Source organism: Beta vulgaris, chromosome 5 (assembly GCF_026745355.1).
Source record: "Beta vulgaris subsp. vulgaris cultivar EL10 chromosome 5, EL10.2, whole genome shotgun sequence".
Lineage (NCBI taxonomy): Eukaryota > Viridiplantae > Streptophyta > Magnoliopsida > Caryophyllales > Amaranthaceae > Beta > Beta vulgaris.
The window spans coordinates 18,534,268-18,678,446 of NC_079206.1; the positions used below are offsets into that span (position 1 = coordinate 18,534,268).

General features: G+C 35.7%; 5 protein-coding genes, 1 long non-coding RNA gene and 4 other non-coding genes across 14 annotated transcripts in view; 4 read left to right on the top strand and 6 right to left on the bottom strand.

Annotated features, from left to right (window-relative positions):
- Positions 1-26,285: 26,285 nt before the first annotated feature.
- Positions 26,286-27,995, bottom strand: LOC104893003 (hypothetical protein). The gene has a single exon (XR_007274490.1). It is a non-coding gene; the product is annotated as a hypothetical protein (transcript).
- A 10,526-nt stretch (positions 27,996-38,521) lies between these two features.
- On the top strand, positions 38,522-42,176 carry LOC104893004 (hypothetical protein). The gene is made up of 2 exons (XM_010679036.4): positions 38,522-38,866; positions 41,622-42,176. Exons 1-2 carry the CDS (start codon positions 38,611-38,613, stop codon positions 41,948-41,950), a joined length of 585 nt encoding a protein of 194 aa, XP_010677338.2. The 5' UTR covers positions 38,522-38,610; the 3' UTR covers positions 41,951-42,176.
- A 912-nt stretch (positions 42,177-43,088) lies between these two features.
- LOC104893005 (hypothetical protein) lies at positions 43,089-44,809 on the bottom strand. The gene has a single exon (XM_010679037.4). It carries the CDS (start codon positions 44,713-44,715, stop codon positions 43,357-43,359), a length of 1,359 nt encoding a protein of 452 aa, XP_010677339.2. The 5' UTR covers positions 44,716-44,809; the 3' UTR covers positions 43,089-43,356.
- Positions 44,810-50,506: 5,697 nt separating this feature from the next.
- TRNAW-CCA (transfer RNA tryptophan (anticodon CCA)) lies at positions 50,507-50,578 on the top strand. Its single transcript has one exon. It is a non-coding gene; the product is annotated as a tRNA-Trp (tRNA).
- A 17,038-nt stretch (positions 50,579-67,616) lies between these two features.
- Positions 67,617-67,677, bottom strand: LOC125498098 (U6atac minor spliceosomal RNA). The gene has a single exon (XR_007274864.1). It is a non-coding gene; the product is annotated as a U6atac minor spliceosomal RNA (small nuclear RNA).
- Positions 67,678-68,096: 419 nt separating this feature from the next.
- On the top strand, positions 68,097-68,168 carry TRNAW-CCA (transfer RNA tryptophan (anticodon CCA)). Its single transcript has one exon. It is a non-coding gene; the product is annotated as a tRNA-Trp (tRNA).
- Positions 68,169-81,654: 13,486 nt separating this feature from the next.
- On the bottom strand, positions 81,655-85,755 carry LOC104893006 (hypothetical protein). Its single transcript, XM_010679038.4, has 7 exons — positions 85,144-85,755; positions 84,960-85,049; positions 84,693-84,847; positions 83,855-83,975; positions 82,672-82,791; positions 82,290-82,360; positions 81,655-82,158 (listed from the first exon to the last, which is right to left on the bottom strand). Exons 1-7 carry the CDS (start codon positions 85,252-85,254, stop codon positions 81,930-81,932), a joined length of 897 nt encoding a protein of 298 aa, XP_010677340.2. The 5' UTR covers positions 85,255-85,755; the 3' UTR covers positions 81,655-81,929.
- Positions 85,756-102,056: 16,301 nt separating this feature from the next.
- LOC104893007 (hypothetical protein) lies at positions 102,057-104,133 on the bottom strand. Of its 2 annotated transcripts, none has more exons than XM_010679042.4 (2): positions 103,800-104,133; positions 102,057-102,592 (listed from the first exon to the last, which is right to left on the bottom strand). In XM_010679042.4, exon 2 carries the CDS (start codon positions 102,553-102,555, stop codon positions 102,265-102,267), a length of 291 nt encoding a protein of 96 aa, XP_010677344.1. In that variant the 5' UTR covers positions 102,556-102,592; positions 103,800-104,133; the 3' UTR covers positions 102,057-102,264. The 2 variants fall into 2 exon arrangements, with proteins under 2 accessions (XP_010677344.1, XP_010677343.1); XM_010679041.3 differs by having other exon boundaries at positions 102,057-102,589; positions 103,800-104,132.
- A 19,904-nt stretch (positions 104,134-124,037) lies between these two features.
- Positions 124,038-130,379, top strand: LOC104893008 (heat shock factor protein HSF8). Of its 4 annotated transcripts, none has more exons than XM_048644796.2 (3): positions 124,038-124,570; positions 128,050-129,345; positions 130,087-130,379. In XM_048644796.2, the coding sequence occupies exons 1-2, from the start codon at positions 124,295-124,297 to the stop codon at positions 129,304-129,306; spliced, it is 1,533 nt and encodes a 510-aa protein (XP_048500753.1). In that variant the 5' UTR covers positions 124,038-124,294; the 3' UTR covers positions 129,307-129,345; positions 130,087-130,379. The 4 variants fall into 4 exon arrangements, with proteins under 4 accessions (XP_048500753.1, XP_048500754.1, XP_057251015.1 ...); XM_048644797.2 differs by having other exon boundaries at positions 130,122-130,379; XM_057395032.1 differs by lacking the exon at positions 130,087-130,379 and adding an exon at positions 129,679-130,061.
- A 13,524-nt stretch (positions 130,380-143,903) lies between these two features.
- LOC130591686 (uncharacterized) overlaps positions 143,904-144,179 on the bottom strand; it is a 2,266-nt gene continuing 1,990 nt past the window's right edge. The window contains exon 3 of the long non-coding RNA XR_008969700.1: positions 143,904-144,114. This is a non-coding gene — a long non-coding RNA (uncharacterized LOC130591686). The remainder of the gene's footprint in view (positions 144,115-144,179) is intronic.

Genomic DNA, 144,179 nt, shown 5'->3' on the forward strand with positions numbered 1-144,179 from the left:
GGCCAGCTAATAATAAGCCCAAGTTAGGCCTTATAATGATGCTCGTGTCCCCTATAAAAAAGCCCAAGCGTGAATCCATTTTCGGATAACCCTATCTGAATGTACGTGTAACCCTTATTATTTGTAACCATATTTTATGATACGAGTAACCCATTACTTCATAATAAGTAACAATTATTATTTGTACCCTTATTTTATCATACGAGTAACCCATTTATTCTACAAGTAACCCTCATATATTTTTCAAATAACCCATTATATTATAAAGGTAACCTCATTAATTAATAAAAGTAAGGAAAATTTGTCGGAAACCACCTTTTATAATCACTTTTTTGTGAGAAACCACCTTTTATAAAAAAATTGGTTAATTAACCACCTTTTTGGTTCTTTTTTTGTTGGAAGCCACCACTTGCCGGAATCCGGCATTGACCTTAATTTTCCGGCGTTGACCATCTGATTTTCGCCATTTTTCCCCCTTTATCTTTCTCCCCCCCTCCCCCCTCGCATCCCCGGCAACCCACCCTCCCCACTCGCATCCCCGGCAACCCCCTTTCCCTCTCGCATCCCCCGCCAACCCCCTCCTCCCTCGCAACCCGCCGACAAATAAACACCCCCCCCCCACGACCATCCCCACCCTCCCAGCCCTAAGCCCATCACCTCTCTCGCATCCCCCGACATCTTAGGTGGAAGAAATGGCAAAAATCTGGAAAAAAAATGGCGAAAATCTGATGGTCAACGCCGGATTCCGGCAAGTGGTGGCTTCCAACAAAAAAAAGAACCAAAAAGGTGGCTAATTAACCAAATTTTTTTAGAAGGTGGTTTCTCACAAAAAAGTGATTATAAAAGGTGGTTTCTGACGAATTTTCTTAAAAGTAACCCTAGTTACATGTTTGAGTAACCTTCTTTATTTGTTCGAGTAACCTCATATGTTCACAAAAGTAACTCTAATTATTATATAATAGCTTGAAATGTTTATAGAAAGTAATCATAAGAAAGGTACAAATAATCCATTACTTAGTTCATAAAAAGTATCCCCATTATATATTTAAAGTAATCTCATTTATTCATAAAAATTAAAACGCGTTGATTTTCAATGCTAAGATGTTACTTTTAGTGAATTGGAGACTATTTTATCAAATGCTGAGTTATTATTGACACTAGGGATTACTTTTTATAATGATGAGGGGTTACTTTTACTGAAAGTATATGTTACTTTTTGTAACTGCATGTAAGGGAGTTATTTTTACTATAAATAGGGGTTACTTTTACGATAACTAGGGGTTACTTTTATTGAAAGTGTAAGTTACTTTTTGTAACTGTAAGGGGATTACTTTTACTATAACTAGGGGATACTTTTACTATAACTAGGGGTTACTTTTTGTAATGTTAAGGAGTTACTTCTACTAAAAGTAGGTGTTACTTTTGTAATTATAAGGGGTTACTATTATTGAAATTACGGGTTACTTTTTAATTATAAGGGGTTACTTCTACAGTAAATAGAGGTTACTTTTTGTAATTATAAGGGGTTACTTCTCAAATATCCTCTCTCTTCCTCCACCACAATCGCCACCTTTTCTCTTAGACACCACCACACCTCCTTCACAACCTCCACAAAATCGAACCCGTCTCCTACTCTCCCAAACCCCCCGAAACCTCAGCAAATGGTGCTTCTGCTGCTGCTAATGGTGGTGCTATTGCTCCCTCTCTCACCTACGTGACCCCCCACTCCTCTCTCTGTCCTCTTCGGACCTCCTTCCTCCTCACACCCCCTCAAATCCTAAATCCCCTCTTCGGATCTCCTCCCTCCCCACCCTCTTCGTTTTCTAATCTCTTTAACCACGCCAACGCGACCGCCAACCAGCATCGTCTTCAACCACCAATGAACCACCACGGGAACGCTAACCTTTAACCTTCAACCTTCTTCGTCTTATGAAATCGGGTTTGGTTTAATTTCATGTTTGAATCCCCGAATACACAATTTCATCGTCGAATTTCGCACCATTTCATCGTACTCCGCACCATCCACCATCTTCGTTGCTCGAGGGAGCAGGGTAGCGGGAGGAGGGAGCGGGGGGAGCAAGGAGGGGGAGGAGGGAGCATGGGGGAGAGGGGGAGGGAGAGAGAAGAGGGGAAGGAGCAGGGGAGTAGGGTATGGGGAGGAGGGAGTGGGGGGAGGGGGAGGGAGAGGGGAGGGACGGAGGGAGAGGAGAGGGGTGAGGGAGGAGGGTAGGGGACGGGAGAGCATAAAGGGAGGGTGCGGGGGAGGCAGAGGGGAGAGGGAGGGTGCGGAGGTGGAGAGGGGAGAGGGGGAGCGGGGGAGGGAGGCAGAGGATAGAGGGAGGGTGCGGGGAGGATAGGGAGAAGGAGGGTGCGGGAGAGGAAGCGGGGGAGAAGGGAGCGAGAAAGGGAAGGAGCGAGGGAGAGGGGATAGTGCGGGGGGAGGGAGCGGGGGGGAGCGGGCGCGGGGGAAAGGGAGCGGGCGTGGGGGGAGCGGGAGTGGGGGAGAGGGAGTGGGAAGTAAGGGAGAGGAGCGGGGGGAGAGAGAGGGGGAGGGGAGATGGAGAGGGAGAGGGAGCGGGGGCAGAGGGAGTTGGAGAGGAGGGAACGGGGGGAGCGGGAGCGCTGGGAAGAGGGATGGGAGAGGGGAGGGATGGGGAGTGAGGGAGAGGGAGCGGGGAGAATGAGGGGAGAGGAAGGGAGTGGGGGAGAGGGCGGGGAGCGGGAGGGTGCGGAGGGAGGGGGCGAGGGAGGGGCGGGGGAGCGGGAGCGAGGGGGGGGGGGGAGAGAGCGTCCTTAGTTTGATTTTAAGAAATGTCCGAAATAACACTCAAGCATGTACCGCGGTTCATTAACTCGAAGAATTTATAAAAATATGTTTAATTTATCAGAAAATGGCACCGTAAAGCACATTTGACCCAAAGGGCCCCAAATAAGGAAAGATAAAGTCTTCCAAAGGTTTCATGTTGCCTTTTTAGGATAGTTTTAAGTAATTACGAAAAATGCCTCACAAACGTGTATCGAGGGTGTAACACCTCCAAAATCCATGCAAGCTAGGGGAGGGAGAGGGAAAGGGAGAGAACGGTGGGAGGGAGAGAGCGTCCTTAGTTTGCTTTTAAGAATCTCTGAAATAATACTCAAGCGTGTACGACGGTTCATTAACTCAGAGAATTTTTAAATATATGTTTAATTTCTCATAAAATGCCACCGTAAAGCACATTTGACCCAAAGGGCCCCAAATAGGGAAAGCTAAAGTCTTCCAAAGGTTTCGTGTTGCCTTTTTAGGATGGTTTTAAGTAATCACGAAAAATGCCTCACAGACGTGTATCGAGGGTGTAACACCTCCAAAATCCATGCACGTTTATGATTACGTCGCCATCGAAATTGGGGGTGTTACCGCCGCTGTGAAACGTAAGGCTTATTGAAAAGAAATGTTTAACTTAAGTCATTATTACGAAAACTAAATTGCAGCAAAAATAAAGATGTAACTACAACTCGGGAATCATCAACGACCCCCTTTTTATTTAAACCACGATTAAATAAATCATAATAGTTCTATAATGTTTAATCAAAACGCTTTAAGGTTTAAGGACTAGAAAATATCCCCCGTATGCCCAATCTCATGCAGCAACACCAGCACACATACTCTGCTCCTTATTGTAGCATCAAAGATTCATCAGAGGTCAACAAACAACACAATAACAAACAATCAACTATGCTGAGTACATAGTAAAACATTGAGATAATATACTAAGCATAAACAAAACAATGAGAATCGTTCCTAGACATGATACTACCATAGTATTGCATTCATTACTTTTACAATTTAGTTGGCAGCTAACGGGCACCGTCATCTTACTATGGTAGACAACGTGGTCTATTAGATGAAATACAAATACAGTTTTTTTCCGTCCCATACCTATCACCTTAGTATGCATACCCCCAAGATCGTACAGAACCTTTCGCCTACTTGAGTTATCAAAAATTCATAAGGACACTACTATCGTCACAATAGACCTGCGTAGGAGTCTAGAACAAGTCACACACTCCCCCTATTGTTCATCACTTGTAGGGAATCCAACTACAAGTTTATTGCCAAAATTCTTTCTTAGTATTGTCCACTCACACCACATCAATTCTTTACTTCTTGTAACATCCTTGTTACACCTTAGATCAAAGGATACAAATCCAATACTTTCATGCTTATGATACGATAGAATTACGCATTTAAATAACAACGCTACATATCAATTTTCAATCACAATCATGCTACCAAACAATCTCAGCAATCACAATCATACAATCGTTCCCTATCATGATTCTAGGTTCCAATGGAAGAATTCATAACCTAACATATACTAGTATTCGCAACTGAACTGGTACGCGTACGTACTTTGTAACGAAGAATCTTTTTTGACTATTCAAATGCTCCGCTTATGAAATTGGGACCTAATCGAATAAGGAAATACTTCAGTGTTATGTCCTTGATATTATTGACATAGAACAACGTGACTAACTATATAAGACTTAGTATTTCAGAATATAAAAATAACTAATCTTGTTGTTTATTAATTTTCTTTTCTTTCTTAGCTCTATTGAAACTTGACGAATGCGCAAAGCTGATTTTTATTAGTTAGCTTAATAACATATTACTTTTACAAACTCTACTTAAATCATCATATGCAAGTACTACCAAAATTCAGATTTTTGAATAGCAAGGTTATTATAACATTACAACTATAACTACTAATCTAATTTCTTTTACTAACTTTATACCTTACTTATACTTAAAAAAACTTAATCAGATTTACAACTCAAATCAACTTACAAACTTAACAATTTATAACTAACTCGAATTACAACTTAGTTAAATTACAACTTAATATTAAGAAATTAGATTATGCATTATTAAATACTAAAAAGAAAACTATATTATATACATATTAATTTATATAAAAAGGAAAAGAAAAGAGAAGGTAACCACTAGAACCACCAGCGATCGACGATGAGACGACGCCGACCAGTCGCGACTCCTAGCCGCGCGACGCTCGCACAACACTCCGACTCCAGCCATGCCTCGCGCCTAACCCTACGTACATTTGAACAACCTTTCACTATCTCTCTGGCCTCCACGCGACTTCGCACTACCTCTCGCACAATTCGTCGCACCACCATAACGTCGCACCGTGCAACGCTCGCACAACCTCTCGCACACACAACACTTGAACCACAACACTCGCACTCGACGCTCACCCTCGCTTGCCTCAACCCGTCGACAGTTTGCACAACCCTCTCGCACGCCTCGCACAACCCGACCTCATCGAAGGCTACGAGGTTTAGAGGAGAACGACGAGGGAGAAGGAGAGAGAACGTAGGTAAAAGAAATGTGCGACCTCCGGCGAGTTCTCAGATGCAAATGAGAAGAAAGGAAGGTAGAGGAGAGAGAAAATCTCGGGGAGAGAAAAAATGGCTGAGGCTTAGGTTAGGGTTTACTGATTTTTTTTAAATTTTTTTTATTTCTCTTCTTTCTTATTTATAGGATGGCCATCCTAAGCCTAACAGGATTTGTTTTATTTTATTTATTTCGAAATTCAAATAAACCAAACCATAATATAATTAGGTATACTAAATAGGTTGCTTAATTACATTATAATTGTAAGCTTACCCAGACTGTATTATTTGTTTTTGTAAATAATATTAAAATAATTTTTCGATTCTATTCTTTATATTTTCTTCTTTATAAAGAATAACTCCGAAAATACGGAGTATTACAGGGGGTCACCTAACATAGAGATTTTAAAGAATTATTGAAAATCTTTAGAAAATTGGCGTCGGAATGAACTTCTACCGTCTAGAAATCAATGCATAGGAACTTCTCGGGGACCAGAAGATGCATCCTTAGTTTGATTTTATGAAATCTCTAAAATAACACTCAGGTGTTTATCCCAGTTAACTTACAAAGAGGATTTTCAAAAATGTGTTTGATTTCTCACAAAATAGCATAGTAAAACACATTTGACCGCAAGAGCCCTAATAGTGGAAGCGAAAGCCTTCCAAAAGTTATGTTTTTTCCTTTTTAGAATGGTTTTAAGTAATCACGGAAAATGCCTCACAGGCGTGTACCAGGGGTCATGGAACATATAGATTTTACAGAATTGTTGAAATCTTTAGAAAAATTGCGTAAGAATGAATTTCGATCGTCTAGAAATGAATGCACAGGAACCCTAAGTCTACTTGGGAACCAGAAGACGCGTCCTTAGTATGATTTTAAGAAATCACCGAAATAACACCCATGCGTGTACCCCGATTCACTAACCCGGAAGATTTTTAAAAATATGTTTGATTTGTTAGAAAATGGCACTGTAAAGTACATTTGACTCAAAGGGCCCCAAATAGTGAAAGTCAAAGTCTTCCAAAGGTTTTGTGTTGCCTTTTTAGGATGGTTTTAAATAATCACGAAAAACGCCTCACAGGCGTGTACCGGTCACCGAACATAGAGATTTTAATAAAGAATTTTCGAAAACTTTAGAAAATGAAGTCGCAATGAACTTCTTCGGTTTAAAAATCAATGCACATGAACCCTAAGCACTAGTGGAAAAAAGAAGAAGGGCTGCACTAACTCGGAGAATTTTGAAAAATATGTTCGTTTTCTTAGAAAATGGCACGTTAAAGCACATTTGACCCTAAGGGCCCCAAATAGTGAAAGCCAAAGTCTTTCAAATATCTCATGTTGCCTTTTTCAAATGGTTTTAAGTAATCACGAAAAATGCCTCACAGGGGTGTACTGGGGGCCACTGAACATAGAGATTTTAAAGAATTCTTGAAATCTTTAGAAAAATGGTGTGGGAATGAACTTCGATCATCTAGAAATAAATGCACAGGAACCCTAAATCTACTCAAGGACCAGAAGAGGCATCCTTAGTTTGATTTTATGAAATCTCCGAAATAACACTCAGGCGTGTACCCTGGTTCACTAACTCGGAGGATTTTTGAAAATGTGTTTGATTTCTCACAAAATAGCACTGTAGAACACATTTAACCACAAGGGCCCCCAATAGTGGAAACGAAAGCCTTCCAAAGGTTCTGTTTTTTCCTATTCAGAATGGTTTTAAATAATCACTAAAATTGCCTGATAGGCGTATACCGGGGGTCACTTAACGTATATATTTTAAAGAATTGTCGAAATCTTTATAAAAATGGCGTCGGAAGGAACTTCCACCATCTAGAAATCAATGCACAGGAACCCTAAGTCTAGTTGGGGACCTGAAAAGGCATCCTTAGTTTGATTTTAAGAAATCTTAGAAATAACATACAGGCGTGTACCCCTATTCACTAATTCAGAGTATTTCTGAAAATTTGTTTGATTTATAACAAAATAGAACTGTAAAGCACATTTGACCGCAAGGGACCCAAAACTGGAAGCAAAAGCCTTCCAAAGATTTCGTTTTTCCTTTTTATAATGGTTTTAAATAATCACTGAAATTGCATCATAGGTACCGAGGGTCACTCGGCATATAGATTTTGAATAATTGTTGAAATCTCTAGAAAGATGGCATCAGAATGAACTTCTACCGTCTAGAAATCAACGAATAGAAACCCTAAGTTTACTTGCGGACCAGAAGAGGCGTCCTTAGTTTGATTTTAAGAAATCCTCAAAATAACACATAGCGCGTACCATGGTTCACTAACTCGGAGGATTTTTAAAAATATGTTTTATTTCTCAGAAAATAACACTGTAAAGCACATTTGACCCAAACGGCCCCATATAGTGAAATCCAAAGTCTTCCAAAGGTTTCATGTTTCATTTTAATAACTAAAATTGCCTCACATGCGTTTACCGGGGGTCACCGAACATTGCGTTTTTAAAGAATTGTTGAAAGCTTTAGAAAAATGGCATCGGAATGAACTTTTACCGTCTAAAAATCAATGCACATGAACCCCAAGTTTACTTGGGGATAAGAAGAGGCATCCTTAGTTTGATTTTATGAAATGAACGAAATAACACTCAGGCGTGTACCCTGATTCACTAACTCGAAAGATTTTTTAAAATATGTTTGATTTCTCAGAAAATGGCACTGTAAAACACATTTGACCGAAAGAGCCCCAAATACTTCTTCCATAGGATTTGTGGTGCCTTCTTAGGATGGTTTTAAGTAATTAAGAGAAATGTCTCATAGGCGTGTACCGGGGGTCACCGAACATAGAGATTTTAGTGAATTGTTGAAATTTTTAGAAATATGGTGTCAGAATGAACTTCAACCGTCTAGAAATCAATGCAGAGGAACCCAAAGTCTACTCGATGACCAAAAGATGCATCCTTAGTTTGATTTTATGAAATCTCCGAAATAACACTCATGCGTGTACCCCGGTTCACTAACTTGGAGGATTTTTGAAAATATGTTTGATTTTCACAAAATAGCATTGTCATTTGACCGCAAGGGCCCCCAATAGTAGAAGCGAAAGTCTTGAAACGGTTACTTTTTTCTTTTCAGAATTGTTTTAAATAATCACTAAAAAAGAATGTCGACTTTACATCAAATTGATATACATGCAACTTCATTTGAGCTGCAAAGGCAAGAAAAACTCTTATTGTTTCGAATCGAGCAACAGGAGATAAAGTCTCCTCATAATCAATGCCTTGTTGTTGTGAGTATCCTTTAGCTACGAGCCGAGCCGAGCCTTATGCTTTTGAATACTTCCATCTGCATTGAAATTTGTTCTAAACACCCACTTTAGCCCAATAACATTCTTATCCTCTGGCATATCAACCAACTCCCAAGTTTCATTCTTGCGTATGGCTGACATTTCCTTACTCATTGCTTCTTGTCGGGCTTGATTTTCTACTGCATCCAAGTGGGATCTGCTACAAGTAAAGCAAAAGTACAGGACTCATATAGTTCTCTTACTGAGCGAAACTTCCTTGGTGTCGACTTTGGAGAGGAGCTTGAACGAGATGAATTGTCACTATCCAAGGAAGATGGGCTGCTTGGCATAGAATATGATGATGATGAGTGACTGCTTCCAGACTCAGAAGCTTCTCGTTGTGCTAAATCAGGTTACACAGAAGTTGGAATTGCTGCCACTGATGGCCCACATCTCCATCTTTCTTCCTCATCGAACCTAACATCTCTACTTACAACAACTTTTCTACTCACAGGGTTATATAACTTATATGCTTTAGACTCAGTACAATAACCAATAAAGATATATTTTTCTGACTTACTATCAAGTTTGTGACACAAATGAGAAGGAACTAAAGCATAAGTTATACACCCAGATATTCTCAAGTGTCTTACATGCGGTTTCTTACCACGACATGCTTCAAACGGTGTTCTATTCATCAAAGCTCTTGTTGGAGAGATGTTCAACAAGTATACAGCAGTAGCTACAGCTTGTCCCCAAAACTCATCAGGTAACTCCTTTGCTTTCAGCATGCTTCTAGCCATCTCCACCACAGTTCTATTTTTTTTGTTCTGCCACGCCATTTTGTTATGGCGTGTATGGTGTTGTAAGTTCCCTTCATATGCCACGTCCATCACAAAAAATAGTGAGCTTAAAACTTCAAAATTCACCTCCACAATCAGTACGCAATGTCTTTATGTGCCTGCCACTTTGATTCTCTACTAAAGCCTTGAATTTCTTGAAATTCTCAGAGGCTTCAGATTTCAACTTCAAGAAGTAAACCCAGCTCATGCGAGTATAATCATCTTTGAACAACAAAAAATAACGACTCCCTCCAATTGATCTCGTTCTCATTGGACCACACAAATAAGCATGAACTAGATCAAGGAAATTAGAAGCCCTCCATGACTTCCCAGTAGGAAAAAGTTGCCTACATTGCTTCCCATAGGCACACCCTTCACAAAATGCATGTTCACCCATTTTAGGCAACCCAACTACCATCTCATATCTTCTCAAGACTCCCAAGCTTTTCACATTCAAATGCCCATAACACAAGTGACATAATTTAGCTTCACTATCTCTTTAAACAACTAAGGCACTACTCATATCATTTGAAATGTCTAGCGGAAACATGTTGTTATGGGTCACTTTGATATTAGCAATTGTGTGGCCAGTTTTCTTGTCACAAATGACACAAGAATCATTTTCAAACACAACTAAATATCCACTTTTCATCAACTGTCCAACACTCAGCAAGTTATGAGCTAAATTAGGCACATATTGCACATTATGAAGAATTTTTACATCACCTTCAGTAGTTTTAATGGTAATCGTACTTTTTCCTGTCACTTGTACCTTCTTGTCATCACCAAGTCGAACTTCACCTTTTTGCGATTCATCAAGATCTCTAAACAAAGACTTTGAACTGAACATATGGTTCGAACATCCACTATCAATGAACCATATACTGTTCGCAATATCAGCGGTATTAGTACGTGCAATGAACAACTTGCTTTCTTCCTCCACTTTCTATGTGAAATTTGCAACTCTCTATTCCCCACCTTGCTTGATCCAACATTGAGCCTCCTCGTGTCCATATTTCTTACAGAAGTGACACTGAATTGCACTTCAATTCTAGCTTGACTCACCAGATCGACACACATTGCCAAAATGACCTCGCCCTCTACCAATTTCACCAAATCTACCTCTGCTTCTACCATTATCATGGCCTCGACCTCGATAACTAAATCTACAACCTCTGCCATGACCATTAAAAATTTCATTTCTTCCTCTAGTAAAAGACTCTTTCACTTGGAAGGCCTTCTCTTCAACTTTAACATCACCCTTTTTTACCCAACTTTCATGAGCCAACAGAGTGCCCATCAAATCTTCAAAGGTGTAATTAGAAAGGTCCTTTGAATCCATAACTGCAATACACCACATGATCCCAATCTGACTAACAATTTCAGTGACTCTTGATAGATAAGCTTACGCAGATTCTTTTTCTCCCATAGTTAATTCAGAAAAACTTCGACAAAGAGTTTGTAATCGTACCTTTATAACCCTCTGGTCATCCAAATACTCTTGCTTGAGTATCTCCCAAGCTTCATGTGCATTAGAAGCTGCTGAAATTATGGGGAAAATATCATCATCTAATGCCGACTGAATGAGAAATAACGCCTTTGCATCTTTCTTGCGATTCTCCCTTAACGATTGATCAGGTACTACGAGTGCCGGAGTCGGTTCTGTATAGCCGGTCTCCACCAAATCCCACAACTCTTGGGACTTGAATGTCTACATTTTAAGACTCCATAAGTGATACTTTTCCCCCTTAAAGATTGGAATTAAGGCTTGAGATGAAGAATTTGTGCCATTGCTTGCCATAATCTTCATTTTCCTTAAATTCTCACATTTAGCCACATGTTAAGACATATATAGTACTAATAGCTACATATATAATAATTAGAGTCAAGAAAAACCATTTCTCATGCTTTAAAACCCAATTTGGGTAAATGAAGGTCATTTCCGGCCGATTTTAGACTTTCATGTTCATTTTCCTTAAATTCTCACATTTAACCACATGTTAAGATATATATAGTACTAATAGCTACATATATAACCATTAGAGTCAAGAAAAATCATTTCTTATGCTTTGAAACCCTATTTGGATAAATGAAGGTCATTTCGGGTCAATTTTTGACTTCTTAGCTCAACTTTAATTTCTTTAACCTCCCGCACTCATTCTCATTATTGATTTCTTATGTGTGTTTTGTTATGAATGTTTCTATAAGGTGTTCATCAAGGGCAAGCGAAAGGAGGATTCTTTCACCACCTCCGAGATAAACGAGGTTTGGGATTTGCTAGCACGCTACCTGACCAACATTTGCATGTGAGGATGATGTCGCGACTTTGAGCTTTTTTGTTAGGATTATTTTACTAGCTACACTCACTTCATATGTTTATTATTGACTTCATATGCTTTTTTGTTAGGATTTTAGTACTTATTTATAACTTCATTTGTAGTACATTATGAATATTATATTATATATAATAATACCATTTTGAGTACTATATACGACGCGTGCGTGAGATGTTTTCTAATTAAGGCAGGTTTAGATACAAGCTTTATATAAATATAATATATATATATATATATATATATATATATATATATATATATATATAAATATAATAAATATATATATATATATATATATATATATATATAACATATATATATATATACATATATACACATATATATATATATACATATATATATATATACATATATATATATATTATTTATATATTGAAAACCTGATGCGAATCTGGAGAAAACTGCATCAGAATGTACACCTAGAGGTCCAAAACCTTGGCGCCAAGACCATAATCTGATGCGGTTTTTTTGGGAAAACCCCATCATATTTTAATCTAATCTGTGTGGTTTTCCCTTAAAACCGCATCAGATTATCCGTTTTTGATGCGTTTTTGGACCGCATCAGAATGATTTACAAACTTGCTTTGAGCCCACCTGTTGCGGACCAAAACCGCATCCGAAAGCCCACATTTGATCGCATCACTTTGGGTTTTTTCCACTAGTGTAATATTACTCTTAATAATGTCTTATATATTGATGATTTCATCCATACTTTGCTATTTGTTGCCAAGCTTTTAAAGCACAAGAATTTACAGCTCTTGTTTGATGAACATGATGTATGTTACAAGACATTTCCATTAAGAAGCATATTATTTTTGGAAGGAAGAATAATGATCTATATAAGCTGGTGAAGAGTTCTAGTGCTGATAGAAAAGATGTTGAAGTTTTGTTGAGAACAAGAAAAGATGAAACAATAGTGAACTGTAATGACATAGTGAATTTGAACCTTATTCATGCTAGACTAGGGCATGTTCCCATATCTAAGACGTAGCATTTAGCTATTTGCAAATGTAAGGACCTTAAGGAGTTTTTTGGTAACACTTATTTCTCTTGCAAAACATCATAATTCACCTTTCCATCATAGTAAATCTATTGCTGCTAGTATATTTGATCTTATACATGGTGGATTTATGGAGTCCTTGTAGGACTAAGTCTTTGATAGGAGCTCAATACTTTCTTACCATTATTGATGACCATAGTAGGGCCATCTAGACTTCAATGTTATCTAATAAAGAACATATGAGGAATTCTCTTGTCATGTTGAGAATCATTTTTACACTTAGATTAAAACTCTTAGAAGCGACAATGGAATTGATATATTTCAAGATGAATGCAAACACATGTTTGTAGAGAGAGGCATCATTCATCGAAGGAGTGTAGTTGGTATACCTTAGCAAAATGCTAGGGTTAAAGCATAAGTTCCTACTTGAGATATTAAGAGATTTAAGAATACATGCTTCTTTACCTAAATATTTATGGAGTGAACGTATTTTTGCAGCAACACAACCTCCTAGTAAGTGCAATGATACAGTAGGAAACACCCTTCCAAAGACTAACAAAAAGAGAACCACACTATGACCATTTAAGAATGATTTGATGTATGTGCTATGCAAGCCCTCATTAAAAACCAAAAGATAAATTTTAAGTCACAACAATCAGGTGTGTAATGTTGGGTTATCCTTAATGCCAAAAAGGTTACAAGGTAATGGATTTAGCTATAAAAAAATCTTTATTAGTAGAGATGTGGTTTTTAATGAATCTTATTTTCCTTTTGTATTGTCTAAAAGGAGAATCATTCAAGATGCCTATCAAACTAAACAATGTTATTATGTTTATGAAAATGATAATTTGGATTATGATGAACTTACTGACATTATCCTTAATGAAGAAAATAAAGAGGAAGCATATACTTTTAAACCTGCAGATGGGGGAAAACATGAACAAGACTTCCATGATGATGAATATGAGCATCAAGTGGACAAAATGCAAATCAAAACTTACCTAGAAGATCATCTAAAGCAAGTGAGATTTCTTCAAGATCAAAGGATTATATGTTTGACATTCCAGGTAAAAGAAGTACATAAGATAACAATGATACAAGTTGTGCAACTGTTGAAGCCATAAAGGAGGGAGGACACTTCAGTGGAGAATATGTGAGCTATATCAACAATGTATTAAGATTTAGAGAACCACTTCACTATAATGAAGAGCAAGAGATGAAGGCTTGGTATAAGCTATGCAAAAGGAGCTTAATGCATTGGAAGATAACGATACATGGGAACTAACTAACTACCCTGAAGGCAAGGCTACTATTGATAGCAAGTAGATTTAAAAGATAATATTCAAGCTTGATAGTGGATAAAAAGACTACGGTAAGGCTTGTATCTAGGAGAGACAATCAAATAGAAGGGAAAGACTACAATCACACATTCTCCCATATAGCTAAATTTACCTCTATCAGACACTCGTTGCTTTGGCAAGCATTAAGGGGAGGAAACACAACCATCTAGATATCGATAATGCTTTTCTGCAGGGATATTTAGATGAAGAGGTGTACATGAATCAACCAGAAGGATACTTTAAAGGTGCACCTAGGCAGGTATGCATGCTAAAGAGGAGTTTCTATGGATTGAATCAAACTTCAAGACAGTGGAATCTTGAGCTCACAAAATTTTTGGTCCTACATGGTTATATGCAATCTAAGATGGATTATTCTCTTTTCACCAAGCACACAGAAGACTATATGAATTTTGTGCTTGTTTATGTAGATGATTTAGTCATCACAAGGAACCATGAGACTCAAATTTAGCAAATGTATTCATGGTATTCATGTAAATGGCTCGGCTAGGAGGTAGTAGATAGAAATCATGGTGTTCATGTAAATGTGTAATGTCTCTTATTCTTAGGAAGATCCCGTCATGGATATTTATGACCGGTTGTATATGCTTGTGAATCCAAGCTAGATTTTCAATGAATAAAGAAAAAGTTATGAAAGTGTTGAACCCTAGTTTTGATGATGACAAAGCAGCAAAGAGGCAAACTAAGTATTGGACTAAAAAGTTTAAGTGAGTGAATTTCAAGGTATCAATGAAAGGAACAAAGAGAATACTAAGTGAAGGAAGAAATCAAGTTTGGATTTTGAAAACTAGGTGAAGATGTTTCTACATTTGGTAATGGAGCAGCATTGGAGCAAGAAGACTTAGCGAGGCTTTTTGTTTCTAGTTCCATTATGAAGGAACGAGTGAGAATGGTAAGGAACTATGGCAATTTAGAATGAGAATGATCGTTTGTTCCTTTGTAAGGAACAGACAAACTGGCGCTGAACTTATAAGTTAAAGGAACTAAAAATTTAAAGGAACTAGACTTATGATGAAGCATTACAACGGTACATTTATGTCAATTGAGTAAATTATGCCTAGAATCTAGGTAATAGTTTTATTTAAGGAAAAATCTGATCTTAAGGAAAATCTTTTTAAGGAAAAGATTTTATTTTTCCAAAGATAATAAAAATTCTTTTCGGTTTTTATGGAAATATTTTAAAGATCATATTTTTAATTAGCGGATTTTATTTCGGTTATATTAATTAAAATGTTTTTAATTAAATCAGATTTTCGAATCAATTAATGCTTAAAGGGCTTGCTAAAATTAAGGAGCAGTAACTTAATTCTCTCCCACATTTAACACTGATCATGTAGATCATGGGATGATTGAGGAACATGTTCCTCCAGGTAAGGAACATCATAGGATAATGGTTCAAACCACTAATACATGTTTTAATCCCACGTTCTAAGTTATTTCCACTATAAATACTAATGTCTAATGAAGTTCCATTAAGTGTGTCTGACAAAGTGATTTAGTGAGTTTAACTAAGTAAAGTGTCAATGCCTTCATTCTCTCAAAAAAGCAATTTGTTCTTTGTCTTCTTACTCTAATTCCACTAAGTTTATTTGACCAATTGTATTTTGGTTTTTGGGGTAAGGGGACTTTGAGTGAACTTCTATAAGAGAAAAGCTTTGAGTGAGGATGACGAGAAGTCGGATGCTGACATGGGGATTGACATTGAGAGTTGTGTCCAATCTGATTTCATGTCTTCAGGCCAGGGGATGGCTGAACGATTAGCATTGTTCTTGGGCCAGGCGTCCATGAAATGTCGTAGTGGGTATTAATCTTGAGTTTGTTGAGCATTGAACTCCAAGATAGAAGAATTGTAGCTTTTACAGCCCATATAGGCACTTTTCTGGGTAGGGTTGAGGAGAGAATCAGTAGAAACAAGACCGAACTCTGATTATTATGATTCATCCAACGGGATATGTTATTTTGCAATGGAAAACGGCGTGTCATTGGTTTTCAAATTGATGGTTGAAGGCATCATAGAGAGGTCTGGCTCATTATGGTAGATGTTCGTGCACAAATATAGTCAGTAAATATCAAATTCTCTGCTAAAAGTTATGCTAGAAAGCTCACAGATAATGAGCAGTAGCATTATATCCACTACAAGGCATTAAAGGAGGAAAAACTAAATCTATCTCAAAAATCGGTCTTAGAGTAGAATCTCTTAAGGGCTCTTTTACTAATACTGTAGTCGCTTTCCTAGAAAGTGAAAGTGAAAGGAAGCAAACTAAAGGTATGAGTATATGCACTATTGGATCCAGATCATCATAAACATGAAAGTTGAGATGACTTACCGATTAACAATTAATTCAGTACAAGCATTGGAGACACCAGTAGGCTGCAAGCCTTTGATTTGGTGCTGATGTGCAACAGTGACACTGTTGGAGGCACCGCCACTGGATGATACGAGCGATGACATGGAAGCAGACATCGCTGGAACAACCTTGGTGTTAGTGGGTCCAGAGGCAGCTTGGCCGATGTGGCCTTCCACAGGCTTTCTTGAACGATGGTGACCTCTGTTTATATGTCTTTCACAAAACTTCTGGTCGGGAACAGGATCCCTCGAGCACCGCCATTTCTTTCCATCAGTTTGGCGACACCTCCCGGGCTTAGGATCGGTGCTGCCAGAAAACCCTAGATGGAAAGCTCTCCATCTATGTACATTTCACATAATAAAAGGCAAAGCAACATAAAGGTTACAAAATCAGAATAACAACATCATTATTCTTCAAAGCTTACATTTCTGAGTCCTTATTCATTACATCAAACATGAAGCAAAATTAAACCTGAAGTAATGGAAAATCACATTACACCAATGAGAAGTGAGATTTTGTGTTGCACAAACATAGGAATCCATATCCGATTTTTAAGACAACCGGAGCACTTGTAAAGTTAAGTGCTCCGGTTTTCAACCAAAGCACTTGATAAATACTCAAGTGCTCGTATGACGTCTGCTACGGGTCAAATACGGAGCACTTGAACAGTTTTTAACCGTAGCACTTGATGTTTTTCCACTAGTTTATATCAAAGAAATCTTCCATTTCAAATGTTGTATGAGCAGGTAAGAAAAGGGGTGCAGAATTAGGTTTGGATGAAGGATCAAAAGCTTGATAAGAAGGTATAGAAGAAAAGTGATATGGAAGATGTTACTCATGAAATATGACATCCCTAGAAGTGAGAAATTTATGATTTTCTAAATCATATACCTTTTATGCTTTTCAACCTGAATGATAGCATGAAAAGATACAAGGTATGGCTCTAGGTTCAAATTGAATATGTGTGCTTTGAAGGTGGAAACATAACATAGACAACCAAAGACTTTTAAATGATTAAGAGAAGGTTTATGACCATGTAAAAGCTCATAAGGTGAGTGAAAATGAACATTGTTGAGAGGCATTCTGTATATGAGGTGTGTTGCACAAAGTAAACAGTCTCCCCAAAATCTTGTAGGAACTCTTGACTGAAAAAACAATGCCCTTGTTTTCTCTAAAAGGTGTCTGTGTTTTCTTTCCACAAGACCATTTTGTTGTGGGAGTCAGTACAACTCCTTTGATGTAGGATACCTTTAACTGTGTAAAGCTGCAAGATATTTCCTTCACATAGCTCTTTAACATTCAATCCTTATGCAAAGAACATGAGCATTAAACTATGTTTCAATGAGAGCGAGAAGCATGGAAAGAATATTAACATAATCACTCTTTTGTTCCATTAAGAACACCCAAGTATGTCTTGTAAAATCATCTACAACAGTAAAAAAAACATGTTATAACCATCACGAGTTTTGGCCTTATAAGGCCCCCATACATCAACATGTAACAATTAAAATGGTTTAACAGTTGTAGCTTGGATAGATTTGACAAATAGTGTCACAAATAACATTGTTTGTAATATAATCATTAACAAAATGAAGCTTATTGAAAGGCATATTCCCTAATCTCAAGTGCCATAACTTGGCATCTTCAAGAGTTGTTGTACATGCAGTACTATCTTGAATATTACTCAGCTTACAGTTATCCTCCACTACATACAAACCAGAGTGTAGTTCACCAAGAACTTGGAAAGGACTCATGTTGGGACCTTGAATTATCCATTTATTGTGAGAAAAGACAACTTCAAATGATAAATCTTTGCATAATTTGTGTGTGGATATAAGATTAAACTTAAATCTTGGGACATGGAGCACATTGTCAAGTTTAATGCCATTATCAAGAACAATTGTGCCAATATCATCTACTATTGTTGTCTTGCCATCAGCTACAGTAATGGTATTGGGTATGGCAATAAAGGGTGAATATGTTTCAAAGAGTTCTAAATCAGAACAAATGTGGTCACTAGCACCACTATCAACAATCCATTTTGAATGAGAATAAGAGAGTAAACAAGTACTTGGTACATGAGCACTTGCACCTTGTAACTCATGAGTAGTTGAGTATTGTCTCTGAAAATCAGATGTTTGTTTATTAATAAGCTGAATCAAATGATTGTATTGACTGATAGAGATAGGAGCATCTCCTTCATCATCAATGTTTTCAATTTCAGCATCACCATGAGCAACAAAGCTACTATTTTCCCTTTACCTTTTTCTTTATTGCCTTTTCTTGAACCATATCCTGGTGGAAATCCATGTAACCTATAGCACTTTTCTTAGTATGTCCTCCCATGTGACAAAATTCACAAGAAAAGCTTCATGTAGAAGAAAAACTCTTATTGTTTGATGAGGGTTTATGTGCTTTATGGGCTTGATTTCTTTCTTTTTGATCATATGCTGTGAAAGACATATGTCCTATGCTCTCAGAAGTTAATGCAGTAGCTTGTCTTTGCTTCTCTTCTTGACTGAGTAGCATGTAAGCCAGTTGAACATTTGGAAGTGGTTGCATCATTAAAAGGTTACTTCTAACATTGTTTTATTTGCCATCAATTTTCATCAGAAACAGCGATTTGCGTCGGATCTGAGGCGCCCATTTGCGTCGGACATGGGTGCGACGCCAAAGGCCTCGACGCAAATGACCAGACATGATTGCGTCGTATGATGAACGACACAAATATATTACCTATTTGCGTCGCACCTTGTATACGGTGCGACGCAAACTACAAATTACAGCCTCAATACAAGGGAAATTTGTGTCGCACATAGCACAAGGTACGACGCAAATTAGGCATCTGCGTCGCACATGGCACTAGGTGCGACGCAAATGACATTATAGGAAAAATAAAAAAAAAACCAGTACCAAAGCATGAATGCTTTAGTACTGCTTTGGAGGAAAAAAATTGCCAATAATTAAAAAAATGAACCTAAACAAAAAATCAGATCTAGCAGACAAAGAACTTGATAATACTAAAAAAAGAGATCTAACAAATATTAAGAAAAAGGTGATAATAATTAAACAAGTGAAATAATGAAATTAAGAAACGAAAAAATCTGAACAGATGAATATTTATCAAAATTATATATTCAGATACAAAAGACGAAATTAAAAAAAATGAACCTAAACAAAAAACCAGATCTAGCAGACAAAGAACTTGATAATAATTAAAAAACGATTCGTTCTAACTGCACCACCTCCGTCTCTTCCATTACTGTTATGCAATAATCATCCCAATATTCACCTTCCAAACAAAACCCAATTCCAAAAATTCAAGCTTTCGAAGAAATGGAGATGTTCTGCTTCTTCGAAGCAACCTCAACACCAGCAAAATCAACCCAGAAAAAAGGAAGAACCATCAACGAGTGAAAAACGAGTTTACCCAGTTGGATTTCTCACTCGACTGGGCATTACCCAAGTCTGAAAATGAAAAAAATTAAATAAAAAAAAAATCAGATCTAAAAAATGAAAACAAAAAAACTGAACATTTACCAGTAAAGAATATATATTTCAGCACGATTTTCGTTTGTTCGTTTGTTACCTGTATGAATCTTCGTTTGTTAGTTTCTTCGAAGGAATCACGATTTCAGCACATTGCGGTTCTTCGTTGTTCGCCGGAGAATCAAACACAAATCTGCAAATGGCGGTTAAGAGGGTGAGGGTGAGGGTGAGAGGGCGGCTCTTCGTTGTTTCGGCGACGAATTTCACAGAAAATTGTTGCTGCGAATAAGTTAGATATAGATTTTTTGAGGTTTTTCGCAGGTAGTTAGTTATAGATTTTTTGACGAATTTTGAGGTTTAGGCGGAAATGGAGAAAGATTGAGAGCATGTATGTGGTGAAACTGATATTTTTTTAGGGTTTGAGGGAGGCAAAAGGGAGAGAGAGAGACGCCAGAATGAGAGAGAGACGCCAGAATGAGAGAGAGAGTGAGTGTGAGGGAGAGAGAAATTTTAGGGTTTGAGGCTTTTTAATGTGCGTCGCGTGCGTGTAGGTGGTTATATGTTTGATGTGCGTCGCATGAGTCAGGGTATCCGACGCACATTTGGCTTTTGCAACGCATGTAAAGCAGGTGCGACGCAAATGGGTCATGTTGTGCGTCACACTCCTCCCACATGCGACGCAAATCCTAAATGTGCGTCGTTTCCGTGTCTGTGCGATGCTAATCAGGGGACGCAAATCGTCTATTCTGTACTAGTGTTAATCAGCCTCTCTTCTTGTTGTTGATTTAAATCTTCCTAGTGGTTCCACATGTGCAACCAACACATATAAAAATAGGAATAGGATTTGCAACACTTTACTCATCCCAAATATTCTTAATCTGAGCGAGGAAAGAATTTAGCAATTGAAGCAGATGGATCCTGAGTAAGATCATGAAGACTTTGTTGTAAAGAATGCAGTTGGGGGCCTGAACTCTGAGAAATTCTTTCTTCTAAATCTTGCCAAATTTATCTTGCAATAGTACAAGCAATATATGACACTTCTTGCTATACTAGTATCAAGGTGTAATCCCCCATAATTTTGAAGGATTTTATAAATATATTTTAGTACATATATATATTTATATTTAAACATAATCTAATTTTTTAAAATGATTTGACTATTTAAAAATGTTGACTATTTTAAAAGTCAAAAGAAATTATTTTATGGATTTAAGAAAGTTAAAAATATTTTAATTAAAGCATGTTTTGATAATAGTTTTAAATACGAACTTATATTGGCAAAGAAATCTAATGGATTTGAGGAACCCAATAAGGATAAGGAGTCATATTGATGATAAAAGTTCTAATTTGTGTATCCTATTCATCATCAATTATCATTAAACCCAATCTCCTTTTCCTAAGCCCAAAAGGGAAAGCTCCTTATAAATATCTTAACACTCGATTATTTTACCCCACACAAAGAATATTTTCTCTCTCCTCTCTCTCTCAAAGATTTCGGCCAATCCATTCTTCTCTCTCTCCTCACGGTTTTCTTTCCCTCTCTTCACTCGTTTTTTCTCTCACCCGAATCTGATTGGCCAGATTTCTCATAGTTTCGTTTGTTTTTAGCCAAAACTTCCTTCTAAGAAATTGTAGATCTCGAAAAGTTATTGAACTTAGGCTCAAAAACCACTCGATTACGATTATTATTCTATCAGTTATGGCCTCTGCAAGTTTCGCAATTCTGCTACCATATTTCACTCGCGATTTCGGTATTTCACTCTTTTTCTCCCTTTTTCTTTTCTTCTTCCTCAAGATTCCATTAAAGACTATGTTTTTATGTTTCCTTTTAATGTTAATCATGATTATTGGTTTTAATTTACTGTTTTAATAAGTAATCTTGATTCATATATATTTTATATTATAAGAATAAAAATTAAGATTTGTTTATTATGGTAAGTTTGAAGTTTTAATCATTAAAGCATGGATTTTTAGGGTTTTAAATACTAGAAAACCATAGTAGCATGTTAGATACTATGAGATTGATTTAGATTATGATTTCAAACATGTTTACATATGTTCAAAGAAGGTTTTATGATTTTTAAAGTTGCTGGAATTTCAGAAAGGATTTTATTAATAGAGTTTACTAGTATGGTAGTACTATGCTAGGAATTAAAGTAATTGAAGTTTTGATAATAAAATCAGCTTTTGAATATATTTAAAGGGATTTTGCTGTATTTTTATGTAAGGGTATTGATTTTAGTTTATATTGATTTCTAGACGGGAAATATTCTGCAGGAGACTTTTAAGGAATTAAAAGTGGCCTGCCGACTAGTTTACACAAGGTACGTACATACCTGTGTGCTATGTGATTAGTATCAAGGAGAAAGAAATTTTAGTATCATGTATAGGAACTTATTATGTTCATATATGATTTCTAGTATTTGATTGTTACATATTTTATGCCAGTGTGCAAGCATGTGATTTGAGATTTATTATGAGTATTGGATTGTATGTTTGTATGGAATATTTGATACAAGCATGGAAAGAGAGTTTTATTTATTAATTCGCATGAGGAATTAATATATGTTATAGAGATTGAATCATGTTATTCATGTATTCCCTGACAAGTATTATTTTCACTATCTTATGAAGACTGTGGGCCTTATTTGGTAAGTTTGATATGTTATGCCTTTTTAAAGGTAAGATCATTATTGTTGGCTAGGTTCAACAAATAAGAAAGTTGAGATTAAAAGAACGGTTATTTCACCAAATACCCCTGACAAAAAAATTTATTCGCCAAATACCCCAGCTTTTTTTAAAATTCACCAGATACCCCTAACTTTTAAAAATATTCACCAAATACCCTAAATTTGTAAAAAATGACAAATAATGCCCTTAATGACTAACGACGGTTAACTCCATTAGTCATTAGTGTTAATTAACCCTAATTAACACTAAAAAACTTTAATTAACCTAAAAACCCTAAAAACCTAACTAACCCTAACGCCTCTCTCTCTCCTAAACCACCACCCCCAACCCCAGCCCCACCAGCTACCAGCTCCCCCCTCCCCCTCCCTCGGTCGTAGTCGCCCCTCCCCTTCCCTCGCTCACAGTTGCGCCTCCCCATCCCCACCACCCCCAGCCAGAATCCCCCCTCCTCCCCAACCCCTTCGAATTTCGAGCCCCGCAACCCCTCTGTCGGTCGCCACCCCTTCGAAGCTGTGCACGAGGGACGGGGAGGTGGAGGGACGCGAAGAGGAGGAGAAGGCGCAGGGAGGAGGTGCGCGAGGGGAGGCTGGCGAGAGTGAGGGAGAGAGAGGGGAGGCGCGAGGGACGCGAAAGGCCGGCGAGAGTGAGGCGCGAGGGAAGGAGGGCTGGGGAGGCGCGAACGAGGCGAGGGAAGGAGGGGGGCTACCAGAAAGGGGCATGCGGGGGTTGCCGGGGAGGGGGCAGTCGGAAAGTGGCCTGCGGGGGTTGCCGGGGAGGGGGCTGCCGCCTGCGGGGGTTGCCGGGGAGGGGAAGGGGATGGGGTGGGGCTGGGGTTGGGTGATGGGTCTAGGGTTTGGGGGTAGAGTTGGGATTGGGTTAGAGAGAGTTTAGGGTTTAGTTAGGTTTAATTAGGTTAATTAGGTTGACTTAGGACTAATTAGATTGACTTAGGGCTAATTAGATTGACTTATGGCAAACTTGGAATTATAAGCTAACGAAGCACTAACGTCCGCTAATAGTAAAGGTATCTGGTGAATTTTGTTAAAAGTCAGGGGTGTATGGTGAATATTGAAAAAAGTTGGGGTATTTGGTGAATAAATTTTTTTGTCAGGGGCATTTGGTGAAAAACCCGTTAAAAGAAAGTAAGTCTTGGATTGTAAGTTGTGAGCACTTATGAAATCCTAAAATAAAAGAAGTTCGGTTGTGCTTGGTTGATTTGTATTTCTGTGATTGCTTGTATGTGTGTCATCACAAGTGATAACATGTAAATAACGTAAAGTGTAACGAGAATAGTTATAGACTTTAGACTGGTGCACGTCTAGAGTTGGACATTAGGAGTTGGAATACATGGTGAGCGAGCCATGGCTTTTTACAGGAGATGGATTGATCACCATTCTTTTTCAAGTTAGCAAAAGTTCCTCGATATCGCAGGTCATTTCTGGAATACGTGGTAACTCCCGTATTTTATAGATAAGACAACTCAAGTCCCACAACTATTCCATTAAAGTTATAAAAAAATGTTTAGAGTTTAGTACAGTAAAAGTTATCTGCAGAATGTTATATGATTATATTATTATGTATCCCTGCATATTATTTTATTGGTATCATATTAGGAATGCTTATGTTTTAGTATGTAGTACTCAACTTTGCTGATTATGTGCTTTTTTTGTGTTTGATCATGGTTTTTCCTTATTGATCCTGTGATGACCCATTTTGTTGAGCATATTCAGTATAGCATTGACATTACAGGTTCGCAGATGTGCATCATTGGGAATCTGGAATGGAGGGATTGTGTAACTAGTATAATTTATTTTCTGCATTTATAAGAACATAATTTTATTATGTTGTTAAGTAGACTCATTTAGATTGGTTGTTTTAAATACTTATTTATTTATTTATAATAAAGTTTAAAGTTTTGTATATGTTTTTTGCTGCAAAAATTCTGAATAAGCCGATACGTTATCTCACGGGCAATAAAGCTTTGGTAATTCTCTAAGTTTTATATTATAAAGGTATTTCTGAAAAAAAAAAAGAATTATCGGGGTGTTACACAAGAGACCTCAAAATGTATTAGATTATAACATTGTTACATCTCTCCCAAGCACTGTAACATTTGTCAATTTTATGTGGATTTTCTAATGATCCATCAACAAATGCCATTTTATTCTTAGTAGAGAGAGCAATGATCATGCTCCTCTTCCATTCTCCATATCCTACTCCATTAAAACGTTCAGATACAAGAGGAACAATAGGATTTTACGATGGATGAATGAAGTAAATGCAAGTTGAATCTTATGTAGGAGGTAAAGAAGAAGAGGTTGAATCGTTTGAATAATTGTTTTCAGAAATGTCAGTCATTTTCAATTGAAATGAAGAATTGACAGGAAAAAATTCAATTAAATGATCAATCAAGAAACGATTATCAAGTCAATACCACTTGATTTCATAATCAATTAACTATCAAGTCCTTGTCAAAAAAAAAAAAATAACTATCAAGTCAATACCACTTGATTTCCAGAATCAATAAAGTTTTCAAGTCAATACCACTTGAAATAAGATTTTAACAAATAATTTCAAGTCAATACCACTTGAAATTTCCAAGAACTGATCCAAGCTAACTAGAACTTGATCAAAGAAGAAAGAATTCGGCAGATAATGAAGAAAATTCGAAAGAAAACAGAGGTAAAAGAAAACAGAAAATTTCGTTAAGAACAAACCTAATATTGCGATCAGGAATGATCTAAGTTTGTTTGGTAACCTCAAGATGAAATTCAATCTTTCTACTGAAAATATGAAGAAAAATCAAAGACTTTGTGCGGATTATAGCTCTGATATCATATTGAAGTTTGCAAACTAATCATAGTTTGAACTTCACATTCAAAGAATAAACTGATTCATTTTCAGACATATTTGTATAAGATAGAAATATGAATGAAGGAAAATTGAATGTAGAGAGAGAGAATTGGATTTTGAGTAATATTTCTAAATGAATGAATTATTACGTCACAAGGAATTATTTATAATGAGTAAACATTTCCTTTTATTACAAGCTAGAGAAAGAGAGAGTTGTTATAACAACCTTAACAAACTTTCTAACTAACAAGGCTGAGTTGTAATATTGTTGTTGGGCTGATCTTTATGTAACTTGGGCCTGAAGCTGAAGGTGAGTGAACACCAACATTAACCTGAGTAGGTGTTCCTAGGTTCTTCTGTGATGCAGCAAGAGTGCCTTTAGGTTGTAATAGCTTTTGATTGTGTGAATACATATTGGTTACTTACCAATAAAAAAGAAAGAACATGAAGTTGATCTATTAAAGCTTTACACAAAATCCTTACAAGTTTCCCAAAACATGTGAAAACTTACCCCTTTCTCTGTTCTCGTTGAATCTATAGGCGGGTGCATTGGAAGACCGCCTCACTGAACTACTCAAGTACTTTTTACATAATTTCAGCAAGAATGATGGGATGTAGAAACAATAGTAGTATGCACAGTCTAATTTATTAATCCAATCATTTCTGATAATTTGTTCTGTATGATGATCAGATTGATCACATGACAATTGCAATACAACATAAAGCTCCTTATTCTTCCAAGATGTTAATACATCAGAATACAAGATGATCATCAGATCAGTCAAACATATGAAAAATATAATTAACATACGAAAGTTGGTTTTATTTAATCTCAGCAAGGATTTTGATGCTTCACCTTTCTCTTTTTTTCCTCTGAACAAGGCCTTCAGTTGTGCCTTAACCTATATTCTATAGTATTTGGTAACGAGACAGGCAAACAGCATTCATAAATTCCTCATCTGTTTCAAGAGCTTTCATCGAGTCAGGAGGTAAACATATCTCCAAATCCACACTTCCTCCACCCTCGTAGCCTTCATAAGAAGTCACCTTTCCTACAAATTTATTCGCGTACCCACTACGAAGAGCAACTGCTTTTCCGAGCCCAAATTCATTCCCGTACATGTCAAATCTTGGCGAACTTCCCATCATCACACTGTAACAATCAAACACCTTATCAAGCTGGAAAACAACGGGTGATTTGAGCCATCCACTAATGAATTTTCGTAGTATTTTATCATTGTGATTTATCACTGTCTGGTGTAACAATGACGCAGCCCACCCTAAGTTATGATCAAGTAGCTCACCAACCGTGGTAGTTGTTTCCAGTGCGCTTATACAATTACCAAAATACTCATGAGGCAAAGGTGGATTTAATCTATGCCTGTTATTAGCTGCTAATCTGCAATTTGTGAATTGTTCAAAAGATAGACGGTTTGCTCGAGCTATTGCACGCCAGCATAGTGCTGATAAGGCTTGAAACGATGAGATTTCGTTTGTTGTGTTGAATTCCTCATTTGCTTTTGCTTTAAGTCTTGCAATAGACTCAGATGAGAAATGGAAGATCCTCTCTCTGAGTTGGGGTGCTGTAAATCTGCTAATAAATTCATCTGGTTCGGTAAAGGGGAGTAGGAAAGGCGGACCATACCCTTCAGGAAACCAACGTTTATGAAATGGAATACGCGATGAAGGAACTCCTTCATCACATAATCCTAGATGGATTTTAGACCATGTGTTCCAAAAATTCCAGTAGGAGGTTCCATCACCGAGGGAGTGATTCATAGAACAAGCAATGAAAATACCATCTAAAAGTTCAGTGACTTGAATGGTTAACAAAGACTTAAAATGACCATCATGGTTAACATTTTTTTCATGATCAAAAAATGATTGAACCACTAGAGGAACATCGGTTGGTGAAAGTATGTTTGATATGGTCATATCTAACGTAGCATGGATGAATCTCGCACCAGGGCCTTTGTTGCAGTCGACGAAGATGAGACATTTGTGCTGATCTTTGTCTACTTCGCTCGCAAGTTGACCAGCTAATGGGTAGAAATGGATGAGGGTGAGTGAAAGAGAGTCCTTGAGATTTTGAAGGAATTTGTGAATGGAGAATTGTTGGTTATCTTAGTTTGAAGGTTTGGTGAAGAGTAGACCCTTTTGGATGTAATGAGCAGAGAGCATAGCTAAATCCATTGGAGATAAGTAGTATGGTTGTTTGGCTTCTTTCACTTCATACTTTGGCTTGATGAAGCATTCTGAGATATGTGTAACAGTGGTTGATGCTGAACTCATTTTTGTGATTTTTAGATTGCTGAGTTTGTGATTTCTGGGAGCTGGTGAATAAAGGAAGACTCATCCTATCTGGTCTATAAGTAATGGTCTCTTTGGATGCATTTTGCTACATTGGAATAATTCAATGACTTCAGACTGCCCAATTGCCTCTTTTTTTATTAGATTATTAAACTACCTAGGAAAGTTCAATCAAGTTTCCATTTGTCTACCTAATACTCCAGCCAAATCCCTAGGTCCAAATATTTAATTGAGGTTAAGTCTTTTTTAAAAGGGTTATGCTGAGGGTTGCATACAAGATATAAATACATTGCTTAAAATGGAATTTAGTTGTAAATTTATGACAAAAGTTTGCATTAATCTATGTAATAAATGATCAGTTAATGCTTGTTTTTTTTTTCCATTTTTAGCTTTTTATATGCAGCCCTTAGGGGTGCATTTAGCTTTTGCCTAAAAAGTAATAAGGGTGGGGAAATTTTTTTACGTCTTGTGATCTGTTTACTTGCTATAGCAGGTGAGTAACCTGCTGGACTCTATAAACAACTATTCTCCCATGTTAAAACTTTTATAGGCTAATTGATAGTTGAGACCTATGTAAAATATTCGACAATAACTGAAATCCATATATCAACTTTTCCTTTTAAAATATACATGTCTTACCGAGATTGTTTACAATTGTTTAGCAATATTACCTTACATTTCGTACTTCCTCCTTAGTATCGTATAGTTGGTAGCTATTAGTGCTGTCAGTTTGGTTGAAAACCGATGGTTAAACTGCAAACTGTTGATCAACTGAACTGAATAAACTGAACTGAATTGACCTATAACTGAAAAGTTAAAAACCGATAAGTCAATCAGATTAAAGCAAACTGCAATTAACTGAACTGAAACTGAACTGAAACTCAACCGAAAACATACCAAACTGAAATTAACTGCACGAAAAACCGATTTAAACTGAACTGAACTGAACTGAAAATGAACTGAATTTAACTGAAAACTGTTTCAAACTGTTTTTAACTGAACTGAATCAAACTGTTTTTAACTGAACTGAATCAAACTGTTTTTGTTTGAACTGAATCAAACTGAATAAAACTATTTTAATTGAACTGAATCAAACTGTTTTTAACTGAACTGCATAAAACTGAATAAAACTGATTTATAATAAACCGAATCAAACTGAATAAAATAGTTTTAAACTATATAGAATACAATTGTCTCAAAGACTCAAACTGAACTGTTTCAAAAATGTAACACCTAGTTTCGTAATTTTTAATTTACCTAAATTATTGGCGCACAATGACATGACACCTTAAATACTAGACAACGATAAAAAAAAGTGATTTCAATTTTCTATTACTATTTCCATTAAAAAGTAGAATTCTTCAATATACAAGCTTCCAAGTGAATCATTTGTGTACATTACTCTCTTGTTTTGATTTGACATCTATTAGAGTATATATCATAGAGGCTATAACTCACAAGTCACAACATGTATGTATATACGTAAAACTTTAACAATTTTCTAAAGTATCTTGCGTTGGAAAGAATCTATCCAGGCTTGAACGGTCAATTAACATTGGAATTTTTTATCTGTTTCACCACGTTATTTTTTTATGTGTTTCTTACAAATTTCAAGTTTAAAAAGTCCAAATACTAGAAATTACAAACAAGTGAATAACCGAATAGGATGAACTAAATGAAGGAGATGTTCCTGAATAGTATTAGGCCCGAGACAAAATTTAAAAAATGGGCCCTTGACGTGGGAGAGATTAACGAAAATAAACAATATAATAATTTATAATGGATAGTTTTCATTAAATTATACAAAATAAATCACTACATTCAAATAACAATCTTAACAATATCTTTAAACATACAATTTCACACTTTTTTTTTTGGCCCAACAAACTTTTACTTTATGTTGTGTTGGTTCAGTGGTTTGTTTTTTTTTTGTAAACGATCGAAAAAATCCACCTACCGAAAAAATTCAACAGAAGCCATGACCCCTTTGTAGTTTTGTTTCTCACTTCTATGGCTCTTATCTATTGAGTTATGGAGATGATTAATGAAATCAACTAATGTCCCAAACTTTGAACTAAACAAGTCCCTGCAAATTACTCTATCACTAATACTACTCAAAATCAAGATGAAATAACTAAAACAAAACCAAATATGTTCAGCAATTGCTCTAATTTTTTATTTTTTTTCCTTTATTAGCTATACAAGTTGTACACATTAACTCATTTGTCAACAACATTACAACAATTTAACAACCTAGTAAGAAATTCGAAAATTATAATCAAATTGAGAGCTTATAATTTTTTTTTTGTCACCCAACACCTAAAATCTAATTTCTCAAATCTCACATTATTAGAAATAAAAATTCAGAATTACAAATTGAAGAAAGATTGAGGCTGGAAACTTCACAAACAAACGAAATCAAAGAAAAAGATGAAGGAATATTTTGTAACTTCCACCATATGGTCTCTAGATGTATTACAACGATGAACAAATACACGATAACAATAAATTACAGAAGATGTAAAATTAATAATAGAAATTCAGGGTTCTCCAAAAAACAAGATCTAAAACATAAAAGATAAAAAACTATTAGCAAAAAACCTTATAAATTCTAAATCTACATAAACCTGATGAGACCAGGTGAATGCAGAGAGAAGGAGATAGAAAGTAGGTGCGGGGAGATGAGAAAAAAAATGAAGGTTAGAAAATTGGGGCAGGCCAAATCCTAAATCTACAACATACACCTATTATTCTCACCTACCATAAAAGATCACACAGAACACAACAAATACTAACAAATTACAATACACAATAGTAGTATCGCACAATCATCAAAATTCATAACAATGTATTATTACTGATTTTTTTTTAAAATCAAAAAATTCATAACTGATTTTTTTAAAATCAAAAAATTCATGACTAATTTTAAGACTGATTTTTTTTGCTTCTTTTTTCTTCTTTTTTGCTTCTTTTTTCCCGAAGATCAACGCTTCTTTTTTTCCTCAGAACAACGTCTTCTTCCTCAGATCTTCCGTTCTTCACTTCGTCACTTCTTCACCAAAAGTCCAAAACCCAGAAAAGAAACCAAGAAAATACAAGCTCGTAAACTGTAATTGAGAAATCTGAAAGATAAATGAAAACTCTGAAAGAGGCAAAGAAAATACGATATAGAGAGAGAAAATGAGAGAGTTAGAGAATCAGAGAGATTAATCGAAAAAAAAAAACTAGAGAAAATTTAGGGTTTTTTGAGGGTTTCAGAGAATGACTTAACGAGAGATTGAGAGGGAATGAGAGAGAATAGGAGGTGAAGAAATGAGGGGTGAGGTTAAAAAAAAGGTTTATATAGTAGGGATTAGGGAGAGGGTTTAGGGTTACATTTAAATTTAATATCAACCGTTGGATTTTGAGATTTATCATTGAATGGTTAAGATTTTAGTGAGTTCATTTTAGATTTCTGATTTTAGAGACTAAAGAAAAGAAGGGCTCAGATTTAATATTAGCTAATCAATGGTCTCAAACCATGATCCTTGACATATATTTTCTACCAATGAACATCAAGAGTGACCAAATACATGGATTTCAAAATCTCATTGGTTGGATCATTTAGGCTCCGTTTGGTAGGGCGTAAAACGTTTTCCCGGAAAACCGTTTTCCTCTATTTTCAGTTTTACATTGTTTGGTTGGCAAAGGAGTGTAAAACCATTTTCCCTTGGAGTAAAATTACACTCCTAATGATGGAAAACCATTTTCCCTTCAAAATGAAGGGAAAACTAATTTCCTTATCTCTCTTACACAATCCTCTCACTACCTCCTTACTTCCCCTTTCATATTTGTTTCATTTCATTATTTTTCTTACATGGAACCAAACAAGGAAAAACTAATTTTGGAATTGTGTTTTCCATTGTAAATTATTTTCCATGAAAATCATTTTACACTGAAAATGTTTTACACCCTACCAAACGGAGCCTTACTCTTTCTCAAATCAAATGGTTAAGATTAAAAGTTAAGAAAAGTAATTCTTTTTTCTAATTTTTAAATTTATAATTCTACATTTTTTAATACCGATTTCTAATTCTAGTATTAATTTGTAAATTAGTTTAGTAATTAGTATTAGTATAAATTAATAAAAATTATAAAGTTTAGAAGTTTAATTAGTATTTTTAATTATAAACAAGATGTGATTGATGATTCACGTAAAAATGATTATGGATGAATAATGATGTGAAACATTGAAAGTAGAAATTGTTAAGTAATGAATGTATGATTATTTAAGTAATGAAATAGACGGATTCCTAGTATGACTTTTGATTAAGATCCACAACTGAAACATCAACGATGAAAGTCGATCAATCTATTCTAAATTTCTAACGATGCTTTGATTATTGTTAAAACTGTGTATTAAGATCGATGATCAATCTTATGATGATTTGATGGTTTTGACTTTTAATTAATGTCGAAGACAATCAATATGATCATTTGATTTATTTATGTCAAGATTGTGAACCTTAACTTAACGAAATTCGATCAATGTTTCATCCTCTACTAGTCTAGTGATACATTTGACATGATTATTTTGTATTAATTAACTATGATAATTTACTTTTATAGAATGTTTCATGTTCATCCTCTACTAATATAGTATATGATTATATATCATCTTCATATGACATATCCGATTAAGTGATTAACGTTGATCATTGTTACTTGTTGAGTTGGTCCATGAACGATGAAAGTCGAACAATTTTATAATTACGAATTACGATGCTTTCATTGATGATTTAATGTCAACCTAATTATTTAATTATAACTCTTTTTGTTGCTTTATAGTGACTCATTTAGCTATTGTTACTAAAACAGTTCTTTTGTATTATTGATACATCGTCCATCTAACCCAATAACTACATATTAGCTTAATCATATGTTTTATGTTTCAAAATGCATTTCACATAAAGACGATTAACTCAAATATCATATTATTATCTTGATCAATTAGCTTAGCGGCTACCATTGGCACATTTATTATGTACAATAATAAATACTTGGATAATTTAAGTAGATGTTTTTTGTTTCAAATTCCATTATACCTTGAAAGACAATTAGCATAATAATTAACCACTTACATTAACTGATTTATAAACTAATTCATCATTATCAATCATCATCTTAATCTTTGACCACAACCAATTACCAATTAATCATTGATAGTTACACATTGAAAAACTATAGATTATATCGATTTAAGTGAACCTTAAATGAATTTCATTGAGTTGATAGTAACTTCTTATAATTTATGTTCATCATTGTTATTGTTTTCATTGTCATCATAGCTATTTATCGCACACACGAGTTGACTAAGAGTAATTGACTAAGTGTCATCGTAGTTATTGTTACTATTATTTGCATTATTACTATTTTCATCACCGCTTTATGTTACTTATTAATGATACATTCATTATTCATATGTCTGACAACAACTTATTCTACTTCAATTGGATATTTTAAGTTTCAAAATTAGTTGAAATTAAATATGACTTGGTTAAATAGAATATAGCTATGTTGAATCAACTTAATGACTTATATTGATATACATCGTCCATCTAACCCAATAACAACTTATTAGTTCAATCATATGTTTTATGTTTCAAAATGCATTTCACATAAAGACGATTAACTCAAATATCGCATTGTTATCTTAAATTAACTTAGAGGCTACCATTGACACATTCATTATGTACACTAATAAATACTTGGATTATTATTTAAGTAGATGTTTTTTGTTTCAAATTCCATTATACATTGGAACTTTGGAAGACATAATGCTTAACCACTTACATTAACTGATTTATAAAGTAATTCATCATTATCAATCATCACCTTAATCCTTGACCACAACCAATCACAAATTCATCATTGATAGTTACACATCGGAAACCTATAGAATAATGAAGAATTTGAAATTGAATTTTTCAATATCAGCCAAATGTTGAACCTTTAATAAAATAATTTTATAGAAAATATGGCAACTTCAAAATGCCCTTTTGTAGACAAATATATATACGTCTCTTGGTGCCATTGTTGTGTTCGACAAGTTTAACGACACTTTAACCCATGTGATAAAAGTCCAACTAAATTGGAATTTCTTGCAATGAATAACGGATTGACCCGAAGTGAGATCCGAAACACACGGCATAACCGATATCAACTTTCACCCGAGTCAATGCGGGTTTCCTTAAGAAACTGAAAATAACTGAATCCGAACCGAAAATAATTGTTTAACTGATAGTAATCCGTAAAAAGCCAATTGTTTAAACCAAAACTGTACTGGTCAAACCAAAAGATAACTGTAAACTGAACTGAACTTAACTGAACATTGAATTAACTGTATGGATTGAAACTGAAACCGAAAAAGTTTAAACTGAATCAATTAAGTTTGGAAAAATAAACTGAATTAACTGAACTGAAGTCAACTGAACTGTTTGGTTTAAACCAGAACTGAACTGGTTAACTGAATTGACACCACTAGTAGCTATACCTTCTTTTTACTTTTCTCAGACCTTAATTCGATGCGTCGTGTGTCTCACAATATGCACATGTTATTCTATCAGAGGGCATAAGTTATTATACATATCCTCACCAAAAATTTTAAAAAAATGTAAAATTAGATATGGCCTTGTGAGTTGTGACCTACACATATAGAGGCTCAATATGCATAAAGATACGCTTTCTACACATGCCAATGCACAATTTTAAACCTTTATATACATTTCTAATTATCAATACGCAAAAATTACAAAAGTTGATATTATGAAAATATACATTAAGACGAATCTAACAAGATCCCACATGACTATATTTTTTCCTTAAGTATAAATCACAAAAGATAGTCAAAGTTACACATGTGCATAGTGTCAAAAATCAAAACGGGAATAAAAAAAAACCGGAGGAATTATATCTTGTTATATAACACGTATACACGTCTTTGTTTTTTCCAACTTGCTTATGCTAATAGCAATATTTACTATTTAGTTTTAATTAATAAATTTTGTTAACCTCGAACATCGACGATAGCGCGCTGTCCAACAACTAGTTTTTATAAAGAGTAAAAATGTTGGATAACAATATTTAACATTACCATACCAGTATTATTATTGTTTACAATGAGTATAATTTTGCATGTAAACTTTTAGGTGTCCCCAAGAAAAGATAAAATTATGTGTTTCTAAACATATTTATTTGTGTGTTTGTTACATATTTTACTTAAATGATCAACATGATGTAATATGAGTAAAAATTGCTAGAGGGAGGTCGTCGTTCTAAAATTCTACTCTGTTTTCTTTAATTGCTACATTATTTGGCACGTTTTTCAAAATATTTTCAAACCCTTGTTAAAGGAGCTAAGTACACAACAACGTTCTAAACTTTGGCTTTTATTTCAACTAGGGTGCTCAACTTTAAAAAGTTTCAATTTGGATACTCCTTTCTAACATCTGTTAGTTTAGTACTGAACTTTGCTTAACTAATCGTTATCTACACACAAAAAAGGAAAAATGTGACGTGGCAATAATTATGTCTATTTTTAAGTCTTATTTTCTCTCTCCTCAAAACTCTGCCTCAGTCATCTTCTTGTGGTGCTTCGTGAGACTTCTTCAATCACCTTCCTCAAACTTCCCCTTCCTATAAATACAAAACAAATTTAAAGTTTCCTTGATTTATATATATATATATTTTATATATTTGAAAATTTGACTTTTCTTTCTCTTTTGGGGTTTAATTTGTTCCTCTTTTTTCTCATCACTTTGGATAATAATTTGACAATTAAGCTAGTGCCCAGATTCAAATTCGTTTAAAATTCCCTCTTTTGCATCAAACGCATATCCAAAAATTCATTTTTTTGACTGACCCACTTGAGAAAATTGATTGAAAATTGTGGAGAAACTTTGTTGGGTTGATGATTTTTTGTCGGTTTCTATTGTTATGTTTTGTGGGGTTAAGTTTATTGGATTGATGAATTTTTGTGAATTCTCCTCAAACCTCTGCCTCAGTCGCGCGTCCTCAGTCATTTCCTTCATAGGTGATTCACACCGTTTCTCGGCATCGTGGCTGGTTGCGTTGTTTGAGCGCCGTCATGGTTTAATTTGAGCATCGTGGGTAGTTTGTTCGTGGCTCGTGGTTGATCGTGTTGCCGGCGCTATAGTGTTTTGGTTCAATATCCCGAGAATTTAAACTTGCCTTAATTAAATAATAATAATTAGTGGTTAATATTATCCTTTAATCATAAGTATGATTGAAATTTTGTTACTCTATATCCACGTAATGATAAATTCTTTAAATAAATATATGATGCAAATAATAACAAGTTATGTTAGATTAAACTAGAATTATTTGCACGCGATGCGTGCTTGAATTTTTTTCAAAACAGAAACTCGATTTTCTTTGGCATAAGAGTCACAATTTGAACATATTAGACATACGAAGTATAATTGTTTTTAGTTGTAAAATTTGATTGGTTTAGTTTATGTCTCTCACCATTCTTTTTGTTTTGTTTTTTTTTTTACTTTTCAAAGTTAAATTCTATGAACAAAATAGAAATTTTATTGAATTTATTTATGATTTTTAATATTATAATTTTTTAGTTGATTTTTAAATTAAGTACAGTACTTCATAAATTGTAAAGAAAGTAGACACTTTCAGGGGCGGATCCAGGATTTCGAATTTGGTGGGGCACCAAATTACAAAAGAAAAACCATAATATCATATTTTGAAACATTGCAACACTTTAATTTTCACAACCTTAATAAATAATATTAAGTATTCAATACTATCTCCATTTTTAGTATATTTAACATATTGACTTTCACATTCATCAATAAATACAACTTTTATTTCAATTTGTTACTAAAGTTTATAAGAAGTTGATATAAATTTATTTAATGTAAATAGAAATCAAAACAAAATTTTAAATAGTAAAAGTTATTTTTAAGTATTTGCAAATAAAAGAAAAAAAAAGATGCTATAATAGAGAAGAGAAAGAGTAAGAAGTAAAAAAGAAAAAAAAAACAAAACAAAAGCAAATAAGAAAGAAAAGAAAAAAAGGGAAGGTAGGGGGAGTCGAACCGGGGGGCGGCAACAACAATTACAATATCACATGTTACTTAGAGAACCACTGGACCAAGTTGCATCATATGTTTTTTGTTGCACGCGTTTTAACTTTAACCTATTGTAAAAATCTGCTTGACCGTTAAAAGTAAAAAGAATCCGATTTTTTTTTGGTGGGGCACGTGCCACCCAGGACCCTTAGTAGGTCCGCCCCTGGACACTTTGATTTCAAGTCAATTTTTTCATAAGTTGTAGTTTGTAAGTGAATTTTTAAGTTTTTGTAAAGTTTCCTCATTTTAGTGATTTGCATAACGTAAATTATGCAATTTTATAATTTTAGTTGACTTGTGAGTGATTGTTATAATTATATTTTTGATATTTTTGTTTGAAGCCCCCTTTGATTTGTAAGTGAATTTGTAATTTAGAATGGGAAGGGGGTAACATAGGAGCAATGATATTCCCATACCGGGTATGTGCCAATACCATGGCATTTATGTAATTTTTATGGCAAAAGTAGTATTAAAAAATAAAAAAAATAAAAAATTTCATTTTTTTTGGGGGGGGAGTTTGTTAGTTGAAATCTTAAATCATATATGGGCTACATCAAATCATATCAGTTCGCTATTAAATCATATCTGAGTTACATCTAATCATATCAAGTAACTGATATGGGAAAAGTTGTCCCATACCGAGTATGGGAGTATACTTTCTCGGTAACATAGTCTCTTTATTCGGGGACATCATAGCTTCCCCCTTTGATTTTGAGGTTGATGTATTCAAAGATTTGAATATGAAACTTATGCGTGAAGATATTCTTATTGTTCTTGTCATTTACTTCTCAATCTTTTTTTAGTTTTTATATTTTTTTTTATTTGGTTAGAATTTTGGTTGTTCAATGATTAAAGTGTGGGTAAAGTGTGCTTGATAATGCAACATAATGTCATTGTTTTGGTCATCGGAGAGGAGAGGAAGGCGGAGGAGAGGTGGAAGCGGAAGCAGAAGCAGAGGAGAGAGAAAGACTTAGGGGGATACGAAGGGACAGAGGGGTAGATGAGGGTGTGCAAGGAGCCTAACAGCACAGGGCCCCAAAATTATAAAGGCCCAAAATATATTATTTTGAAAATTTTACTTCATATTTGAAGAAATCACCCTTGTTTTCCTCCCTTAATAAATTTGTCAATGATTTATCTTTATATTTTCAACTTTCTATCTTTAGAAATCTAACCTTCCATCTTTATTTTTTATAAATTTAGGGGCCTAATTTTCATGTTAGAATCGGGGCCCCGAAAACTTCAAGATGGCCTTGCGAAGGGAGGAAGGGTGAGAGGAGGTGCAGTGGTGGTTAGTAGGGGTGGATTTGGTGTGTATGGGGGAGTAGAGAGAAAGAGAGATTAAATTTGTGAAAAAGTATTTTTTTTTGTTATTATTTAATTGGAATTAACGGTTAAAGTAACATAAGTTTGATTTAAGTACCCAAATCGGAATATTTTAAAGTTAAGTACCCAAATGAAACTTTTATCAAAAGTTTATTACCCAAATGTGTAGTTACCAGCCTTGTTATAAACGATCACTCTTCGTTCAAAATTCAGAAAAGTAAACTCTTGAGTTGACTGAGAGCAGAAAACGATGGGAGTATGGGAATGGATATACTCAGCTACTGACGCCGTTAAACAGAAAACTCCCGACTTAACGCCGGCGACAGAATTTGGCCGTAAAACCTACGATTATTGTCGTCACACCACTTCTTACGCCGCCGGCGGCGCCGTTGCGAAAGCACGTGATCTTCATCAATATTTGTCTGACGATCAAGTTCGGGACAACCTCGGACGTTTCGCCAAAAGTGCCTCCAAAAACGGCGCTCTTTATCTAGCCCGATCTTATGGTATAATCATTTTCTTCATTTTTTCGCCTTTTTTTTTTTTGCAATTTATCGCCATTAATCAAATATCTTCATCTTATATTATGGTATAGAAGAAATGCTGTTTGTGTATGTCGATGAAGATTGCTGAATGTTATTGCCTATTGTTGTTGGTAAAGCAAGTGGTTTAATTAGTTTTTTGGGTAATATTATAAGTAAATTATCAATAATTTAGAGTTTTATAATACTCCAGTTGCTTAATTGTGGTTAACTTTTTCTGCATGTCAATTCTAAGAGCTAATGTATACAGTTAAACTGTGGATTATGCACTAGGGTGCAGAGTGCTCAGTGTGCACCCTAAGGCCTAAAGAACATATCATTCTTACAAAAGAACACATAATTTAAAACTAAAGAACATGTGAATCTCTAATTACAAAAGAACATAGGTCATATGACATGTTTGGGTCAACTCATGAAATATATACAGAGATTGGATTCGCTAAAAGAAGGTAAAAGCAAAGTAGGAAATGATCAAACTCCGCAAAGATAAAGGATTCGTTTATGATGCCAAAGAATTTTGGGGTATTATAACTTACAAGAAATTTGGAGCTTTACATGGTTTGTTTAGACGGTGTGGAATTATTTAAGAATTTGTTTGGTTATATAAGATGTGTCTAACTTACTAAGTTTGAGAATTTGGTCGATTGATAGGATATCTCTCTAGGCTTCTGAAACCTTGGTTTCTCGATGTCATGGTGGCTTAAGTATCAAGGGGCTGGCAGGTTTTGCCTTTAGGAATAGGGTTATTGAGAGCGTTTTATTAAATTTGCCGGTTGTATTGACCCACGGTGTTGTTTCGATCAAAAATTTAGAGTCATTAGTGTTTGATGCAGGTTATGTTTGGGTGCTTATTCTCATTGCTTTTGGCATGTATGCGATGTTATAGTGAAGGACCCTATGTATCAGGAATATTGGTCAAGGATTAAATCTTGGTTTGTGCCAGAAAGTTCTTATGTCGAAATACATAATAGTCCAGTTGAAACTGTTGGGTTTTTGCCCTATGTTCTTTATACATAATAGAATTTTCTACTGTCTGGACAAGTTTCGCTCAAACGGTAACATGGAGGGCATTATTGCCTCTTTTTGGCTTAGGCCTTAGGGCATCTTGAGTGTTAGCTTTTTCCTGGTGCTTGAGATTTTCCAGTAGGATGGATGAACATGCTTAATCACTGGATAGTGTAGCTGTACTCAGCTTTCTAGCCAAAAACAAGCTACCTTGCATGCCTCCATTCAGGAAAGAAAGCTGATTATTGATTTACATGTGCCCATCCAAGCTACAATGTGCCCAATTCAAGCTGATTATTGAGAAGCTCATCGTTACAGAAGATTGTGGCTGGAAAATCATGTAGCTGGAAATGTTGATGTGGCGAATCAAGTTGCTAATTTCCTGCAATATGACCTATGTTGCACTAATCAGGTCGACCTACCATGAGGCAAATAATTTACTTCTACTACAGTTTACTGAATTGAGTAATTGAAGAATTTACTAATTCGCCAGCGTTGGTTGGCCTGGTGCAGTTAGTTTCCCTTACTGTTCTCAGTGTCCTAAATTGCTGGGAATCCATTATCCATAGTAACCCCATCACCACCATAATGCACTCATAGGCAATCATTTGTAAACACTATACTAGCAGCCTAAGTAATGAATTTTGCTATTGCTCATTTCTCAAGCAAATCGAGCTTACTATTTCACTTGTCTTGTTTGATTTCGGTGCCTTGCAATTGTTTTTTGCAACTTGATAAGTTTTGCCACCTTATCTAGCTGCAGTTTCATGTTTTTTTTATATGGAAAGAAGGAAAAGCTATTAATTGTATTGCTCCGGTGGTTGGTTATGTTGAATGTCACTAGTGAAAAAAAAATCATGTAACTATTAAGCCTTTGATTTCACTAACTTCATAACCATGACATTAGCTATCTTTCAATTTTCTTGGTTACAACTGCTAACCTTTTGGTCATTGCATTATCTTTAGTCCAGTACTCCAGTATCATGAGCCTTTCTATGTGGTGGACTGTGTCGGCTGTATATCGGCTAACTTTTAGGCGTGAGCAAACTTTTCACTAGGCCCATTTACCATACTTCATTCTTATATAGAGAACATATTCTCTACAAAACGAGAGAGAGAAGGATGTATCTCTCTTTGACCTTTTTTTATTTGATTATTCCTCTCACAGTTCATATATGGAGAACAGCAGTTTGGGAAATAGCCAAACTCCTAAGCCTCTTTTGTTCTCAGTACTTCTTTATAAGATGTATGGGAAAGGTGTACATCTAGGGGAGAGATTAGCTGACAGCCGACAGGGTTTTGACAGGAAGTTAAGAAATTTAAGATAATGCATTGTTTCGCTTCCCTTGATAGAAGTTCAACCTATGAAACTGGAAGTTGTGCAACACTCTCCAGTGTCCTCTGTCCCCTCACCCATATAAAAAGTAGCTTCTTTTGGAGAAGACTGACTCGTGCCTTAATTCTGGTTACTAGTTTGAGAACGTTGGAAATTAGCTGATGCAGATCAAAGAGGTGAAATGGCCCGACCAACTAAAGGGAGGCACCTCCAATCTAAGTATGACTATGCTGAACAGTACCATTAAAGAGTTATTTTATGCTTCTAGTATAGTCGCTCAAACCTCATATTTTTGGTTCTAGTTAATTCCTTGTTTTTTTTAATTCATTGCCCTATATATGCTGTAATTCACTGATCAGGACTCTGTTATATGTGCAGGGGGCGGTCCGATAATTGATATTGTTTCACGGTCAGTGCAAGAAAAAAAGACTGATTCAGAGAAGGACAGAATAAAGGAATTAGAGACTAAAGTAGCTAAACTTGAAAAGGAGTTAATCTGTAGGAAAATAGCTGAGCAATCAGAATTACCAAAGGTGGTCACAACATCTAAATCTCAAGATGAGGCCAATGTTGGTGCAATTATGAACCAAACGCCAGATGATGTGCTGAAGATCTTTATGATGAAGCCATTTGTTGGTACAAAACTTTTCAATAATCTGATGATTCCTGTTGGTGCTGAATCTAAGAGGAAGGAGAATCCAGTTTGAAGTATTGACGGACAATGTGAGTGATAAGATATTGATAAACGAAGTAATTGTTGTTTTATGTGCTATTTTAGTTTGGGCCTACGTTGTATACTTGTATGTGGTGTATGCAGAACATCTCTCTCCCTCACCCGCAATCCCTCTTTCTGCTTTTCACTAGGTCGACTCGTCTATGTAAATTTGCTATCATGAAAGAGAGCAAAGCAAGCTATCATGCTAAATTGTGTCATGGAGTCCCACTTGATTGACGATTAGTTTCAAACAACATGCCAAAAGTCGAAGCTATCAGACTTTGGTTTTAGTAGTGTAAGATGCTTCATTGATAAGATAGGAAGGGCATTTTAAGCTTTGATCAAAATGGACAATGAAGTTGCTTCCACATCACTTTCACACACACTCTGTCTCTTATGAGAGTCTGAGTATCCCCATCGGTTGATCCACATAATAATTCATCAGGAGAAATTCATATTATTGCAATGATCCACTTTTTGGTGGCCACGGAATAAAACCTGTAGCCAAAAAGTTAAAAGTGCATTTAGCTAGACAACGAGGCACATTGAAAGCAAAAGGAGTAAAGTAGGTCCCAAATGGTAGGGAGAGAGCGTAAAGATATAAAAAGTGTAGATCATCTATTGGAGTTATAGAAACCATAAAGAATAAATAGTAGATCATGAGTGAGATGAAAGAGAGAGGAAGTATCAAATTAGTTGATGATCCAATATTTTGGATCAACCAATGTGTAAGCTTTTAAGCTTATCCTTGATTACCTAGAAAATATCGTGTTGTTCAAGTGTTTCTTTGATGCGAATTTTTGTTAGAGACTTTGTTTATATTTTGAGTATCCTGCAATAAAATAAAAAGGTAAGATGAAGTTCCATGCAAGGAAGGGGGGAAATTGGGGATCCCTTCTTGCAAGGGGTGGGACTCGATTCCTTGACATCTGAAATCGGAGGTGATGCCAATACCACTAGGCTATTACCTGCTGCTCGGTTGAGTCTTGAATATAGTCTTGAAAACCTAAACTTTCTTATAGACTTTGTACTCTACATGGGAGGCATTATACCATCCATTTGAAGAGTCTTAAGGAGAAAGTGCAAAAATAGAATGAGTCTTATATGAGTCTAAACAATATAGTAAAAAGTTGGTTGAAATATAATATAGTAGATTCTTTAGACTAGAAGAGAGCTCATAAATGTGTTCTTAGACACAATAGAATCAAATTGGAAAGAGAAAAAAGGGAACCTTATTATGCTTCCGAGTAGAAAAATATTAGGATACAAAATGATAATCTGATAATTCAGACACATGAAAATTACAATTAACATAAAAAACTTGGCTTTTAATTAATGTGAACAAAGATTTTGATGCTTCATTTGTGCCTTATTAGTCTTTAATTAGTACTGTATAGTTTATAATGCGACAGCATTCATAAATTCCTCATCTGATTCAAGAGCTTTCATGAAATCAGGAGGTAAACATATTTCCAAATCCACACTTCCTCCACCCTCACAACCTTCATAAGAAGTCACCTTTCCAACAAATTTATTGGCGTACCCACTACGAAGAGCAACTGCTTTTCCAATCCCGAATTCATTCCCATACATGTCGAATCTAGGCGAGCTTCCCATCATCACACTGCAATCAAATAGCTTATCAAGATGGTAAATAAAGGGTGATTTCAGCCATTCATCAACAAAGCCGCGCACTATTTTGTCACTATGGTTTACCACTGTGTGGTGCAACAATGATGCAGCCCACCCTAAGTTATGATCAAGTAGTTCACCAACCGTGGTAGTTGTTTTCAACGCTGTTATACAGTTACCAAAATAGGCTTGAGGCAAAGGTGGATCTAATCTCTGCCTGTTATTAGCTGCTAGTCTGCAAGCAGTGGACTGATCATTAGATAGACGGTTTGTGCGAACTATTGCTCGCCAACAGAGTGCTGACAAGGCTTGAAACGATGAGATTTTATTGGTTGTATTGATTTCCTCATTTGCTCTCGCTTTAAGTCGTGCCATAGACTCAGATGAGAAATGGAAGATTCTTTCTCTGAGTTGAGGTGCTTCATATCGGCTAATAAATTCATTTGGTTCAGTAAAGGGGAGTAGGAAAACCGAGCCATGCCCTTCAGGAAACCATCGGTTATGAATTGGAATACGCGATGAAGGAACTACTTCATCGCGTATTCCTAAATGGATCATAGACCAAATGTTCCAAAAATGCCAGAATGAGGTTCCGTCTCCTAGGGCGTGATTCATAGAACAACCAATGAAAATTCCATCTAAAAGCTCAGTGACTTGAATGGTTAACAAAGACTTAAAATGACCATCATGGTTAACATTTTTGTCATGGTCAAAAAATGATTGAACCACTAGAGGAACATCGGTGGGTGAAAGTAGGTCGGATATAGTCATATCTAACGTAGCATGGATGAACCTTGCACCAGGGCCTTTGTTGCAGTCGACGAAGACCAGACATTTGTGTTGGTCTTCGTCTATTTGGGTCGCGAGTTGGCCAGCTAATGGGTAGAAATGGACGAGGGTGAGTGAAAGCGAATCCTTGAGATTTTGAAGGAATGTGTGAATAGAGAATGGTTGATCATTTAAGTTTGAAGGTTTGGTGAAGAGTAGACCCTTTTGGATGTAATGAACAGAGAGCATAGCTAAATCTAGAGGAGGTAAGTAAAAAGGTTGATTGGCTTCCTTAACTTCATACTTTGGTTTGATGAAGGATTCTGAGATGTGTTTAACAGTTTGTGATGAAATCATATTTTGTGACTTTGAGATTGTTGAGTTTGAGATTGGTGGGAACTTGGGAGGCGAAGGAAGGAACTTTGCTCATTCAAGTTAATAAGCAATGGTCTCTTTAGTTGCATTTTATAAGATTGGTATATTAATAATTAATAATTTACTAATTGACTAAAGAGACGAAAGTAATCTTTTCTTCAATATTTTATCTCCCTAAGCAACTTCGACCAAGTTTCCATTTGTGTACCATATACCTTTGACCGCTTGCCATTTATAGATTTTTTTACGATATTTTCTTTACTTTTAAATTGAGTAAAAGACAAGATTAGACAATCCACTTATTTGAAAAGGTCTTTTTTAGAGGACATTAATTAAGAGGAGTTGAGACAAATTAGACTATTATTTTATCACTTATTTTGAGGTTGGTAAGAAGAGTCTTGATGCATGAAAATCTCGTATAAATCAACTTGGTTTTTTTTTTTTTTTACTCCTTCGGAAATTTTGTAGTAAGAAGAATTTTCTTTGAATTGTCCTTGCACAGAGTCATCCACCCAGAAATCACCTGATCTACTTATATAAGAGGATCCTTGAAAGTAAAGAAAAAGGTTAACAAGAATACCTCCTTCCTCTTTTAGGATTTGATCTTAAAATCTCACAGTAATTTTTCTTGTATGAGTACTTATTAAATAAATAATTGTAATTCATTTCTCCCTCGAAAAACATATAAGAGATGGTATTGTGTCAGACTCGTCGGACAAACCATTCTCATCGGACGTCACACACACAAGACCAAATGAAAGAAAAACAACACAAGCTGAAAGAATAATAAGACTAACTGAAACAAAGTAAAATAAAACCTGAATGAAAAAAGAAGCAACAAAGTGAAACATAAACAAACCAAACACCCAAATAAACACACCAACTGAAAACAAATACACCATTACCAAAAGAAATAGGTAATATATAAATACCAAAGAAGCTAGAAGCTAATACTAAACAACTGAAACACATCACATAAATCATTAAACAAACCAAATAAACAAATTAAGCAACTCAATAACAATCTGAAAGAATTTACACACCAACTGAAAGAATACAATAATCAAATGAAAACATCAAAAATCAAAGAAAAACAAAATCAAAAATACCAATGAAAGTAGAAATGTCTAAATGAAAGAAAAACAACATCAAATGAAAGGAAAACATATGTGAATGATACAAAATAACAATTTAAAACACACCAAAAAACAAAATATGAAATGAAACAAAGACAGCATCAACTGAAACAAAAACATAATAAAATGAAAGAAACATATCTAAATGAAACACAAACAAATAAAATGAAAACAACATAAACACTACGAAATGATAAACAACAATACTAACTGAAAAAAACACTTAACTAAATGAATCAATACACTACTAAATGACAACAACATCCATCACAATCAAAGCAAAAAATCAACAGAGTAAACAGACAAAAAAACAAATGAAACAAAAACAACAATAAAAGAAAGAAATAAAAAAATTAACTGAACAAAATAACTACGAGATATCGAAAAAAGGCCGCGCGTGTTAAGTTGGGCTCAGCCCATCCGACGGAACTTATTGGGTCAGATGGTCTGACCCAATAGTTTCACAACATATAATTGTAATTTTTTAAAGTCGTTCGTGATCTAATGTTCAATTTTTATTTTCTACATACCTAAATATTTGCTCAATTTGTTTCTTTGGGGGTCATACTTTTTTATTTTTAACAAAACAAGCTTCTAGTGATGCAATCTCCATATAAAATAAGGAACCACTCTTTAAAATGGATTGATTACCCAGAGGGGGAAAATATAATCTTGTAAATACACCTCATATAAGATGGTGTTTTAGTTCTTAGTACTCCCTCTTTATCTTTTTAGTTTTTTTTATAAGTTCTTTAGAACTTTTTTAGTCCGCGAACTTATAATCTTGACATTATTAACAATTAAAGTCATATGAAATCTTATTTGATTCACAAATTATTAAAATAGACTGTCTAATTTTAATATAAAATTAGGCGAACCTGATACTGAATTTTTTCTAACAAGTCCATTTCATTTTACTCTAATCAAGCACTATTTTAGTAACCCCTTCTCTTTTTCTTCTTTTATTTTCTTCATTCTCGAACTACAACAGACAATTTCAAAAAATAATTCATTAGTCTTACCGAACGGATTAAACTAGTTACTAAATGGATTAAACTAGTCATTAAGTGGGTTAGAGAATGTCATAACTGAATAGATTAAATCGATCACGATATAGATTAAACTGGACTTGGGTCATGACTATATTTAAAAGTTGGCATGTGCTTTTCTTAATATTGGACTTGGGTCATGCCTAATTTTAAACTAAAATTAGACGGTCTCTTACAAGACCAACTATATTTGATTTGTATCAGTGGATACTTTTTATATTCAATCATTATAATTTTTTATAATATGTAATGAAAGATAATTAATGTCAAAATTATGCATTAGCAAATATACACAGTTTAAATAGACAAATTAAAAAAATGCAGAGAAAGTATTATATAAAAAATGCGACAATTGCACGACATTTTGTTAGATTTATTTTCATATGTGGTTTTAAAATTGTTAAATGTTTGATCATATAATGATAATAATAAGTTTGTTTTAGAGACACTAATAATAAAGGTGATGGGAGAAGACTTTTATACCAGAGGTCAGAGGACAGATGTACACCAAATTCAATCAGAAGGCTTCCAACAACCACTCTTAAAACTTCAAAGCTTTGAATTAGCCAAATCCTTGAAGTGGGCTGGATTCCAACCCCCCCCCCCCCCCCCCCCCCCCCCCCCCCCCCCCCCCCCCCCCCCCCCCCCCCCCCCCCCCCCCCCCCCCCCAATGGACTCAGATGCTGGATTCGCTGCATCACATGCATACTGAGACATCAATTGCTGCCTTGCTGGATAACCATCTCGCTGATACGTGATTACCAACTGAACTTTGACCAACGTTCCTTTTTTTTTCCCACTAAGAATCCTTTTGGTAAAAAAGACCTTATTAAAACAAGGCCTCGCGTATGTCAATGAGTCCAAATACACAAATCAATGTTTGAGAGTAAAGAATACAAGTAGGTATAGAAGGATTCAAACTTGTGAGCTCAACATCATAATATGAGTTTCCCACCACCTCCACCAAGTAAGATTGGTTACTTTGACCCATATTCTTGCCTTGCTCAAAGTATATAACATATATTTGGGTGTATATGCATTTGATGGTTTCTCTTGGTTTTATACAATGTGCATATGGGCCCCCACCTTTACATTCTTCATGACTCATTCTACCTAGATCATAGGAAGATCTAAATGGCATCTTGTTATGGAATGACCCAAATTAGATCCATCAAAAAATTATGAGTCGAATGCTGTGATTTTTTTCATTACACCTTGTGAACCATGACGCAATTTCATCATCTAAAAAGACATGAGTAGGAATACTCTTAGATTCTTCTCAACGTGTATATTTCTTTTAATATTAAATTTTTATAATTTTTACTTATTAATAACTAAATATATTAATGCTTGAAATCATGCATAGACAAACTTGAAAAATAAAATAATACAACTATTTCTACACAAAGAAGATACAAAACTCATCATCATTGAAAATACCGAAGGGCGTAGTTTTCTTCACATAGTACCAATGTCCCTATTGCATAATAGTTCTGCGCCTAGTGGGTTCGAATTGATTTTATGACCCCATAATGCGGTTCATAAGTTTGTAAGAAAATATATATATAGCATCGACTAGGCAGTTTTTATAGAGACAAAATAAAGATAAAACTAACATCCCCGTAATAAGCTGGGACAAAATTTACCAACCAAAAAGCCAAGGCGAACTTGGTCTCAACAAGACTTATCCATTGAATCAAGCTTTCCTTGCCAAACTAAGATGGTTATTGATTTCTCAACATAATCGATTACCCTAATAAAAGAAAAATACTTATACTCAAAATCATTTTTTGAAGTTACCCCAAAGGGAATGATTCCTTCATTTGGAAGAAAATCCTAGCGCACACTAGTGGAAAAATTATCAAGGGTTGCGATCAAAATAGGCTTAAGGGTTGTGTTTTTGACTTACGACCCTTGGCGTAGCAGCCTTGGGCAAAAAGGAAGGTCTACATTTTTGATGAAAACAGCCGCCCTTATGACCCATAGAAAAACATTTTTTTTTTACATTTCTAGTCCTAAAAGACCCCCCATATATATATATATATAGAAGTGGTTTCATATGAGAATGCATACTTAAATGAGAAATGAGAATGATATTTACGCGCTATAACTCTTATGAATAAGTGATGAAACTCTAATAAAAAAGTGATGTAACTTCAAAAAAAAATATTAGAAAAAAATTCAAAATTTGAATTTTTTTTGTTTGACTCTAAATTTTTTAGGTGAGTGTAACTCTAATGAATAAGTGTTATAACTCTAATCCAATAATATGATTGATATTCATTCACTTTCTCATGTAACATTAGTCATGTTACTTTATATATATATATATATATATATATATATATTAATATAATATTATATATATATATATATATATATAAAGTAACATGACTAATGTATAAATATTTTTATATCTCAACTTTGTTGATTTCTCCCTAGTTCCTCATTGTGTTCACTCATCAATTGTTTGGGCTGATTTTTTTTTTTTTTTTTTTTTTGAAAGAGAAATTTTATTAATTGAAGGCCAAACGACATCTACAATAGATATTAGAGGTGATCATGGGCCGGGCCGGGTTCGGGCCGGGCCGCGGCCAAAAAAATTTGCCCATTGGCCGGGCCGGGCCGGGCCTAAATTCGGGCCGAATTTTTGTGTCCAAAGCCCGCTATTTCGGGCCGGGCTTTTGCGGGCCAAAACGGGCCGGGCCAAAAAATAGACTAAAAAGTCGTTTTTAGCTTGCCCAAAGCCCGCCCAAAAAAAAAAAAAATGACCGGGCCGGGCCGAAAAATTCTGCACAAAACCCGGCCCAAAAACGGGCCGGGCCGGGCCAAAATGATCACCTCTAATAGATATTAAAGAAAAATAAGATATAATTAAACAAGGTTAAATCAAATTCGTCTTCGAAGAAACTATAATGAACCAGATCGAACAATACAGCGCAGCCCCTTGTATTTGCTGAATCAAACAGCTATTGATGAGGAAGTCTGTCATTCTGACATAATTTGGGAAGAATATTCTTGATCGAGCCATGTTAACCGCATCCGAGATTCCAATATCTTCATGTAAATTCTTGAACGTCAACCAATAAGAACAATTTCTCATACCTAAAAACAAAACAACCAAACTCACGACTCCCATAGGGGAGAAGGAGATCTCCACAACAGAGACTAAAAACCCCATAACAGGAAGAAATCTCATAAAGAGATACTAATTTATTCAACAAAACAAGAAAATAAATTAAAAACTGAAAATAAAAGGGAAAAGGAGGCTTACCATGGATAAAATCATCCATGGTAGCCCCTAACTGATGAAGAAGGAGTAGAGGAGGCTAGGGTTTTAGAGAGAAAAAGAGAGAAAGATTTTTTATTTTCTTTGTGATTGTTGTTTGGCGCTTATTAATTGCTGGTATAATTGTAGAAATGTAAAATGAAGTAATAAGTTAGATATTATACCACTTTAAGGATAGAAACAAAAACAAAACTATTCATAGCAATATAGCAGGGATCCACTGAAACTAAAGTTGATAAATTAGGATTAAAGAAAAATTATATTACTCAAGCAAGATAATAGTGTTTCTAGTACCAGAGGGATCCGTGGCGCAATGGTAGCGCGTCTGACTCCAGATCAGAAGGTTGCGTGTTCGATTCACGTCGGGTTCAAACCCCCGGTCCCCAAAACGGATCTTTTTCGCCTCGCTTTACTGGGTGTAGTGCAGCGGTAGAATGAAATAGTGCCTGCTATAATGCTAATTTGGATGATCATGAAGGATACTAAAGAGGAGATTTTGCTGGTAGTAGTATTTTTCATTTCACTTGGCTTTTTTTATTGTCTTCGAAAGAAAAATAGAAGATCTTCTTCATAAGTTCTGGAACCTTCCGGTGATTCATCAATCGTAATGGCTAACAATTTTGGTTGGGATGGAAAGAGAATGAGGGGGAAAGGCTTTTGGTCGAAAAAATCCCATTCGACTTTGGGAACAGAAAAATCCACCTATTAATCAGAGGAAGGTTAGAGTCGAATATTATTAAAATTTGATATACTTTCATATTATGGCCCTGTTTGGCACTAGCGTTTGAGTTAACGGTTAACGGTTAACGGTTAGCAGTTGGATAAGAATAAAACGCTACATAAGAAAATTATGAGTGCTTGGTAAGGTAGTGGTTGTAGTAGCGGGTAACAGTTGGAGTAAATTATGTGCAGCGGTTGTGGAACGTTATTACAAGTGATGTTTGGGATTTAGAGGTAGCGGTCTAGCAAATAAACACTATATAATAGCATAAAATAGAATTATTAACAAATGTTTTCTATTTCTTTTTCCTTTTACTGTTTGTTAATTGTTTTATTTTATGGCAATTCAATGTTTATTTTACAATAGTAGATATGTAATTCAAATATTTATTTTAAAGATAAGATATTTTACAAGTACTTATAAATTTTTCGAGGGTTGAATATTTTCTTAGATTTATACATTTCTTTGAGCAGCTAAAAAGTCGTATACTCCTTTTTGTGTATCTTCTTTGAAAAATTAAAAATTGAATTTAACTATTGTAGAACGAATATATGAAATTGTTTGAGTTCATTTCATATTAGAATAAATGTCATTTATTGTCTTTTACAACTTCAACAGCTACTTTTACCAAATACTTCTAATTAAACAACTAATTTAATCGTTGATCGCTAACAATTACCCCCAACCGTTACAGCTAATGCAACCGCTAACAGCCACTAGTAACCGCTAGTTTTGCCAAAAATGCCGTACAGATGTACAATGTAATTATATTATCTTAAATTATATTGTGTGTGATAATTAGGGATAGTGGTGGGTAATGGTCCCTATATATCCGGATCCGCGGATACGTCATTGGCGGATTTAGATCCTCAAATTTTGGATCTGATGGATCCGAATAGGATCAGGATCCTAGTTTTTTAAAAAAGATGAGGATCCTATTTTTTTAAAAAAAAAGATCAGGATCCTAGTTTTTTTTTTAAAAAAAGATCAGGATCCTAGTTTTTTAAAAAAGATCAAGATCAGTGATAAGAGGTTTCTAGTGTGTCATTAAGACACCAAAAATCGTTTTTCAAACCGTACTTGTAAAACCTAACCAGCAATTACTAAGAACGTAGTAAAGGCAAGTCCAGGGTCCATCCACATGGAAAATGAGATTAATTTTAGTCTATCAAGTCTAACACTAGTAGAAAAAGGTCGATTTGCGTCCCCTCAAGTGCGTCGCACAAAAGCGGAAACGACGCACAAGCACTATTTGCGTCACATGCACCTTTGCATACGACGCAAAAAACCTTAGCCCAGCCACAAGCTACTACCAATATGCATCGCACACACCTAAGGTGCGACGCATATGGCCATTTTGCGTCGTACACAATGAAGGTGTGACACATATTGCTGCATCTTGGTGGGTAAAAAGATAGAGCTATCTGCGTCGCACCAAGGGTTGGGTGCGTTGCAAAAGAGATTTGTGTGTCGCACCTTAGGGGTGTGCGACGCAAATTACCTGTACGGCCCAAAGTATTAGAATTACTAACTCCCTTTGCGCCTCTTCCTTTCAAACCCTACCTACCCTCTCAGCCTCAGCTGTTCCTTTCATTTCTCTTCGAACCCCACCCCACTATCCTCTCCAATTCTCTGGTTCTTCAATTCAAAGGCCTCTTCCTTTCATTTCATTCAAATCCCCCCAAAACACCACCAACTACATCAAAATTCGAACAAATCGTATCTTCTCAAGTTCAAGCTCTCAAGTTCGCATCCACTGAAATCTGTCGAGCGCCTTTTTCGTTTTCCGGCGAGCGAACGAAAGTAAGACCTTTAGCGAACGAACGAAAGACATTCATGAGTAAGACCTTTTCCGTTTTCCGGCGAGCAAAGTTCTGATTTTCCGTTTCCCGTTTTCAGCACTTTGACAGGTTTGAATTTTTTCGATTCTTAGATTTCGTTCATTAGCGTTTTCAGTTTTGTTTCTTAATTTTTAGATATGATTTTTATTTTAGTTTTCAAATCTGAAAATTCGTTTTTTCATTTCAGATCTGAAAAAAAAAATTAACATCTGATTTTAATTTTTTTTTTACTATTTTGGCATTTGAAAAATAAAAACGCACATAGTTCATGCAATTGAAAATAATAGCCTTTCGTTTTTATTTTTATTTTTTATATTTGATTTTTCTTGTTTACTTTTTTGGTATTTTTAAGGTTTATTTTCAGATCAATTTAGAATTTTCTTGACTTTTAGTTCTGAAATTCTTATGTTCATTTTCAGATCTAGAAATTGTTCTTCTCGAAGTCGTCTCCCTCGAGTCATTGGAAAACTCGGCCTTAATCTGTGGGAAAAAAATAGGTGATGGCTGTCACAAGGAGCAACATTTGCAAGAATGGGATACAGTCACTATCCAGAGGTTATGCTGCGATATACTATGCCTTTGTTTTCCTTTATTACTGGGTGTTCTCAACCCAAGTTGTGGCTTTCTCCTCCTTGTGCATTGCAAACTACAAGTCATTCACTCGCTTCCACATTTTGTAATCTTTATTTTTCTATAATTTTCTTTTTTGATTTTCTGTAATTTTATTTAATTGATTTTCTGTAATTTATGTATTCTTTTTTATGTAATTATCTCTTTTTCTTTATTTTTTGTAATTTATTATTACAAATCTACGATTTTTTTTATGAAGAAACCAAAATCTTTATTGCAAGTTTGCAACAACCTTATTCCTGGTTCATAAAATTAATTTTTTTTAAAAAAATTGCAATTTGCGTCGCACGTAGCCCTAGGTGCGACTTAAATCACTCATCTGCGTCGCACTAGAGGCGATGTGCGAAGCACATTAAGCTATGTGTTGGGCTGGGGAGACCAATTTGCGTCGCACGTAGCCCTAGGTGCGACGCAAATCACTCAGTCGCACAACTGGGGACACCAATTTGCGTCGCACCGTATACAACGTGCGACGCAAATAGCTAAAAGATCTGCGTCGTTTCAGCATACGACGCAGATCGATCCCGGGACATCTGCATCGAGACTTGTGCCGTCGGACCCAAGTTCGACGCAAATAGGGGTCCCAGGTCCAACGCAAATCGACCTTTTTCTACTAGTGCAAATTACCTAATTGAGGAATTTTTGGGAGGTTATAAATGATTTGGTAACAACTACGACAATCTAATATCAAAGAACTAAGAAATAACATGAGATAAAATTACAATACGCAATACACTAGAGTTAAGATTTTTTTTTTATATCCATATGAGTCACGAAGGCAGTACAAAGAAGGGCAAATGGATTCGAAACTGTGGCTATCGTTCAAAGCACCTCAATCTTAACCACTAGGCCAAGACATCCTTGGTACACTAGAGTTAACGTTACTAGTATGAATCATAATGGACAATGATCTTTAATGCAAATGTGATTCAAAGGCGATGATAATATAAGGTTTAGTTTTCCTCTATATACTCGAGTCCTCTCTCGAATGGTCCTCAAGAATAATCGCTTAATAAATCAACTAAATTCTGTCTCGAATGGTCTTTAGTCTCTTGATTAAGAGATTTAATTAATTCGAAAAACCCCTAATAAGGATCCCGTGAATTTCTACCCAATATCTTGGGCTAGAAATTAAGTTGATTCATGGGGATGATATCAGAGTTCAAAATTCGATTAAAACATTTGAAATCAAAATAAATGTGATGAATATCTATCCTTAGACCTCAAATAAACACCAAGATCAATTGATAATCATCTTTAGATCATTACAATCACACTCACGATACATGTAAATCCTAATCCATACTTTCATCCTAAACCTTGATAGAAGACTACTCACTAATCATGGATTCTAAGCATAAAATCATGAAATTTATAACTAAACTAGGGCTAAACAATGATTATAGGTTAATTAATCTAATTAAATAAAGAAATATGAAACTATAATAGAAGAGAACTAGTACTAAAGAAAAGGAGAGATTGATAATCTAAAAGATGAATAAAACTAAAAACATTGAAATTAAATTGTTGAATCTCATTGATGCCCACATGTGAGTGTTCCCACATCGGAGAAATAGGAGAGACTAAACTACTTCATAAGCTTTGGAGAACTCCTCCTATCACCAATTGGTTTAGGATGAAACCTCCTTGGATGATTATAGGTTAATTAATCTAAAATAAATGTGATGAATATCTATCCTATGACTAGTCGTTGGAAAGCTATCGAAACAAGCTTTCACTTCCAACTAGATTATCATCATCAGATTTGTGGTTCAAAAGTTATGTCAATTTGAAATTCCCTGAACAAGATTCTATTGTGTAATTTTCTCCTTTGTGTGAGCGGACATGGGAAATGGTGCAAGCACACCATTTCTCAACATTTGCTCTATTTTCATTGCTTCCATTTCCAACTCTACAACTCGTTGTGATCTTAGTTAGTTCCACCTATATTAAGAACATGACAAGACAGGGTGAAAGCATATATACTAGAAATTCAGTCAAAAATAACTAAAAAAATAGCAAAAATATCACTATGATCAAGAATGATCAAGTGAATGAATTATAAGGGGAAATGGAGAAGAAAGGGGAGAAATAGTATCAAAATGAGCTAAAAGGAGTCCATAAAATGCGTTAGAAATGCACTTATTAAACTCCCCCAAGCTTAGCATTTTACTTGTACTCAAGTAAAACAAGAATAAGAAAGAAGAAAGAAAAGAGGAGAAAAAGATGAAAAAGAAAACTATACAGCACGCTAGCCTAAATGCTCTATATGCAAAGCTACAAACATGGCATGCAAGCTAAATGAGTTCATACCAACATTTAGTAGACAAATCAAACAAAAGAGGAACGATAATTAGAAAGCACAAGAGTGACTTAAGAGATCCAATTCACCAATCAACCGAGTCTTCATAAAAACAAGGCTTTCTAGAAGTGATTTCTCACCCCTCTCCACTTCAGAGTCCCGAGTTTGAATCCCCCTTAAGGATGCTCAACCATAATAGCTCGCCTCAACTACATTTTGATGTCCCTCATCATGACTTGCAAAAAATCTCACCCGCCACTACTGAATTGACCAAGACTAATCTAGATTTCAAAAGGGACTTTATCAAGGTTGTAAAGAGGCTATGTTAGGGGTGAGGATATCAATTTGTGAATGTGGTGCAAAAAGGGTAAAGCGAAGTATAAACTAGGGGGAAAAGACTGCCCCAAGCTAGTCCTAACAACAATTCAGTTTGAAATCTCAAACATAACCACTTTTTTTCTTTTTCACTTTATTTTTTAAGTTTGAACATATTTTTTTCATTTTTCTCATCAATTTTCTCTTCACTTTCTTTTCTTTCAACAATAATCCAAATGAATCAATAAAAGCTTGTTTTCTTTTCTTCTCTTTTGCAGTTTTCTTCATCTTTTGCAATTATACAAACACATTAACTCACTTTCACCCAAAGGCTTAGCATCAAAATAACTCAACTCAACACAACCTAGACATGTACTCCACCTTGAGGAAAGTTTGGCCATGACTTATTATGAGGGTTAAGAAAAAATAGGATAAACAAAGGCTCAAATGGGTCGAAAAGCGGATAATTATGCCGGTATAAAATGCTTTTGGCTTTTGCGCTCCTAATTATAGGAAAGTGAAATGCCCTTAATGATTCTTCTATTTAGCTCGATCATATGCAATCTTGGGGAGCTAAAATGCAAGTCACAAGTTAGACGATCAACGGCGAGGGTTGTAAATGAGTCTTACGAGGTTTGTGGCCTGCTTCGGGGTTAATCGCACAAGTGATAAGGCAATCCAAGCAACCAACTCGACTAATTTTCAAAAAGACTATACCAAAAGTTATTGATATCAAAGATCACCTAAAGTCACATGCAGTAAGGCTTCCAAAACCATCAAGTCAAATGCAAGAAGGCCTTCCAATCAAGTTATAAACACTTTTGGCAACATATCATGCATAAAAACTTCATCCTCTCATCTCTCACCTCACTACCACCTACAAACTACCTTTCAAACACCACAAAGTTCAGTCATAAATCGCCGAAAAACGTGACCCAAAGGAACCCAAAAAGAAAACACATCTTTCTCTCTCTCTCCTTTATTTTGGGCCTCCCACAACACCACCACCGCCTGCCACCTTGCACGACGCCAGCCTCACTCCGTGTCTTAGTCGTCCTTTCCCCTGCTTCACCTGTCGCTCGCCGGCCACCCACCGTGCCAACACCATTCGCGTCTTCTCTCTTTCTGTCGTCGCACTCTTCTCTCTCGCTCCTCTTCTTCACGCCGATTGTACCGCGCACACCACCGAGACCTCCGCCACCATCTTGTCACGCTGCCGTCGCTGCTGGCCACCGTCGTCGACCTCCTAGCCAGAGCCGAAGCCTGTCCTCCTGCCTCACTTCACTGTCGTCCCTGCTATAAGAAGCAGAGCTAATGACATTATTTTGCTTTTTATTAAAAGAAATTCTGATTTTCCTAGTTTCCTATTTCAAGCCCAATTATCCTTGCTAGTTAGTATTTGTGTTGGGCCTAGGATAAATATATTGTGAGCTAAATTTAAGTGTTATGAATCTGTTAGGAAATGTGTTAGGCTAAAAGATGAAATGAGTTTTGTTATGAGTTTATTAAAGGACTGATTTAGTTAGTTTAATTAGATCATGTAACTTGATTCCTAAAAACTATGACTGGGCTATATTTTATGATTACTAAAGTAGTTGTGTCGTTTGAAACTAATCCAATAAGCTTGTAATTTGTAATTTGAGTATAAGTTATTATTACCTTCACTAATACTTAAGTTCGCTTGTAATAACTAGTTAACTTGATTTATTAGTTATTGTGACTAAATAATATTAATGGTTCTATCATAGCAATAAACTTAGTTAGTTAATAATAGACGATTAATTGATGATTAAGTATGAACTCTTTTAATATAGTGTACTTTCGAATGGTTATATATTATGTATTAATATAACTTTAAATATAATGTTTTCGATAATTCTAAAAAGTATAACTAAAGGAAATATTTCGCTTATTTAGTTGATTAAAGAGTAACCTTAAGAAGTTATTAACGACTAAGGTAATAATGACCTTTATAGAGACCTTTACGACAAAATAACGCACGCTATGACTATAATAGACTCTAACTAATATTAGGCTTAAAAGCTAAATAACGAAACATTCATTTATATTCTTGAATAGATGAAAGAAGATAAAGGATATTACAAGCCTCCCCCGGCTATAAAGGTTGCTAAAGCAGGAGTTCATGTAACGTTTATTGTTAAACCCCGCACTCCCCTTCCAACTATGTTTCATATGATGCTTTTATGAAATGTTTATGTGATGTTTTTATGGTGTGCGGGATACGAAATATTTGTCTGTGGAAACGAGGCTTATCAAATGATTTGATGTTTTATGAAGTATGATGGCTTTGATGTTACGAAAATATGATGATGATGATTACGTTATGATTATGAAATGTTAAAAGAAAAGAAACATGATAAAGTTCAGGTTCTTGGCAGTATCCCGTGGGCACCGCAAGTGTCACCTTTGTCCTGACCTCCCTTCTGGTTAACGATTGGGTACCGAAAGTGTCACCTTTGTTGTGACCGCCTTTCTGTGGCCACCGCAAGTATCGCCTATTTTGTGACCGCCCTTCTGTCAATAATGTGGGCACCGAAAGTGTCACATATGTTGTGGCCGTCTTTCTGTAGGTTATGAGGAGACGTCCCTTCTATTTTACTAGTCAAGTGACCAAAGTAAAAGGTATATAATGATGAATATGATAAAGAATGATGATAGTGTTTTATGATTATGATTTAATGGTTATGTTTACGAAATGGTTTTATTGTTTCTCTTCTCCCTGTTTACTAACAAAATGAATTGAAATGCTTTTACAATGTTAGGGTAGTATGTTACTGAGCCTCGACTCATGACGTTTTGTTTTATATTTTAGGTGTGGAAGAACAATTGTGGATCACTATTATACTGCGTTATGGAGATTATGTATGATTCTACGAGGTTTTAGGATATTTTGTATGATGGATGAATAAGTATTATTATATGATGAGTAATTGTATAGTTGATTTTTCAATTTTAGGCTATTCTTTTATTTGCGAGCCATAACCCACAAGCTTAAGTTATGTTTTCGCTGCCAAATAAGGTTATGTATTTGTCGGGGCATTACAGATAAGGAGAATGCAACGTGTACGTAACAAAACTGGAGGTATTTCTTTGATTGAATTTAAGTATGAAAGATTGCCTACTTTCTGTTATGCATGTGGCATGATTGGCCATATTGAAAGAGATTGTGTTATGGTTCCCGAGGAAGATCGTGGATCAGACAAATAGTGGGGCTCATGGCTTCGGGCCTCCCCACGTAGAGGTAGAATTAAAATACAAGAGGAGGCTAGAACATTCATTAAACGGTTATTTCACCAAATACCCCCGACAAATCAAGAAATTCACCATATACCCTCAATGTTTCAGAAATGCACCGTATACCCTTGAGTTTTCGAAAACGCACACCAGATACCCTTTTGCCTAACTGCCGTTAACCCACAGTTAGCTTTATTTATAATTTTGCCATCATTAACCCTAATCCTAATTAAACCTAACCTAATCTAACCCTAATCCTACCCCTAAACCCTCCCCCTTACCCTAACCCTACCCCTTGGCAGCCCCCACCCCCACCCCTCGCCTCCACCACCCCAGCCTCTACCCTCCCTCCCCCCACCGTCGATGTTTGGCCGGCCTCCCCCACCGTCGATGTTTGGCCGGCCTCCCCCACCCCGACCGCACCATCGCTGCGCGTGCCGGCCACCCCCTCCTCTCCCTGCGCGTCTGTTCGCCACCCCTCACCCTCCCTCTTCAATCTGCGCCGGAGTCCTCCCACCCCCTCTTCGTTCTTCGTCGGAGTCCCCCACCCCATCTTCGTTCTGCGTCGGAGTCCCCCCACCCCTCTTCGTTCTTCGCCGGAGTCCCCCACCCCCTCTTCGTTCTGCACCGGAGTCCCCCACCCCTCTTCGTTCTGCACCGGAGTCCCTCACCCCTCTTCGTTCACCGTCGACTCCCCCGCCCCTATGCGAAAATCTGACTACCATGTGGTGAAATCTAACCCAGCCCCCGCGAAAATCCCCCACCTTGCGCTAAAAACCGATAACCCTCGCGAACCGACCACCCTGCGCGAACCAACTGCCCTGCGCGAACTGACTACCCTACGCGAACCGACTACCCTGCGCGAACAATTGATGTGATGGTCAACGAAGAGGGGGAGGGGCAGAGGGAAGGATGCTGTCGGGGAGGAAGGGAGGTCGGCGGTGGAAGGGAGGGGGATGCGGCGGTGGAGGGTGAGGGGTGGGGCTGGGGTGGGGGCTGGGCCTGGGGTTGAGGGGTGTTGGGCTGGGTTAGGGTTAGGGTTTGGGTAAGGATCGATATTTGGCCGGCCTCCCCCACCCCGACCGCACCGTCGCTGCGCGTGCCGGCCACCCCTCCTCTCCCTGCGCGTCTGTTCGCCACCCCTCACCCTCCCTCTTCAATCTGCGCCGGAGTCCTCCCACCCCCTCTTCGTTCTTCGTCGGAGTCCCCCACCCCCTCTTCGTTCTGCGTCGGAGTCCCCCCACCCCTCTTCGTTCTTCGCCGGAGTCCCCCACCCCCTCTTCGTTCTGCACCGGAGTCCCCCACCCCTCTTCGTTCACCGTCGACTCCCCCGCCCCTATGCGAAAATCTGACTACCATGTGGTGAAATCTAACCCAGCCCCCGCGAAAATCCCCCACCTTGCGCTAAAAACCGATAACCCTCGCGAACCGACCACCCTGCGCGAACCAACTGCCTGCGCGAACTGACTACCCTACGCGAACAGACTACCCTGCGCGAACAATTGATGTGATGGTCAACGAAGAGGGGGAGGGGGAGAGGGAAGGATGTTGTCGGGGAGGAAGGGAGGTCGGCGGTGGAAGGGAGGGGGATGCGACGGTGGAGGGTGAGGGGTGGGGCTGGGGTGGGGGCTGGGCCTGGGATTGAGGGGTGTTGGGCTGGGTTAGGGTTAGGGTTTGGATAAGGGTTAGATTAGGGTTAGGATTAAGGTTAGATTAGAATTAGGGTTTAGGGTTAATAATGGAAAAATCATAAACAAAACTAACGGCGACTTAACGTCCGTTAGAAAATGGGTATATGGTGCACAGTTTTGAAAAGTCAGGGGTATATGGTGAATATATGAAACATTGAGGGTATATGGTGAATTTCTTAATTTGTCGGGGGTATTTGGTGAAAAAACGTTCATTAAATGTTGTAAAGCTATTAATTTTGACTCCCCACTCCTTTGATAAAAACATTGAATGATGGGAATGTTGAATTAAATGTTGAAAATGTTGTTGGGGTTGCTGCTACTACAAAGTTACTTGCACAACCTATAGTTTCATCTGAGAAGGTGATCAATAAGACCACTTTGGTCCTAAATTTTTCTGAAAACGAGGAAGGTGGACAAAAGTGTGTGAGGGAGGAGGAAGGTTTGAACATAAAGTGCGTGAGGGAGGACGAGAGGACGAGAGAGAATGTAATGATGTTTGAGACTATAGTTCCTAACTCTTGTAGTGGGGTGTCTGAGGTATATGGAGTAACACAAACAAGGGACTCTAAAGGTGCACGACATTTTCCAATAGTTTTTAATGCTGGGGTTTGCTCACCGAAGCAAAGAAAACTAAAGAAAATGGCTCGTCACCAGGGGCGTGTGCACCAAAAATAATGCTGGAAAAGAGAGGTGTTGATGGTCCAGATGGTTCTGTAGCCCATAATTGAAAACGAAAAGGCAGCTTAGATGATGTTGATGATTTTGACGTGGTTATGATTGATTCTGATAATACACATAAGCTTTTGAAGTAGAGTGATGGTGTTGATGAGAGTTCTGACTCTTTGACAGTAGCGGGCGTTGGCATGACTCAACCTCGCGAAGAATAATGAATATATCTAGCTGGAATTGTCGGGGAATTGGCAACCCCCGTACAGTTAATTCTCTCTGTCATTGGTCCTGGAGAGAGGGGCAAAATATTGTCTTCCTAATGGAGACAATTATTGATATGTGAGATTTGGAGTGAGTTCGTAATAAATGTGGTTTTGATGAAGGTGTGTGTCTTAATAGCGTAGGTTTGTTTGGTGGCATAGGTTTTTGGTGGAAAGATCTTAATATCCGGGTATGTTCTTATTCTGCTCATCACTTTAAAGTGGACTTTCATGATAATAACGATGTTCCGTTGTGGAGAGCCATAGGTGTTTATGGTTGGCCGGAAGCTACCAATAAACATCTTATGTGGCAACTAATGTGAACTTTGTGTGCAAGATCCCCCGTTTCGATTGTGATGTTTGGAAATTTTAATGAGATTGTAAGTGTGAATGAAAAGGAGGGTGGATCTGTTAGGGGAGAGAGGCAAAATGGATGGTTTTAGGATGGTTATTGATGATGGTGAGTTCCATGATTTGTGGTATAAGGGTAGTAAGTTTACATGGCAAAGAGGAAATTTTGTTGATACGTGGGTTCGAGAACAACTTGACATATTTCTTGCTCAACAAGGATGGTACTCGATGTTTCCTTAGAATGAAGTCATCCACTACTCGATATATAAATCGGATCATGCTCCGATATTGCTAAAGTTTGATGCCCAACACTTAGTAAAGATGGCAGTAAGAATCTTTCGTTTTGAGGCAATGTGGTTGTCAAATGACAATTGTGAACGTGTGGTGTCTGAGGCTTGGCATGATAGTGGGGGTCAATTTGTCACCCTACTCGAATAGCTGAAGTGACGAGTAAGCTACAAGTGTGGGCGACCAATACTTTTGGCAATGTGAAAAAGAATATTAAAGAGGCTTAACGTCGGCTGAAGCACATCCAAGAAAAGCCACCTGATGGGTATTTTTTGGAGCAAGGGCGGTTAATTTGTGAGGAGCTTGATGCCTTGCGTAGGCTAGAAAAATCATATTGGTACAATAAAGCACGTTCATGTGAGCTTCGGGATGGTGATCGTAATACTCAATACTTTCACCACAAGGCTACTCAAATAAAGAAAAGGAACACTATCACAAGGATTTTTTATGGTAATGGGCAGTGGAGAACGTCGAAGGAAGAGATGAATGAAGTAATTGAACACTATTTTGCAGCATTTCTCGAGTCTAGTAACCCACCTGATTTTGATGAAGCCCTTGCGAGCATTGAATCATTGGTCAATCAGGAGATGAGTTCGGCATTACTAACAGAACCAATGGGAGAAGAAATTTGAACTGCTTTATTTCGGATGCATCTAAATAAGACTCCTGGGCCCGGTGGTATGCATGCTCTTTTCCTCCAAAAATTTTGGCATATACTTAGACTGAATATTGTTGACTTTGTTACTCAATGGTAGCGTGGTAATGTGGATTTGAATTCTGTTAATCAAACGTGCATTGTCCTTATCCCCAAGTGCAATGATTAGAAAAAAAGACTGAGTTTTGTCCAATTAGTTTGTGCAATGTTGTCTATAATATCATCTCGAAGACGTTAGCAAATAAACTAAAACCTCTGTTGTGTTCTATAATTTCTGGCAATCATAGTGCTTTTGTACCTAGAAGACTTATAACTCATAATGCTCTTATTGCTGTTGAGATTTTCCACTTTTTGAAGCAGAGGGGGGAAGGAAAGGATGGTTTAGTTGCCTTAAAGCTTGATATGAGTAAAGCTTATGATCGAGTTGAATAGGGCTTCCTGGAGCGGGTTATGCTCAAAATGGGGTTTAATAATGTTTGGGTTCAGAAGATTTTGAATTATTTGAATTGTTTCAAATATAATGGTGGTATTCATGTCTCTCTGATTTCGGGTCGTGGTCTACGTCAAGGTGACCCTATTTCCCCCATTTGTTTATTCTCTGTGCGGATGCTTTGTCTACTTTATTATCAAAAGCTGTGTGGGAAAATTTAATTCATGGTGCTAAATATGCAAGGGGGTCCCGAGAATTTCTCATTTATTTTTCGCAGATGACAATATTCTATTTGTTAAAGCTAACTTGGATTGCTGATATAATCAGTAAATATGAAAGAGCATCTGGTCAGAAGGTTAATCTCAACAAAACAGAAGTAGCTTTTAGTAATGGATTGGATATTATGAGGTGATGGGAGATTATTGAAACTCTTGGGGACCGTGAAGTAGAGAAGCATGAGAAATATTTAGGGTTGTCGACCATCATTGGTCATTCGAAGAAAGCTATGTTCGCATGTCTCAAAGAGAGAATTTGGAAGAAATTACAAGGGTGGAAAGAAAAACTCTTATCTCGCATAGGAAAGGAGATTCTAATAAAAGTTGTTGCACAAGCTATCCCCACATATATGATAAGTATATTCCGGATTTTAGAAGGACTCATATATGAAATTCACTCAATATTAGCTCAATTTCCAGTGGGGTGCGGTTGGTTCGGAGCGCAAATTACATGGCACTCTTGGGAGTCATTGTGTTTCCAGAAATCTACGGGTGGAATGAGGTTTCGTGATCTTAGTTGTTTTGATCAGGCACTTCTAGAAAAGCAAGGTTGGAGGTTGTGTGAAGATAAGGGTTCGATGGTACAAGCTATTCTAAAAGCTCGATATTTTAAAATTTTAGGTTTTCTTCAAGCTTTTAGAGGGTATGATTCTAGTTACTCATGGCAAAGTATATGGGAATTGAAGGCTCTTTTACTCAAAGTATTGAAGTGGAGGGGTGGGAATGGTCTGAACATAAGTGTATGGGACTATGCTTGGTGGCCGGGAGAGGGAGCTTCATTAGTCCCACCAGTAGCAGAGAATAAAAGAAATATGCGAGTTGTTGAACTTATTGACTTTGAGAATGGGTGCTGGAATAAGGAGGTGGCTCGTGAGGTGTTAAATGATGATGACAGTAATAGAGTGATGGATATACCGCTAATCTCTTCGTTCCCAAGTGACAAGCAGTACTGGTGGCCAAATAATGAGGGCGAGTACTCTGTATGTTCGGTTTATTGGCTGGGCAGACTTGGCCATGAGAGAACACGGACATTGATGTTTGGTGCTAGTGCGAGGGAGCTGTGGAAACAAGTATGGAGGATTGATGGTCCACTGAAGCTAATACATTTCATAAGGCGTGCCTGTAAAGGTAGGTTGGCTGTTCATGAGCGTCTTCATCGTCGTCATATCTCCTCTTCTCGAACCTATCAGGTATGTGGTGCAACGGATGAAACAATCATTCACTCTCTCTTTCAATGCTCCTATATATGCGTGTGCTATATGGTAGCCTAGTGAGTTTGTTGAACTAATTTTGGAAGCACCAAGCTCGTCTTTTTCGGATCGATTCATGTGGGTAGCTGGTAAAGTGGATATTAATATGGCTTACGTTGCTTTGCTACGTTGGCTTGGGCTGTGTGGATGTGAAGGAATAAAGCTCTATGTGATACGGAGGTTGCTTCTCCTGTGCATTTAGCTATTGGGTTCACCAAACTTGTTCTGATTTTAGAGACCACGAAGCTCAGGTAACGAAGCATCCTCATATTTCAACTTTCGTGGCTGTCACGCAACAGGAAAAACCCACCTGCTGGTTGGCTCAAAATTAATGTGGATGTCCACATTAATGAGAGTGGCTTTGTGAGTTTAGGGGCTATAGTAAGAGACGAGTCAAGTTACTTAGTGGCAGCTACAACACGGCGTCTGTAGTCTCGGTGGTCTATTGGTATGGCGGAGCCTGCTGCAGATATGTTTGGCGTGAAGCTGGCGCAAAGGATGGGGGGATGACGTGTGTGGCTGGAATGTGATGTTGTGACTGTTGTGAATGCGATATCAAGAAAGGCCACGGGTGGATCTCCTATTTTCTTATTCTATCAAGAGATTATTAATACTAGTTTATCTGTTAATGCTTTTTGTTGTTCTCATATTAGGAGGGTTGGGAATACGAATGCCCATCTTGTGGCGCAATGGGAAGTTAACATTGATGGTGAAATCATTTGTAGTGAACATTTTCCCCAAAGTTTGATAACGTTGGAGGAACTTGATATTACTTAATAATATGCTTCCCATGCTTCCTTTCAAAAAAAAAATAGCTGTGCCATTGTCACGTCACTATAATGTTTGACATTGAAAAACAAAAACTACAATCATTAATGTCTTTGATTTTGTATTTTATAAAAAACTTATAAAGTTGATATTATCAATATACATATAAAAGATGTCAGTAACATATTATATTATAACTTTTGTTGTTGTATGGTGGACAAAAAATACAATCACATAAGATATGTGAATATTTCAAAACTCTACATCTTTTTTACGAATAGTCCGAGAGTTTGCGGGAGTGACCGAGTGTGCCGATTTATAATAGAGGTATGCTATATACAGCAGCAAAAAAAAAAAAAAAAAAAAAAAACAAAGTATAGCAAAACATCTTAAAAGACTAACCTACCCTTTGGGGGGTCATCTATGACAAATGACCTCCTTTTGGGGGGATCATCTATGACAAATGACCCCGCTTTGGAGGGCTCATCTATGACAAATGACCCCCTTATACGGGGTCATCTATGACAAATGACCCCCTTATAGGGGGGTCATCTATGATTAACGACCCCATTGCCGCCATACCACTACCGCATCAAACATATAATACTAGCCTTCATATGCACGCGATGCGTGCGTTAATTTCAAAATTTGTTATTCTATTAGATACTCCATTCGTACTTTATTTATGATTAAACTTAAATGTGAAAAATTTAATAGTTAGATTAATTTAGATATATTAATTCGCTGATGTAAAAAAATAAAAAGGTTGTGAGTGATTGTTAGCATTAATTTTTTGTGAATGAATATTGAACAGAAAGAACAAAAATAATGAGTTGGTTTAACTGAATTAAAGAGTATCAAAGGTAGTGAATGTTCAGACTTTTCATGTGCACGTTATATATGTATGCCATCTTTTTTTATAAGGTATAAACATTTTGTCCATTTAATTTTTGATTGAAGTATTTGATGCATATACCATTTTAAACTTGTTTTAAATGGCAAGTTGGAATGAGAATTTTTAAATGATTTGCTTTTGTAATTTTTTTATTCCATTAATTAAATCATTAAGGGTATTTTAGTCACTTCAAAAGAGGACACCACACCTCCTCCCTTGGCTTATATAATAGAGATAACCTAACACGAAAACTTTATGCGCCGGCAATTATGTTAGGGGGATGCGATAGGCCCATTTCAGAATTTTTTCCAACCCTAACACATCCAACTTTATAAATAAATGTGACACGTTGGCTTGTGTGCACAAGTACTTATGGTAACGTATTTTACTGCATTGCTGCATCCCTGTGTACGAGATTTTTTTTTTAATTAAAAAAATTTAAATTAACCATGGTTAAGTTAAACATAATTTTAGATGCTGTATTTATCCTTTTTTTTTTATTGTATAGGAAAAATTGACAAAAATAAGCCAACCTTTACCCGATCTTCCACATTTAAGCCAACCATTTGATAATCCAGAGTTAATACAACCTTTATATTATTTAAACCAATATTAGGACAGGGGACTTTTGTTGCAGCCGATTTATTGTAATTAATTTTTTTTTCCTTTTTTTTCCTATGATTAATTAACACCACTAACCCAACCTCACCACTTACCACCATTAACCCAACCCCACCACCAAGCACCACTAATCATATAACCCAGCCCCACCACCACTAACCTAGCCCAACCACCATTGAACCTAACCCCACTAAAGCTATTCCATCCCTGTCAAGGGAGATGCCAACCATCTATCTCTCCTTTGTATCAACACAACACGTAAGCCTTAAACTTTTATCTCAAAACAAGGAATATTACTCTCTTCGTTGTGACGATGTGAGACGAAGAACACCTCTTGTGTCATTTGTAACTCACTACAAGAAAGGATCAGGTCTGTGCTAAACTCATTATTATAGCCTATAAAGCAGGATCTTTGAGAAATCCAGGTGATACTAGAGTTAGAATTTAGAAGGCAACCTTATTCCTCTAGGCTCTAAGTTTGATCCAGAATATTTTCTTCTTGTTCTTTTCTCGTCTTTTTTGTAACTCTAAGCTCGCTTATCTAAATGTTCCCTTCCAACATTTCATCGCTATAAACCGTTCGCATGTCTATTTGTTTTGTGATATAAAGTTGATAGCCATATACTGTTCGCTGTTGTAATCATAGTTTTAATTGATTAAGTATCAACAAGAGGATCCGTGGCGCAATGGTAGCGCGTCTGACTCCAGATCAGAAGGTTGCGTGTTCGATTCACGTCGGGTTCAAAACCCCGATCCGAATTAGCGGATATTTTTATTTTTCCACTTTCATTTAACAACTCATAATTAAGCAAATCCATCGGCTTTTGCTGCAGAGTTGAGACGACACATGTGCCCTCTATCGCGGTTAATTTGAAACCCTAACTAGTATTTGGGTCCGGCCTTTGTCTCGAGTTGGTATTGTCTTTCCAAACTTGATATTTTTTTGGGAAATTCTATATGGTGACCCTCAACTTTTTTAAATTCTATTTGGTAGACAATTTTTATCTTTCCTCTATTTGGTAACCCTCTACTATATTTTTTTAATTTTATTTAACCTTATTGTATTTTAAAATTATTTTTTAATTTAAAAACTGATTTTTGAATTACAAAAAACTGATTTTGAAATTTAAAAAAAAAAAACCCAAATCCTCCCCCACCATTACCACCCATCCCACCCTCCTTTCCCCTCCCTTAGCCTGTGACCACAACAAATTCCGGCGACCCCTCCCCTTCCCTTCTCCATTTCCGGCCCTCCTCCATGTTTCCGACAAACCCTCCCCTTCCCTTCTCCATTTCCGGCACCCCTCCCCTTCCCTTCTCCATTTCCGACGCCTCCTCCCTTTCCCTTCTCCATTTCCGGCGACCCCTCCTCTTCCCTTCTCCATTTCCAGTGCCCCAGCCCTGTTTCCGTCGTCCCCTCCCCTTCCCTTCTCCATTTCCGGTTCCCCTTCCCTGTTTTCGGCGCCCCCTCCTCTTCCCTTCTCCATTTTCGACCTCGGCCACCCCAACTCCCTACCCCGTCCCCAATTTCGACCCCCTCCCCAACTCCCTACTCCATTTTCGCTTTTCCTGTAGGTTAAGGTTCTAGGGAAATCGGTTTTGTCGAGGTGGTTTTGCAGGAGTAGGGAAAGAGATCGAATGGATTCTGGGAGGGGATTGTTTTCGATAAGGGAGGAGCGGAAATGGAGAAGGGAAGGGAGAGGGTGCGGAAACAGGGAGGGAGGGGCGCCGAAAATGGAGGAAGGGAAGGGACGCCGGAAACATGGAGGGGTGCCGGAAATGGAGAAGGGAAAGGGAGGGTCACCGGAACATGGAGCGGGCGCCGAAAATGGAGAAGGGAAGGGGAGGGTGGCCTCTTTTGCGGTGGTCGCGGGGTAAGGGAGGGGAAAAGAGGGTGGGATGGGTGGTAATGGTGGGGGAGGATTTGGGTATTTTTAAAAAATTTCAAAATCAGTTTTTTGTTATTGAAAAATCAGTTTTTAAATTAAAAAATGATTTTAAAATACAATAAGGTTAAATAAAATTAAAAAAATAGAGTAGAGGGTTACCAAATAGAGGAATACCAAATAGAATTTAAAAAAGTTGAGGGTCACCATATAGAATTTCCCTATTTTTTTCCATTCCCACTAAAATATATATTAAGGAACACAAACTTTTATATGAAGCGGGCCCAGGGCCGTCCCATACATTTTAGAGGCCCTGTACGATTAATCAAGCGAGCCCCTATAAAGTGATGGAAAAAAATTAGAAGTTTTTTAAAAGTTCTCGATTTTTTTTCGTTGTAACCATGAAAGCAATAGTGTCCTCACATCATGGCAGAATTATATGTTTACAATACCTAGAAACATTCTCAGCTCATTCAACACAATACGAAGTCCTTAAATTGATAATATAAAAACAAAAGCATTCATTAATAATAAGAATTCATTGAAAAACAGCATTTCAAAGGCTAAAGGTGAAGCAAAAAAATGAAATGAGCAAGTCAAATAATACTGAAAAAAAAAGTATATAGAAATAGAAATCAATATGGGTGAACAAGAGCACACTAACCAAGCATACATTGATACAACACATACGTTACTCAACCGACTGTTGTGGTGCTGAGAATTCCGTAATTGCAAGTAATTGGAGACTTATTTAGATTTGGGATGATAACAAAGAAAAGCACAATCATTTCTATGAATAAAACTATAAAAAAGGAACTAATCAAAGGATTTGGTGGCAGCAATTTACGAAAATCATATTTGGAAAGGGGAATGAAAGGTCAAAGATGAGTAAATATTTGTCATACGTAATTAACATAATTAAAGATTGCACCCTAATAAATTAACAAAATTAAAGTGACCCAATTACCAACATCGAGGCATTAATTGCTCAAGTGTTACAAGCTGTGAACGAGTAAATTATGCATTTACCGGGGACTAGACTCGCTAGAGAAACAATACAGAAAGATAAAGCAAAGCTGCGATGCAGTACAATCATTGTTCAAAAGGCTGGGCTTCAAATGTATGGGCCCTCAAAATTCTGAGGCCCTGTTCTATTGATCTGTTTGCACAGGTCAATGGTCGGCCCTGAGCGGGCCACACCTTCAAGTCTTCAACTAATGGTGTGGCCACCACCACCCTTTTCTCTCAACCCCCCCCCCCTTCTATCACGCCCGCCCCCCCCCTCCCCCTCTTTCTCTCAAATTTTTTTCTTTTTTTTTTCTCTTTGATGTCTCTCTCATTTTTCCTATTTTTTTGCCTCATTTTCTCTCTCCTCTTATTTCTTCTAGAATTTTACCATCAACATATTGATAAATAAGGACGTGACCAGCTAATAATAAATCCAAGCTAGGCCTTATAATGATGCTTGTGTCCCCTTTAAAAAAAGCCAAAGCCCTATCTGAATGTACGTGTAACCCTTATTATTTGTAACCTTATTTTATGATACGAGGAACCCATTACTTCATAATAAGTAACTATTATTATTTGTACCCTTATTTTATCATACGAGTAACCCATTTATTCTACAAGTAACCCTCATATATATTTTCAAATGACCCATTATATTATAAAAATAACCTCATTAGTTAATAAAAAGTAACCCTAATTACATATTTGAGTAACCTTATTTATTTGTTCGAGTAACCTCATATGTTCGCAAAAGTAACTCTAATTATTATATAATAGCTTGAAATGTTTATAGAAAGTAATCATAAGAAAGGTACAAGTAATCCATTAATAGTTCATAAAAAGTATCCTCATTATATATTAAAGTAATCTTATTTATTCATAAAAAGTAAAACGCGTTGCTTTTCAATGCTAAGGTGTTACTTTTAGTGAATTAGAGATTACTTTATCGAATGCTAAGGGGTTATTTTACTGACACTAGGGATTACTTTTATAATGCCAATGGGTTACTTTTACTGAAAGTATAGGTTACTTTTTGTAACTATAAGGGGGTTACTTTTTTAATAAGTAGGGGGTTACTTTTACTATAAATATGGGTTACTTTTACTGAAAGTATAAGTTACTTTTTGTAACTATAAGAGGATTACTTTTACTATAACTAGGGGTTACTTTTACTATAATTAGACCAAGGGTTACTTTTTGTAATGTTAAGGAGTAACTTCTACTAAAAGTAGGTGCTACTTTTGTAATTATAAGGGGTTACTTTTATTGAAATTAAGGGTTATTTTTTAATTATAAGGGGTTACTTCTACAGTAAATAGAGGTTACTTTTTGTAATTATAAGGGGTTACTTTTGTAATTATAAAGAGTTACTTCTACAGTGAATAGGGGTTACTTTTTGTAATTATAAGAGGTTACTTTTACTTGTGAGTGTCATTATAAGAGGTTACTTTTACTGAATTAGAGGTTACTTTTTCCCCTCTCTCTCCTCTTCCCCCCACCCCCTCTCTCTCTCCTTCTTCCTTCTCTGTAGTTTTTGAAGTCGAAGAGAGAGAAACCAACAAACAAACCTTCGAAACCCTAGCTATGGCTGAAACGGAGCGGAAATTTTCCAGGACTACAAATATAATTCCCAATCAAATTAACCCTAAAAATACCTAAATCTGCAATTTAGCGGTGGCACAAAACTCATATTCTTCCCTTTATCCACCCCTTAAAAAATGAGCTCCCATTTGTAAATTTCCATCTTTTCTTCTTCTTGTGAAGTTGTGTAGCAATGCTATCCCTGAAAGCTCCTTCTCCCACCTCCACTATCTCTCCTTCCATTTCCACATCCAACTCCTTTAACCCTACCTTGGCAAATCAATCCTCCACAGCCATAATTATAAACCCATCAAAATCAATCCTCCAATACAATCGAAAACCCCAACTCGCAGGCTCCACCTCACACGTCGTCATCATTACCTCTGGCCATAAAGGCGGCGTCGGCAAAACCACCACCATCGCTAACATCGACATCTCTCTCGCACGTCACGGCTTCTCCTTCGTCTCGCCATTGACGCTGATGTCGGGCTTCGCAACCTCGACCTCTTACTCGGCCTCGAAAATCGCGTCAATTACACCGCTCTCGAGGTCTAAAACGGCGATTGTCGTCTCCATTGTTGAGGAAGTTGAGTTTGTTGAAAAACTCAGAAAGATGTCGCTAATTTTATGTTCAATGGATTTCTGGATTTTATTGTTTTGTTTGATTGGGACGCGCCAGCCACAGTGTTTCCTTTCCGTGTGGCGTGTTGCACAAAAAACAGACTGATTAAGGAAAACTCAACATTAAAAAAGTACAAATATAATAATGTGGATACTTAAAGCATGATTAAAAGTTGGTTGAGATGGTAATTGTGTCATGTATAATAGCAAAAGGTTACAAGTTCAAATCTTATTGCAATGATTAACCAAATATAACAATCCCCCCAGAAAACATATTAAATATAACTATTTATAAGCAAAACCTATTTTATCCCGTCTTATTTGACCAAAATTTCTTCTATTTGATAGGAAATTTGTGTTATAATATCATTGTACCCTAAGACTTTTAAGATTGTTTTTGCAAACACATTTTTTACGTAAACTTTACTTTTTTTATTATGAAGCTAATGAATATGGATTTTTAGTTGTAGTTATGTGTTTAGTTTATGAAAAACTGGAAACAAAACACGCTAAAAACCCCTATTACTGTATATTGTTACAAAGCTTTGCTCTATAAATATTTGTTGAGCCATTTTGACTAGTATGTTTGCCAAGATAAAACTTTGATTATTAATATATATTATTATTATTATAAATTATAATTCATAAAAATTACAATTTTCAAAAGGTACATTGAGAGACCAAGAACATCTTGAATACGAGGAATGATAAACATCTAACAGGTAGATGTGTTAGATACAAATTTTCGTGTAACAAATGTTATTTTTGTAAATGATATACATTGTTTGTGTATGTAAATATATTGTTTGTGTGTTTTTTCCTCTTGTTTGTTATACGAAAAACAAACAATATTTTTACATACACAAACAATATTTGTTATATACACAAACAACATTTGTTGCACAAAAACTTGTATCTAACACTCTACCTGTTAAATATATATCAAACTTCTCTTGAATACTGCATCTTACACACATGACAATTGACACGCACATCTAAAAGTGATACAAATGATGGCACATTAGGATCACTCTCTTTTAGCACAAGATCAGATAATTCGATATTATTCTTAACCTATGAAGCATAGAAACCCATCCCATGCTTGATGCTAATTAAGCTCGAAAATAGCTAGAACCCGAGAAAGCCTAAAATTTCAATGATACATAATGCTTAACAAGCTAATGTAACAGGACTGCGGCAATAAGCTCCTAGTGTGATTTAAGAACACTCATCGAATCAAGTAGTAGACATATCTCCAGGTCCACGCTACCACCTCCGTATCCCGGATATATGTTCACTACTCCTACAGATTTCTTGGCTTTACCATTACAAACTGCTATTGGTTTCCCTAGTCCAAATTCATTCCCGTACATGTCAAATTTTGGAGAATTTTCAGATGTGATGTTGTTAAGATCATATATTGTAGCATGCTTATAAACAAATGGAGATTGCAACCATCTTTTAGTAAAGTCGCGCACAACTTTGTCAATGTACACTACAGGAAAAAACTTTATAACACCAAGGGCAACCTTTAATGTTAAGGGCTGCAGCAATCTTTACGTTAAAGGCTGCGGTTTTTGGGCTAACCGCAGTCCTTAACCTCCTCCCATCCCCATTTCCAGCATTTTGAGCAACACTAAATTGAACCCCATTTCTCTCTCCTCCCTCCCTTTAATTGCAAACCAGTCAAAGCATCATCTCTCTCCTCTCGTCCTTCTTCGCCAGCGAGGGTTCGCAACACTTCCAATACATCAGATAAAGAAGAGCACGTCGATGAGCTGATCAATGAAGAAGACGATAAGAACTCGAAGTTTTTTTCTAAGTTTCCTATTTTACAAGTTCATCAATGGATTCCTTCAAAAACATCGGCTCGTCTTTTTCCTCTTTCGCAAAATCGATAATCACTAGATTTAGAATTTTTTGGTAGCAACTCTTTCTCTCCTCACCCTCCGACACTATTGACAACTTGGCTTCACTTCCTCGGCACCAATAACGATATTGTATATGGTTGATGTCCGCTTACACTATTTCGAATTCCAAAGAATCAACTGACATGGTATTGTTTTCCTTCTCTCTCTTTCCAATATCATAAAGTTTTCAACTTTCTATTTTCTAAGTCTTAGTTATTTGGGCCATTTGATTTGGGATCGGATTTATTTCCCTTTTTTTATTATTTAAGCTTCTGGGTCTTTTGATGTTGATTATTGTTTTGATGCTATCCAGGTATGATTAAGAAACTGAAGAAAATAGGATGTTATGTTGCTAGAGGTGCACACACGTTCTATGACCATCACCTCATGTGATCTTTTGGCAATCATTGCCTTGATCACTCCTTATCATTAGGAGAAAATGTTCTAGTTTCTTCTAGAAATAAGCTGTTGTCATGAGACAGATTACAACTGTATTTTTGTTTTGTCATTTTATGATGTTGGTATATTTTAGCTCTTTCCTAGTATTTTCCTTTACTAGGTTTTAGTGTAGATCCCTAGGATGATCTAAGCTATAAATAGCTGCCCCCTTTTGTTTGTAAAGGAAGGAGAAAAACACTCACAAAAGGAAAAGAATACTAATACAAGAAATGAGAATCATGAGAAAAGTTCTCTAATTTATTTTGTCTCATTTCTCTTTATGATATCAGAGCAGGAGAGTATCCTCTATTACGAAAACTAAATTTTTTTTTCTCTTGTTAAGAGAAAATGTCATGAGCAGGAAAAGAAAAATCTGATGCTCACATTGGGTATGCAGATCCTTATTTCTTAGCTTTCTCTGATCTATCAACAAACCAGTTAGGTAGTATTGTTTTCTCAGGCAATAATTATCTAAACTAGACAAGAAGCGTGAGAATGGCCTTAGGAGCCAAGAACAAACTTGGTTTCATTAATGGAGACATTGTGAAACCAAAAGAAAATACAACTGATTACAACAAATGGGAAGGAAATGATGCAATGGTGAGATGTTCGATATTTGCTTCTATGAACACTGACATAGGAGCAAGTATGATGTATGTCAAAAGTGCTAAAGATCTATGGGATGAATTAAAAGAGAGATATGAGCAAACTAATGCTCCTCTTTTATTTCAGCTCAAGAAGGAACTGAGTGATCTAAGTCAGGAAAACAAGAGCATTGCTGAGTTTTACTAGTAAACTCAAGCAATTATGGGATGAAATATCATCCATTGAAGGCACACCTGAGTGTACTTGTGGAATCATGGCAACCTGCAAATGCGATATTTTAAAGAAGCTGGACAAGGCTGATGCTTTAAACAAACTGATACAATTTCTCATGCCTCTCAATGAAGGGTATGAGAACATGAAGACTAACATCTTGGCTGTGGACCCCTTGCCATCTGTAAGTAGGGTGTTCCATCTTGTTCAACAACAAGAAAAACATAAGCAGATTGCAGGGCAGATGCCAAATGTTGAAGAAGCAAGTGCTCTAACTGTAAGAGTGCAACCAGGAAATTGGCAACAAAGAAAGGATATGAAGGAAGCAAAGTTGAAGAAGAAATGTGAACAGTGTTTCATGAAGGGTCATGTTAAGGAGGAATGTTTCAAGATTGTAGGCTACCCGGAATGGTACAAAAAGCCTAGGAACAATCAGAAGACTGCTATGAATGTGAGCAAGGTGCAGCAAGAAGGAAGTTGTGACACACCACTTGAGAGGAACTATGAAGTAGGAGAGGCAAGTGGAAACAAGGTTGATGTTTATCTCATCAACAATCTTATCCAAGAAATGATGAAAGCTTTGAATGAGAAGCAGCATAGCAGTAACTTTGCAGGTAAAGAATATATACTCCTCTAAACTTGCATGTTATAGTGAAAAATTGGGGAATAGAAGATGGATTGTTGACACTGGGGCTTCTGATCACATGATAGGTGATAGAAGTTTGTTTTCCTCTTCATATATACTAAAAAAACTGTAAAAGTGGGACTTCCTGATGGTACAGTTAAAATTGTTAAGGAAGCTGGGTTTGTTAAAATAAGTGATAAAATTATGCTTGAAAAGGTGCTTGTTGTCCTTGGTTTTAGGCATAATCTTATGTCAATAAGTAAATTAACTGAAGGAACTAAAATCAGAGTAGTTTTTGATGAAAATGGTTGCCTTATAAAGGACCACTACTCTGAAGAAAAATTGGGAAAAGGCAAAAAAGATGAAGGAGTCTATATCTTTGTGATGGAACACAAAAGGAAGAATAAGGAAGAACTTTGTTCTGTTGTAGGAGAATCAAAGCATGTTTGTAATAGTGCTGAAAGCTTAAGTTTAATTCATGAAAGATTAGGTCATGTATCTCTTTCCAAAATGAGACATTTAAGCTTTTGTAGCTGCAAAGGAATCAAAGAGTATTTTTATGATACTTGTTGTGTGTCTAAGCATCATAGACTTCCTCTTAACCTTAGCAAATCCATTCCTGAATCCATCTTTGATATGATGCATGTTGACTTATGGAGACCTTACAAGGTTCAAACAATAACAGGAGCTTCTTATTTCCTCACAATTGTTGATGATTATAGTAAAACAACATGGACCTTTCTTCTTTCTAACAAGGAACAAGTTAAAGGAACTTTGGTCAAATTCCTTGCTTACATTGAAAACCAGTTTAATAAAAGAGTTAAAGTTTTGAGGAGTGATAACGGAACTGAAATTTTCCAAGAAGGGTGTGGGAAAATTTTGGGAGAAAGAGGAATAGTGCACCAAAGGAGTATTGCAGGGGTTCCTCAACAAAATGGTAGGGTAGAAAGGAAGCACAAGTTCCTTTTAGAAACTGTAAGAGCTCTAAAAATCCATGCTGGTCTTCCTAACTATCTATGGGGAGAATGCATCCTTGTTGCTACCCATATCATAAACTTACTCCATTCTTCTGTTTTAGGATGGCTAACTCCATATCAAAGGTTAATGAAAAAAAAACCTACCTATGATCATTTAAGGATTATTGGTTGTCTCTGTTATGGAAGTGCAACAGCAAAGAAAACAGATAAATTTGAAGAAAAAGGCTTGAGGTCTGTTTTGCTTGGATATCCTTGTAATCAAAAGGGTTATAAACTCTTTGATTTGAAAAACGGAAAAATATATCTCAATCGAGATGTAGTTTTTAAGGAAGGGATATTTCCTTTCCTTAAAGCTGAAAATGATATCACTTAACAAGTTCAGCACTAGATTTCATTTCATCCTTTCTCTGAAATGAATGATGATGATATGATGCAATCTGATATCATTAATCAGGAAGACAATGCAGGGTTGATTCAAACACCCACAACACAATCTCATCAACCTCAACTTGAAGAAGAAAGTTCTCCAGGAATTTCTGAACCTACTGGTGACTCTCGACAACATCTTGAAACAAATGTTCCTTCCACCAGCTTACCCATTCCAAAAAGAACAGCTAGAGCACGATCCATACCACGAAAATGTGATGATTACATTCATCAACTTCCAGTTATAACCCAGCAAAATGAAGATCATGATCTCTCTGGCTCTTTCAATGTGCATGGAGTAAAGGAAATGCAACATTATTCTCCTGACTACATTAGTGGCATGCATAATGTAATGAAACTTGTTGAGCCTGACACTTACAATCAAGCTGTTCAATATCAAGGGTGGCAGGATGCCATGCAGCTGGAACAAGGGGTGTTCAATGTCGGATATCGGGTCGAATCCGATCCGAAAATTTCGAATCATGGAAATTGCGATCCAAATCCAATCCAGAATTTTCGAATATCCGAACTTTTCGGATCGGATCACCGGGTTTTCGGATCGAATCACCAGATTTTCGGATCGGGTCCGTTGAAATTTTTGAAAAATCCCGATCCGTATCCGATTCGAAAACCTGAATTTTTTTCCGGATACCCGATCCGAAATATCCAAAATCTTAAAATCGGATCGGATATCCGAAATTTCGGATTGGATCGGTGGATTTTCCGATCGGATATTTCGGATCGGTTATTTTTGCACACCCCTAGCTGGAACTACAAGCTCTTGAACACAACAATACCTGGGAAGTCATTGATCTGCCTTCAGGCGATAAAGCTCTACATCTAAATGGGTTTATAAGGTAAAGCATAAACCTAATGGAAGTGTTGAGAGATTGAAGGCTAGATTAGTGGCCAGGGGGACAAGCAAATCAAAGGCAAAGACTATAAATATACATTCTCACCTGTTGCAAATTTACAACAGTGAGAGTATTAATAGCACTTGCCACTCTTCAAACCTGGAATTTGCATCTTGTTGATATTAACAACGCGTTTTTACATGGATACCTTGATGAAGAGGTGTATTTGAAACCTCCTCAAGGCTATTCAGTCTCAGAAGGCAAAGTTTGTAAGCTCAAAAGAAGCTTATATGGTTTAAAACAAGCTTCAAGGGCTTGGAATGTTGGACTAAAGGCTTTCTTGCTGCAACTCGGCTATGAACAGTCTAAAAGAGATTATTCTCTTTTCTCTAAGACTAACAATGGCAAGAAAGCTTTCATATTGGTCTATGTTGATGACCTACTGCTCACAGGGGATGATAATGAGGCTATTGACAATCTTAAGGAAGCTTTGCACAAAGCCTTCACCATCAAAGACTTAGGGGAGCTCATATACTTTCTAGGTACCGAAGTCTCCAAAAATGCTGTAGGAACTCTTTTAAATCAAATAAAATATGTCTTTGATATTCTCTCCAACACTGGGATGATGGACTGTAAAACAGCTCTTACACCTCTTCCTCATGGTTTGAAGCTTTCAACAGAAGAAGGAGAAGCCTTGGAAGATCCTGATGTCTATAGAAGGTTGATTGGTAAATTGCTCTACCTCAATCTTACAAGACCTGATATTTCATTCAGTGTTCAACAATTGAGCCAGTTCATGAATTGTCCAAGAAAGCCTCACCTGGATGCAGCTATACATATTGTTAGATACCTCAAAAGAACAATTGATTGGGGCCTCTTCTACCCGGCTACAGGCTCATTGACATTACAAACCTATTGTGATGCTGACTGGGGATCTTGCATCTTCTCTAGGAGATCTCTCACAGGATATTGTGTCTTCCTAGGAGGCTGTTTGGTCTCATGGAAAACCAAGAAGCAACAGACTGTTTCAAAATCATCAGCTGAATCAGAGTATAGAAGCATGTCCAAGACCACCAATGAAATTGTTTGGATTGAAGGTGTTCTGGAAGATTTAGGTTGTTCTATTCCTAAACCAATTACTCTATATATTGTGACAATAGAGCAGCACAACACATAGCTGCAAACCCAGTGTTCCATGAAAGAAAAAAAGCATTTAAGCATTGATTGTCACTATGTTAGGGAGAACATTGAAGCAGGGTTCCTATGCACTGCCCATGTTTAGGGATGGCAATGGGTCATGGACCCGACCCAGACCCGCTAGGACCCGACCCATTTATAAGGGTCTGGGTCTAGAAATTTTAGACCCAATGGGTCTGGGTCGGGTCTAGGTTCTGGAGAGCGTGGGTCGGGTTTGGGTCCGGGTCCACATATGCTAGACCCAGACCCGCCCCGCGGACCCATTTACATATTAGAAATTTTTTTTTTACCTAAACTCTAAAATTTTATGAGAGACATTAACTTTATAAGTTGTAACATTTTGATATTTTATCAGTTAATTCTTAAAATTTTATTTAGAGAATGCTTTAACCATGGATACAAGAACCTATATATATTAGGGGGAAAATTTTTAATTACATATATTTAAAAATGTGATGAAAACTTAAAACTAAGAAGGACCCATTTAGGACCCAGTAAGGACCCATGGACCCGCTAGACCCAGCGGGTCTGGGTCTGGGTCTGAAAAATCTAGACCCAACGGGTCTGGGTCTGTGAAAAATAAACGGGTCTGGGTCTGGGTCCAGGTGGACCCGACCCAGACCCGCCCCATTGCCATCCCTACCCATGTTCCTTCTCAATCTCAACTTGCAGACCCGATGACTAAAAGTCTCCCTAAATAGCAGCACCATCATCTATCATTCAAGCTGGGTCTTGTGACATATCCCAAGCTCCATCATGATGGGGTGTGAAGAAAATATGGTGCTATACTGCTAGAGGTGCACACACACGTTTTGTGACCATCACCTCAAGTGATCTTTTGGCAATCATTGTCTTGATCACTCCTTATCATTAGGAGAAAATGTTCTAGTTTCTTCTAGAAATAAGCTGTTGTCATGAGACAGATTACAGCTGTATTTTTGTTTTGTCCTTTTATGATGCTGGCATATTTCAGCTATTTCCTAGTATTTTCCTTTACTAGGTTTTACGGTAGATCCCTAGGATGATCTAAGCTATAAATAGCTGCCCCTTTTTGTTTGTAAAGGCAGGAGAAAAACACTCACAAAAGGAAAAGAATACTGATACAAGAAATGAGAATCATGAAAAAAGTTCTCTAATTTATTTTGTCTCATTTCTCTTTAGAAACTAGTGTTGAATTTCTTTTATCTTCTTGTGAATGATGCTATCTTAAATTTTATCAATTGGTTGATAAATTGTTGCTTTACGGAGTTATTTATTTTTCTAATTGTTATGGTATCGTAATTTTTTCATTTACATATATAGAGACTTGCTACTTAGGAGCTTCTTTGAGTTCGTTAAAGCAGCTACTTCTCATAAATTTTTAATTATTCAAATGTGTGTTTGAAGTTTGAACTGTATATATGTGTTCTATATTGGTGATTTTGTTTTTGTAGTGCGGGGATGCTTGCTGACCTGGAAGTTCTACGGGTCATTCTTGGTCACTCTGAAATGAGGGCTTTGCTGAATGAGTCCAGTGAGGTATGGGTTTAACAAGAAGTGCAGCAACGTAAACTATTGTATATGGGCCTGTATCTTCTTATATTGGGAGAAGCTGCAAATTTGAGATTTATGCCAGAATGTCTATGCTATATTTATCACCATGTATGCTTCTGAACCACCAAACTCTTGTGTGTTTCATTCTTAGATTTGGTCGTATGTGGAATATGATTAGAAGTGAATATTACACAGTCAAGCTTGTATAGAATCATAAAAAGGTGTCTGCTGTTTGTTCTCATATATGATCTCAAGCATCAAAATGACTTGCAAGATAATAGAGTCAGGTATGTGGAATCTAATGACTATAAGTTAATTCTTTCAAATTAGATTTTTAAAAGATAATTCAAAAAACTAATTGAATTAAAAATATAATAGACGGTTTACATTATGTAAGAAACATATGTATATTTCATACTACATATTGACAAGTTAATTGAAGTTAACTGTTTGAGTAACTATTTGACACAAATTTTAGAGAAATAAATTGGGTGAATAGGTAAAGGACACAATAGAGAGTAATAGTTAGCAAATAAAGTGTGGCAAATAACTAGAACGACCTTAAGAGAGTAATCTGGATACTTATGGTGAATGAAGGTGATCAACCCTTGAAAAGGCCTAAACAGAATTCAATCAGTCATCAACTTCTTCTGGCTTGACAAAGAACTCTATGTATGCTATCCGGCTAGGTTGTTGATAACCTGCAGAATCGATGTGTAAGTGCGCTGGTCTTGCAACGGAGACCAGATGCTGAACTTTTAATATTCCACCTCTCCCAACAGTAATCTTGCTTCCACGATTATCTTTGACAACACTGCTTGGTACATTTGACGTTGTTGCCCGCAGAAATTTATATTTGTACCTGTCTATCAATATTAAAATCAGCATTGATTCATTTCCAAAAAAAAAAACATCAGCATTGATTCATAGGGTGCAATGGCAACCAAAAAATTCAACAGACAGATTAAGATTTAAGAGGACATTAGCATGTACCTATGAGACACTTCCCGATCACAGGTGAAAGCAGCCAAAAGATCAGTGTTCACATAATACATGAAGTCTATCTGCAAACAGAAGGAAAGCCTCAAACCTATGAGCATGATAGATCACGATCATAAAATACTCACTTCAACACTACACAAAAGTCTGGTTAAGAGAAGAACATACTTTTAAATTAGGCTATTCACCTAAAATTATGTGGAGAACAAATGGTTTATTGACTTACTCCCCCTTAAAGGAAAAATGGAAGATAAACAAAAAAGGTAGTAATTTCAAATATACACTCTTTTCCTGCAGAACAGTAAGCCGTTTTAGTGTCTTCCTGCATGTTTAAACCCATGAGGATTATGGGTCATGATCAAAGCTCGGTACTAACCTGTAGATCACCATGGCCTTCGCCTCTGAAGGTAACAGAAGGAGGAGTTGGTTGTAAAGTTATTTTGATACTTGACCCAGGCCATTCAAGATCATCTATGGCTTCTTTCAGAGCTGCAGACTACATAAATGCACGGGGGTTAGAATATATGTGTGCCTCTGAAAGACTGAAACAACATTTTAGCACTTCAAGTTATAATATGCATTAACTTGGCACCTAGGCATCACCTCTTTTCAATATAATGACTCCATAACAATTGCACAGATCAGCTAGGATTTAGGAAGATTACGGAGTGGCTCAGACCTCAGTTGGCAAGCAACCCTTCTGCCAAGACAAATAAAAATTGGAATATCATGAACCCCATTCAGCATCCCCATTCTAAGTAACAGGCTTGCTATATCACAGCAGATTCTCCGCCCCTCGCCCTCCTCTCAGAACACCACGAAAAAGGGTAGAGGGAGAATACTTGCTCAAGCTAGGAAATCTGTAAAACATTATATTGATACCACCAAACACAAACTTCATCCACTAAGCCTTCTTCAAGTTCAACACATTCACTATTATTATGATCCATAAATCATTATACAATCAAAACAAAGGAACTCTGTTGGATGCTTCTTCTTCCTCAAGATTTAGGCACTTCAGATGGAGCTAGGACAGATAATAAGTAATTAAGTATGCTTCAAGAAAGCAAATAGGATGAGTTTATCATAATATCCAAAAAGGACTATGTGTCATACAGAAGTTATTAATACAAGTTGGCTGCAATCCAAGGATCAAAATCAGAGAAGAATACAAGATGGTCCCACTTATAGATTTATCTGAAATTACATTGAAAGAATACAACAAAGAAGCGTCTATATGTCTATCCACTATCACAAAATTTTGGAAGCAAACTAACATATGTCCACTTTTGGAGCTCAGATATTCTGTTAAGTTGTCAAGGATGCATACACAGTTTTTATACTATCATGTCTTTACTTTTCTAACAAACACCTCTTTTATCATTTACCAACACCATTCCATTTCAGAGGCATAGGTTAAATTTAATCTTGTAATATAAAGACTGAATTACATAGAAACAAGTACATTTTCACAAAGATAGTAAAGTATCAATATTCATCACATCTACACTGCATACAGACATGAGACAGCTAACATCATATCTTGACCATGAATTTACCTTCACTGTAAAGCTTAAAGGAGTGGTGCCCACAGGCTCAAAATTGTAGTCCCACGAAATAGTATCTGGTATTCTTGTTCTAATCTCCGCATATATGCAAGCATCCGGTGAATCAACAGACCTGGGTAAATAAGATACAACTGCATCAAAGAATGAGATAGTTCGAACAATCTAGATAGAAATGCTGGCACATCAGCAAACTTTGAGCTCTCTAGACTAATTGGTAAAATTCAACAATGAGAAGTCATTGTGGGTAAAATCTTAGTAACAACCGCTTTTTTGTCATAAGCAACCAGTCAATTCTTTCACATTGAGCTCCTTCATTTCCCCATTTCCATCTGCAAACTGTAGCTGGACTTCAAACTAAGGGCAAGATTATAACCAATATATGAACTTTTCTTGTGCCCAAATCCATGATGAACTCAAGAAGCACAATATCACACCATTCATATATATTTCACTTCCATATAAATGAACTTCTAGTAGTACCTTCTTTTAATTAACCTGACATGATGCTACTTAAATATCTTCAGCTTCATTCGCCTCATCCCAAACTACCCAAAGTCAAAAACTCTCTTCCAAAAGTTCATCACCACTTCAAACCATAACCTATGTCACTCGAAGTTGGGAGACTATCAAACAGATCATCACAATGACAATCCAACAGCCAAACTCAGTCTATGTTCAGTCTTATTTGAAACGCTTAAGTCTCATATTCAACGAGGCCTACAAGTCTACAACCATCCAATGAAATTGGACAAGCACAGTGCTACACATGGGATAAAAAATGTAGTCATAAGTGACAGAAAGCACCAAAGCAGTAAATTAGGACATTTACTTGAGGAGAAGCTGCATATCAGGGCCCGGATACTGGAGCTCGATCATGCTCGAGTGTCCAGGAACCGAGAAGGTATTAAGGGAGTCAATCAAAAGCCCCAAACTGACCCCAAATCGAGGACGTCCTTCAGCAGTATACTCATATTTCACAAACAACTGCAGAAATCCCAATTAAATTAGAATTCTATTAAATTAGGTCATACACAAGACACATAAAATTAATGATGTTAATGAGAGAGTAATGTAAAGTTGAGATTTAAAAAAAAACCTCTTTCTGAAGATAGACTTTGGCTTGAAGACAACCAGTCTCTTCTACAATCAAAACGACGCCGTGTTCAGACAATTCTACTACTGCATCCTGGAGTAACAAAGAAGGTGAAATATTATAAGATTATAAGAAACCCTAATTTAGCGCGGAAGAAAGAGAAAAATGAAGGAATTAAGAAGAAGACCTGATGACGTTTCCAGCGAACCGAAGTGAGAGCATCAACGAAGCCTTGAACGTTATCGAGTTGACACACTAAATCTGGCAACACACCACCATCCATTTGAGAAGAACTCATCTCTTTTTCTCTCTCTTTTTTTTCCCTGTTACTGTGAATTTCGAAAAACTAAAGATTCTTCAAGCTTGTCCTTCTTTCCCGCCAATATAACTGCGGTCGTTTTCAATTTTTCATCGGATTATTTTCTTCTTTCTTTTTAAGGGGGGAAATGAGAAAGTACAAAGCCACCTGCCAAAGGCCAAGCCAATGTGAATCTATGAGAACGGTCAAATGATTTTTGTTTTTTCTTTTTTTGGGGTTTAAGTGAGCTACATTAAGGATATGTTTTTTTTACCTTAATAAGTAAAATCATGAACTGAACTGAACTAATCTTAACGAAACTGAATTTATTGGACCTGATTTAATTTATTGGACTTGATTAAATCTGATTGGAACTTATTGAACCTGTTATTTCCCTAGGAACACTACAAGAGGGGGGGTGAATTGTAGGTGTAGAAATAAACGTAACTTTTTGCGGAAATTAAAACTTAAACGAATAAACAAGCTAAAGGAACACAAGGGATTTTTACGAGGAAAAACTTCTTGGGCCCAACAAGAAGAAACAACCTCGACCACTAGGGATTTTAAACTCAACACTTTCACTAATTAGGCCAAACAACTCTGTTACAACCTAATTCTAACTCGAGCCCTACCTTGAGTTCCTAAACTCAAGTTCCTGAACCACTGTTCCCTTAACAGCAGTTCCTCTCAACTTCACTCGAAGTTTCTCACACATACAAGCTTCACTCAAAGCCTTTCTCTTACAGAACTTCACTCAAAGTTCCCTTACCCCAAAAACCAAAATACAATTGATCGAAATAAGCTTAGTGGAATTAGAGTAAGAAGGCAAAGAACAAATGGCTATTATGAGAGAATGAAGGCACTGACACTTAATAAGTTAAACTCACTTAATTACTTAGTCAGACACATTTGGAACTTATCTAGACTTCTATATTTATAGTGTTAATCATGAAGAACGTGGGATTAATGTTAGAGTACACGTTTTAATCCATTTTCCCATGATGTTCCTTCCCCTAAGGAACACGTTTTACATCATGTCCCATGATCCCATGAACTATAAATGAACGTGGATAAAATGCAGCCATTACTCCTAAATAATAGGAGTTCCTTGAGCATTATCCGAAAATCAGTTTTTATAAACTCTTTTTATCTTTAAATCTGAATTTCTAATCTTTAAGAAAATAATATCTTTGAAATAAAATCTTTCTAACAACCGGATATTTATTTTCTTATTTTCCGAAAAATAAAATCTTTTCCAAAACAGATTTTCTTTTTAAAACTGATTTTATCATTTGAAATTAGAAATAACTAATTTCCTATAATCTAGGCATGACTTACTCATTATCTTTTAACGTTATATTAGTACACGCCTAAGTCTAGTTCCTTATATTAGTTCAGTTCCTTTAACATATTTGCTAAGTGCCACTTAGTTTGTTCCTTACAAAGGAACAAACGCTTCATTCTCAAATATTCTGCCACAGTTCCTTACCATTCTTTCTTTGTTCCTTTACATTGGAACTAGAAAATAAAACGCCTAGCTTCTATTATTCTTGATCCAATGCTTGCTCCAGTATCAACATAGAAACTTCTTTACTTAGCCTTTGAAATCCTCTCTTGACTTCTTCATTGACTTCGTATTCTCCCAGTTCCTTGCATTGATACCTTAGACACCATACACTTAAATAATTCATTAGTTCACTACTTAGTTTGTTCCTTTGTTTCTTTGTCATTATCAAAACTAGGGTTCAACAATTTCCCCCTTTTTGATGATGACAACAAAGGTACAAACTAAGGAAAATAACAAATAATATAAGTGAATGAAAAAAAAACATAAAGAAGAAAATGAAAAAGAAAACACTAACTGAAGTTTGATTTTTCATTTACCTTAACCTATTTTTGATTTTTCATTTACCTTATCCAATTTTTAATTTTTTTTCAATTTTCATTTTTTTATTATGTACTGTTTGTTCCTTAAATCCTTTTCCCCCTTTGTCATCCTCAAAAAGAATAGACTCTGCATGAATTGATGAATTGATTTAACACCTTAAGACCAATATGCAAGCACCATTAGTGGTTAAGTTAGAAAATCAAAGAGTAAACTTGCTCAAACATCAATCACTAATACTAGCCATTCCAAGGAAGAAATTATGCAAAGCATTTAGAAACATAGACAATATAGCAAAAGTCATTGATTATATAGCACTTGTTCCATAACAAAACAAAGAAAGAAAAGAAAAAGGAAGAAACAAAGTTGTGTTCCTTGAGGAAAGAAACAGGAACAACAAAACAACAATAAAGAAACTAAGAAAGGGAAGGGGAATGGTGTTCCTCACAACTTCTTCTTCAACCACATCCTCCAACTTTTTCATCACCACCCCATGATGTAGTACAACCTGTTCCTTCAGCTCCTCCAAGGTACGAGCCATAGTTTCCATCTTCTTTTGCTGCGCAACCACGGTATCACTCAATTTCTTCATAAGACTTATCATAGTATCAGTTTTGGCATCCAAAGTCCAATGAAGATGATTGTAAAATTTTATCATATGTTGTGCAGGAAGGCAGACTTCATTAACCCAGTTTGTATCATCCGGATTTTCCTGTTCCTTACCCTTGGAACTAGAGGCAGATGGGGGATGTTGTGAAGGAACTGGGGAGGTTTGAGTGGAAGGCTCATCTGTTCCAGGAATGGAAACAGAAGGTGAAGGGTGATAAATGGGAGGAAGAAATGGTGGTGTGGGTGGAAGAGTTGTGGAGGTGGAAGCAAAAGGATTTGGTCCTTTTATTTCATCCTTCAACTGCTCAAAACTTGAAGGAACAGAGAAGGACGAAGGTGAAATGGAGGGTATTTTTGTGAAAGGAACAGAGAGTTTGGGAGATGGTGGAGGTATGGTTCCTTGAGAGTAGAGGGTACCTGTTCCTCATTATCCGAAAGGACTAAAGGAGAGTCCTCGTTGGAAGGAACAGGAACAGGAGAATTTTTCGACGAGTGCTCTTTCTCACTCTCAAAGGAACAGAGGGTTTAGGCTTAGTGGCAATGTGTTTGCGCCTCTTAGGTTTCGTTCCTCCGGCTTAGGAACAGGTTATCCAAGATTACATCATATCTTCTTCTAAGTCATTTGGGCATTTTCTTTTTCCTGAGGAACTGGAAGCCATTCTTCCTTGAATGAGAACACCTTCTTGGACAGACAACCAAGTCCATTTAGGGTCTTCTCATTCAAGATGTTCCCTTGTTGACCCTATGGTGGTCCAACCATAAGTCTTACTTCAAATGATGAAGTAAGGAAGTTATCAAGGCACCGTACCAATAACACAATTATTTTCAAATGCATGGGTTAAGTGTTGAATGAAGAGGGAAGGGAAATTATTTGTATGTGTGGTCCAAGCAAAACATGTAACACATATCCAAGAGACCACTTCATTCCTCTTTTCAGTTCGAGGAATGAGTGCTCTCCAAACCAAGTTAAACAGTACTTTGTGAAGGGGAGAGAGTAGGTTATGGTTAAGTTTGTTTTGGCCAGCTGTTCCTCCAAAATATTCTAAGATTTTGTCTTGAGGAAAATTCGGAAAGGAAACAGTTCCTTTCCTTTTAAAATACAAATCAGTTCCTTTGCAAGGAACTTCCCATACTTTGCTTAAAGTTGCTTGATTAAACCTTATTTTCTTTCCTCTAACTTCAGTTGTGCAAGTTCCATTAGTATTAACAAATTTGCACAAAACTCATCCATAGCTAGAGGAACAAGAGCATTATTAAAGGCGAATTCAAACAAGAATTCCATGCCTTGTTCCTTTAGAATGGAGGTTAATTCTAGAAATTCAATTTTATTTGCCCATTCTAAATCGACGCAAAACCCAAGACATACCTAGATTCACTTCGTTCGACCCTTTTCTTGGAAGACGAAGAAACAGTTCCTTTGGAAGGAACAGGTGCAGTTTCTTCTTCTTCCCCCTGAGATTGTTCCGGGGTTTCTTCTTCATCGTCTTCCCCAATCAATTTTCTTCTTCATGCTCCTTCTAGGAGATTCTAATTGCTGTTCCTCTATGGGGTTTTCTTGAATTATGTCGGTTTCAAGGGTTTTAGTTGGAGATGAAGAAATTTCCATTTTTGAAGTGTCGGTTGTTTTTGGTGTTGGAAAAGGTGAGTTTCTTGAAGTTTTTGCCATGATTTTCGAAGGTTTGGAGGTTTTTATGGAGTATCAAAGGGTGTGATGAGGTTTCGGATTTGGTGAAGATGAAGCGTTTGAGAGGAACACGGTTTCTTTAGATGAATTGAAGAAGGAAGTTTTGCATGTAATAGTAATTATGACACGCGGGAAAGAAATAAAGCAAAAAAATAAAATAAAAATAAAAGAAAGAAAACGAAAAGATAAAAAAACCAAGATTTAATTAAACTGGTTCCCCTTTTTTTTGGATTTTATCGGATTTTTCGGATTTTTATGAATTTTAATTTTTGAAAGAAAATAAATGCTAAGGAACTTGTGCTATAGGAACAACTAATGCTACATATCAATATCCTTCATACTATGCATGTTTCTTGACCTTAGGAACAGTAAGGGGAGTATTATGTGACATTTGTGAGTTGTTTAGTTTCTTTGACTTCATGTTATGTTTTGCAACATTCCAATTTGCAATGGTCTTAGGCAATTAAACACAATTATTTTTAGCACACAAAGTCACTCAAATTGATTCAAACATGGGGGAATTGACATAGGAACAATCACTTAATTTTTATTAAGCCTAACTCAAGCCTTAATTTTTCATATCTATCTCTTTGCAAAGGCTTAGTTAGGATATCAGCAATCTGATAATCAGTTTGACAAAACTCAAGTTTAATCAAACCTTTTTCAACATTTTCTCTTAAAAAGTGATGTCTATATGTATATGCTTTACTCTAGAATGATGCACTGGATCTTTAGATATACTATAGCACTTGTATTGTCACAATAAATAGGAACACATTCAAAGTTTATTCCATAGTCACTAAGTTGTTGTTTTATCCAAAGCATTTGAGAGCAACATGCAGCAGCAGCTACATATTCTGCTTCAGCAGTGGATAAAGCAACTGTGTTTTGTTTTTTGGTACTCCAAGAAACTAAACTATGACCAAGGAATTGTGCCATACCTGAGGTGCTTTTCCTATTTACAAGATCTCCAGCATAATCTGCATCTGCATATCCTTTTAGTTCGAATGTATCACTTCTTGGATAGTAGAGTCCAAGATCATCTGTTCCTTTAAGTATCTAAGAATTCTCTTCACAGCAGTGAGGTGAGACTCCTTTGGATTTGCTTGAAATCTAGCACACAAACCAACACTGAAAGCTATGTCTGGACGACTAGCAGTTAGATACAAAAGTGAACCAATCATTCCTCTATATTTGTTTGATCAACACTTGTTCCTATGGAGTCTTCATCTAATCTAGTTGAAGTTCCCATAGGAGTGTGATTTATCTTTGAATTTTCGAGGCCATATTTCTTTAATAGTTCCTTTATGTATTTTTGTTGGTGAACAATTATCCTTTTTCAGTTTGTTTGATTTGTAGTCCAAGAAAGAAATTTAACTCACCCATCATACTCATTTCAAATTCATTGCTCATGAGACTTGAGAATTCTTTGCACAATGTTTCATTAGTAGCTCCGAATATGATGTCATCAACATATATTTGAACAAGCAAAATATCAGTTCCTTTAGATTTTAGGAACAAGGTTTTATCAACCTTTCCTCTTTTAAAGTTGTTTTCTAAAAGGAACTTTGATAATCTCTCATACCATGATCTAGGTGCTTGTTTTAACCCATAAAGAGCTTTATCAAGCTTGTAGACATGATTTGGGAGATTATTATTTTCAAAACCAGGGGGTTGTTCCAGTGGCGTATCCAGGATTCCGACCCTATGGGTTCGGAGCCGGTAAAAAAAAATACTTTCATTCAAAGTTCAATACATTAATTCAAATATCAAATTACAATAACTAAATAGAATGTTAATTCATTACATTACATCAATAAAAAAAATTACAAAAGCATCCTACAAGTTTTCATACTTTGGAAACATTTTAATACATCATCATCACTAACTTGAACAAAAAGATCTCTCTCAAGAAATGTGACTAAGCTATCTACACAATAACACAAGCAAGAAATTTCAACTCCATGAGTCTAAACACTACAAAGTTCAATCACATTAATCATTCATTCATCCACAATCCACAATCCACAATCATTCATTGAAAATTTATTCAACATTCACAAATCACAATCCAAACTCTAAAGTCCACAATCCACATTCATTCATTCAAGTATTCATTATTCAACAAGACAACAATCAATATTTAAATGATTAACAAAATTAAATAACTACATCTACATATTTTAATCATCTAATGTGTAAAAGACTAAAATCTGAAATAGTAAATTCATATTTAAATTTGAAGATATGGGTTTGGGCTTTACCTTTCAAACGGCCAGAAACTTGCTGCGGTGCTGCCGCAGTGCCGCCTGCCTGCTGGTTCGCACTTCGCCGTCGCGATGGGGAAAAACGGCCAGAAAGGTTACCGACTTACCGACGACGACTCGCTACCGGCTTTGGCTCGAGCCTCGTCTCAGTGGTTTCGTTACTTGTTAGGGTTTACTTTTGGTTTGGGAGAAAGTGGAAACACGAAAAGAAATGAGAAGCAGACAAGGTTTTTTTTAAAAAAATGAGACTTTGAGGTTTCGAACCTCAGACTTCTGAGTTCAAATCCCGCGGCCCGCGCACATGTGTAGGGATACAAAACCACTGAGACACTTGCTTCTTTCATGTTTTATTTTACACGCATACAGTATATATCTAATATTTAAAATATTTTTAATTTTAAAAAAAAACAAACTGGGCAATTTTTTTTCCAAAAATCACTGGGTTCACCTGAACCCAGTGAACCCATAGTAAATACGCCCCTGGGTTGTTCAACATATACATCTTAGTTTAGATAGCCATTTAAAAATGCACACTTAACATCCATTTGATATAATTTGAATCCCATGTAAGCACCAAATGCAATTAAGATTCTAATGGCTTCTAATCTAGCTACAGGAGCAAAGGTTTCTTCATAGTCAATTCCTTCTTGTTGTTTATAACCTTTTACTACAAGTCTAGCTTTGTAAGTTCATCTAGTTTGTTTCTAAACACCCATTTTAAGCCAATTACTTTTTGTTGTTTAGATGAAGGAACTAGATGCCATACCTTGTTTTTTTCAAACTCATTTAATTCAGCTTGCATTGCAATAATCCAATCAGAGTCAGTTAAGGCTTCTTCATGATTTCTTGGTTCCATCATTGATAGGAACGCATGAAATGCACAAAAGTTCCTTAACTGAGATCTAGTTTGCATACCTTTGGATATGTCGCTGATTATGAGTTCCACAGGATGTGACTTTTGTAATCTCCAAGGTTTTGGTTGAAACTCTCTTATAGGAACATGTTGTTCCTCATGAGTTCCTTGAGTGGATGAAGAACTCTGCTCAGTTGTTCCTCTGTTAGCCTCGGTGGACTCAGTTCCTTCATTTAGAGGAACAGGAGCATCTTCTCCTCCTTGAGGAACAGGAATATCATTGATCTCATTATTTTCGAATTCCTCGTTCCTTTCCTCTTTCACTTCTTCTTCTTCTTGTGAATCTGTGTTCCTTGGACTAGGTTGCGCTAACCCTATCTCATAGTCATCAACCTGTATGCTTGGATTATGTTTGTCAGATTCATCAAAGATTACATGAATGCTTTCTTCCACACACATAGTTCTCTTGTTATATACTCTATAAGCTTTACTATGTGAGGAGTATCCTAAAAATGTTGCTTCATCACTCCTTGCATCAAATTTTCCAAGATTATCTTTTCCATTATTATGCACATAACATTTGCATCCAAATGTTCTAAAATAGGTGATGTTTGGTTTCTTTCCAAAGTAAAGTTCATAAGGAGTTTTATTAATGATAGGTCTCATCATGGCACGATTAATTATGTGACAAGCAGTATTAACAGCTTCAGCCCAAAAGTTCCTTGGAAGTTCACTAGCAATTAACATGGTTCTAGACATTTCCTCCAAAGTTCTATTTTTCCTTTCTACAACACCATTTTGTTGTGGTGTTCTAGGGGCAGAAAAATTATGATCTAGGTCATTATCTCTGCTTAGGTCATCAAATTTATAATTTTCAAATTCCTTGCCATGATCTGATCTAATGTGCATTATTTTATGTCCACTTAGGTTTTGAACTCTTTTAGTAAAGACAAGGAACTCATCATAAGTTTCATCTTTACTAGAGAGAAAAATAACCCAAGTGTACCTAGAGTAGTCATCTACAATCACAAGTACATACCTCTTTCCACTTCTGCTATGAATTCTCATGGGTCCACATAAGTCCATATGAATTAACTCTAGTGGTTTAGTGGTACTTACAATCGTTTTAGATTTGAAAGAGGATCTTACTTGTTTACCTCGTGCACATGCATCACAAACTTGATCAATATGAAATTTTATAGATGATAATCCTAAAACAAGGTCTTTTGATCTATGTTTCTCAAGCAATGAAAAGCTAGCATGTCCTAGACGCTTGTGCCATAGAAGTGAATCATCTTCAATAACACTAAGACAAGTTAAATTGATTTGAGGAACAAGGTCTAGATCCACAATGTATGTGTTCCCTTTCCTTGTTCCTTCCAAAATAACCTTCTTAGTTTTAATGTTGATGATCAAGCATTTTTCTTTATCAAATTTTACAGTATTTCCTTTGTCACAGAATTGAGATATGCTTAATAGATTATGTTTTAGACCTTCAACTAAAAGTACATTTTCAATGGAGTGTAATGGTGACTTACCGACCTTACCCATAGCAACAATGTTACCTTTCTTATTATCACCAAATGTTACACTGCCACCTTCATAGGTTGTGAGTGAGAGAAACTTCGTTTTGTCTCCTGTCATATGCTTGGAACAACCACTATCGAAATACCAAGTGTTGCTCCCCCTCACTCCAACCTGCAAAAATCAACTAGTTGTTAGTTGAAGGAACCCCATCTTTCGTGGGTTCCTGTTCTTGACTAGGATTTGTTTTGACAACCCATTTTTTCTTACTTATTGTCACATTTTCCCCAATCATCTCAGATTTTAGTTGACATTGATTTATGTAATGACCTACCTTGCCACAATACATACAGAATTTATCACTAGGTAGATCAACATATTTCTTTGTCTTGTTCCTTTTCTTGTAGTTTTCAAAACCAAGACCTTCCTTTCTTTTGGTCTGTGGTTTCTCAATCCACTTAGGAACCTTCATGATTTTGCCTCTGTTCCTTGCGACAATCAGTTCCTTTTTAAGATTACAGATCTGTTCCATTAAAATATTTTTCTCTTTATTTATTTTTTCAATCTCAGATCTATATCTTTTCAAAGGGGTTGATCTTATATCAAAGGAACTCAGAACAGGGACAAATTCCTTCAAGTGTGAAATCTCTAAATTAATTAGATAATTTTCATTTTTCAAACTCTCATAACATTCTTTGATTTTTAAGTTTTTATCAAACAAATCAAAAAATCTAGTTTCGACATCAGTTCTCATTTTCTTAAGCCATTCTATGTGTTCTTTGCAAACTTTTAAGGCTTGTTCCGTTTGTTCGCGTTTTTCACGTTCATCTCTACATTCAAGAATTGCATCATAAAGAAGATCATATATTTCAGTCCTAGTTTTACCATCTAGTTCTGACTCAAGTCCATGTTGACTTACCTCAATTTTTTCTTCATCTTCTTTTTCGTCAGTGTTTGCCATGAGGCAAAGGTTTGCTGTTTCTTCAGTTGGTTGTTCCTCTTCTTCTTCCATCTCTGAATCTCCCCAAGCAGCTATCATAGCTTTGCGTACATTTGCCTTAGAGAAAGGTGCTTTTGATTCTTTGTTCCTTTCAGCAAAGCGTTCCTTGTTCCTTTCTTTGGTTTTGTCGTTTTCCCAAAGAGGACATTCTTTGATGAAGTGATCTGTACTTCCACATTTATGACAAGCAGCTTTGTTAGAAAATTTCTTAGTTTTACCTTTGAAGTTTCCATTCTTCATGTTCCTGTACATCTTTCGAAATTTTCGAACCATGAGGGCTGCTTCTTCTTCTTCAGAGTCCGAATCATCTTCATCATCTGCTTTGAGAGCAATTGATTTTGATTTGGAGCTTTCACCATATTCAGTATCAAGGTGAAGCTCATGAGTCATAAGTGACCCTGCCAGCTGTTCTAAGTTGAACTTAGTGAAGTCTTTTGTTTCTTGAAGAGCCGTGACTTTAGCCATCCATCTGTCCTTAGGAAGACTCCTAAGAACCTTTCGAACCTGTTCCTCAGATGAAATAAACTTTCCAAGAGAAGCCAACTCATTTATAATGTTAGTAAAACGAGTAAACATGTCTCGGATGCTTTCTTTGGATTTCATGCAGAACAGTTCATATTGATTCATAAGTAAATCAATTTTCGATCTTTTAACTTCATTAGTTCCTTCGTGGGTTACTTCTAGTAAATCCCATATTTGCTTTGCGGATTTGCATCCCATGATCCTATTATGTTCATGGGGTCCAAGTCCACAATGCAATAATTTAATAGCCATGGCATTTACTTCCATTTTTCAAAATCAGATTTGTCATAATCAGAGAGGGGTTTAAGAGTTACCTCATTTTTGTCATTTGTAGTTGTGACTTCGAAATCACCAACTTCAATGACTCTCCATACCTGATAGTTTTCAGCCTTGATGAATATCTCCATGCGGTTCTTCCAATAGTTGTAGTACTTCCCATTGAACATAGGAGGCCTTTGAGTGGAATAACCTTCTTCAAGTTTCTCTGGTATTCATTGTTCCTTGGATCTTTTCCTCAATAGGGTTTCCTATCTTACGTGAGTTCTGCTCTGATACCAATTGTTATTTCCCTAGGAACACTACAAGAGGGGGGTGAATTGTAGGTGTAGAAATAAACGTAACTTTTTGCGGAAATTAAAACTTAAACGAATAAACAAGCTAAAGGAACACAAGGGATTTTTACGAGGAAAAACTTCTTGGGCCCAACAAGAAGAAACAACCTCGACCACTAGGGATTTTAAACTCAACACTTTCACTAATTAGGCCAAACAACTCTGTTACAACCTAATTCTAACTCGAGCCCTACCTTGAGTTCCTAAACTCAAGTTCCTGAACCACTGTTCCCTTAACAGCAGTTCCTCTCAACTTCACTCGAAGTTTTCTCACACATACAAGCTTCACTCAAAGCCTTTCTCTTACAGAACTTCACTCAAAGTTCCCTTACCCCAAAAACCAAAATACAATTGATCGAAATAAGCTTAGTGGAATTAGAGTAAGAAGGCAAAGAACAAATGGCTATTATGAGAGAATGAAGGCACTGACACTTAATAAGTTAAACTCACTTAATTACTTAGTCAGACACACTTTGGAACTTATCTAGACTTCTATATTTATAGTGTTAATCATGAAGAACGTGGGATTAATGTTAGAGTACACGTTTTAATCCATTTACCCATGATGTTCCTTCCCCTAAGGAACACGTTTTACATCATGTCCCATGATCCCATGAACTATAAATGAACGTGGATAAAATGCAGCCATTACTCCTAAATAATAGGAGTTCCTTGAGCATTATCCGAAAATCAGTTTTTATAAACTCTTTTTATCTTTAAATCTGAATTTCTAATCTTTAAGAAAATAATATCTTTGAAATAAAATCTTTCTAACAACCGGATATTTATTTTCTTATTTTCCGAAAAATAAAATCTTTTCCAAAACAGATTTTCTTTTTAAAACTGATTTTATCATTTGAAATTAGAAATAACTAATTTCCTATAATCTAGGCATGACTTACTCCATTATCTTTTAATCGTTATTAAGTACACGCCTAAGTCTAGTTCCTTATATTAGTTCAGTTCCTTTAACATATTTCTAAGTGCCACTTAGTTTGTTCCTTACAAAGGAACAAACGCTTCATTCTCAAATATTCTGCCACAGTTCCTTACCATTCTTTCTTTGTTCCTTTACATTGGAACTAGAAAATAAAACGCCTAGCTTCTATTATTCTTGATCCAATGCTTGCTCCAGTATCAACATAGAAACTTCTTTACTTAGCCTTTGAAATCCTCTCTTGACTTCTTCATTGACTTCGTATTCTCCCAGTTCCTTGCATTGATACCTTAGACACCATACACTTAAATAATTCATTAGTTCACTACTTAGTTTGTTCCTTTGTTTCTTCGTCATTATCAAAACTAGGGTTCAACAGAACCTTATTTAACAAAAAAATTGATGAGTAATAACATAAAATATTACTTGACATAAATACTATTCCTCAAAATTTACAAAAATTATTAAAAAAAACGGTCTAATTTTTTAAAAAATAGAACTAGTCACTAAATGGATTAAACTAGTCAGCGAAAGAAATTAACTTAGTCACTGTTGGGCTAATTCTCTTTTAATGTTAGGCTGATCATTGCCTAATTTTAATTCAAAAGTAGGCGGTCTTTTACGAAAACAAACTCTAAAATTTATTATGACATAATAATTATTAAAATTTATCCTTCAAAAAATAGTAATTATTAATTATCTCTTATGATTAACATTTTAGCAAAAAAAAATACTTTTTATATGCTTGCATATACACAACTTTCACCACTAATATATCTAATAGTCTTGCTTTGATTTCATAAAGCACTAGTAGAAAATCAATTAATAACATTTATATCTTTCATTGTTATTAGTAACGAAAACTTGTATTTAGTTATTTAATGACTAATTGTAAAATATTATAATTATGATGATTATTATTGTTAACCTTATTTGACCACGATTCTAATAATATTTTTTTAATAATAACATAATCAGCTAATAGTAATATGAATAATAAAATAATAGATAATAATGCAAATATAATAACATAATCATAGTAATACTTTAATAAGAATAACATAATTATTTAATAGTAATATGAATAATATGTTTTGGGGTTTAGGGATTTAGGATTTAGGGTTTAGGGTTTGGGGTTTAAGGGTTTGGGGTTTAGGATTTTGGGGTTTTAGAATTTTGGGGTTTAGGGTTTTAGGGGTTTAGGGTTGTAGGATTTAGGGGTTTTAGGGTTTTGGAGTTTTGGGGTTTTGGGTTTTTTGGGTATTTTGGGATTTTAGGGGTTTTAGGGTTTTAGGGATTTAGGGATTTAGGGATTTAATATTACAAATATAATACTATACAATAATCATAGTGGTACTTTAATTAACATCTAAATTTTAATTTATTGATCATTGAATATTTGGATCTATAGGAACTTATTGGATCTGAGTAAAACTGATTGAAACTTATTGCACTTTATGCCTTGATTGGACTTGATTGAAATTTATCTTAACTAAATTGAACTGATTGGACCTGAAACTTAATTTATTAAGGTGAATAGAACGCACCCTAAGCGCAATGATATGGACGGAATTCGATCCCATATGTCGGGTACCATCCTCATAAGACTTTACCAACTAAGTTAGATCAAATAAGTTAGAAGACTATGATATGTAAAAGTATTGAAAATTCTGGTTTCCATTATTTTTCTAGTTTGGTAAATAACGCCCTATAAATTCTTATTAATGCCTTAAATACGTATAAAATATTGTATATGTATACTTTTCATTTATTTTACACTTACTCCCTTCCCTCTTCCTCATCCCCTTTTCTTCCGCACCAACCACCTTCACGCACCATCACCACCCCCCCACCACCATCTTCTTCCCACCACCACCATCAAATCGAATGCAACAAAGCATGATCAGATGCATGGAGTTACTTTAAATCGAATTAATATCTTAATGATTCCTTTACAGTCCCATCACCACTCCCGCCACCATCTTCACGTCATCACCGCCATCTTCACCCCCATCGCCACTCCCACCATCATCTCACGCCCCATCACCCCCACCTTCCACATGTAATATGATATTTTTTTTAAAAGACACACATAGGCGCCTACCGTGGACGGCCCACCACTGGTGTAGGCGTCCATGGCAGACGCCTCTTCGTGTGGTGGAGCGTCTGCCATGCACACCTACTCCGATGGTGGGGCGTCCATGGCATATGTCTATCTATGTTTAGGATTAGAAGATGGTCATATTCTTTGAGCATGAGACTTTAATTGGTGAGTCTTCATCTCCCCTGCTCTATTTTTGTTTCTCTTGAATTTGAAGCCACTCTTAGTAAACTTGTGAGTTCTCTCTCCTAATTTTAATTTACTCTCTATGTAATATCATACTAATTGATTTTGCCTTCATTTTTGAGTTTAAAAATCTGGAAATGGCTAGTTGATTGCAGGAACCTTTTTTGGTATTTTTTAGGAATTGAGGAGAGGGTGAAAAAGAGAGAGAAACGGAGGGTGAAAATGGAAATATGAGGCGCTGGTGATGGTGGCAGCGGTGGCGACGACGTTCTTGTGATGGTGATGGTGGCGTCGGTGGCTCCAATGGTAAAAAAGGAAAGGCGAAAGAGAAGAAATAGAAGTATGCAAATACAGTATAAAAGTAATGAATTTAGGCGTTATTAGAAAACTATAGGGCGTCATTTAGCATAGCCTTTATTTTTTTTTAAAGGGATTTCCGTATATGATTGTGATATGTGAGTTATGACCTTGTTAATCCGGAATTATTAAAAAATATTCGTAGGCACGTTGCTTACAAAATCTGGCATGGTTAGTTAGGTCGTAAGAATTTACTTAGGTCTTGTTGTGTCCAACTTATTTTCAATCTTTATACGAAAACATTAAATTCTGATAAATTAAGGTAAGCTTAATTAAGGTCTAATAAGCTTAGATAAGTTCAATTCAGCAAATACACTGTTTGACACATTCACAAAATAATTACTGATAAGGTTTAATAAGGACTAATAAAGCCCAATAAGTTCAATTAAGTTTAGATAGATTCTGATAAACAAAAATAAGTTGAAAAAGGACATAGCCTTATAATTTTTTTACTTTATTATTATTTTTTGTTGTTGATGTGTATTTATCTTCTAATAGGCACATTTTGAAAGGAGTAATAAAATGTCACAATCAATTTATACCACATAATATCAACGTGGAAACCTAAGAGGATGGAGATCAGCATCTCTAACTCTATTGTGTGAGGGAAGAGGAGGAAAAGGCCAAATCCGCATAAAAAACAATAGCTCAACTTTATAATAATTTTTTTAATTTCTTATAATAAGATATGAGCAGCAGTTGATAGCCCAGCTAGTTGTGTTGGCATCATCCTGATCCAAAGGTTATAGGATTAAGTTTCACCCTTTGCAAGAGAAATCTATATATTGCCCCCTACTTGGAAGGGAGTTCAACTTATCGTGTTAAAAAAAAGAATTCTACTATGATTTTTATTTTTTTAAAATAATACAAAACACCCCAAACAAGAACTTTATTGCTTTCGCACTTACGTGTGCATATAAGGTTGATCTCTATTATATAAGGGAAGAGAGGAACTATGGTGTCCCCCAATAAATTTACTTAATTACCGCTTAGTAAATCAACTATGCTACCACAAAAATGAAAGAAAATCAAATTCAAATATAGCATAAAAAAATTATATCAATTAAATATTTGATCAATCGATACTCAAACAAGTAGTAAATCGAAAGGAGAAATACAATCAATTAATAAAGTGAAATGATCTAATTAAAACAAAATACTTTATTGATAAAAATATAAGAAATACTTAATAAATTTGCGTAACATTCTTTTATCGTTCATCAGTTTTAATTTTAAAAATCTTAAAGAAAGTAAAATAAAATAAATAATAAAAGACGAATTTGGTTAAGTGATATAAGCTTAATTAACAATATTAGCTAACCCAAAAAACATATCTAATATTCAAATTTGACCTTTGTTTATGTTCAAAAAAGTACTAAATTATGTTCTAAAAAAGCGAAGCACACATCGCGTGCATAAATTGCTAGTATTAATTATGCAAACTGAGATGTCCCAACTAAGAAAACTTAACAGAGAAGTTATATGCAAACCACCAAAGAAATATTCCCAGAAAGAAAGAGAAATGATTCTGTAACATTATATAATGTCGTGGGTCATAGAAAGGAAGATAAACTATTATTTTATATTAAAATTGAATGTATTTGTAATAAAAGTTTGTGGTCCCATTCCAAAAAGGATAATGTTATATGTAGCTCTTAGGATTACATATAAGCATTAAATACATGTCTTAAAATGGAAACAATTTATGAATTCATGACAAAATTTCACATCATTTGAGATAATAAATGCTTGATTCAAATTTTTATTTCTATTTTAAGCTTCTTATACATAGCCCTAAGAGCTATGTATATCATTTTCCTTCCAAAAATAGCAAAAAAAAGGTAACTAATAAAAAACACCCTTAAAAGAAATACGGGTAAATTAATAGAAGATAGAGGGAGTAAATTTTTAAATTGATATATGAAGTATCAAATATCCAAATCTAGTTCTAGAATAATTAAATAGAGAATCAAATTTGGAGAATAAACTCAAGATCTGAGCAGCCACAATCCTCGAAACAAAGGATTGCGGAGCAAAGTGGGAAGGAAAGGAACGGACTCTTCTAAAGTGGTGTGACTTGAGAGTGAGACCAAAAAGAGTGGAAAATGAGGGGAAAGTTTTTCCTTCGCGTGGAAATAGAGCCTTTTTTCCTCTCATTCAACAGAGCCTTTTTCCTCTCATTCAACAGAGCCTTTTTCCTCTCATTCAACTGAGCCTAGATCAAGCAAGGAAGAACGCCAATTGCCATTTTCTTAGATACTATCAGTACATATAAAACGAAACCTATAATTAATTACCCAATTTCTTGAGGTCGGAGTCATTACAATTACAATTTTCTCAAAGAATTTCATCAGCAGTTCATGTATACAATGTAGATAAATAGTGCAAACCAAAGACTCGCTAGTCACTAATGTATACTTCTAAAGAGAAATCACAATCAACCGAAACACACACTAACAATTCACTGCCACATATCAGAATAACTTTAATTTTCCTTTGGTGAAAGTATCCTTGTCATGCTTCACAAGACACAACTCTCTCTCTATTCCAAGTAAACCAGAACATGATTCTGACCCCATCGTGACTGCAAAATAAAGGTATATAGTGCACAACAAAACCAGAAGAACGAGAGCTGTTAGAAGGAAGCGGTGCCGTTGGATGAGTGCAGAGCAGCTTATGTCATTCTGTGCAAACCTTTTACGAGGCGAACCAAAAGCACCCTGAGATCGTCTATGGGGAGAAGATAAGACATTATCAACGCCCATGTTTGATGCACGCACGCCACACCTTTTTTTTCTTCTGCTGATTCATAAGAGTGTCCATATGTTCAGTCAGATGTTAGAAGATATTGTCTAAAAACATAATATGCAATAGAGATCTAGAAACAGACATGGCAATTTTTGCAATATCATGATGCATAGTCTGCTAATTCACCTGAGAACACAAAGGATTTAACTATCCATAATCACCCAGAATTTACGTCACTTCGACTTTTCATTTGATCTCAAATCCTCAACTCAAGTACCTGGGTCGAATACTCGACACAACATGATTACAGATTTTTGACAATTCATTTTGGACCAAAACGATGTAATTTCTCTCATCAGTTTGCCGAGTCTAACACTTGGACATGTACTAGTGTCTAACACCAATAAACAAGCCTGAATAACATAGTCAAGGATAATGCAAATAAGGAAATTACACATTACTCCAGTATTGGCACTATTATGTATCACATAACCATGGCAAGACAATAAGCAGCAAAATGTTAAATTACTTGGTACTAATATAATGGTGAAGACTGATGATGATGCTCATAGGAAATCGAAATCATAGTCCGGTGGGAAACGAACACAACCTTAACTGGGATTGGTGACAAGACAAGATACCCTCATCACAAGCTACATAATAAACCTCGAAAACCAAGATCTCTCAACCTACTCAATTTGGTATTTTCATTTCGATAAAAACTTATAGGCACTGAAGCAGAAAGGCAGGGAAATTCTTTACAACCTAAGATAATTTCCATAGATTGGTTGTCTCTGTTAGATCTAATAACTCGAACTTCGAATAATCTAGCACGGTGTCGCTTGCTTAAAATGCAATACAGTGAATAGCTATATACAGTGGAAAATGATAATTCAGGTCGTGGAAACAAACTTTAGCAGTTCTTACCGTCAACAACATCCAGATATTTAAGAAATAAAGAAGATTAACCAACAAAACTTTCCCCAATTAAGCTCAAATTAACCCTAACAATTCTTCTGATCCATAAATTTTATCGGAATACCACCAAAAACATCTGAAATTGATAATTCTCCAGCAATTCAAATCATACAAAGTAGACTAATTAAATCACAGTAATTGACATCCGCTACAATCAACAACACTTAACAAAAATCCAACGATTAAACTAAGCAACAGATTACCACATTCCACATCCATGAATAAATTTAAAAAAAAAAAAAAGAAAAAAAAAGTTAGGATTTCCGACAATTCGAAGTGGTACCTTTTTGGTTATGGATAATAGAGAGGAGAATGAACATATAAAGCAACGCCGATCAGCTCGACGATGGAGAGAGAGAGAGAGAGAGAGACGGAGTTAGTATATTGAAAGTGGTAGTGTCAGAATTTGGAAAGGAGGAGAGAGATTGTGAGGTTTGTTTGAGTGAGGAGGAAGAAAAATTTCCCAGGTATCACCACCGATATACTCAGATCCAGTCAAATAAGTATACTATATTGTATATATGGATGGATTTTTATGGGAGAATTTGAAGTAAGGTGTCCCATGATCTACCTAATTAAAATGGACTCAAAACTTCAAGAGGTTCAATTCAGAATTATGGTGAAATACAAACTTTTTATGCTGGTCCCTAATTAAAGGGTAATTGACCAATTAATATAAGTTTATAACAACTAATTAAAACTATGATTTTTGTAGTGACTCAACTTCACAAATTTACTCAGTAAAAAGAATTTAAAAACTTCACGAAAGTTAAATGATTTCTAACTTTTGAGAAGTAGTATGCTTTAAAAAATTTCAATTTTTCGATCTTGAGTTCATCGTCACTCTTTTTCTAGTACATTGCTTCATTTTCTCTATCTATTTATCTGATATTGTGGTTTTGATTCTTTAAACTCCAAAATAGATTCGGAAATCAAGTGTCACCACAACTTATATTCAATAATCAGAACAATAACAAGTTAAGATAACCATGGGGAAGAGGTGCTATATTGGTGCTAATAGTGGACATCTTACGTGTGAATTTGCTCAAACATCCCTTTTACATTATTGAATTGGAATAATTTGGATAAAAGTCAATTAGGTATTATGGTTGCTTGGGGGAAAACGTGGCATTTTAAATAGAATTGAATTGAGGATTAGGTTTATACTTGCTAACAATTTAATTGGCTAGAAATTTAAAATATATAATGCAGTTTTTTAGACGGAGATGATTGGCCAATGTGGAATAATGGCGTGTTGTTGAGGAGTGATAAAACGCTAATAGTTAGTGGGCAGCTTTCCCATTAAGAAGGCCAACATTGTCATTTCAACATTTTTACATACACAAATAGGGGTTCGTTTAACAAAAACATGGGTTTGAAACACACAAACATGGGTTGATTTAACAATAAACGGGATTTAAACACACAAGTAGGGGTTTTTATCAAAACCAATTGTACTTTTTTTGGGGAAAAGCTAAACTGTACACGCAAATCAATGTAACTTTTTGCTTTATGACAGAGATTACATGTTTACTTTTTCACAAAATTAATAAAGTACAAAATAAACTAGAAGTATTAAAATATATAACTAATAAATAATATATACATATAATTTTCGAAATAAAGAACCGAAAAAATAAAATAAAGAGAATTTCGAACCCTGGAGAACTCGAACCACATAAAATAATAAAAAAATTTAGACCTTTTACAAAAGAAATTATTTCGAACCCAATTAAAATATTTTGAACCTATTTGTAAAATTTTGAAATCCTGAAACCTTGCAACATATTTCGAAAAGTGATTTAAACACAATGAATAAGTAAGAGCTTGTTTTCTATGAAATGCATTTTAAGTAACTAGGCGCCTAAAAATTTAAAGCTGGCACGAAAGACCAATAAAACCTAAAGCTCCAAGATACCACTTTATAACACGCCGACAATTCTCTATTTCCTAAAATACCTTTTCAATATAAAACTTAGAGAATCATCAAAATATTGTCGTCCGTGTAATAACGTATAGGTTTATTCAGAATTTTGTAGCAGAAAAAATAATAATAAATGACTTTGAAAATAAAACTTAGTCAACCAAAAGTCAACTCCCAAAAGTCAACTCCCAAAAGTCAAACCAAAGTCAAAGTCAAAAGTCAACTATAAAAGTAAAAGTCAACTATAATATAATAAAGTCAACACAAGCTATCCGTGAATTCCCGAACCCATGATGCATCATCTTTAAACCTGAAATGGACGATGCTCTATTGATCCTGAGAGACTGCTCACCAAATGGGTCATCACAAGATTAATAAGACATATCCATGATCAACGCATACACACAAAGCACGTAATCAGCAAAGCTTAGTACTACATAATAAATAAATATAAAACCTAACATGATACTAATAAACATTAAGCAGGGATAAATAAAAATATAATAATAGTAGACTACGTTTACTGAACTTGACTCCACAACTAGTAAGTTAATTAATTTAGATGGAATAGACAATGGAAAGAGATGTCCTAGCCAAACCACGTCTTCAGTTTAAAAGACGGAAGTACGGGCGTGAGTCCGTACTCCCCTGACCTACGATATCGAGGAACTTTTTAAATAAAAATAGGACACAATGATCCATCCGATCCCAAGAAAAGCCATGGGATACCACCATGTACCCCAACTCATACTAGTTCAACACTTCAGATGTGCACAAGTCTAAACCTATTACTATTCACTTTCCATTTTAAGTGATTGATAAATTATTTACTTGTTGTGATTCACAAAGTAAGGCAAATAATATAATCATCAAAGATATATAAACTTCTATTTTTATTATCTTAATATTAGATAAGGTAGTTATCAACTTAACAATCCAGGAATAATTCCAATATTAAATTCTTATACCATTATTTATTTGTTGATCCAAGTCAACAACCAACCAACATTTCATAGGTGAATAACCTACTTTTCAAATGAGGCATTTGGTTCTCATAAAGTAATTAAATAATCCAAAGGCTACAACATGATCCAATTCATGATCCAATTATTAATCTCTCATGTGAATTAATAAAACAAAATTTTCAATCTTATATGCTTGCATCAATCATCCATACAAACATAATATAATCACCATGCTTCACACAACGACATAAAATATATAAATTCACTTGGATCTGAATCACATATGAACTATAATAGTTACCTATACATAATACTACATAAATCCCATCCTTAGGTTGTGATATTAATCCAACCCACACATAGGTATGTACGTACCTTGTGTAGTCAAAATGCGAGACCACCTCAACAAGCTTAAAAGTCGCCTAACGAGAATTCTCCGCCTACCAATAATCAACATAACCACAAGCTATAAGTCAATACTCTAAGAAATTTCCATCAACTTTAAAATATTTTAAAACCCTCTTTAAAAGTGTTTGAAAACCTTTATTGTCATTAAAATTTCGATTATTAATACTTTCGAGTATAGTACTACTATACTAGTCCTTAAAACCCTCAAAAACTCATACTTTCATAATTAAAACTCCATTATAAGCATACTAATAAAAATTCCAACAACTTATAATATTTTTAAAACCCTTTAAAATATACTTAAACATAATCACAATCATAAGAATACTCAATTTCATAAACTATACATACTGCTGTGATTTTCCAACTCATAAAACCCTAAAAATCCATGATTTGATACTTAAAACCTTAATTTAAACACACATAAATAAATATGAAATTTAATTACTTCACCATATAAATTACATGATATGAAATTTCATATTTAAACCATCAAACTATAAACTTTAATCATGAAAACATTAAATCAATCCTTAAAATATAAACTTTAACATTAAATAAAAATAGAAGAAGAAGAAATAACAAAAAGAAGAGAGGGGAGGAAATTAGTCGCTGCAAGGAGGAAGGGCGGTGTTGCTGCCGCCAGCTGCTGTTGCCGGTGCTAGTGGTGGTCGGTCGATGGTGGCGGTTGCCGGTGCTGCTGGCCGAAGAAGACCAAAGGATGAGGGAGAGAAAAACCGGGAGAGAGAGAGAGAGAGAGAAAAGAAAAGAAGAGGGGGCCGAAAATAGAGGGAGAAGGAAGAGATAGAAAATAATTAGGGGAAATTTGGGGTTTTGGATTTATATTGTTAACCCTTTTTTGGATTAGAAATTTGTGTTTGTGCTTTAATAATATTTAATGATTGGGTGTTTGACATAGTTGGGTTACTTTAATCCAATTTAAAATCTTTTTTACTAAAATCAAAGATGTTTAAGCTATTTAAATAATTTTCAAAGTATGACTAAATAAAATATTTGATTATTAAAAATCATTAAATGATTCTTTTTTCAAATAGTTAACCTTTTTAAGAAATAAATCATTTAAACATTAATAATATATATATATATATAATATACATTAAAATGCATTTATAAAAGGAAAAAGTATTTTTAATAAGTCAACCTTTGGTTGATATTCTCAAAATAAGTCAATCTTTTGATTATCTTAGAATAAGTTAACCTTGTACCTACTTCTGCTGTAAACGAGTTAATGACGTTGAAATTATGATACATGTCACATTTTAGAAACAAGCTAATATGAACCCGGTGCACACTAATTAGTGTGCACCCGATCCATATCACGTGAGTTATGATAGTGTATATTAATATGATATAGTTTATGTTAAAATGATATAGTGTATGTTAAAATGATATAGTGTATATTAAAATGATATAGTGTATGTTACAGTGATATAGTGTATGTTAAAGTGATATAGTGTATGTTAAAGTGATATAGTGTATGTTATAATGATATAGTGTATGTTAAAATGATATAGTGTATGTTAAAGTGATATAGTGTATGTTAAAGTGATATAATATGTGTTAAAATGATATAGTGTATGTTACAATGATATAGTGTATGTTAAAGTGATAGTGTATGTTAAAGTGATTTAGTGTGTGTTAAAATGATATAGTGTATGTTACAATGATATAGTGTATGTTGAAGTGATATAGTGTATGTTAAAGTGATATAGGGTATGTTAAAATGATTTTACAACAATCAGTACAACTGACGAAACCTCCTTTTCCGCCATTTTTGTTGTCATATATCAGTTGAAGAACTTCGCTCGCATCTTTCAAACTTGACGCTCGACTAATCAACTCATCGTCCAACACTAACTTCTCTCCTTCTTCATCATCTGCGACGTCGTTTCGAGTTTCGCTAGCAGAAGCTCGGACAGAAACGGAAATGGCGGAAGAATTCCAGAAAGCGAGAGAAGAAGAAGAAGGTTCGATATTGTTCCGAAGAAGCAGAAGAAACATGCTTTTATGGTGAGAATTGCATGGAGGAGAGAGAAAAGGACAGTAAGAATGATAGAGAAGAAATGGAGTTCGCAAGTTTATTGCCATGGTTAATGGAAGCGAAGAATCTTCACTTCTCTCTCCTCTGTATGTCAGTTTTGAGTATGAGGGATGAAGAAAGAAAGGATGAGGATTGAGCGCGGGTCACGTGCCTGGGCCTGGTCCACACTATTTTTAGTGTGAACCGGGTCCACGCAAGTCGGATTGCACATTTTAATAGGATGACATTGTGATTTAACTCATTTATAGCAAAAGTAGGTACAAGGTTAACTTATTCATAGTTAATCGAAGGGTTGACTTATTTTAAGAAAAACGCGCAAAGGTTAACTTATTAAAAATAATTTTTCCTTTATAAAATTCATAAAATTACGAGGGACTACATTATTTTTATTCTTGTATATAGTTAATGTTTATAATTTAAATAAAATTAAAATTGATAATCTAAACCAATAAAAATAAGACACGTGGACAGTTGACCTATAATAACAAGTTGTTTACCTGTTTAACCCATCAAAAGATAATACCCTGTTAAGCTTTGCTTATTAAGAGTCAATCCAAAATTTGACTTATTTTGAGAAGACTGCGTAAAGCTTGGCTTATTCTCGACAATTTAACACCAAATGGAGTATATAATTATGTGGGATCTTGTTAGACTCGTCTTGGCATAAATTTTCCAAATAACAATGTTTCATAAATTTTACTTGTACATAGAAAAAGTGAAATCAAACTATGTAGATTAGAAAAATTGAGATAGTAATATAATAAGGGTTATTAATAATAGTGTAACGATTACTTACATCATTTTTTGAGTTAGTCTTCAGTGTTACTTATTAATATACTAGAAGTTACTTATTGTTGTGATTTAGAGATATTTTAAGCAAGATTGAGAGAGAATGGTATTGTAGTTGTGTATCTTATTTTCTCCCGCAAATTGCGGTATATATAGTGCCGGGTGAATAATTCACCCGATGATACAACATATCACTATAGTGTGCAGTGAAACGTCTAATCTTGGATGGCAAAGATACAACGCCGTATTTATCCGTTCACTGTTAGCATAGAATATTACAACACTCTCCCTTGAATAGATCCTAAAATGTAATTACAGAGTGACAACTGCCTCATTAAAAACTTTACATTTGAAGAACCCTAATGGGATAAAAACAAACATAAAGGAAAAAGAGTACAGTTAGGCTTGATATCCATATATGCTTTTCTGCCTCGTTAAAACCTTGCCAAGAAAAACCCTATAAGATAAAAACTTGTACGAAGGAAAAAGAGTACAATACATATAGAGCTCCCCCTCAATTTAACGTATATCTCGAAGGCGACGCAAACCAGTTAGGTGTACAAGCTCTTGGAATTGCTTTGCTGGTAATGCCTTTGTGAGTAGGTCGGCTAAATTATCACATGATCGAACTTGTGTGACATTGATTGTTCCTTCCTTCTCCAAGTCGTGAGTGGAAAAGAATTTAGGATCCATATGCTTATAATCTTCTTTAATTTGTGCAATGCAAGCAGTATTATCTTCATGGATTATGTTAAGCCTTCTTGTGTCTCTTTTATACCACTTTCCCTTAGTATGTGATGGGTCAAAGATCTCAACCATACACAATCTCTATCAGCTTTCATAAAGAGCGATTAATTCAGCTTGGTTTGATGAAGTAGTTGTTAGAGTCTGTTTTTTCGACTTATTCCAAGAGATTGTTGTATTCCCGTAGCTAAAAAGATAATCGGTTTGCGATTTTGCCTTGACTGGATCTGATAGGTAGCCTGCATCAACATATCCTACAAGGGTAGGATTTCCGTCTCATGGATAGAATAATCCCATATTTGTTGTCTCGCGTATATAGCGGAGTAAGTGCTTCACTCCACTCCAGGACAGTGCTTGTTTGTAGGTTCGGAGCTGTATCTACATAATAAATTGACCGAGAATGCAATGTCTGGTCTAGTATTGATGGCTAAGTACATTAAGGCTCCAATGACACTTAGTTATGATACTTCAAGATCGAGTATATCCTCGTTGTCTTCTCGAGGGCGGAAAGGATATTCATCAAGTTTTAAGCGACAAACAACCATAGGTGAACTCTATGGATGTGATTTGTCCATATAGAACCTTTTTAGCACTTTCTCGGCATAATTGGATTGGTGAACAAGGATCCCATCCTTTAGGTGTTCAATTTGTAAACCGAGACAAAATTTGGTCTTTCCAAGATCTTTCATCTCGAATTCATTCATCATGCATTTAGCAGATTCTTCGATTTCATCGGTGTCCCGCTGATATTTATGTCATCAACATATACTGCAATTATAACAAATCCATTTTCAGTTTGTTTGATGAAGACACATGGACAAATTTGGCCGTTCTTGTAGCCTCGATTCATGGGTATTCACTGAGGCAGTTATACCACATCCTTCCAGATTGTTTAAAACCGTTTCAATTTTATGGAATGTAGCTTCCGAGGTTTTGACCTCAAGGATTCATGTAGTTCAAGTCCTTTTGGGACTCTCATGTAGATATCAGTGTCAAGTGACCCATAGAGATATGATGTCACAACATCAATGAGACGCATTTGTAGTCCTTTGCATGCAGATAGACTTATAAGGAATCTTAGTGTCGTGGCATCTACCACTGGAGAGTATGTTTCCTCATAGTCAATTCCAAGTATCTAGGAGAAACCTTGGGCTACAAGCTTGACCTTGTATCGTACGATTTCATTTTTCTCATTTCGCTTTCACACGAACACCCATTTATACCCAACGTGTTTTACTGCCTTTAGGGTCTGGGCTACAGGGCCGAACACTTCTCGTTTTTTGAGAGATTTCAATTCTACCTGAATGGCCTCTTTCCATTTAAGCCAATCACTCCTTCGTCGACATTCATCCACTAATCTTGGTTTGGTGTCCTCAATGTCAGTGGTGAATCAGTGGCTATTGAATATGTAAATATTTCATCAATCAGGGTTTTTACCCTGCTCCATTGCTTTCTAGAAGGGACAAAATTTATTGAAATTTCGTGATTGTCGACGCTAGCATTTTCACGCTCCCACTCAGATGTAGCATCTGATTCTTTGAGTTCATTTCAGGGGTTAATTGTAACAACCCCCTTCATAACTTAACTTAAATTAATTAAAACTATACTTGCTAGCATTAGCGGAAGCAAAAATCATAATCAAATTATACGGAGGCTGTCACTTGCTGGAGTCAACCCATTAATAAGGCTGAGTGGACTCTACGAGCTCATCTTAAAAGAAACATTCATCACACAAAATATAAGTTAGTTATTACAGGCCCAAAATAAGATTATAATGTAAATTCAAACATTCTTCATAAAACAGAAGTAAAGTCGCGCAATATGATCATGTTCAAGCTTGGATCCACTATGATTGTTGAGACATGACTTCACTACAGCTCTTCCATCGGACTACCTTAGCTTGCTATTTCTCGCACAAGAGTCTGCCCCCACCAGGACAGGTTCATAGAACAAAAGTCAGCTTACACTGGTATGCAAATCAACCCAAAACTGATTATATGGTGGCTGAAAACAAGGAGTGATCACACTCCAAAGGTATTTTGCAAAATCAATACGTTAAGAGAAATAAGATATTATTGTAAGGTTGCACATTTTAAATCTTCACATGTTCATTGCAAATATCGACATACAAACACAAGTTGAAAATGTTTAATTTGGAGCGTAGGAAGAAGATAAACACAATGAGGTGCATTAAGGTGCAACCCCCACACAATTCAGAGTTAAGCTCCTACTATTTACTCGCTTGCAAGATTTTATAGGATATGTCCTCTCACACATTACACACATTCCTATTCACTATGCAAAACGGATTCACATTCACTAATAACAAACACACTTTACTAAAACGGTTTGTGAAAAACCGTGTTAAATCTTGAGTTGTAAAAATTGATTCAGAGTTTGGTTAAGGATGGATTAATGGACTTAGTATAGTAGCTACATGATTTTAGAGATGCAAAATAAGGTTAGGAATCCACACAATTCGACTTAAACAAGCATAGGAACAATTTAGGTTTGATGTGTGTAAAAAGGTAATTTCGGACCTTATGAAGAAGAATTCTTTTGAATAGAATTTGATCCTCAAATATGATTTGAGTAATATGAGTAAAAATCATTTTTAATCTACTGTAAATATTCACATGCTACTGGGAAATGTTCCCCTTGAAAAGGTTATAGAAAACCAAGTATAGTTCATTCTTAAAACATAGTTTACAAATGGTTTTCTAAACTTCTAATGTAATATGAAATGCTGTAGAAAATCCTATCAATGTATATCGCGGAAATTAAGTATTCCTTATCAAGATTAACTAAAAATAAATTCAATGCAATCTTTTTGCAACATTGATAGCATTATCAATAGAGGTCACGTAGTAAAAATATGCTTTTAACAACACTTTGTAGTGTAAAAATTCTACTACCATCCTAAAAGATGTTCTCAACTATTAATATACATACATATGACAACCTAATATCATCTAACCTACTGCCTAGTTACCAAAAATCCATCCCAAAATACAAGTAATCACAATCCTTTACCAAACCGAGTAAAATCCACATTCTATCCTTCCTAGGGTAAGAAAAGAAATCCCTTTTCATTTGTTGTTCCAACATGAAAAGGTTTATACTTAAATATCATCAAAATACAGAACCAATAGTCATTCAAACCAAAAATTCGACCTCAATTTCGTTCCCAAATAAATCCAGTAACTTTCATAATACTTAACTTCCAAAAAGGGATTGAATTCGCATACCTTAACTTGTAAGTGGTGCAACTCGACTTCTCCTTGTCCTTAGGATGAGATTTTTACTTCTTTGGAATCCTTAAACACCTATTTACATCCATACAAAAATTCATAAGAATTTACCTAAGGAAAGTATTATAATTTACCCAAACAATTCAACATACCTACTGTTTTTCTGGTTGAGGAAGATGTCTCTTTTTCTTAAACTTCTTGACCTTGAACGGATGATTTCTTGGCTACCCAGTGTGCTCCTATATGTATATTATTAGAATCAGGTCTTGCATGCAAGATTTATGGAGGAAAAATTCAAAAAAAAAACACAAGCAGAGGTGAGCTCTGCTGTACCGCCAGAAATGGCGTGTAAAAGAGAAAAGAGAAGAGAGTTTTGGGCAGAGGATTTTTGGCTGAATTTGGTGATGAAACTTATGTGGAATATGGAGGTGTATGTGAGGAAGGTATAAATATATATTTCCAGCCTTGGTCGACACATTTAAGTTGGTTAATATGGTTCCATTCCACTTAGTGCATTTTAAACAATTTCCAGCTCTTCTCTTTTGTCTAAACATGACTCCAAATCTTATATTATACCATATGCTAGTGATCTAACTTTGCACAAGATGATTATTTCACCCCAAATATCCATAACATATACTCCCTTGATTTACCTAAACCAATATATTAAAAGAAACTCTAAAATCCATTATATTAATCATAACCGTTAATTTGCTTAATAGTTGATACGTAATTCCTAACTTTCAATAATTCTCAACTCTTACAATTTAACTTCCTTAAATAATATGTCCATCCTAGTACCCGGATAATATTGTCCACATCCTCATTTAACTAGTGATATTATTATTATAATATAATTCCTTCTACGCAATAACTCACGTAAGCCCAATTTATTTTATTTTTTTTACACACAATTTGTCATACGTATTATCTACGTACGATCACATATAAATTCCTTGACTTATGTTACTTAATCACATACTATATCTTCTTTATTTATCGACTGTTACATTAATGACGTTTTCATCATTTGAAAATTGTTCCACTTTAGAAGAATCGTCAGTTTTCTCATTATTTGTTTCTATTCTTCTAGACTTCCTCGGTTTCAAATATTTGGCTTCGAGTGGTCTTCCACACCTTTTGCGTGTTGCAGATTCATTTGCAAGTGGATTTTCCTTTTTTTTCTCTTGGGATTTCAACCCGTGCAGGAGCATTCACAGCCGGTATATGTGATTTTATCACTCCTCTTGAATCAGTGAATGCATCTGGCAATTGATTAGCAATGTTTTGCAAGTGTATGATTTTTTGTACTTCTTGCTCACACATATTTGATTTTTGATTAAGATATGATAAATTTTTGGTATTCCATGAAACTTCATTTCAGCATTGGCCTACTTTAATTTATCTCCCCCTAAGCCTGGGAAAATTGCCTCATCAAAGTGACAATCGACAAAACGAGCGGTGAAGAGGTCACCAATTGACGGTGCTAGATATCTTATGATGGACGGTGATTCAAATCCAACATAGATTCCCAACCTTCTATGTGGGACTATCTTAGTACGTTGTGGTGGTGCGATGGGAACATAGACTGCACACCCAAAAATTCGTAGGTGAGCAAGGCTTGGTTCCTTTCCAACCACTAGTTCTATTGGGGAGAGATCATACTTAGCGCTCAACCTTAGTCTTAGTAAAGTTGCAACATGTAGTATATCATGTTCCTATGTCGAGGATGGGAGTTTTGATTTCATTAGCAATGGCCTTGCGACTAATTGTAATCACTTTATGAATGCTTCTGCTAGACCATTTTGTGTGTGAACATGGACTACTAGATGCTCCACATCTATCCCAAATGACATACAATAGTCATTAAAAGTGCGAGATGTGAATTCTCTGGCATTATCAAGTCGGATTTTCTTGATATGATAGTCTAAAAATTGCACCCTTAGACGTGTGCGAGCAGTTTTGCAAAATCCACATTATTCCTTGTTGATAGGAGACTAACGTGAGACCAACATGTTGATGCGTCAATCAACACCAGGAAATATCTGAATGGTCCACATGAGGGGTGTATTGGCCCCCAAATATCTCCTTGGATTCTTTCCAACAATGCAAGATTTTCACCTTCTTATTTTTAGAAAGTCTTATTATCAATTTGCCAAGTGAACAAGCTTTGCAATTATGCTCATTTGATTGCGGTGCCCATTTGAGCTTCACACGATTTTCATCATCATGCTTGATCCTAGGTCACCTAAGCGATCATGCCACAGAGTGAATATTGCTTGATTGTCTTCCTTATGGTGATCAGACACCAAATTTGTTTCAACTGGACTTCTATAAGTAAAATATAGTCTTGAAGAGTATGCTGACATCCTTTCAAGGATCAGTTTCTTGCCACCGTCACATTTAGTGAGGTACATGTATTCCTTTCCTTTTTCGTTAATGGTTTCCATATGGTAACCATTCATATGCAGATCTTTGAAACTCAATAGACTTCTTTGAGTTCTACATGAATACAATGTGTTGTTTATAGTGATGTGTGATCCCTTTGTTAACATTATGCATGCGTCAAGCCAACTACCCTCTTTGATTTGGATGCCTTTCCTGATCCCTCAACCACATATGCAGTGCCTGCAATGGTGTTGAGGTCGCCTTTTCTTGACTTGAGTTGAGTGAAGTATGACTTGTTACTCGGGATGGTTTGTGTAGTGGCACTAATATCAATCAAGCATTGTTGAGCGCCTTTGTTTGTCATTATCTTTATCAAAACATAACTTTTTTCAAAACATGAAACACAAATTTATTCATATAAAGAGGTGCATTACATGGAACGATATCATGGAATCATAAAAGAAAATACAAGGGACATTCAAGAAAATTAAGACAGGATTACATGAAGTAAAGTGATAAAATAACATCTTAGGTTGGTCTAGGGGGAATATGAGGGCTAGACATTAGAAACATATTCCATGAGATAATCAGCTACATCGAGGTTAGGGAGCGAAGTAGTTTCAGTGATGAAATTTGTTTCACCATGTCTCCCTTGACCCCTAGTAGAGGCCACGTACATATCCACAAGATGTTTGGTTGTGCGGCATTCATTTGCCCAATGCCCTTAAATGCCACATTTAAAACATTTCTCTTGTAACCTTTGTTGGGAGTTTATTCCTCCGCGTTCTCTATTGGGCATCAATTTTGGCGTCCTCGTCCTCTTCCTCTGCCACTTTCATTTTATTTCTTTCTCCATTACCCCCATCTTTAAATTGACCATTATGATTTGAGTTACCTCCTTGCTTATTCCAGCATTTGCCACCTCTAGTGACATTTGTTTCAATTGTTGGTGCGCTGGTACCCGATGACCTTTGATTATGAATTGAGAGCAGGATTTTGTTGCTGTATTTTGCAACCAAAAGGATGGCAATTAAGTCGCAGAATTTTTCGCAGCGCCTTTCACGGTATTGTTCTTGTTGAAAAACATTATTGGCGTGCATAGTGGAGAGGGTTTTTTTCAATCATGGCTCGTTCAGATATAGGTTTTCCACACAGCTTCAGCTATGAGGTGATGCGAAGTACCGCAAAGTTGTACTCATGTACTAAATGCAAAGTCCTGGAACCTGAGCACTTACCATTCATGTTGGGCCCTTGGAGCAATAATTCTTTGTAAATGCTCAAATTGATCCTTTAGGTTATCTCATAATTCTTTGGGATCTTCCACAAGGATGTATTTAGATTTGAGCTCTTCATTTATATGGTGTTTGAGATACACCAGTGCTTTTGCTTGCTCCAAAGGGGTAAGGGCACCACCTTCGACAATGCTATGGTCGAGGCTAAGTGACTTTAGATAAGTTTTTGCATTCACCCTCCATTCTATATACCTTTGGCTTGAGGCTTCAAGGATCGCAAAATCTCGATTTGCAAGTCTAGCCATTTTTGAGTTCATGTGATGTTTTAACAACACTAGCAGAAATATATATATATATATATATATATATATATATATATATATATATATATAATATATAATAATATATATATATATATATAGGTTTAAGTTCAAATGAGAACCACCCTTATGGTGAGAACCGTGAGAACCACTCATTTTTCCTCATTTTACGAAGATTTTGATCATTTCATAATATTTTATGCTCATTTTTTGTTTCACTTATTTTATGGTTTTGCTCATTTAACAATTTTGTGCTCATTTATCAATGTTTTTGCTCATTTTACGTTTCACTCATTTTACTTTTTTTTCTCATTGAATTTTTTTATGCTCATTTTACGTTTTTCTTTTTTACATTTTTGTAAATTTTACGTTTTTGATAGTTTAATGTTTTCTACTCATGTTATGTTTCTGCTCATTTATTACTTTTTTTGCTCATTTTAGGAAGTTTTTGCTCATTTTAAGTGGTTCTCACGGTTCTCACCATAAGAAGGTTCTCACTAGAACCCAACCCTATATACACACACACACACACACACACACACACACACACACACACACACACATACATGTACATATATACACATACATACACATATATACACATACATATACATACATACATATATACATACACACACACACACACACACACACACACACACACACACACACACACACACACACACACACACACACACACACACACACACACACACACACACACACACACACACACACACACACACACACACACACACACACACACACACACACACACACACATATATATATATATATAGTTTGGAAAAAAAATCATATTGGAATACAAGCCATAATGGTCCGACAATCCTTAACCGTTCAAGAGGTTAGGGGTTCGAAACATGATAATAAAATGAAAGGTGTACAATAAATATACATAAAAGGCTGCAATTTTTTTCAAGATAATGACAATGTTTCATTAGAATGTGACTATTATGTCCGGAAAAAAGAATCACATTCATTAATGGCATATTAATAGAAAAAAAATCACATAATTAAGCATTATAATCGCGTTCTACAATATGCAAAAATAGAATTACAATAATCCTTACTAAAACTGTTATAAGTATCATTCCCCAGTAAAACATGACCTTAAACTATCTGAAAGATTCTAGAAAATCTGGTATGTTGTTTTTAGGGTGGCGATTTCCGGCGTTGTACATGGTGGTCAAAAATAAAGGAGATAAAGTTATAAGTGAGTAGGGGAGGCGGATGAGAAAAATGGGAAGGGTTAAAGTCCCTTTTATAGTGGTGTAAGAACATTATACATATTTAACAGGTAAAATTTATACTAGTAAGTAATACGTAAAATTTACGTAACGTTCTGACCAAAAAAACAGAGTATATGTAATAATTTACCATAATAACTAATAATGGTATTACTAAAAAAAATACATCAGCTACAGTACAGTTATAGCTTTTAACTAATGATGTAAGATATTCCTTCTTTGTTCACTAAAAAAAATGGTTTGAAATATTAAAGCTAGTCACCAGAACTGCTCCTCTTTTTAATCTTTTTCTTGGGTTTTGTTTTTTCCTTTTGTTTTCACCATAACTAATCCTAAAGTGGCTTTTATCTATGAACCAAACATCATTTTGGGTGTATGATGTGGCTATGTGCATAACAATTGTGGTGAAAAAAAGCAAGTTAACATTGCACCTATTTGGCGTGAGCCATTCACTTGGTTGCTAGAGGACAAGGGTTCAAGTTAACATTGGAAATATTTTTTGACAAACAATAAAGGACATTAATTAGGACATGTCATCAGATTGATGTTTCATCAATTTAGCATTGGAACTAGTAGCTACTATAATTTAAAAAGATAAAAATCTACTACTTCTAAGCTATTTTCGGTACAACAAAGAAGTCTAGCTACTTCTTCTACCATTTTATTGTAAATAGTCTCAAAAGCTTCACCCCCCCCCCCTTTTTTTTACACAAGACATGATTTCCATGAAAAACAGCAAATAATAAAAAGTAGCAGGTAGTTCCAGCATTATAGCTATTTTCCGGTCAAAAATTCTTCCTCTTTGTAGTGTTAGCCGTCCATCCAGGCGGCGGAGCCCGTCCATTTAAGCGGTAAGTTCAACAGAATAGCCCCTCCATATAGTCCGTCCATATAGGCAGCTTTAAAATGCAAGATCTTTGCCCTTTATGAAGGTGGCGCGACTTGCTTGGCGGTGCCCTAGCCGATACCGCCAGTTAATTACTTTGTCGTAGCTTGCTGCTGAAGGAAGGATCTGCCTCGTCCCTACTCCTTTTATTAGTAATAAGAGTTTGCCAGATTTCAGTTGGTGGTTCCGGAGGAGGGTTATCATTGAGGTTCAGGATGGTGGTTTGTTGGCGTTCGCCGACATGGCTATTAAAGTGAGTATTGTGGCGTTGGGGTGTACTACCAATTCCTCGTGCCGGGTTTGTGGTCCAAGGTACACTATTACGTTCTATAATAAAATATATTCTACAAAGAAATACATTGTTTAGAATAGTATTAATCCCAATACATTAGTGATCTATTTTTTTTTTTTTTGAAAAAAAATTAGTAGCAGTTGAGAAGAACTACCTTTTTTGATAGTAGAGCGAATTTGTGCCAATAACGTGTTGTGATTTAGAGAGATTTTAAGCAAGATTGAGAGAGAATGCTATTGTAGTTCACTAGTGGAAAAAAGCCCATCTGATGTGGGCAAAATCGGGCTGACTGATGCGGTTTTGGTCCGCATCGGGTGGGCGCGCTGCAGCTTTGAGAAATAATCTGATGCGGTCCAAAATCGCATCAGATTCATTAGATCTGATGTGGTTTTGAACAGGACCGCATTAGAAAGTACGTATAGGGTTTTACAAAAATGACAATCAACAACACATATCAACACCAACAACAAAAACAACTAACACCTTGAGGATGCAATTAAAAAAGGCAGAAAGCAACAACAACAAAAAATGACGAATTTATAGAAGGATGAATTAATCAATAAAAAAGGCGATTTACAGCAATCAAACATTTAAAAAATAAATTAAAATTCGAAAAAACCCAGCTCTGCAAACTAAATTAAAGAACAATTATTATACAAACAAAAAATAAATTAGATTACACAAATTACAAACGAATTTCGATGATGTCTTCGAGGATGCTAACAAAAACAAGATCTAGAGGACGACAGATGATGTCTGGTGAAGATGATGTCTTCGAACGACGACGGATTCAACGATGAACGACGAGCACGACGAGAAGGACGATGAATTCGACGAGAACGACGACGAATTCGACGAGAAGGCACAAACAGAATTCGACGACGAGCTGCGGTGTTCGTTGAGAGGAGGGAGAGGGGAGTGATTGAGTGAGGGGAGTGATTGAGTGAGGAGAGGAGAGAGGGAGAGGAGGGACCGTGGTTTGAGTGACGACGGGCTGCAGTGTTCGTTGAGAGGAGGGAGAGGAGAAAGATTGACTGAGGAGAGGAGAGAGAGAGAGGAGGGGCCGTGGTTTGAGAGAGGAGAGCAGATAGAGAGAGGAGGGGCCGTGGTTTGAGTGGGGAGAGGAGAGGAGAGGAGAGGAGAGAAGAGAGAGAGGGATTAGGGTTTGAGAGGATGGAAATGGACTGGGGTTATGGGGTTATAAGGGAAGAAATGGGCACGAGAGTATGGGCCAGCATCTCCGGTTTTAAGAACCACATCAGATTTCAACAAAAGCGCATAAATTTTGAAATCTGATCATGCGGTCCACAAGAGGACCGCATTAGATTTTTTCCCCAACTTTCTTTCCTATTTTTTTTTAATTGATTTTTTGATGCGATTTTGTAAAAACCGCATATGTTACTAAGTGACAGATATGATTTTTTTCCACTAGTGGTTGTGTATTTTATTTTCTCCTACGAATTGTGGTATATATAACATATCACTATAGTGTGCAGTGAAACGTCTAATCTTGGACGACAAAGATACATCGTTGTATTTATCTGTTCACTGTTTGCATAGAATATTACAACACTTATAATATTTTTGGGTTATATATTAAAGGTTACTTATACTAAATTAGAGGGGCTAGCCATGTCTTAAGATTGTTAGTTTATCTTTCACGTGCGAGACACATGGTTGTTAATTGTAGACTTGTTAAAATAACATTATTGGAAATTATAGAAAAGAAAATTTGATTTTAAGAATTCATCCTTTAAGTTGTTCGCTGAATTTAATCCCACCTACTAAATAATTTTTAATTGGAAAAATTCACAAGAGAGAGCCCAACTATTTTCCATTTTCTTTTATAAGTCCCATCTATGGACTATGAATTAATCCCTGCAGGTCCCAAGTTTACTATTTTGTGATTTTCATAGGTCTTGAGTTACTTATAACCGATTTAGAAGGTAAGATTTTGTAATATTTACCATTTTCGAACACTTTCAGCAAGTGACAAATACCTATAAAATGGGCCAACGTTTAAAAATCTTACCTTTTAAACCGTTTATAAGTAATTCAGGATTTATAAAAATCACTAGATACTAAACTTGAGACCTGTGGAGAACTATCCATAGTTAGAACTTATAAAAGAAAATGGGTAATAGTTAGGCCTACTCTTGTGAATTTTCTCTTTTTTTAATAATCTCAACTTTTTGGGTACCTTATCAAAATAATACGTATCTTTCCTGTCATCACCAATCCATTATTAAATATATTACATGCAAAAAAAAAAAAACCCGAATTATTTTGACAATCTGACTTGTGTGGACCCGGTTCACGTTAACATTAGTGTGCACCAGGCAAAACAATATATCATTACTGACAATCCACTATATTATGCGAAAACCCATTATATTATGCTGAAATCCACTATATCATTCAAATCCACACTATATCATGCAGAAAACTTACTATATTATTTAGACACACTCATTATATCATACAGAAACTCACTATATCATTCAAACACACACTATATCATACACAAACTCACTATATCATTCAGAAACACACTATATCATGCAGAAACACACTATATCATGCAGAAACTCACTATATCATTCAAACACATACTATATCAAGCAGAAACTCATTATATCATTCAGATACTCATTATATCATGGAGAAACAAAATCATTCCATATGTTAGAACACGTGTCATGATATATACTATGCAACTTAGATCTTCTTGTATGTTAAAACATTTTAATTAATTCCTCTATTATAGTCCATATAATTTCACATTATGTTTTCCGTTAATAAAATATACTACTACCTCCGTTTCTTAATAAGTGCAACATTTTCCTTATTTGGAATAGTCACAATTAGGGGTGGGAATGAGCCGAGCCGAGCCCGAATAGTGCCAGGCTCAGGCTCGAGCTCGAGTTTCATAAAAGAGGCTCGGCTCGAGCTCGAGGCTCGTCGAGCCTCAAAAAATGAAGCTCAAGCTCGGGCTCGTGTCATGGAATGCGAGCTCGGCTCGAGCTCGTTTGAGGCTCGGCTCGTGCTCGTTTAAGGCTCGTTTGAGGCTTGAGGCTCATTTGAGGCTTGAGGCTCGTTTGAGGATCGAGGCTCGTTTGAACTTTAGAACCACTGCCTATTAGAACTTTAGAAGTATTATTTTTTTCTTCTTTTTTTAGAGAATGTGTGACTATTTGCTTTGGTTGTATTTTTTTTTCCTATTCTAATATATAATATATTTTTATTGTTTTGCCTTTTTGTATTAATTAATAATAATACTATATTTTTATATTTTTTCTAATAAAAAAATTACTCGAGCCGTTCGCGAGCTTTTCGAGCCGAGCTTTGCTTAGCTCGTGGCTCGTATCGTTAGGTGACGAGCCGATCCCGAACTCGAGCCGAGCCTTGGCGAGCCGAGCCCTGACCGAGCTTTCACCGAGCCGAGCTCGAACTGTTCACTGGCAGGCTTGGCTCATTCCCAGCCCTAGTCACAATAAGTGCAACCAAGCTCAAAATGGTAAAAAAAGTTCAATATTATTACAAATATGCCACCAAAAAGCAAGAGGGATCCACAACTTTTTTGTTTCATCACTTGAATTACTCTACTTTATTATGGTCCCAACTTTCTCTCTCTACATTCCTTGGTATCCCCCCACTTTCTCTATATTGCACTTATTGAGAAACGGAGGAAGTATATTGTATATAAGTTCACTATATCTCTGTAGAATTCACTATATAAAGTTAATATCTTACCATCCAGGTGTACACTAAGTTATTGTGCACCGGGTCCATTTGAGTTTTTTCATTATTTTGAAGAGTTGTTTTCAAAATTAAAATTATTCTAAAATAATCAAAAGATGAGATTAACCTCAACGAACCAACCAAAGATTAAATTATTAAAATCAATTTATCCTTGCTAAAAAACGCGATGAGACGAAACGAGTATTGAAAATGAAAACAGATATAATAAAATAATGAAAAGAACAGGGTGGCACAGGGCAAACCCACCGTCGAGAATGAGCAAAAATTGAATAAACACTCGTCCCTTCACAGTTCACCCCATCATCTCTGCCGATTAAAAGTTGAAACCTTTTTTTTGAACACCCCTTTTCTCTTCACCCTCGAACGTTCCCTCTCTCTCTCTCCACTTTCCTAGGGTTCCAAATCCTTCGCTTTAATGTCCTCCTTCCAATAAAAACCCTAAATCTACAATTTTTTTATTAATCGACTGATTTTTCCGGTCAACTCAATGGATTCTTCAACCACCACCACCTCCGGCGCCGGAGAAACCAGCAATGGCGTCGGTAGTGCTCCAACGCCGATGTCGAACGTCAATGGACCGCCGCCATTTCTGTGCAAAACTTACGACATGGTGGATGATCCGGCAACTGACGCCGTCGTTTCATGGAGTTGTACTAATAATAGCTTCATCGTTTGGAATCCTCCTGAGTTTGGTAGAGACCTTTTGCCTAAGTATTTTAAGCACAATAACTTCTCCAGCTTTGTTCGTCAGCTTAACACCTATGTATGTTTCTATCACACTTTTTTTCTTTTTTGCAGTAGCTAGTTCTGTTTATTTAACCGCTTTGTTGGAAATTGTATATGTGATCTGAAATTTTTGTTTCAACTTTGTCAGGATTTGCTGAAATATATGTTTACTTGTTGATCCAATTCAGTTGATTAGTAGCAAGTGGCTTAGCGGAAGTAGAAAGTAGAAACAGTAATTTTGAAACAATTTGGGTCATGAGAAGAATAAATTAGGGGTGATAGATCTCTGTTGGGGTTTAAATTTTAAGGAGGGTGGTGGATGGTTGAATGGAATGTGAAGGGGATTGGGATCGATAACATATTCCTTACTGTTATAAGTTATTTGGGAGCAAATTTGGGGGAAAGTAGGGTGGTTTTGGAAAGAGTGTAAGAAATGCAAGTGTTTGTGTGCGTTGTAACTTGTATAGTTTATAAATTATGAGTTTCTCAGGGATTGGAGTGTGGTGGAAGTTGTATTTAGTTGAAATGAAGATTAGCTAAGAAGAAATCTTATATAGATATGCGTAAAGTTCATTTGGTATGGTAAATTTTGACAAGAAGGTCGTCCATCTATAGCAGAATTCAAACACAAGGTTACCCTATAGAGCATCCCTTCGCGCTCACCTTTTCTTATTGGTCTCCTATATTTTGATTGTTTTGTAGAAACTTAGTTTAATGAAGTGGATCGTATACAAACTTTGGTAGGCATCATATACCTGGTCTTAAAGAATGGATTTTACTCTTTTTCTTTTGGGACTATATGGGGTTTGAAGTATTTTTAAGAACAATCATAACACCAATAGTGAAGTTCAAAATGTGATTGGTCAGGAATGATACAGAAATAGGTAGAGACCAAGACGTGAAAAGTCTAAGAAGTCCTCATATTGCAAACGCTGTAGGTCATGTGGTATTAGTAAAGGTCTTAAGTAGAAATAAAGGAACTTACTTGGAGTACACTGGTTTCATGTGAAACTGCACTGTGGTGAATTTGTAATACTCCTTTGATTCATTGCTGCAGAAGAGGGGAAAAGGATGCCATCATAAGGAACAATATTTTGTTTTACTGATCAATATTTTTAAAACTCTTATTCTGGATGTACTCTGAGGCCTGAGCTGTTGTCACTCCTATGCTTTTCTTCCTTAAGCATGATATTGCTTTTCTCATTTGATCCACTCGTTTGGTTGGGAGGTATGGTCGAGGAAATAAAAAAAATATGTTTTTGTTGTTATTGTTGTCACTTGCTCAATCAAAGGTCCGGAGCATTCAATTACTGCAGCTATGACTGAGGCTGGATTGGTCTTATAAATCATTGTTTTAATTTAATAACGTTGGGGGGAGGGGGTTGTGGTTGGCAAAGCTATGTGGGTTTTTGTGATGGTAGGTGCGCACTTTGGCATACGCGAGAAAGTTTTTAGCCTTGATGTGGTGTATATGAATGATAACCTTATTATTAAACTAATGATTACCTTGTGGGAAAATCAGAAAAATAAGGGTTCTGAAGAATAGTGATGAAAATTAAGGTTTATCTTTGCATCTTCAGCTATAATGTATGTTTAACATCCTTGGGCCTGCTAGTGGGATTAGCCATAGCTGAATATCAACATTTTGTCATCGAAGTGTGTTAATTTTTGCAATGTTTACTTTTTTTCTTTAGATTGAAGAATGAAGATCCTGGTAGATATCAGCAAAAGAGGTTGTTCTTTGATTGTGATTGTTATCACTAAGAGAAAGAACTTTACTTGTCTGTTTCCTTTGCCTGCTGTCCTTTTCTTTTTTTGGCAATTACTAGAGCCAGCATCAACTGTTGGCATATGTCAATGAGTCAAACTGCCAATTAGGTATCTTCTTTAAATAATTGAATTGTCTGGAGTAACATATAATTGTCAAATAATCTTTCATTAAGACTAAGGAACCCGCTCTGTTGTACATGTAATTGATTTTGAACTGTGCCCTGGTAATGGATTAAATGCGTCGTGTTGATTACCTAAATGAAGCTAAAGGTATTATTATCTCCATCCTGAATCTATTGTCTCCATAAGGTTTGACACACACTTCAATAATTGTAGTAGGGGGTGGGTCAAAAAGCGGTGAAATATGATTGTTTTTTAAAAAAGTGGATAGAGAAACAATAAAAAGCTGTAAGTTGAAGTTCATATATTGCGAGAAAAAAACGTTGATCTAGTGGCTAGAAAAGCTGGGATCCACATCACATGATGGTGGAAGTTTTCACCAAAGTAGGTAATAGGAAGATTATTTTGGGCATCTTAAAATGGTTGATAGGAAGACATTTTTGGGACAAAGGCAGTAAAGGGGATTCCTGAGGGGGAAATTTGTCACTTCAATTGGTATCTTTTAGCTATTCACTGTTACAAACATCACGAGCATGAAGTACACGTCACTCAGATCACAGAATTGGAATGAGGCATGACTTTTTATCTCCAGAACTCTTTATGGAAATGGAATACATTGATCTGCTATGTCTACACTGCTGATACTAGTATGGGGTGATGTCATCCATGTCTTGTTAGCGAGGAATGACATTTTATTTATTAATCTGCTGGTCTTGTCTCCCTGATGGTTCTAGTATGCTGGCTATGACTTCTATGTCTTGCGTGTCTAGTGGCTACATGTGCTTGGTGGTAAAACATTTACTATGCATTTTATATGGGTGAATTTTGGTATTATTCATTTGGCTCGTTTTAAAGTGACTTTAAACATACTCCCTCTGTTTTAAAAATTTACTCTTTCTTTTTTAGTACATTTCACTACGATATACTTATATAGGAATATCTTTGACATTTTGTTGACACTTGACATGTGCTCTGGTTATCCCAGCTCAAGCTTTACATTTACCAAAATTGGACGTCCGAGCTCATAGTTAACATTCTACATTTACCCGCTATATATTTTACCTTTTCTCAATCTCAATCCCTATACCCAATATCCGCGTTTTAGGAAGATTAACTGTCAGAGTTCAAACTTGATGACCCTAAAGTCTAAGAAAAATATTCTGGGTGGTATGATTAATACCTTAAAGAAATATGGACCTAATGGGCGTCATACATAGTAAAGGCGAGATTGAGATTGGTGTGATTTTTTTGTGGTTTTCTTCTGAATTTGTGGACATGTTTTGCGCCTCTCTTATTGGGTGCTGAAAGTGTTGGTGACTTGGTGCATTGCTTGAGTGTTTGCTATATACAACTCAATTCTACTTTTCAGTATTGTTGTAAATTGGTGGCCTTTTGTTGATATTGCTGATTTGGTGTAGAATATCTTGCTTTATTTGGAATCTTTCCTAAAAGTGATTTATGAGTAAAGGAAGTAGTATGATACAAGTTACTTGTTTTTGGTATCATTTCCTTGATGCATAAATTATATACTTTGGTAGCTGATCAGAAAAATTATTTGTACTGGTGATCATTGCAACAACATGAATATAGTATATATGTATATATGAACTTTACTATGGTGTTCAGGGCTTTAGAAAGGTGGATCCAGACCGTTGGGAATTTGCAAATGAGGGATTCTTAAGGGGCCAGAAACATCTACTGAAGACTATAACTCGACGAAAGCCTGCTCATGGGAATGTTCATCAACAGCAACAGCAAGCACATGCACAGACTTCTTCTGTTGGAGCTTGTGTTGAGGTTGGTAAATTCGGGCTGGAGGAAGAGGTAGAAAGGCTTAAAAGAGACAAGAATGTCCTTATGCAAGAACTTGTTAGATTGAGACAGCAGCAGCAGGCAACTGACAACCAGTTGCAAACCATGGTACAGCGTCTGCAGGGAATGGAGCAGCGGCAGCAGCAAATGATGTCATTTTTGGCAAAAGCTGTTCAAAGTCCTGGGTTCCTGGCTCAATTTGTACAGCAGCAAACTGAGAGCAGCAAGCGCATATCTGAGGCTAACAAAAAACGAAGGCTTAAGCAGGATGGTGTTTCTGAGAGCGATAACTCAAACTCTCCTGATGGACAGATTGTGAAATACCAACCCTCAGGGAATGACTCTGCACAAGCAATGCTCCGGCAGCTAAGGAAATTAGACTCAAATTTGAACAGCAACTCTGATAGTTTTTACATTGGTGATTCATCTTCTACTAGTGTAATGGAAAGTAAGACACCAGCAAACCGAGTATCAGGAGTTACCCTTCAAGAGGTCCCACCAACTTCTGGACCAACTCATGTGGACCCTACCTCTGAGATTAATTCTGGGGGTCCTGGTGCTGTTGTATCTGAGATAAAATCATCTCGTGTCATTACCAGTACTGAAAGTTTTTCTACTCCCAAGCTTCCAGAATTAAGTGGACTGTTAAGACCAGAAATGTTACCTTCTGCTACTAATATGCAGACAAATGTTGGCATACCAGAGATTTCGCCGTTGCCTGACATTGTGCAGAACTCTGTTGATACTCCTGAGGGAAATTATATGTTAAGTGAGACAGCAGATGATGACTTTATGGATCTGAGAGCTGCGACGTTTGATGGGACATTTCCAATTGACATTGACAAGCTTTCTCCTGATCCTGATATTGACGCTTTGCTTGATGAGACCTCCTGGGAACAGTTTCTGGACCGTATCCCTTGTGAAAACATCGAACTAGAGATGCCTAACGTTGAAAGTCTGACCGGGGAAACAGAAGTGCAGCCCTTAGAGAATGGGTGGGACAAGCGTCAAAGAATGGATCAACTTACAGAACAAATGGGTCTTCTGAACTCGGATAATAAATTAGTTTGATCACAGCCATCTGTACAGTTATTTCTCTTACACTCCAAGGTAAACTCTTGAGAACTCGGAATGAATATAGTATCTCTTCTAGTCTTCAGAAATGGTGCGTTTACATTTCTGTAATTTGTACTCCGTTTTCAGTTGCTCTTATGACCTTTCTTATGCTATCTAACCCTTATGAAGCTTTTAGGATCTTCATAGTTGTGAAGTTAGAAACAAGTGTGACATGTTTGTGCTTGAGTTTAGAATTTTTCTCCTTTTAACATTATTTAGGTGGGTTTTTTTTAATTGTAGGCTCTAAAATACAAGGGAAGGCCGATAACGACATAACGTATGTGTGCTATTTTTTCTTGATGAACGTTTTTCTTGTTACTCTTCCAGTTCCAGAGGAAAACAGCAATATGTGTCTCACACAGATATTTTTTGGGCCTGGCGATGGATTCCGACGCAGCATTCTATATCTTACAAGGAGCTAGCCATCTTGTGATATGTTTCTGCGCACTCAAATGTATTTATATCAACAAAAATATGTAGAAATAGACAATGAAGCATTAGGTTTTATGAAAGATTTCACTTGATCTTTGATGTCAATTTTGCAAAATTCTTTTGCTCTTGTTTCCAACTGTGAATTTGTCGCATGAGGTAGTTTATTTTCAGCTATGATATACTGATGTGTTAGGATTGCAGTTTAATCCCTTAATACCTTGTATACCAGTACATATAACAGCTGGATTTTCTTTTTATTTTCAAATAGAGTTTATACCTGAGAATTCTAAAAAAAACATGCAGGTGCATACTAAGTAACTAGCATAATTCATTTACAGAAGCCAAGTTGAATCAAAGAAGTAGGGGGGAACAACAGCCATCAACCAGGAAGGGAGAGAATAACAATAGAAGAGGGGCGTAGAACTTGGAGCACTACTCAAAGTCAAAACTTGTAAACTACCTCTTTCCATAAAAGGTTTTTGAGACTATCATTTTACTCTTTCCTAATGAAAACAAGTGAAAGACTATAGAAGAAGCTCATTAGCAAAACGTGACAATTCAACATAATTTAATTTGATAGCTTGCACCTTTGACCATGCCATTATTGTAATTGAACAAAAGTCTTAGATTCGAAACAGTAAGTGATATCACGCCACTATTCAAAGCAATTCATAGAATATCAACGCCTAAGATGAAAGAGAAAAGAAAGATATAATTTGTTATTGTAATTACCGAGAAATCATTACGAAATTGAACAACAACAATTTGAAACTGTAATTGACAATAAGGGGACGCAAAGAGGACACACCTTATGCAAATAAGGTGGTCGCCGGTTGGTGGTGGTCGAAAAAGGGTGGTCGGCGACAGTGGTGGTCGGAAATGGGTGGTCGGCGACGACTGGCTTCTCTTGTCTAGGGTTTAACCTTTCTACCTTCCACACAATTAGGGTTTGAAACTTGAGGGGAATGGAGTTAGAAACTTGGAGCTCGTTTGGTTCACTATTTCTAGGGTCCAAGAAATGGAACGATTATCGATACCTTTTTTTCATGTTTGGTTCAACTCCTTACCAATCCATTACCATCAAGTAATGGTAATGGACTCCCCCAATTTGTTACCTCCCTTCCCCCTCAAGTAACAAAATCCATTAGTTGGTGGTAATGGTTACCATTATATTTCCATTCCATAACTTGAACCAAACACCCAACAAATGTAATCATTTTTATTATCATTTTCCTTCTTTATTGTTTCCATTCCCTTTCCATTCCATATATCGAACCAAACGACCCCTTAGGGGGAGAGGGGAGATTGGGATTCTAGGGAGATGGGGTGGAGATAGATATCCTTGGGTATGAGACTCTACCCTAAATATGCCCAACCAAACAATGAAATGGATGTCATTCCATTCCATCAAAAATACCCCAATCAAACACCCCTAAAGGTTGATTATCTTCCCATAAGTGGCCACTGGAGAGTGATTTGTACCGTTTCCATACCCACATATAAGATATACACCTATGTTATAACACGTGTGTTCAAAGGTGATATAGATATAGTGTCGTGCCAAAGGCTTGGTTAAGCATGGTACATGCTGTGTCAGGTGGCTGGCGACAAAACTGAGTCCCATCTCCCCAAGCACCTAACATCTTGGTGTCTAGGTCTAAAATCGTGTAATGTTCACGATTGTGTTTTGTCCAATGTTGTGCTTAGGGTGTATGGTCGGGTTTGACATCCAGCAAGATCGGAATTCAGATTTGAATTTTTAAATTTTGGATGAGGTATTCATCTACAGGGATGAATAGAAAAATAAATCTTTATTGATTTTATCTTCTATTTTTTTTTTAAGAAGAAAACAAATATTTTTATCAAAGGAAAGCGAGGACAGACACTGACCTACTGAACATCTAAAAATTTAGACTGGGGTCCTGAGTCTAAATTGGGACGAAAATGGTCATTAAGATAATTTATGTAATATTTTATTGTCCATGCATGATCCTTTAATATATATAATTTTTTCACATAATTTATTTAGGTATAACAAAGTTAAAACTAAGATCAATTACTATCTACTAAGGGAATAATGAAGTAACAAAATTACAATTTAAGGACAAAAAAAACTATTTAAACCTATTTTAATTAATAATTTAGTACACAAAACTATTAAAAATCCACAATATCAAAGATAATAGCGCAAGTATTATATACTTTAGTATATGATGAGAATATTAAAACAAATTCAATTTGCTAATCCTCTTGAATTTCATTTCATTTTTTTTAAAGAATAGAGATTTATGGCAAGCATGTGACTTGTATTTTGCAATTTCAATATATTTATTACTTGGAAAAAAAAAGGTATAAATGGGTCTATGGGTCGGATTTGGTCGTCTGACATCACTGGACGTAGACCCATATCCGATCTAAGAACGTTTAGGCTCAAATTCGACCTAGACCTCATGGTTTTGAAAAATGTAGACCAAACCCTTAAAAATCGAGTAGGAACAATGTCCTGGATCGAATCTTGGACCCATTGCAATATCAAGAAATGCTTTGCCATCCAATTATAATGCAGTATTGGTTAATGCTTATAATCTTCTATAGTCACAAGTACTAAATTAATATCATGGGAAGATAATAAGTAAAGGTTCTCCCTTTTATTATGGGACCATGATTAATGAGAAGTTGCGATAAAATAATTCTATTGTGTTCTCAGGAGCACAATGCACCTAGTATATTTGTTTCATTTTCGATGAGCAAATATTTCATTGTAACAAATGTTCGTTTTAAACATATTTTTTAGCAAAAAAAATTATGTTCTATTTTTCGTGGAAATTGTTCTATTTTCAATAAGCAAATGTTCTATATCAATAAATGTTCGTTTTAAGCTAATTTTTCAGTAAAAAATTGTTCTATTTTCGCTAAGCAAATGTTCTATTCTAAAAGATGTTCGTTTACAACTTATTTTTTTAGCAAAAAATATGCCCTATTTTCCGTGAAAACGTATTCTATTTTGATAAGCAAATATTCAATTTAAGTAATTGAATTTTGATAACGTTTCACTCCAATAGTAAAATGTTCATTTTCGTAATTGAATTCTAGAAATGTTCCACTTCAACAAGAAAATGTTCATTTTCGTAAGTGAAGTATTGTAATGTTTTATTTCAACAGTAATATGTTTTGATTTTACTTTTGTAAATGTTCTATTTTACATGGTTGGAGTAAAATTCTCATTATGCTTCTGGAAGCACAATACACGAATCGGAAACTAATTCTAGACAAAACAAGTAGAATTTTGTCTTTGACAAAGTTCGAATGCAATTTATTTCAAAGGACAAAGAAAAAAGAAGACTAGAGATGGACATATGGTTCAAGGGAGAAGCAGGAGATGGTGTGAGGATTGGGAATTATTGTCCCATATTGAGGACAACAATTGATTAAGGGGTTGATAACTAATTTATACTAAGGTGTTACTAAATAAGGAATGGTAGCACATGACACTCTTTTTAAAGGGTTTTTAATTATTTCATATAATTGTAATTCATATATAATAAAAAAAAAACTAGTTATTAGGCCCGGGCTATGCCTGGATAATAAAAAATTTCATTTATTAATATAATATTTTATGATAATAACACTAAACACAACTTAGCCTAGTGGTTAGAACTTTAGTATATGTACTTGAGGTCTCGAGATCAAACCCTTTACTATGTAATTTCTTAATTTTTTCATTGTACATGGATTACATGAACTGAAACTCACTAGGGGGAAGCGCCACGTGGCACAGTTTCTTGTTTTCGCACGCCTTTTAATATATTTGTATAGATAGATGCATTGTATAAGATTTGATCTCGTGACTTCACGCTTATATACTAAACTCTAAACCACTAAACCAAATCATTATTTGGTGTTATCATTCTAAAGTGAAATTTAATAAATGAAAAATATAATCACCCATGGTATAGTCCCGGACTAAAAACTAGTTGTTCCCTCCAAAATGGGTGATAGATCTATCATTGTTTTAACCCCACTACCTCAAAAGTTTGGAGTCAAAACTAGTATCACCATTTAAGATCTTCCCACTCTTTCTAACTTTCTCTCTCTAAAAAATAGCATTCGACAATTTTTTCCCTCCTTCCCTCTTAACTATAAACAAAAAAAAAGAAAATATCACAACTACTTTTTCCTCTATTTCTCACTTTTTGACCCCACCCAACTATTTTTCCTCTCTCATCACCTAACCACGATTATATAATATTTTTTTATTTTATACTTTTAAATAATATAAAATGTTCATTACCAATTGATAAAAAATGTTAATGAATTAAATGAAATCCATAATTAGCGTCTTTATTATTAACTAAATTAAATGTACAAATAAATTGTTTTTTTTTTTTTTTTTGAAGTGTTAAAATGAAATATATTTCATACTTCCTCCATTCCATGATAAGTGAAACAAAGGATTTGGGCACAAGATTTAATAAACAACACTTTCAAAAGCCAAAAATTCATAAAATACCCTTTACATTATCAAAAGGAGGAGAGAGAAAAGCAAACCACACAAATTTGTGAGAGTTAAGTACACAACTGGGTACTAAACTTTGCCTTTTGTTCTAGTTTGGGTACTCAACTTTCAAAAGTTTCAGTTTGGGTACTCAAAACTAACATCTGTTAATTTGGTACCGAACTTTGATAACTTACCATTATCAACACCCAAAAAAAAAGAAAAAAAGGTGACGTGGCATTAATTATAAAATTCCAAACTTTTTTCTCTCTCCTCTAATTCCTCTCCTATCTATTCTCTCTCTTCCCCTGCTTCAACTCCTCTACTCATTCACTCACCCCTAACCTCCATCCTAAATTATCAATAACCAACATTCTTAGTTTATCAGCCTAAATTCGAAACACGAATTAAAAGAAACTCGAATTATTCCATCAACAACATCAAAACAAAAGAAATTAACCTCAATTGTCCCACCAATCAATCAACATACAACATCAACAACAAAATGCTAATTCACATAAATTAAACCCTAACTATTCCTCTAATCCATCAATTCATCACCATTAACACAAATTTTCACATCATTATCAACTGAAACACACAATTCCTGCAATAAGCACAATAAACAGAGAAACATCCCACCAAATAACATAAAACACAAATTAAACCCTGATTACCCCCACCAAACAACAAAACAACTAAAAATTAAACCCTAAAACATCAAATTCCCAAAATCAAACTAACAAAAATCAACAATTAAACCCTAATATCACTCCCACCAATCAACAAATGATAACTAGTACTACTACTACCACACACAAAAAACTCCTTTTTCACTCAAATTCAACAATTCCATAATCAAAAACAAAAAGAAAAAAAACCTGACGATGATGATTTGCTTCTTTTAAGTTTCGCTTCAATTTCTCCAATAGTAGAAGGAGTTCGCGACTCCGAAAGTCGTCGACGAAGTCTTCGAGGAAGTTTTGACGGTGAAGAAGTCGACAAATTCGAACAATGGTTCATCGGAAAACTCATTGCAACAATGGCGACCGCCATTTTTTCTGACGATGATTCCTTCAGTTCTACCGTCGATGTCATACTTTCAACTACTTTTTTAACCTATTTTTTTTTTTTTTACTTTCTAATTATATAATTATATTTTCTTAAGATCACGATTAAATTTGAATCAAATATTTGTAAGAACTAAAAAAGAAAAGTTATTTTTTAATGAAAATGAAATCAATAAGAAATTTTGATGATCAAATAGAAAGAATTTGTCAAATTGATGATAAATTTGGGAAGATGAAGAAAACTTTTTTTTTCCTTTTTAATTTGGCAGGGGAAGAGAGAAAATAGATAGGAGAGGAACTAGAGTAGAAAGAAAAAAATTTGGAATATTTATGATTAATGCCATGTCACCTTTTTTTCAGGGTGTTGATAACGATAAGTTCTCAAAGTTCGGTACCAAACTACCAAAGATGGACGCTAATTTTACAAAAACGGACGCTAATTTGCGTCTGATGGGTCCGGACGATAAATTCAGATGCTAAAAGCACGGATTCTTGTTGTGAAAGTTGAGTACCCAAACTGGAACAAAAAGCAAAGTTTAGTATCAATTGTATACTTAACTCAGTTTGTGATGGATACTCTTATCATTTTGTCACTTTTTTTTCCATTTAAGGTATGTTTCACTTATTTTGAAACGTTTTAAAATAGTAAGTATTTCACTTATTATGGAATGGAGGAAGTATAAAATAAGAAAAACTAGAGGAAATAATTAGTAAATAGTTGAAAAAAGAATTTGCTCAAAATATAATATAAAATGGGTCTTTATTTATAGAGTTCGAAAAATAGAGTCATTGGTATTTTTTATAATATTTTTTTAATTTGTATTTTTTAAAATATAAATGTTGCAAATTTTACAACAACTACATTTTAAGAACCATTTATGGCATGACAAGTGGTGTGCCACCCCTCCTTCCATTCATGACAATTTTAATCAGCAATTCACACATCCCATACAATTTTTTTTTCTTCCGCAATCAAACCACAATATTTGCTCTACTCATGGTTAAGGGTCCAAAAAATCACATTGTGCTCACAATCTTTGTTCTCATTCATGGTTAATGGTGCTTTTATTTATTCCCATTACTCCTTGATGTTTTATCCCTGATCTACATACATTTGAAGTCGTAATGAGCATTGGCTATTAGAGTTCAATTTCAATTAGGGAACTTTTGCAAAAGATATGAATAGTAACATAATAGGTGCTTTCGCCATAACAAGGGTGCAAACTTCCTCCCACCAAGCACCCTCCAGGATTAGCACACCGCCGCCTGGTTGTGTGCACTTACAACCACAAGGATGTAATGATCTAATTCAACCAGAATTTTGAGAGAACATTTTTCTAGGGAGAAGAGAGTGAATGATTGTGTATATTTCTCTAACCGGGGAAAAAGAATTTTTATAAGCTAGAGAACCAAAAGAAAAGGCATGGAAAGATATTGTGAGAAAAAGAAGGCATAGCAACTGCGACATTATCGACAAGAATAGATTTGCCGTTAGAATTTGATTTCGAGAATCCCGCAAAATAAAATCTTGGAAAAGACGGTTACTAAATGAATCGGGTCATAAAACGACCCATAAACAACGCTCGTCACAAGCTTGAGCCTCATCCTCGCGTGTGTGGTTTGTCAATCCTTCTAGCCCATTACCAAAAAATTAAAAAAGCTTAAAAGAGTATGGTGATAAATAAACAAGACAATAAGCTTGTATTCTTTCATTGTGGAACTTAAGCTTTTCATGAACAAAGGCACTGAAACAAATAATCTAACTTTGAGGTTTTTATTTCCAACAATATCTTAATTCATTTATTTTTCACCTATGCTTGGTAACCTAGCTTAGACAATCTGTGTATGAAAGCATTTGAAAGGAAATAAATTTATGGAATGGATGAAACCAAATATGCACTTCTCAAAATTTCGAAGTGACGAATAGGTGATAGTGCAACATAAATTATCGAATTATGTATGGGTTACTAAGAAGAATTATTGAGGTTTCAATGTGCGTGGTTAACAATAACAATTAATCCTAATGGACATGAGATATATAAAAAACCTCTCTAGTCTCGAACCCTAAACTAAACACCGCTGCCCAGAGCAGGCCGCTAGTGACCGGCCTGAGCACGCTGCTCTTTCGGTCATCGGCGAGCCTGCTCTAACATAGTAGCACTAGTTTTCTTTGCCTAGTGTTGTAGGAATTTCAGTTGGTTTCTTCCGCCGACTGCGAAGAAGAACGAGAGAAGCTTCCTCTCCATCTCTATTTCTTTCTCACCGGAGGTCCTTGTGGTGGACTTTTCATCAGTTAAGCGAGTGGAAGGAATTACTCAGATCTTTTTTAACAAATTCAAGCAGCCCCTCTCCAAATCTTCCTCAAATGCCACAGTCGATAATCTCACCGGTAAGCTAAAGTTTAGGGTAAGGGTTTCCTATTTGGGCTAGGAAGTGCTAAATTCCATGTGGTTCTGTTTATATAAGTGAATTTGAGAACGTATTATCGAAGCTAACCTTGTCACTATCGTTTTGTGGTTTCGGTGTTACACGATCTTAACAGTAAAGGTAAAGATTAGATTAGGGTTTCTGTGTTTTGGCATTAGGGTCGGTCGTTTTTTAAGTTGTCATCTGCCATTGTTTGGTTTAAAAGTGGTGTTGATTGTATCTCTTCGGATGACGTTAACAATGACGAAGATATATTGGATGGAATCGACATAGAAGGAGAAGGTATTTTTATATTATTTCAACACTAGTAGAAAAATGATAATTTGCGTCTCTCTATTTGCATCGAACAGTTGTTAGACGAAAATGCTCAGGAACAGACGATTTGCATCGGATCATAGTCAAAATCCGACGCAAATAACCATAGAAAATGAATAAAAAGAAGATTTGCGTTGGAAGTGCACAAAGGTGTGACGCAAATGATTAAAGCCAGGATGTAGATTCAACAATGTGCGTCGGACATCCACTTAGATACGACGCATATGATTATTTGGGCCCAACAATGTGCGTGGGATAATACTTAGCGTGTGGCGCAGATGAGGCCCAATATAAACGCGCGCTTCTTCCTTCTTTTTTATTTACAATTCCTACCAATTAACTTTTTCCTTCCTCATCTCACACAGCCGTCACTCTTTCCCTCTTTCTCCTTCTCTTTTTCCCATCTTTCTTCCTTCAAATACATGTGCTTGTCGCCGGCGAATACATCTCAATCATTCTCGTTGGAAATTAGATTCATCGTCACATCGCCGAAAATACTGATTTCGTGGTTGTTTGTCTTCGGATTCGTTCTTTAGTGAACTGCAATCCTTCGTGAACTGAAAATCTTCATTAGAAAAAAGGGAAAATCCTTCGTGAACTGCAATTCGAATATGGCAAATCCTTCGTGAACTGCATTCTGTACCATTTTGTAACAAGATTAATATTGGGTTAGTCTATGAAATTGAATACACATGGAAATCTGGGTAAAATTGTTTATATTTGCTGGTTGAGTTTAAAAGGTAACTTTGTTCTTTCATATCCTTTTTTCTCCTTCATCTGTGTTTCAATTTTTTCACAAATAAATCTTCTCTTTTTCTTTTCACTTTTTTTTCGCTTGTCTTAATTTTTCGTCATCTGTCAATGTTTCCAGATCTGTTTGAAGACCTCCTTGTTTTTTTCATTTTATTATGCGTCTTAATCGTTGCTGGTGCATTTGTTCGAATTATGAGAACGAGAAGGAAGGTCAAGATGTGAAGGAAACTCCAAAATTTTTGTACTATATTAGTTATTGATAGATTTGTTTTTATGAATTGTATTATATATATTATGAAATTCCAAGTATTTCTACAAATTCTTGCTTTATTATTTATTAGTTTTCTTTGATTTCCATCCTCTCTACACATTCATCGTCACACTTTGAATTTCATTTTTTTGGAGCTTTATGTTTGGTTGTGGGTTGATTTTTTTTTTTAAAAGGGGAAATTTGCGTCAGATGGAGGACTACGTACGACGCAAATGACTGGCCTGAGCTGTTGCCAGTCTCGTATCTGCGTCGCATTCCGAGCTTAGTGCGACGCAGATGATACACCTTTTGCGTCGCACATTGCTCCGCATGTGACGCAAATAGCCTCTCAAGTGCGTCGTGTCCTTATCCGACGCAGATCTCGTATCTTCCATTTGCATCGAGACCTGTGCTGCCGGACCAAGGTCCGACGCAAATTGACAATTCTGTACTAGTACAATGCAAGTATTTTGTTATAGATAATTAAATTTGAGGACATAGAAGATGAAGTTTTGTTTGGTGTTTGTGTATGTTCTTTTAAGATTTTGATATATTCAAAGTTATTTCCTATTTAAACTTTTCTTTTTATAATTTATATGTATAAGAATATAGTATGTAAGAAAGAGCATATTACTCATGGAATTAGAGCATAGTAGTAACTTATAAATCATCAAATAATAATATAAAGAACATATTGCCAGATCAATTAGAATATAATATTGACTTGGAAAAAAGCATTCATGTGTCACTTACCTATGAGGACCTTATCAAGTGCCTTTTAGAAACAAATATCCTACAATGATTATGCTCCATAAAATGTTTAACAAGAATATATAAACCAGATTCTTTGTCAACATCAAACTGGACAAGAGCTTTGCATCCACATCGAAAGTCTTTCTTACTATATGTCTTTGGCTCAAAAAAAATTTGACTCTTAAACCCAGAATAAGAACATAAATACATGTGTTGTCGAACTGTCTTACCTTCCCATCAGCCCTATATGCTATCTTCTCTTTCCTAGTACCAAAACCATGCTTGAATGCATAGTTATTATACAATTCATATGCTTCCTCATCAGATTTAACCTTTCTTAATAACAACTCAGAAGTGATTGCCTCCACAAACCCTAATCGAAATAATAAAAAAAATAACATCATATATTATGTCAAACATACAAAACTTTAATTTGACAGATCACTATTTTCATATTATATGCAATAAAAAACAAACTTTTCATCAAAGATTTATAGTTTCAATTTCTAAAGTGAGCAAAATATTTAAGTGTTACTTGGTTAACATAACAAAACTAATTGGAGTTAGTGAACAACATATTCATTATTTATCTTTCTTGATGTTCTTTATAAATTACTATCATGCTCTATTTTCATGGTCATATGTTCTTTTTTTCATAATGATTTCATATTTTATTTTATCAATCAATTATACAAATTTTTTTCCAAATCAATACCATATTCTAATTGCACTAGTAATGTTCTTTATATTCTTATTAGATGTTCTTTATAAGTTACTATAATGTCATAATTCCATGAGTCATATGTTCTTTTTTTCATAATGGTTTCATATATACCTTTTATCAATCAACTATAGTATATATAATGCTTTTTTCCAAGTCAATACCATATTCTAATCAAAGTAGCAATATATATATGTTCTTTATATTATTATTGGATGATTTATAAGTTACTACTGTGCTCTAATTCCATGAGTAATATGTATTCTTATTTACATAAATTATCAAAAGAAAATCAAATTTACATAGGAAATAACATTGAATATATCAAAATCTTAAAAGACCATACACAAACACCAAACAAAACTTCATCTTCTACGTCATCACATTTAATTATCTTTAAGAAATAATAACAAAAATACCTGCACTGAAATAATATAAAAATATCTTCTCCTTCTATGTCAATTCCATCCAATATATATTTGTCATTGTTAACGTCATCGGAAGCTATAAAACGACAATCCGGATCATCTCGAAATTCACAATCAATCTTTATTGGGGTTTTTTTTTTTTTGCAAAGTTACTTCGTAATTAGTGTTAATAATATGTCAAACTAAAAGATAACAGTGATTGCCAAAATACTAATAATTCCTCTGTTTCACAATAACTGAAACACTTTTCTTATTTGGAATTATCACAATAAGTGAAACTAAGCTCCAAATGGTTAAAAAAAAAAAAAAAAAAAAAAAAGCTCACTCTTATTAAAAATGTACCACCAAAAAGTAAAAAAGAGCACCACAATTTCAATACTTCTTCACTCTACTTCATTGTGGTCCCAGCTTTCTCTCTCTAAATTCCTTGATAACTCCCCACTTTCTCTATGTTTCACTTTATTGTGAAACGGAGGAAGTAGATAATAGAATTTTATCTTAAAAAAAAAAATTAATGTGATGGTAGTAGAGTTCCCTCAGCCGCAATTCGTGGGAGTATCTGTTGAGTTTTGCCTTTTTTTTCTTTAATTTATTTACTTTTCTTCACTTGCTTAACAGGATTGCTCTGCGTTTGATTTTGCTTGCTCTGCGTTTTGTAGCATGACCATGCTCCTCTACGTGGTCTCGAGTGTATAAACAAAATTGCACTTTTCTCCTATGATGAATGGAGTTTAGAAGGGATTTTGTTGTATGGTAGTAAGGAGGAATCAAAGTTTTTCGTTAATAATCCTAGAGGGTTTGTTATGGGTAACTAGTTGTTTATCGGGTGAAACCTCTAGTCATTGCGTATAATTAGTTTATTATTTTTTAATGAAATCAATTGAATTACATGTCCCCGTATCAGCATATACAATTAGATTACACGTGACGACCTCCAATACTTCATTATTTTCAATTAGTATTGAGTACCGGGTTCATAATAAATTAATTGCTATATCATTCACTTTTCACAAAATGGGACACTCTCTTAAGTCAAAATGAGTCATTTTTAAACAAAGAATAATTATTTACCTTAAATGAGCCACTTGTATATAAGTAAAAGTGACCAATTTAGGACAAAAAGTTACTCGGGCATAAAGGGTAACTTTTTGAATTAAATAAATCACTCCTATATAAGTTTAATAATGTGTTTATATATTTAAGACAAATAGTTATCCGGTGCATAAACTCGTATCATACAATGGATCAGTCCTTCAAATAGTTGATTCGACACGACAAAGTTTGTAATATCATTTTTAAGTCATAAAGGCATGTTCCATTTCCATTCCTACCTATAATTGAGTGAAATTAACAAAAATATATATTCTCAAATTTCTCCTTCAGGTAGATAATATTGTGTTTTTTATTTTGTAAAAGACTAAGCATAAATTAAGGTATGGTGGGCCATTAGAAATTTTATAATGTAGCAAAGTTGGTTTGATATTTTTATTATCACTATTATGTTAAACGGAAACTTGATAGGTACTATAACTTGTAACACGATAATATATTAATATATTACTCATTTACTTGATAAATTAATGTGCGAGTCCAATTTGTGTGTCAATTTAAGAAGCATAAAAACTTCTACATTCAATAAAAATATAAATATGGGCTTGTAGATTAGTTAGTTAGTGTATTTATATCTCAAAGGAGATGTTGTGGGTTCGAGCCTTAACACACACATTTTTATTGTTTAACTAGTTATTATGCTCGGGCTATGCCCCGGGTAAGAAAATATTTCAGTTATTAATATAATACTTTATGATAATAATATTAAATACAACTTAGTCTAGTGGTTAAGACTTTAGTATATTGTATTTGAGGTCTTGGGATCAAACCTTTATACTACACAATTTCTAAATTTTTTTATGTACATGGATTACATGAACTAAAACTCCCTAGAGAGAGCGCCATGTGGCACAATTTTTTGTTTATGCACACCTTTTAATATCTTTGTATGGATTTGTCTCAATTGCTTGAGAGGGTTAGTCGGGATTGTTAGTTTGTGTTTGAGATTAACAAAAGTTAATTCTCTTTTTATGTTAGCGATTGTCATAGCTCTCAAAACCTTTTATCTGAATGTTGCTCCCTAAAGTCTGGGGGTTCATAGTATGCTCACCGAGTTAAGACTCATGTAGCTTGTGAGAATCTCACAAGCCTGTTACCTCTGGCTCGAGTTTATTCTATCCTTTTAGGTCTATCCTTAATCTCAAGGTTACTCAAGTCCTCAAGTGTCTACAATGCTTATCCTCCCAACAGGTGTTTAATCATCTTCAATGGTATCTTTTCGGATGACTTTGGCAAGCTGGAAAGCTATAATCAAAGTCATAACAACAATCAAGAGTCCAACGGAGAAGAAGTTTCTACTCTTTTTGCTTGTATGTTGACGTTAGTTTGTTTTCTAAGTCTTGTAATTGTTACTTACTTTGTCTTGTTTGTTCTTGAAAGGGCATTAAATTGCCTTCTAATTTAGGTTGTATGTTGCTTAAACTTTATTAATTATAGATGAAACGATGTCAAAAATTAAAAAATGTGTGTGGTTATTGCTAATGTATATATGAGGTTGCTAACAAAAATTTACAGAAGTTTTAATTGGATTATTGTTGATATATATGAGGTTATTCATAAGGTCACACAATCATTAAGCATGCAATGCGTTACACATACGACGGACTGAATATTTGGTCAATCGTGAAAATCATATACTTCTTGTGGAAATTGTAACACCCCCACGACTCCTCCTTTTATAAACTAGGAGAAATTGCGGGAGTTGTTATGCCACGCATGATAATACGTAAGGCTAATCAGATAATACAGCGGAAGTCTTTTAAGATAAACTGAAAATACTTTAATACAATGGAAATAAGAAAGTATGTAAATGAATTACAAACTCCGAGACTATCCCATACTAGTCCCATATTCAAAAGTCAAACCTTGACCCCATTGGTCAAGTAAAGTCAAATATAAAATTCAAGATAACTTAAATAAGAAAGTATTCGTGTACTAAAACTCCCATCAGGATGCTTATGATTTCCATGCACATCAAGAACTTGTACCTGCAACTTCTTCTCTAAACTCTGCTCACCAAATGGATCATCATAGGGTTGTTGAGGAAAACAACAACCAAAAGAAACAAAGAAAC

Coding starts and splice junctions, on each gene's coding strand:
- LOC104893004 (XM_010679036.4), top strand. CDS start 38,611: ATGGGAGTATGGGAATGGATATACTCAGCTACTGACGCCGTTAAACAG. Junction 38,867..41,621: donor TTATCTAGCCCGATCTTATG/GTATAATCATTT, acceptor TTATATGTGCAG/GGGGCGGTCCGATAATTGAT.
- LOC104893005 (XM_010679037.4), bottom strand. CDS start 44,715: ATGATTTCATCACAAACTGTTAAACACATCTCAGAATCCTTCATCAAA.
- LOC104893006 (XM_010679038.4), bottom strand. CDS start 85,254: ATGAGTTCTTCTCAAATGGATGGTGGTGTGTTGCCAGATTTAGTGTGT. Junction 82,792..83,854: donor CTTTAAGCTTTACAGTGAAG/GTAAATTCATGG, acceptor GCATTTATGTAG/TCTGCAGCTCTGAAAGAAGC. Junction 82,361..82,671: donor AAGGCCATGGTGATCTACAG/GTTAGTACCGAG, acceptor TTCTGTTTGCAG/ATAGACTTCATGTATTATGT.
- LOC104893007 (XM_010679042.4), bottom strand. CDS start 102,555: ATGGGCGTTGATAATGTCTTATCTTCTCCCCATAGACGATCTCAGGGT.
- LOC104893008 (XM_048644796.2), top strand. CDS start 124,295: ATGGATTCTTCAACCACCACCACCTCCGGCGCCGGAGAAACCAGCAAT. Junction 124,571..128,049: donor TTCGTCAGCTTAACACCTAT/GTATGTTTCTAT, acceptor TATGGTGTTCAG/GGCTTTAGAAAGGTGGATCC.